The sequence below is a fragment of the Dioscorea cayenensis genome, chromosome 12 (genome assembly GCF_009730915.1).
Source record: "Dioscorea cayenensis subsp. rotundata cultivar TDr96_F1 chromosome 12, TDr96_F1_v2_PseudoChromosome.rev07_lg8_w22 25.fasta, whole genome shotgun sequence".
Classification (NCBI taxonomy): domain Eukaryota; kingdom Viridiplantae; phylum Streptophyta; class Magnoliopsida; order Dioscoreales; family Dioscoreaceae; genus Dioscorea; species Dioscorea cayenensis.
Window position 1 is genome coordinate 17,566,975 of NC_052482.1, and position 141,888 is coordinate 17,708,862.

At 32.9% G+C, this 141,888-nt stretch overlaps 11 protein-coding genes across 16 annotated transcripts in view; 5 read left to right on the forward strand and 6 right to left on the reverse strand.

The window, feature by feature from the left end:
• Positions 1 to 4,511, forward strand: part of LOC120273237 (probable serine/threonine-protein kinase PBL2) — a 5,055-nt gene extending 544 nt beyond the window's left edge. Inside the window, exons 2-8 of the mRNA XM_039279867.1 lie at positions 99 to 125; positions 1,664 to 1,770; positions 2,700 to 3,010; positions 3,119 to 3,254; positions 3,390 to 3,526; positions 3,611 to 3,734; positions 4,053 to 4,511. Of these exons, the coding sequence (XP_039135801.1) occupies positions 99 to 125; positions 1,664 to 1,770; positions 2,700 to 3,010; positions 3,119 to 3,254; positions 3,390 to 3,526; positions 3,611 to 3,734; positions 4,053 to 4,360 (1,150 nt within the window). The 3' untranslated portion in view covers positions 4,361 to 4,511. The remainder of the gene's footprint in view (positions 1 to 98; positions 126 to 1,663; positions 1,771 to 2,699; positions 3,011 to 3,118; positions 3,255 to 3,389; positions 3,527 to 3,610; positions 3,735 to 4,052) is intronic.
• A 1,628-nt stretch (positions 4,512 to 6,139) lies between these two features.
• On the forward strand, positions 6,140 to 8,797 carry LOC120273841 (probable serine/threonine-protein kinase PBL2). 2 transcript variants are annotated; one of them, XM_039280562.1, is made up of 6 exons: positions 6,140 to 6,281; positions 7,097 to 7,419; positions 7,515 to 7,650; positions 7,726 to 7,862; positions 7,945 to 8,068; positions 8,227 to 8,797. In XM_039280562.1, exons 1-6 carry the CDS (start codon positions 6,215 to 6,217, stop codon positions 8,535 to 8,537), a joined length of 1,098 nt encoding a protein of 365 aa, XP_039136496.1. In that variant the 5' UTR covers positions 6,140 to 6,214; the 3' UTR covers positions 8,538 to 8,797. The 2 variants fall into 2 exon arrangements, with proteins under 2 accessions (XP_039136496.1, XP_039136497.1); XM_039280563.1 differs by having other exon boundaries at positions 7,729 to 7,862.
• A 15,167-nt stretch (positions 8,798 to 23,964) lies between these two features.
• LOC120273551 (alpha-L-arabinofuranosidase 1-like) lies at positions 23,965 to 33,064 on the forward strand. 2 transcript variants are annotated; one of them, XM_039280183.1, is made up of 19 exons: positions 23,965 to 24,172; positions 24,756 to 24,983; positions 25,744 to 25,798; positions 25,893 to 26,104; positions 26,905 to 27,026; positions 27,130 to 27,283; positions 28,004 to 28,073; positions 28,520 to 28,665; positions 28,765 to 28,810; positions 28,909 to 28,961; positions 30,150 to 30,294; positions 30,841 to 30,959; positions 31,104 to 31,181; positions 31,341 to 31,444; positions 31,831 to 31,887; positions 32,102 to 32,297; positions 32,428 to 32,571; positions 32,715 to 32,873; positions 32,978 to 33,064. In XM_039280183.1, the coding sequence occupies exons 2-18, from the start codon at positions 24,807 to 24,809 to the stop codon at positions 32,835 to 32,837; spliced, it is 2,001 nt and encodes a 666-aa protein (XP_039136117.1). In that variant the 5' UTR covers positions 23,965 to 24,172; positions 24,756 to 24,806; the 3' UTR covers positions 32,838 to 32,873; positions 32,978 to 33,064. The 2 variants fall into 2 exon arrangements, with proteins under 2 accessions (XP_039136117.1, XP_039136116.1); XM_039280182.1 differs by lacking the exon at positions 32,978 to 33,064 and having other exon boundaries at positions 23,966 to 24,172; positions 32,715 to 32,962.
• Positions 33,065 to 33,820: 756 nt separating this feature from the next.
• Positions 33,821 to 39,306, forward strand: LOC120272972 (aladin). 2 transcript variants are annotated; one of them, XM_039279615.1, is made up of 15 exons: positions 33,821 to 34,003; positions 34,074 to 34,129; positions 34,273 to 34,440; positions 34,908 to 35,022; positions 35,143 to 35,242; positions 35,316 to 35,495; positions 35,752 to 35,810; positions 36,523 to 36,610; positions 36,704 to 36,779; positions 36,965 to 37,064; positions 37,862 to 37,910; positions 38,163 to 38,300; positions 38,415 to 38,502; positions 38,632 to 38,699; positions 39,029 to 39,306. In XM_039279615.1, exons 1-14 carry the CDS (start codon positions 33,946 to 33,948, stop codon positions 38,692 to 38,694), a joined length of 1,338 nt encoding a protein of 445 aa, XP_039135549.1. In that variant the 5' UTR covers positions 33,821 to 33,945; the 3' UTR covers positions 38,695 to 38,699; positions 39,029 to 39,306. The 2 variants fall into 2 exon arrangements, with proteins under 2 accessions (XP_039135549.1, XP_039135548.1); XM_039279614.1 differs by having other exon boundaries at positions 39,111 to 39,306.
• Positions 39,307 to 41,801: 2,495 nt separating this feature from the next.
• LOC120274055 (probable protein S-acyltransferase 4) lies at positions 41,802 to 44,885 on the forward strand. The gene is made up of 6 exons (XM_039280802.1): positions 41,802 to 41,863; positions 42,362 to 42,577; positions 42,689 to 42,997; positions 43,079 to 43,309; positions 43,452 to 43,965; positions 44,577 to 44,885. Exons 1-5 carry the CDS (start codon positions 41,813 to 41,815, stop codon positions 43,962 to 43,964), a joined length of 1,320 nt encoding a protein of 439 aa, XP_039136736.1. The 5' UTR covers positions 41,802 to 41,812; the 3' UTR covers position 43,965; positions 44,577 to 44,885.
• LOC120274056 lies at positions 43,726 to 46,585 on the reverse strand. 3 transcript variants are annotated; one of them, XM_039280804.1, is made up of 5 exons: positions 46,478 to 46,585; positions 45,524 to 45,943; positions 45,336 to 45,452; positions 45,160 to 45,251; positions 43,726 to 43,855 (listed from the first exon to the last, which is right to left on the reverse strand). In XM_039280804.1, exons 2-4 carry the CDS (start codon positions 45,893 to 45,895, stop codon positions 45,174 to 45,176), a joined length of 567 nt encoding a protein of 188 aa, XP_039136738.1. In that variant the 5' UTR covers positions 45,896 to 45,943; positions 46,478 to 46,585; the 3' UTR covers positions 43,726 to 43,855; positions 45,160 to 45,173. The 3 variants fall into 3 exon arrangements, with proteins under 3 accessions (XP_039136738.1, XP_039136737.1, XP_039136739.1); XM_039280803.1 differs by lacking the exon at positions 43,726 to 43,855 and having other exon boundaries at positions 44,965 to 45,251; XM_039280805.1 differs by lacking the exon at positions 43,726 to 43,855 and having other exon boundaries at positions 44,965 to 45,251; positions 45,524 to 45,937; positions 46,478 to 46,581.
• Positions 46,586 to 62,301: 15,716 nt separating this feature from the next.
• Positions 62,302 to 64,999, reverse strand: LOC120273610 (calmodulin-7). The gene is made up of 2 exons (XM_039280269.1): positions 64,811 to 64,999; positions 62,302 to 63,002 (listed from the first exon to the last, which is right to left on the reverse strand). The coding sequence occupies exons 1-2, from the start codon at positions 64,884 to 64,886 to the stop codon at positions 62,629 to 62,631; spliced, it is 450 nt and encodes a 149-aa protein (XP_039136203.1). The 5' UTR covers positions 64,887 to 64,999; the 3' UTR covers positions 62,302 to 62,628.
• A 4,183-nt stretch (positions 65,000 to 69,182) lies between these two features.
• Positions 69,183 to 97,864, reverse strand: LOC120273516 (DENN domain and WD repeat-containing protein SCD1). Its single transcript, XM_039280149.1, has 31 exons — positions 97,557 to 97,864; positions 97,225 to 97,318; positions 96,344 to 96,545; positions 94,943 to 95,084; positions 94,734 to 94,834; positions 93,548 to 93,611; positions 93,328 to 93,441; positions 91,455 to 91,675; positions 90,145 to 90,199; positions 89,981 to 90,070; positions 87,697 to 87,904; positions 87,364 to 87,481; positions 87,089 to 87,152; positions 86,957 to 87,001; positions 84,029 to 84,104; positions 83,834 to 83,907; positions 83,679 to 83,729; positions 80,025 to 80,182; positions 79,414 to 79,461; positions 78,393 to 78,450; positions 78,207 to 78,290; positions 77,845 to 78,103; positions 76,565 to 76,767; positions 75,106 to 75,170; positions 73,669 to 73,792; positions 72,830 to 73,011; positions 72,648 to 72,719; positions 72,419 to 72,579; positions 72,232 to 72,273; positions 70,112 to 70,320; positions 69,183 to 69,462 (listed from the first exon to the last, which is right to left on the reverse strand). The coding sequence occupies exons 1-31, from the start codon at positions 97,737 to 97,739 to the stop codon at positions 69,367 to 69,369; spliced, it is 3,663 nt and encodes a 1,220-aa protein (XP_039136083.1). The 5' UTR covers positions 97,740 to 97,864; the 3' UTR covers positions 69,183 to 69,366.
• Positions 97,865 to 99,353: 1,489 nt separating this feature from the next.
• LOC120274121 (glutamate-rich WD repeat-containing protein 1) lies at positions 99,354 to 104,406 on the reverse strand. The gene is made up of 13 exons (XM_039280880.1): positions 104,176 to 104,406; positions 104,020 to 104,067; positions 103,752 to 103,858; positions 103,579 to 103,657; positions 102,567 to 102,740; positions 102,379 to 102,477; positions 101,496 to 101,664; positions 101,306 to 101,409; positions 101,031 to 101,170; positions 100,866 to 100,938; positions 100,030 to 100,142; positions 99,808 to 99,925; positions 99,354 to 99,720 (listed from the first exon to the last, which is right to left on the reverse strand). Exons 1-13 carry the CDS (start codon positions 104,221 to 104,223, stop codon positions 99,589 to 99,591), a joined length of 1,404 nt encoding a protein of 467 aa, XP_039136814.1. The 5' UTR covers positions 104,224 to 104,406; the 3' UTR covers positions 99,354 to 99,588.
• Positions 104,407 to 120,066: 15,660 nt separating this feature from the next.
• On the reverse strand, positions 120,067 to 121,539 carry LOC120273238. The gene is made up of 4 exons (XM_039279868.1): positions 121,403 to 121,539; positions 120,761 to 121,106; positions 120,429 to 120,672; positions 120,067 to 120,329 (listed from the first exon to the last, which is right to left on the reverse strand). The coding sequence occupies exons 1-4, from the start codon at positions 121,537 to 121,539 to the stop codon at positions 120,067 to 120,069; spliced, it is 990 nt and encodes a 329-aa protein (XP_039135802.1).
• Positions 121,540 to 129,317: 7,778 nt separating this feature from the next.
• Positions 129,318 to 134,422, reverse strand: LOC120272986 (SNF1-related protein kinase regulatory subunit beta-1-like). The gene is made up of 4 exons (XM_039279629.1): positions 134,128 to 134,422; positions 130,155 to 130,336; positions 129,903 to 130,065; positions 129,318 to 129,770 (listed from the first exon to the last, which is right to left on the reverse strand). The coding sequence occupies exons 1-4, from the start codon at positions 134,305 to 134,307 to the stop codon at positions 129,465 to 129,467; spliced, it is 831 nt and encodes a 276-aa protein (XP_039135563.1). The 5' UTR covers positions 134,308 to 134,422; the 3' UTR covers positions 129,318 to 129,464.
• Between the last annotated feature and the right edge of the window lie 7,466 nt (positions 134,423 to 141,888).

Sequence of the window (141,888 nt, forward strand, 5' to 3'; positions counted from 1 at the left end):
ATATATATATATATATGGATATAGTTTTGGTTTGAGAATTGTCATCTAAGTTTGCTACATGGGCAACTCATGTGTGAAGAGGTATTCAAAGTGTGAAGATGTTTCTCATCTTCCTCAATCTCCCGGTGAGCTCCTCAAACTATTATTATTATTGTTATTAGTGATATTGTTTTTTTTAAAATATTAGTGATATTGTTCTAATTAGTTTTGGCCGGCTATATGAAATTTTAATACTAAAAAAATGGTTGACATGTGAAATACATTTAGGTTATTTATTTTTAAAAATTATTGGTAAATCACAAGTAGAATTTGAAGTCTCAAATATCAACCACACTCGACAAATGGTAAAAACTATATAAATTTGATAATCATCATCAAATATATTTTTTTATATAAATAGACGATAAATATTTTATTTGTCAAAAATACTGAACTGATGAACAATATTTAGATTTAAGTATCCAATAATTGATACTAATCACCAAAAATCACTCAACTTTATTTTCAAACCATTTATAATTTAATTTTAATAATAATAATAATAATAATAATGATGATGATAAGTGGTTATTGATATTAATTAATTTTTTTACATTTAAATTAAATATAAAAGGATATACCAATATCCAAATTAAGGGCATCGGGTGTATAGGGGTTAATTTTTTCATTGATCACTTAATTATGATCTTGTCTTATTTTGATAATAGAATTTTAATTTGTATAAAAATGGTCATTTATTTTCAATTTTATTTTATCGGGCAGTCACCCGATTGATTTGGAAACTAAACTCAGACAAAAATTTTCAAGTTTGGTGATGTGTATATGTCCAAGTAAGATAGTCGATGTATTTGCAGGAAAGTTGACATAGATTTTTTGACTTCTACATTAGCTGTTTAGTTCTCAAATTAATTAAGTGATTATCCAGTGAAATAAAATTGAAGATGAATGATAATTTTGATGCAAATTAAAGTTGGTTTACAACTGAAGTATGACCATAGTTAAGTTGCCAAAAAGAAAAAAAAATTAACCCGTTGTTTAGATTCAAATGGGAGTGGGATGTGGATCTCTTCCGGTGAGGATTGATTTTTCCGGCGAAGGACCGTCGGGGCTTCGTCGGAGTTTGGCCGGCGGAGCTGCTTTGGAAGTTCAGCTCTGTGCTGTCGCCATGGTATGGTTTCTAATTTAGGGATTTAGGGTTTGGGAATTGGGGATTAGGGATTGAACCCATTCTAGGATTTTCATGGGATTTTGTACTATATCCGCATGAACTGCATCTAAGCATTTAGTCAATGGAGTATTTCTAAAAATTGGTTTTTTTTTTTTTGGGAAAAAGGATGTTTGTTTTGGTAATTTGATTATTCACTTTGGCTCTAACCAAAGTAACTGAATGTGTACTCCTGAAAGATCAACATAGTTTGCTCACTTTTTCAATAATTGAAGTTTTTATGTGTTGTTTAATTTATAGCATTTCATTGTGATGATGAGTGGAAACCAAATTCTTATTGATAAGGGCTTAAAATATTGTTTTTGGTGCTGGTTTTACTAAGAAAATTATGTTTGTTTTTGGGGTGTTATTTTAGAGAAGTATTTATTTTGTAAATTAAGCACTTTTAGTGTCCATTTGGATTCATCTATAAAACTAAGTCCCAAGTTTCTAATTTAGGGATTTGGAATTGGGAGGTATATTGTGTGCATTCTGGGATTTTCATGGGATTTTCACACCCTTCACATTCCATAGATCACTATATCATGGAAACAAAATTCTTATTGGTAAGTGCTTAAACTATCTTTTTAGTGCTTGTTTTACTCCGAAGAATAAGTGTGTTATGGTGTTCGTTTGGAGAAGTGTTTATTTTGTAAATTAAGCACTTTTAGTGTCCATTTGGATTCTTATTTTGTAAAATAAGCACTTATGATAAAACGGACCCTTATAAAGGAAAAAAAAAATGAATCAAAACAGACTGCTAATGCCTAGGAATAGCATGTTTAAAGGTTTCTAGTATGCAATTAGTTTATGATCGTGTTGTTCATTATGGACATCCTCTTTGATATTTGTCACACATGTTTGTAGCTAACTTCTAGGACTCTTTCATTATAATGCTCGTAAGTTGTTATCATTATTATGCTCAATCTGTTGTTCGTTTTTTTATCTTTCTTTCTTATTTTTTGTTTTTTCATTTTCACAATTATAATTCAAAGATATATGCTTTATAATCTGTGTACATGGACTACATTGTTATTTTGAAGCCATCTTACCTGCAAATTGTTATAAGTTTTATATGTTTAACCCCTGAACTAGGTGCAATACTTAGGAATATCATTGTCAGATTAATACCATTAATGTTTTACTGGCATCAAAATTGCTTTCTTATATAATCGCACGAATGACTTTATTTGTTTGCTATGCACACTGTGGACCTGTGTTCATAATGTGTTTACCGAGCAATCTGATATGTTCACAAATGCAGTCATTGACAATATATCCATTTGATTGTGTAATTTGAATATTTGCCCATTAGCATATCCGAAATTCCTTGTAATCTCATCATGTTTGAATTGCTGGACAAGGTTCATTATTTCTTTTCCCCTTTATTTTCCATTGGTGTCGATGATCAAACGCTTATCTAACACAATTGTCAATATTGGTCAAGCTTTATGTACTATTTCACTTGGTGATTGCTTCTATTATGTCATTGCAGAGAATCTATGCCATATCAGTTCACCAAATTTAAACATAATAACATCAGCTGCCGCTGTTGTTGGTTCTCCTCCATCATTCACGGTTGATGCACTGGCCGCATTTAGTTTGAAATCCTTCGCATTGAATGATCTTAAGCAAGCTTCTAAAAACTTCAACCGGGAATATTTTCTTGGTGAGGGAGAATTTGGTTGCGTCTTCAAAGGATGGATCGACAAAAACACATTTGTTCCTAGTAGACCAGGTACCGGTATTGGCGTTGCTATCAAGAAGCTAAAACCAAATAGCTTTCAAGGGCACCAGGAATGGCTTGTATGTAGTTCAAACATCTCTTCCTTTGCTATTAGTATTGATAAATTTCAGTTCATTTCATTTCAATGAGACATTTTGAGAGTTTAACTTTGACTTTTGAGCTTGCAGACAGAAGTGACTTATTTGGCACAGCTTCGCCATGAAAACTTGGTGAAACTCATTGGATACTGCTTGGAAGGTGATGAGCGGCTTATCGTGTATGAACACATGCAGCGAGGCAGCTTGGACAACCATTTATTCAGAAGTATGCTTCTTTTGAAGGACACTGATCTTCTTGATCTTAAAATTACTCCTTCCTCTGCATGACATTCTGTGGCATGCTATATGTTCTCAACATCAAACAATATTTTCCTCAGTTCTTTTTTCACAATTCCTGCAGGTGGTGCGCAGTCAATTCCTTGGGCTACCCGAGTAAACATTGCCATCGATGTTGCTCGAGGTGTAACATTCTTACATAGCTTAGAAATCCAAGTAATATATCGTGATTTGAAGTCTGGAAACGTTCTCCTTGACTCGGTACAGAAAGCAGTTTAGTTTTCTCTGCTCTCATCAATGTTCGCCAATAAATCAATGAACCTTCGTTGCTAAATTTTGATGCAGGATTTCAAAGCAAAACTTTCGGATTTTGGTTTGGCAAGAAATGGCCCGGCCGGTAACAACACTCATGTTTCAACCAGGGTAGTCGGTACATATGGTTATGCTGCTCCAGAATACATTGCCACAGGTTATATTTCTGTCATTCTATCTGCAATGCATTCATTTTTGTCAGTCTTTTTTTCAGTCAGTGGAATTCATTCTTTAGAAATGAAAGATAGAAAAAATCTCACCTTTATAATAAATAACTTCAACCAAAATTGGTTTGTTCACAACACAAGTAAATCTCACATATATCTCTAGTGAAATTCCATACATTAATTGGCAGCATTCATCCAATGTGTATCAGTGAGACAAAAATTCTAAATCAATGGTTTCAATGTCTTTCTAGTTTCTATATAATGGACTGACCTAATATATATCTAACACATTATATATTCTATGACAGGGCGGTTGAATGCGAAGAGCGATGTATACAGCTTTGGAGTGTTATTAATAGATCTGTTTTCGGGAAGAAGAGCAGAGGAAGTACTTAGGAGTTACCGAAACAAATCTTTAATTGACAAATGGAAAATGCTCAGGTTCATGAGCACAGGGCAAGACGGAAAATACGCAAAGAGAACAGCACAAGTCGTTGCCGAACTAATTGTCGAGTGTCTCCAGGTGAATCCTAAGAAGAGACCAGACATGAATGAAGTTCTGTGTACACTAGAACAACTCCAAACAACCAAAGCAAGGACTCATTCAATGTCATAGTATTTTGTCATTCAAAGAAAAGAAGAACAAGGTTGTTGTTGACTTGGTTCTTTATGTATTATGTTGGAGAGAAGCATTAAATGGCAAGAAACTCAGTGCAGGTTGTAGTACTTTTATGAGTACAAATGAATGACCGCTAGGTCAATTGGCATCGGGTTTTTTTATGTAGGGCTTTTGTTTTGGGGAGATCCGAGTTTGAATCCCACTTCGCGCAAGATGTGTGCACGGTTCGGTGAGTGCCTCTCCCACGTATACGTCCCCTGATCACCCTTTAGATTGGGTGGGAGCGACATTGCTATTTGTCAAAAATTGAATGGCTTGGGTTTGGGAATTTAAACATGAGATTTAGTTTGTTCAATTTTGCCTTTTGGTTTTTTGGTTAATTTATTGTGGTCAGGGTGATTATTTATCAAATTGCTTGTGTAGTGATTTTTTTTTTAAAGCTTTTAAAATTCCCATAGAATTTTTAATATATATATATATATATATATTGTCTCCTTTCAGGTGATGGATAACTTTTATTAAAAAAGGTGATGGATAAGGATAACTAAACTTTTTAAAACTGTTGTTGTTAAAAGCTATCCTTAAAATAAATAAATAAAAGTTCATTCTGGAAATGTCTGATTGTTATATACTATATATTAAAGTTATCCCCTAAATATCTTGCTTTTCAAACTCTTTTGGTGAGGGCATATGGCCATCTCCTATTGATTGGCCAATTGACTCTTTTTCTCTTTTTTTCACCAAATGATGGTGTTTGACTTTATATATATATATTTTTTTTTAGGGAATTCATCTGCTGGAGACCTCCCTAGTATATATTTATTTTGGAAGTGCACACCAACATTCTGTAATAGAGTGTTTTTCACTGACCACCCCTCTTTAATTTTATTTTGCTTGACAGTTCAGCAACTGTTGCAATTTTAACCTACAATGATAAGATTTTTTTTTTTTACCATTTTATTTATATAGTTTTAATATATTATTATATATTAGATATACAATTGGTTATAATAAAAAAATCACGTGCCATTTATTATTAAAAAAAGTTAATTTTACTAATTTTAAAAAATAAAAAAATTATTTTTGAAAAACTGATCAGCAATTTTTTACCCCTCCAGCAAAAAAGTATTAGTCAATGGTTATAATTTATTATTCCTCCCATCTTAATTGGTAAGGATTCATAGCTGTTCACATTTATATATATATATATATATAAATTTATAAATAATTTCTAAGAAAGTAAAGAATGCCACCGTCGTAATGGTCGAGTAGTTAAGATATTTGACTTTTCAATATATAGTTGAGACATAAATAATGTGAAAGTGTGCAACGATTTATTCAAGTTATCAAAGAAAAAAAGAGTAAGATAAGAAAAGTAAACGGTGGTAATTAACTTCGATATTTTCAAGGGCCGGAAAAGAAAGAAAATAACGCCATATCAACCAATTACGTGCATGTGCATGCATGCATTCATCATGACATCATGCATGAATGATTATTATTATTATTATTATTATTATTATATTCTTTTACAAGTTATTTCAGTCATAGAATTCATTCTGGGTCCAAGTCTTGCTATAACAATGCATACTTTTTTCCAAGAAACAATTAATTAGAATCTTGACCAAGTGATTATCTGCACGGATATGACAATTTCTCTGGAAATTTAATTTCAAACTTTGACAACTTGATCTGAATAATTTAAAATACACATCATTGAAAATTGTGATGTTCTCTAATCTCTTCCTTGACCAACCATTGTAGTCAAAAAAGTGCTTCTCTTCCTTCAATTTGATCTATATTTTGTTCAAAATTAACAGTGTTTTATGTTTCTGATTCAAGAATTTCTCTATGGGCAACTTTTGTTTCAAGCATTCCAATTCCTCTGCTGATCATCATTCATCCTCTTTATCTTCAAGTGAGTAATTTCCTCAGCTCTAAATCTTTACTGTTTGGTTGTTGAGTCCTTGATGTTATGTTTGTATATATATTTTCTTTGATTTTTTATTTTATGTATTGAAGTTTGGTTCTAATTCATGATATGCTCACCATATGCTTATTTCTTTTCCTGAATGAGTTTTAATTGTGTTTTTATGCTCATTTTGTATTGATATTCAGATGATTGTTTTTATGCTCTTTTCCTTGACCAACCATTGCTAGTTTGATTTCATTGTTACCGAATGATACATGATGCAATATTTAGGCTAATTTTGTATGAATACTGAATAATTGTATTGAATTTGGCTTTTGATTGCAGAGAATCCATTTCTTGTTTTGCAATACCTCTTGTTCAACAAATTCAGGAAAAAAATTTTAGTGTTGTGATTTCTTCTTTTATGAATGATGCATCAGTTATATTAATGTATTGGCATTGCTTTTGATTGCAGAGAATCCATTTCTTGTTTATAATACCTCTGGTTCAATAAATTCAGGAAAAAGAATTTCAGTGTTGCTAGTTTGATTTCATCTTTAATGAATGATGCATCAGTTATATTCATGTATTGACATTGCTTTTGATTGCGGAGAATCCATTTCTTGTTTATAATACCTCTGGTTTAACAAATTCAGGAAAAAATTCAGTGTTGTTAGTATGATGAAATCCATTTCTTGTTTGTAATAAAACCTCTGGTCCGACAAATTTAGGCAAAAAAATTTCGTGTTACTAGTTTGATTTCATCGTAAATGAATGATGCATCAGTTATATTAATGTATTAAAATTGTTTTTGATTGCAGAGAATCCACTTCCTTTTTCTAACACCTCTGGTTCAACAAATTCAAGCAAAATAACTTCTAATTTCAGTATTGTTAGTTCGACGTCATCGTTGCCAAGTGATGCATCAGTTATAATTGGGTTGAAATCATTCACTTTGAATGATCTCAAGAATGCAACTAGAAACTTCAGAGCTGAAACTTTGCTTGGTGAGGGAGGATTCGGTTGCGTCTTCAAAGGGTGGATCGATGAAAACACGCTCCTTCCAACAAGACCCGGAGATGGCATTGTCGTCGCCATCAAGAAACTCAAAAGAGAAAGCTTTCAAGGGCACAAGGAATGGCTTGTATGTATAAAAAACATTGATACATTGAGACATGCATTCTTTTAAATCCTTATACAATTAGTCATTAAAAACATCCATTCTTTGAATTTATGTAGGCAGAAGTTACTTATTTGGGGCAGCTTCATCATGAAAATCTCGTGAAACTCATCGGTTACTGCTCCGAGGGCAATAATCGGCTTTTAGTCTACGAATACATGCAAAGAGGCAGCTTAGAAAACCATTTATTCAAAAGTATGATACTACAAACTTGATCTCATTCAATTCGACTTCAATTAATCATAAATCTAATATTTCTTTTATTCAAAGGAGGTGTTCAGCCAATTCCATGGACAACAAGAGTTAGCATTGCAACCGATGTAGCTCGAGGAATTTGTTTCTTGCATAACTTAGAAATCCAAGTAATATTTCGAGATTTAAAAGCTTCGAATGTCCTTCTCGACTTGGTATCGATCAAACTTCACTATATATTGCCAGTAATATCCAGGTTAACATTATTAAACTTTGCTGATTATTTCTCATATGCAGGACTTCAATGCGAAACTCTCAGATTTCGGTCTAGCTAGAGACGGTCCGACTGACGGTAAGTCTCATGTTTCGACAAAAGTAATTGGAACCCGCGGTTATGCTGCTCCAGAATACATTGCAACAGGTATTACTTACATTGTTCATTTTAGCACCTAAACTTAATAAATTTGTTCGCCGATATGTGTGTATATATGTTTAGAAACATACAAGTCTATATAAACATTAGTCCGAATACGATTAAACAAAACCAATAGATTATCTGACACATCATTTTTGCGCTAGGCCGGCTTAATGTGAAGAGCGATATATACAGTTTCGGCGTTGTAATGCTAGAGTTATTATCCGGAAGAAGAGCTGTCGATGCGAATAGAGGACCGTCGGAGGAGATGCTTGTCGATTGGGCGAAGCCGTTTTTGATGAATAGAAGGAAAATGTTTAGAATCATGGATATAAGATTGGAAGGTCAATACTCAAAGATTGGAGCTCAAACTCTTGCTACATTAGCAATGGAGTGTGTGAGTCCAGAGGCTAGAAATAGGCCTGATATAGTTCAAGTTCTTTCTATACTACAACAAGTTCAAACTTATAAATAGCAGCCAACTGCCGAAAGGTCAATTGGTGACTAGATGCCCACAAAAACTTTATGCAAACGAGGAGAGTTCAATTCGTGGGTGATAACACATTTTTTTAGAGTGTAAGCAATGATTGTGCATGATGATTCCAAAGCTTTATTTACTCCTTTGAGGATTGTGCACATTTATGCTTGCTTAGCAGTTTAACTGCTCATTTTGGCAAAAAAAACTTATAAATAGGCCAATCATTGCAAGCTATTAGATTTTTTTTAAAATTTTTTTAAATGTTAAAAATATATTTTGGTTTAGACATATCTTGAAAGTTTGGTATCTCAATACTTGATTTATATATATTTTTTCGCTTGAGAAAATGTTGATAAAACCCTCAATCTGATTGAGAAGGAAATAAAATTGTGAAAAATTTGAGTATATTTGGTTGGATTATTCTCATTGAGGTTATAACAAGTAACTAAATTGTAAGACTTATTTCACTATTTTTAAATATATATATATAATAATAATCAAAGTGATAAATATAATTTTTTCAAAAAATAATATTAACAAAATTGTGAAAATTTTTGTCTGATATTAACCCACTTAACTAATATTAATTAAAACAATTATTGAATACTTGTAATTTTTTAATTATATCATCCTTATGGCATTTATTTATACTTGGTTGTTTGATGTTGCGTAAGCTTTGATGTGCTATTGATTAATTACTTTAAAAGAATTAGAGAAATTTTATTGGCTAAAGTTGTGGATCATTGACTATTAACATTTATGTTTTTATTTAAAAATTATTATTATGGTTGGTAATGAGTTGATGAGGTGGCAAGTTTGACACATATATATCCAAAAATATAGTAAATAAAAATAATGATGTCATATGAAAACAGTTATTTTATGACACCTCCACGGTCATAATCATGCATTTATTTAAAAATTAGTGAAAATAGATATATTTTATATTTCAAATTTGAGTAGGATTAATCAGTTTGAATCTCAGTAAAACATGTAACTTTATAAATTATTGTGTTTTCTTGGAGATGAAATTTGATTCCTAATTTCAATAAAATCTTTTGAAGTTTCTGGTGAGGTAAGCTTTGTTTCTTGATCTTTGGTTTTTTAGAGGTCGACTTTTTTTTTTCTTTAATTTTTTGTGTTTTCTTTATAGTAATCTTAGGATTAATGCTTTGATTGCATCATTGATTGCCTTCTTAATTATTATTGAATTATTAGAAATTCCAATTACAGGATGAAAAACGAAATCATTGATTTGTTTAACTCGAACTGATTTTTTTTTTTTCAAAACTTTTTAGAAAAATATCAGACATCTGATATTTTTCCGCAAAATAATTTTCTTTTGTTGGTTTTTATTATTTAGAGTGTAAATCTTACTACTTTGATACTAGCATCTAATTGAGATTCGGTGTTGTAACTCTTTGATACATTTGTGTATATTTATGCATGCACAAAGCACCTCATATTATAGTTTTGATATTTTACGATGGTATACATGCAAATATAATAATACCATTTTTTTTTGCTTTCATCAATATTAAAAAAAAACCCTTTGGAATTGAAACCTCCTCTAAAAAAAAGGTACCTAACTTATTAAGTATTCATCATGCAGGTACAAAATTATTAAAATATATATTAATTAAAAAATGTATTTGTTTTATAATTACAAATAGTTTAAAGTAAATTTGTGAAATCCCAACTAATTAAACTCTTTACAATTAGAAAATATTTTTTATATTAAATCAAAATTATAGGGATCTTTATCAAATTATATTTTGAACTGTTTTTAACACTTTGATTTCTCTTTTAATTAGTTGGAAAATTGTATTTGTATAATTAGATATATAGATACACACAAGTAATTCTCATATTTTTATTATTGTATTTTAATTTATAAAAAAATACATAATTCTATTTCATTTAAAAAGCAAACTTTAAATTCAATTAAAATTATTTCACGACAAAATACATGCTCAACCACCAATTAATAACTCTATAAACCATATGTTGCTAAAAAAAAAATACATTATATCGTGCAAATTAGAATAATTTTAAATTTTTTAATTAATTAGTTTATTTTAAAAAAAATTATTTATTATTAAAAATAACCCTTTTTAAATCTAACTCAAATGAATTAGTTTTGAACTTGAATTAAAATAATTTAAAAATTGAGATAGCGGGGAACACTTTTCCCTCTCCTTAAATTTTAATTTCCCTCCACTTTTACCAACGAATCTATCTTTCACCAAACCCTAAAATAGAGGCACACAGTGAATATGATATAGCGCGAATATAGTTCTACACTCGAAGTTTGAGGAAAACTAATTAGTTTGAGTCTTAATAGGATTTGATTTATGTGATTTATAACTCTATATAAAATTTCATGCATGCCAATTTTGGGTGCTCCTTATTAATATATTAGTGCGTGGTTAATGAAGTTGTTATTCTTTTTCCTAATCTTTAATTACTTATACCACTTCCATCCCGATGTTGATCAAGATTTTGGTGGTGTTTGATTCTTGATTTCAATAAAGAAGCAACCCTTTGAAGTTTCTCAAAGAGGTAAGCTTTTAATCTTGATTTTGGTTTCCTAGGAGCTTGATATTTTTTGTTCTTTATTATATTATTTTTTTAATGTGTTTTTTGATAGTGGTTTCTGGATCAAAACTTTGATTCCTTTGCTTTAAAAGTATAGATAAATCACAATTTATTACAACATTGATTGCCTTCTTGATTATTATTATTGAATTATTAAAAGAAAAAAGTGTTTCTTCTTAGTGAGGCTTGATATTCTTGATCATTTTAATAAAGAAGCATCACCATAGAAGTTTCTCATAGAGGTAGGTCTTTTCTTTTCTTGATCTCGTGTTTCTTTATAGCGGTCTTGGGATAATAGTTTGATTGCATCTTTGATTGCCTTTTCGATCATTATTGAATTATTAAGAATCTGATTGCTTCATAAAGAGCGAAATCACTGATTTGTAAAAATCAAACGGATTTTTTTTCTTTTCAAAAAAGTTCAAAGGACAAAGGACATCTAAATTTTTTTCCGCTAAATAGTTGTGTAATTTTGTTGTTTTTTGATTTAGATTGTAAACCTTAATCTTTGATGCTCCCTTAGAGTAGTGTCTAATTGAGGTTTTTATGGGGGAACCGATTGGATAATTAGATGATAAGATATAGATATTACAAATTTATGGAGCCATTCTCTTCTGCATCATATGTTATTTTACAGATTTATTATCTTGAACAATGAAATCATGTGATAATTCACTTTTTTTTTTTCTGTAGGTTATCATCAGCATTTAGAGTCATTTTATTCCCTTTTTTTTGCATGGTAATTCTTTGATACATTTGCATTGATACACACGCAAACACATATCAAATTTGCTATTTCTTTGTTGTGTCGATCAATATTCAAGAGCCCTTCGGAATTAAAACATATCAAGAATTCATCATGCATTTATATCTCTATTGGACATTGATTTGAGTCATTAAGTGTTCACCACAATCATGAATCAAGCAGTGAGTTTTCCAACAATGGAAGATTTGAAGCATGTAAGACACCCTTTCAACTTAATCTACTAATGTTTATCTTCTTAAAAGATTGGTATACCTTGTAAGATCTTTGCTATATATTTCTAAAAGTATGTTCTATTTTTGTTATTTATTCTTAAACAAGTTCTGATGCTGCATTAATACAAAAGCAGCTTACTACTGCAGTTGTTTATTTTTCAGCTGGATGTTATCTTTAATCTTGAGAATCTTTTATACCTTTTTACATTGATGGCACAACTTTCACAAATTCCACCATTTATGGCATGTGATTAATTCTACATGCTTAGACATATATATATATATATATATACACACACATATGCACATGAATCCATGCATGTATACAGACACTTGTTTGTAATAATAATTAATACATGATAATTGTGGACAGTTGACCTATTATGTATAACCAAACATTTTATTTTATCAGCATGATTGTCATCATCCAACATGTTATTCACAACCAAAATTTACATTGTGAAATCCAATGTGTGAGCTCAAACTCAGAGCCATAAAATCAATGTGTAAGTATTTCATGTAACACTTTTCACAACCAATATTAGTTCAAATATGTCTATCCATCTGTGTTGTCTCTGAAACATTTTTTGATAATTACTCCCTCCGTTTCTTTTTAGTTGTCAAGTTTTGGAGCTCTTCTCTGTTCTTTTTATTGTCACATAAAAAATTTTGTGCAATATTAAATAATTTTTTTTTTCCAAATTTACCCTTTAATTTAATGTATTTGTACAATTTTCAATGAATCATAATCAACTAAGAATTAAATTATATGTAACTTCACTAGTGAGGTTTTAAATATGGGTAGTTTTGAAAAGTAATAGAATTTTTTATAAAATATAGGTAACCAACTAACTTTAGCCAATTTTTCTTAATCGGTATGAATTAGGTAAATGTGACAAGTAAAAAGGAACGCAGGGAATATCTTGGTAAATCTTTAGTATTGCAACTCAAATCTTCTTATCTTAATTTCAGATACAAACACTCATTGAATGTTGCCTTCAAAAGTATATGAATGAGAGAGAAACAATTGATGAACTCCACCGTGATAACGGGATTGATCCTCTTCTTACCCACCTAGGTAATCAAACATCATTTTCTTCTTGTATTTTCATTAATCTCTTGCACAAATTTTTTTTTATGGTTATACTTAACACTAGCATTGATTGAAGCTCAGGCAACCATGGTGTGGAATTAGCTTTTAATTAATGGTTCTCTATTTATTACCCTGCTAAAAAGTACCTTGCATCTCCTTTAGAGTGTAATTAGCCAAGTGAAATCAAGAACTTTCTTCTGATTATGTAATAGAATTTCAACAAAGAGTAAAATTGAACTTTTGAAACTAACCAGACATCCCCCCTGGTTAACTAGCATCAACTTGAAATCCATATTAGTGGGAAACTTATGCACTAGAATCAACCTTGTCATGACTGTTCATATGAATTTTTGATATCTTTATGTGTTTTCCTTTCTCAGTTTGGCAACATTTAGAAGACAACAACCAGGTCTTCTTTAAAGAATATTATTTGAGACTAATGCTGATGGAGCAGTACATGGAGTTCAACAAACTCACTGCTGTAGTAATTGAGGTCAAGGGTATAACACAAGTAGCTAGCAGTATATAAGAATTTTATTCTGACATAACTAATTTGAAGTATATAAATCCCAGATTCATTTCTTTTATACATCTTCTTGTTCCACAGGCTCAAAATGCATCTAATGTTGCTCAACAAACACTAGGCTTAGTAACACAGGGTAATGCACTATGCAATGGAGGGACTTGGAGTGCTTTAATGGGAAATGGGAAATGGGAATAGTCCCAATGGAATCCCATCAAGCCATAATGGAAACATACAATGTGTCAAGGAATGAATGGCATGGACTAATTTTCATTTAGTGGTGGTGCACCATCCTTGGGTTTTCCTGCACCTGAATATGGGTTTATAAATCAGGCTCCTCCAAATTACAGTAAGTCTAATGTTATGCCACAAGGAATTTCAGTTGCATCATGTTCAATCTCTAGCAACTTGGGACAGATGGAACAACAACAGTTGAATATGCCAACAACTGTTGATGGTTTTTTTGGGTCAACCTCATTCTTTTGATCATCTTTTCAGTTGGCCAACTGTGGGCTCCTTTCTTTTTACCCGGCCTTTAATTAGGATTGACCGGTTAAAAAGCATGGATCGCAAATTAAATTTTTAATTTTTTATATTTCAGATGATTGCAGGTTCATGACTTCTATTAGGGGCAATCCCCTAATATTAATTACCTCATACAATGTCACGGAACCTCCAATTAAGAGACAAGTGTGAATGAGAAATAACTGAGTAAATATAACAATTTTTTTTATTAATTTCAAGGATGTATGTGAACATATGATCATAGGCGAGAATACACAAGTACTAATAGAGCTATTCTCTACGAGAACTTGACAAGAGAGTTTTTTTAGAGAGAGCTATTTTTATCATGCTCTTCAAACTTTTTTTTTTGCTTGGTTGGCGCTCCTAGCTCCTTTACTGAAAGTATGTCGGAAGACCTTTTTAGCTCTGTGAATGTGGCCCTCCTCAATTTCCTCTTTTTTTTGTGTGTGTGTTTGTGTCTTGACACATTGCTTAGCTCTCAAGCTGCGGCTACTCTACATTTATGAGTTGCCTACTTTGTTATTTTTGCTTTTTTTATTGCTGAAGACTTTGGCCTTTTGTGCTTGTAAAATCTCCAGCTCATAGACTTGTGAAACTTCTCAAGTCTTTGATTTCTTAGTGTCTTGAAACTTCAGAGTTGCATTTGTCGCTTACATGAGGTATTTAGGTCTTGACTCTTCAATGCTTTTGAACCTTGATCATTGGATTTTTTTTTAAGTGGTGACCTACAACATGGTTAGATCATTAACTTGATAATTTTGGCTTGCATTTAAAAATGGATCTCAAACTCATTTTTTCGAAAGAGACCTCATAATGGGCTTTAGGAAAAGCTTTACCAACTCAATTTTTTTTCCAATGAGTGTTGACGAGAGACATTTTTTTCTTCTTCCTTTCATTCATTTTTTTTTGTGAAATTTTCATTTTTTACTCTTCCTTTCATTTCAAGAAAAGTTTTTTTTTCACCCCAACGAGTGTCAAAAGACCTCCAAGCGGGCTTCAAGCAAATCTTTGTCAACTCTTCTCTTTTTTTTAATGAGTGTTGATGAGAGATATTTTTTTGTGAACTTTTCATTTTTTTTCTTTTCTTCTCTTCCTTTCACTTCAAGAAACTTTTTTTACTCTTCTTCTCACTCCCCTTTTTCTTTTACTCAAATGAGTGTCAAAAGACCTTACAGTGAGCTTAAAGAGAGGTTTTTTTTATGAAAATTGCTCTTTATCTCAAAAGTGTCTAAACCTCAAAGTGGCATTAGAGAATTCCTCTTTACCCCAAGAGTGGTAAGACTTCAAGGTGGAGTTAGAGAACTTGATGAAAATTTCTCGTTACCCCATGAAAGTCAAGACTTCAAGGTGGAATTAGAGAATTTATATAAAAAAAAATTTCTCGATACCCAAAAAAAGTCAAAACTTCAAGGTGGAATTAGAGAAAATATAAAAATTTTCTCGTTACCCCAAGAAAATCAAGACTTCAAGGTGAATTAGAAAAAATATAAAAATTTTCTCATTACCCCAAAAAAGTCAAGACTCAAGATGAAATTAGAGAAAATTTTATGAAAAGTTCTCATTATCCCAAGAAAGTCAAGACTCATGGTGGAATTAGAGAATTTTAGAAAAAATTTCTCGTTACCCCAAGAAAGTCAAGACTTCATGGTGGAATTAGAGAAAAATATGAAAATTTTCTCGTTACCCCGAGAAAGCCAAGGCTTCATGGTGGAATTAGAGAATTTTAGAAAAAAAAATTTCTCGTCACCTAAAGAAAGCCAAGACTCATGGTGGAATTAGAGAAAATATGAAAATTTTCTTGTTACCCCAAGAAAGCCAAGGCTTCAAGGTGGAATTAGAGAAAATATGAAATTTTCTCGTTACCCCAAGAAAGTCAAGGTGGAATTAGAGAAATTTCATAGGATTTTTCTAAAAGAAACCCTGCAAAGAAAATTACCAGAATACCCCTGATAAATTCACCCATCATTCATTTTCATATCTTCTCTCTTTTTTTAACCTCCCTTCATTTTTTCTCTCTCTTTTTTTTTCTCATTTTTCATCTCTTCTTTTTTACTACTCCCCTTATTCATTTTTCCATCTTTTTTTTTTCATTTTTTTTCTCTTTTTCACTCATCTTTCATCATTTTTTCCTCTCTCTTTTTTCCCTTCTCTCTTTGTACTCACCCTTCATTTTTCTTCATTTTTTTTGCAAAAGTACCCCTCACTAATAAACTCCTTCTCTATTTTTTTCAAATGAAAATGTTCCTTTTCTTACCCAATCACCAACATCAATAAAAGGGTTCATCCTTCCAAATATTCTACTTTACAATCATCATCACCATATGATCGAAAAACAGACTTTTGAATTTCATTTCGAAGTCTTCCTTTCGGATACGAGCAACATCATCAATGAACTCCTCGGTATTCAAATATTGGTCTCTGGTTACCTTGGATCTATAAATGAGGAGGCCAAGATCTTTAGTCATTTTTTTTTAGATTCCACGCATTCAACGCAGGCAGCTTCAAGCTTCAATAGTTTTTTTATCAGGGCAAGCCAATATTGATGTCATCAAACCCCAGGGACCCAAAGCCTTGAGCTAAGAAATCATTCATATTCCAGCAGCTTCAAACTTGTTTTTTTTTTCACTCAGCTTCATACACTTCTTGGAATATATCTCTAAATCTCCCATCATATTTCTTGAGAATTGTATCTTTAGTGCTAAGACAAAGTGGCCATTTTTTCTGGTAAGCAGTACTCATTGAAGCTGCAGCAAAACGCGAATTGACCCGTCAACTCGAAGTCCTTCAGGAGAGGATTTGGTTGAAAACCACCATCAGCGGTGGCAGCGGCGACGACAGTTGCACCAACTGCGGTACTCATTGAAGCTGCAGCAAAACGCGAATTGACCCGTCAACTCGAAGTCCTTCAGGAGAGGATTTGGTCCAAAACCATCATCAGTGGTGACAGCGGAGACGACAGTTGCACCAGCTGCGGCTCCGGTTCGTCCGAGACAAACATCGAAGAGACGAGGCGGTAAGCGTCGAACATGAGAGCCAGGATGGTGAGGAAGGTCGTCGGCATGGATCATCTTCGCCATCGCCGCACAGAACGCCATGCCTCTTCTTCTTCTTCTTCGCTTGAGTTGGTAAGAGTGAGAGAAAAGCATGTACGTGCATGGGTAGGAGCTCACAACAAGAGAGAGAAAAGAAAGAGAACCTGGTTCTCGCAGATGAGGAAGAGAGAGAGAAAGAGCACGGGGTAGAAAAGACAACACGAGAGGGCGAAAATAATGGAAATTCATGCTGATTTTTTATCATGGATGCATGTACGTGCCTTTAAATTATTAAGAACATCAACATACATGCATGCATTAATTTTGGAAGAAAAAAAACCATGGGCTGGTGGGACCCCATATAAAATCATGCATGCATCTTATCTTAACAATATGCACATGCTCATCATTGAAAATGGAGTTCTACACGTGCATGAGGTTTGAAGAGAACGCATGTAAAATATGAGGAAGGAAGTGGGGCCCGGTGCATGTGAAAGCATGAATGCATCTTATCAATTTAAGGGGATGTTTGGTTATCTGTAATTAAAATTACATGTAAGTGAAATTACAGTGTAAGTGAAAATGCTGTACTTCAACTTACATCATTGCTGTTTGGTTTGCTGTAACCAGAAATAATGTATTTACTTTTTATTTGTTTGGTTTAATGTAAGTTTAAAGGTATAGTTATCATGTAAGTGAGTTGGTGAGATTACCCCCATTATTATTATTATTAATATTAATATTATTATTATTATTATTTAATACTCTTCATTAAAATTAATTTAAATAAAAATAATTAATTTAATAAATTTAAAAATATTTAATATTTATTTAATTTTATTACTTGAAAAAATTATAATTAATTTTATAAAAATAATTATGATAAAATATTTAATTATATAAACTATAGAAATATAATATTTATTTAATTTTATTACTTGAAAATATTTTTATAATTAATTTTTTGAAAACAATATAATATTTTCAATAATAAAAATATTTTCATAAAAATATTTAATCATATAAATAGTAAATTATTAAAATATTTAATATTTATTTAATTTTATTAATTAAAATATAATATTTTCAATAAAAAAAATATTTTTGTCATAAAATATTTTAATCATATAAATATTTAATATTTATTTAATTTTATTACTTAAAAATATTTTTATAATTAAATTTAAAGATAATTTATTTTGTTAAATATTTTTATAATTAAATGTAATGGTGAGTGGATACCACTTACTTTACTGCATTTCAACTTATAGCAAATTTTGCTGTAAGTTGAAATACTGTAAAAGTGGGTGAGATGTAAGTCCACTTACATGTAAGTGGAAGTTTTACAGCAAACCAAACAGTCACTTACATGTAAAACCATTACATTACAGCTACTTACAGCTACTTACATATAACCAGACATCCCCTAAATATACATGATAACAAAATCATGATCAAAGGGTACATATGAGCATACATATATAGTCCAAGGCACATAATACCTTTTTAATGGTTTCGGCTTTCTCTCGTCTTCTCCCTATTGTTTCTTTTTCCGACTTTCTCTTCCCCCGTCGTCAGTTCTTCCTTCCTTTGAAAAGCTTTTTGTTTCCTTTTTTTTTTCGTCTTCTTCTTTCTCTCCATTCTTTCTCTTCCAAATCCCCTTGTTTCTTTTGTTACCCCCGTAATCCTCAACCCCCCCTCCCCTCGGAAGAATCTCCAACTCTTGGGAGATTTTTTTTTAAAAATTTCGAATTCAAAATTTCCGATCTTATCTATAATCTCCTCCCTTTTTCTTATATATTTTTATACTTTTTTTATTTTTTTTATTAACATTATTTATTTATTATTATTTTTTAATTTCCCTCCTCCTCCTTATTATTATTATTATTATTATTATTATTATTATTATTATTTTATTTCAGACGACATTTTCAATATATATATTTTCAAATATATATATATATATATATATTCTCTCTCCACTTTTTTTTTTAATATTATTATCATTTTTTATTTACCCCCTACTTTTATTTGGAATAGGATAATGTCCCTTCTCTCCCTTCTTTTTTTTTACTTCTATTTGAAGTAGGAGAATATGATTCATTATCATCATTCTTTTTACTTATCTTTTTTTTTGTTTGATTTTAATTCGAAGTAGAATGCCAAGTTCCTAATGGAATTAGAAATGAAAACTTCTATATAAACACCAACAATCAATGGTTTATTGTCTCAAGCTTCTGCTCTGGATTTTTTCTTTTTGTTACATTGATCCTGGGAGCTCACTATTTACATTTGATAATTATCTTTTAGGTGTGCTTGGGAATGAAGCCAGAGCCTCAAATCATGCTTCTGGAATGCAAAATTTCAATAATGACGTTGTTGGTATTCCATCATCATCTCAGAATTTCATGAAGTGATCCTCCTTGTGACTACTAAAATATAAACAAGATAGAAACAATTTCTCAATGCAAAACCAAAAAAATAGATATGAAGTTTGCATACAATATTTAAATCACTAATTAAAATACATAACATTAATAAGACTAACAACATTAAGTCACAATATTAATAAGCTCACAACATTAACAAGTTCACATCATCAAGTGACAATATTAACAAACATACATAAAATACTAACAACAAACAAAATGATCAATGAAAAGTGAAAACTAGGAGAAATCATTCGAACTTTTCTCCGAACTACTACCCTCCATATAATCACTACCGGTATCACCACCATCATCACTAGCGCCAATTTCAAGTCCAAGATCAATATCATCTCCAAAATCTAAGTCATGTGTAGTCCATGTAAGTTCTCTTATAAATTGAGAAGGCTCAAAGTCATGAATTTCAAGAGGAGCTACATCATTATCATGGTTGTCAATATCATTAAATGGTACTTCATTTTCATCACTCGCATCTTCTTAACTCTTTTCACTTCTTTAACTATTAAGCACATTTGCCCAATTTTGACTTGATGATGTTGAATTATGTTGATCATTTTCTTCCGTAATCAACTCATCATCAGAGTCTAGTTCTTCAAATAGACCTTGGCCATGCTGATCATCTCTCTTTGCTCCCTAATCTTCTCCACTACATCATCTACCATTTCCAAAAAAAATTCACCCATTTTTGAGATGTGAGATGTGTCAATTGATGATAAGAAAATGATCCTTTTTTTGACTATTTACTAGAAAGTTGCCAATTGAACGCCTCTTTTTATTGGTTCAACCATCGGACATTATAGAACACCTAGTCTTTGCCCATTCGGCTTTATGTTCCTCAAGCAAGCTTATTGTGTTGCATACTTTCTTCTTCAAATATTTCTCTCTAATTTCATGATAACTTGGTAATTTAAATCCGACACCATATCTTCCAACAAGATCAAAAATTTTTGTGAACTCCGGATTCTTTACACAATTGAAAGAAATTGCACTTGTGTAAAAGTACCTAGCTATTTGTTGGCAAGCCTCTTCTCTCAAATCTTTTTTCATCATTTAATTAATAGTTGTTTGAGTGCTACTTGCTCCACCAAATTTTTTTCTTACAAAAGCTTCCATGGTATCCTTACCACTACCCTTTTGTTTTGGTTGCTCCACTTCATTGGACATATTACCATCACTAATGTCAAACATTTCTTTCCTCTTTTTTTTTTTTGCCGAAATTTCTATATTTCTCATCAAAACATCAGCAATTTGCTTCTTGACATCCTTCGCCATGGTTAAACATGGCTCAACATCTTTATGAGTACCCGCCAAATGATATTTAAAATGATAAATACCTCCGGTAAAGATCTTGTGACAATACTTGCATTGAACCTTTCTTGATTTTTTTTCCACATCAATACCATGTATCTAACCAATGTCCAATCTATTACCCAAATCATTTTTCCATTTTAATTTCTCTCCATTAGATTATCCATCACAAAATATAGACATTCTTGATTCTTCCCTCACTGTACATAAAACCCAAATTAATTAATTGTAGAAACAAAGATAAAAAATTTCAAACAATCACTATAAATATGTATAATATATACATTAATAGCCAAAAGACACTAGATTAGAAACCAAGAATTATATATTAATTCTGTGAGTGCAAAGTATACAAGTGTGGAACGCTAATTTCATTCTTATAGTATATCATAGAATAAGTGTACAAGGTTGCTAACCAATAATTCTCGTATACAAAGCCAATCTCATTCTTATATCTTTGGATTAAGATGATCAATACATGCTTAATTTCAATCAAAACATTAAATAAAACTTACCACTAGTTTTGTTTTTCTTTGAGAAATTTCGTGAAACACCTTGTGTGCAAGGTTGTCAATCCACAATTGAAGCTAAAACTAAAGAAGAAGAATATGAAATCAATACAATTATAAACAAACACAATTAGATGATTAAATAAATAACTACTTATAAAGATTATGACAATACAATGATTCAAATTACTCAAAATATAAATGAAAATGCAGAGAAGCAATTGGAAGATTTACATTTAGAGAATGAGATACCCAACCTGCAAGCTATGACATTGACTCGGAGATGAAGAGAAATATTTGAAATGAGAGTTGGGAGAAGAAAAGAGAGGGAGAAATATTTGGAATGGAAGATGAGCTCCTACAACCCTCTCAATGAAATGCAAGGGTTTGTATTTTTTTTTGAAGTTTTGAACAATAGATAGGGTTTTCTTTTATCATAAGCATAATCATGACCATCCAAATACCTTGGAATATATATATTTTATAGTGATAAAATTAACTAGGATAAAATTTTTAATTTTCCTGAATTTTCAAAATTGGTAGAATTGGATATTTTACACGTGAGTTTACCCGATTTTACATATTTGCGAGTTTGTGCCTGATTCAACACGTTTTCATTGGTAAAATTGTAAACGTTTTTCATTGGTATATATATATAAATGCGTCCACGCCTTTTATGGACATCCAGAAGACCATAGAGGTCTATAGATGTCTGTAGACGATGTTAGAGGTCTGTAGACGTCTGTACGTAGACGATGTTTAGTAATATATATATATATATATAAATTAACATATTTTAACATAATCTATACATACTATTAAAGTAGATGTATAATCTACTTCGAGAGCATTTCAAGGAACAATTTAATTTTTTTAATAATATTTAAATTTTTATTTACATTACTTATAATATTAATAATTGAAAAACATTAATTACACCTAATTATTTATATAATAAATGTCCATGAGACTTTTGAAATCCAAGGTATAAAATAGTTTCTGAGTTGTTTAATTATATTATTTTATATATGATATTGCCTCAAAACTCCTCACAAAATTTTAAAATCAGCAATGCCGGGGGAAATGCCTAGTATATGGTATTTTTATTGATTAATAATGAGGGAGGTGATAAGGCAGGGTGTTCCATATTTTTTAAAAAAATAAATTTAATGGAAGTTTCTTTGGAAAACATACATTGGATAGCCCAATGGTATGACACTAAAGTGTAAAGGGGAGGTCATGAGTTCAAATCCCTCCCCCGACAGTACTATTCCCTGTGTGCTGTTTATACACTGTTCATCTGGGATCTTATATTATCTTTGTACTGTATATACACTATACACATGGGGCTCCGGTACTGTTAGGTACTGTTTATATTCATAAAAAAGGGCGCTTGTCGCCTATTATTAAAAAAAAATTTCTTATATTATCCTCGTACTATATATACACTATACACACGGGGCTCCAGTACTTTTAGGCACTTCGCCTATTATTAAAAAAAAAAAAAATTTCTTTGGAAAAAATCAAAATCATCATCCTAATTATGTATTGGGAAAAACGGTGCTGCCTGTTAAGCATGATCAGCTGATCATCTTCTCCACCACTTACTCAACTAATCGGAATGTTTCAGTACGCAGCCCAAAGATGATTTTCTATTTTAAAATTTAAATTGATTCTTATTTTTTATGTCCTGATTTGAATCAAAATATCACATTTTTGCTCTTTATTTATTAAAATATCCAAATACTATTACAGTATTAAACTTATTATAACAATTTTATTCCAAAAAGTGAATAAAATAAAATATTTATTTTACGAAAAAAATAGACCTAGTAAAAGTTGATTAATTTTCATTAATTTTTTTTAAGAAGTTGCATTTGAAATGTTAGTTTTATCTTAACTTTAATTTCAAAAACTCAAATTCAGTTTAATCTAAATTAAAATTAAAATCAGATTTATTTATTTTGATAACTCAACTTCAGTTATATATTGACAATATAAATTTATATTTTAAATATAATTATATTATGTAATATTATATATATATTATAAAAATGATAAATACTGTAAAAAAACAAAACAATGATTTAATGATCTTCAAATATTGTTACTTTCACAGGAGAAATATTGCAGAAACAAGCTTTCTAACTCCCATTTTTGTGCTCACGTTATAAATTACTCATATAAAAAATATTATATTATATATTACTTAAAAAGAATAAAAAAAAAAGTTTAATAAACGACAAAAGTCAACATAAAGAAACGAATAATGTGTAACAAAACTCACACTAAAATATTAAATATTTGGATGATAAACAAGTGAAGTGGGCCCCACTTCGTCAGCATGACTTGCAAGCAAAGAAGACTTGGAGTGCGGGAGTTCTAATCTCGAGATCATCTTCACCCTCCGATGATCATCGTACGGTCCTCATTTCCCCCTCTGTTGTAGATGAGTATCCAATCGGGGAACAGAGGTCATCGTCGGATCACCCATGAAGCTTGCATGAATCCCCGGCCACATCCCTTCTAAGAAACCCTATCCCAATCCCTTTAAATCCTCGCTTTTGATCCCGCTTTGATCCATGCCTGCTCCGTTCTTCCCTTCATTGATCCGTATAGGTACGAAAGTTCCCATTTTTGGCGTTTTCTTTGTCTTCTTTTCATTTTTTTTTCATGCAAATTGATTGGTTGTGTATGATTTTGTTGATTTTACAATTGTATCTGTTTAAAGGTGGTGTGGATAATGCTTGAAATTGCGTTTTTTTAGTTGTGGATTTGTTTTTGTTTATTATTTTTCTTAGTTTTTTCATCTTTTGATTCTTGTTTTATTCGCGATAGGAGTGTTCATTTGAAGTGGTTTTATCAGATTATAGGTGTTTGTCTCGGTTTCTAATTTGCAGTTTTTGGAGATAATGCTATAAAAATGTGTTTTTTTTTTCAAGGTGTGAATTGGTTGTGATGGAGTTGTTGTTTACACGTTTTTCTTATTTTGTTCATCTTTTTGATTCTTGCACGCTATGGAATTGGGTTATTATTCCTTGTGGGTTTTTTTTTCTGATTATAGGTGTTTGTTTGAATTTCTTTCTTATTTTGTTAGAGTCTTTTGTAGAAATTGCTATTAAAACAGTGTTCCACTGTGAATTGGCTGTGATGGGCTTACCATTTCTTTTGATTGTTCTGTTTGCAATTGGATGATTTTTAGGTTATTTTTGTGGCTTCTGGCCTTCTTGGAAGTGGATTTGGTGAAGGGACAATGGGTGTTCGCAGAACTCCATGCACTGCTTTGTTTTCCATCCTGTTTGTTCTTTTCGCTTCTTCTGGATATTCTGTTGATTGGTTGAAGTCGAACCAGACAGCAACTCTTCTTATTGATGGATCACCTCAGTCAGGCCGGAAGATCCCTGATAAACTCTTTGGTATCTTTTTTGAGGTGAATATTACTCTATCATTTCTTGTTGTACACGGGTAACTTCATCTTCCATTGTTTGTAGGTGGATTTTGTTTTCATCAACATGACTACTTTGTCATTCACTCTGAAACATTGTTTTTCATTAGTCTGTAACAGAATGCATGCACAGAAATAGTCACCATCATTCTCAAAATTGGTTTTATGGTCAGAATAATCCTGATGCAGACTGTCTAATAGGAAATCAGACCTCGAGCTTGGGTGAATTAAATTGAGCTTTGAAAGGGTGCTTTTGATTTAGTAAATGTAAACTTCAAATTATTATTGTTGAGCCCGAACATGTGTTTTATAGTTACACAGTTAATGCTTATGTAATTGTAAAGGTCTTCAATTTCTATAGGTTCAAATTTCACAATAAGGGAAGTGAGAACATTGGATAATTTGTAGAAATACATTCTCTAAGACTATAGCTAGGTTTCTTCTGATAGATATATCATCCTAACTTGATATGTTTCCTTAAAATTTTAAGTTAATTTCTGTGCATCTTGTTCCAGACTTGTGATTTATGCAAATTAGCTTAGTTTGCAAATTATTATTTATTTATTTATTTATTTATTTTGTGTGTGTGTGTGTGTGTGTGTGTGTGTGTGTGTGTGTGTGTGGTTTGCTTATTATAGTTCTAGTTGTCATCAAATGTTTTTGTTGTAAAGTTTATATTATGTAATTGTGTGTGTTCAGTGCCCGTTTTCTTGATCTGTCTTATCATAGTGATAATCTTGTGTAGGAGATCAATCATGCAGGAGCTGGTGGACTCTGGGCAGAGCTTGTGAGCAACAGGGGTGAGTTTAATACATAAACCTGGTCCTTTTCTATTAGAGGAAAGAGTTTAATTCCTAACTCAGTCTCATGATTCTCGTGCATATTATATTTCAGGGTTTGAAGCTGGGGGACAGACTACTCCATCAAATATTGATCCATGGTCCGTAATAGGGAATGAAACATATGTAACAGTGCAAACTAATGGCACATCTTGTTTTAACCGTAACAAGATAGCACTTCGCATGGAAGTACTATGTGATGATGAGGAATCCAATGCATGTCCAGCTGGTGGTGTTGGCATATATAACCCTGGGTTCTGGGGCATGGTAGGAGCTTATAATCTGAAAGCTGTCAAATATATTAACAGTTTACTATTTTTAAATTATTTGATCAATCTACCTCAGGTCATACACTTCAAATTTTAGCCAGTTATATCATTATTTTCTTATAAGTGTGGGCCACAGAGATTATTTAGTATCAAGTTATTTCTTGACAGATTTACTGTTAAGCTATATTAGGCTCAAGTTTTTTGACATTTGTAAGACCTAACCTATTTACATTGTTGATCTCAGACTAAGGGACTAAGGGTGTAATTGGTCGAGTTCAAGCCGAGTAGCAAGGTATTCGAGCTCAAACTCGATTTGAAAACTCTTTGCTCAATACTTGGCTTGAACTCGATTGAGTTTTTTTTTTTTTAGCTTGAGCTTGACTCGATTAAGCTCGATAAAGGCTAATAAACTCGATTTAATCATAGATATTTTTATGCTCGAGCTTGAGCTCGAACCCAAATATATATATATATACAGTAATTTAAAACTAAGTAATATAATATTTATACCCACACAATTACAACTACTCGATTAGGATCACAAGCACTAGAGTCAAGTATTAAGATTCTCAAATTCGGCTTACTCGACTACTCCAGCTCAAGTTTGACTCGACCATGATCGAGTTGAGTTTAAGTTTTCCCCAAATTGAGCTCAAGCAACATGCGAGTAGTAGTATATCATTTACACCCTATTTTAGACAACAATTTTCATTTCATATCATGTATTATATACCATTCCTTCCTTTTCCAATGATTTGTTTGTGCCAATGAGATTCTTTTTTCATTGCGATGTTGTAGAATATTGAAGAAGGGAAGGCCTATAAATTGGCTCTTTATGTTAAATTAATGGAACCCATTGACATATCAGTTTCACTAACAAGTGCGGATGGATTGCAAAGCCTTGCCACTGCTAACATTGTGTGAGTTTCTTTTATGTCATTAAAACATTTTTGAAGATCATTTGGATAAAACTACCTTATTTGTTCTAATTGAAATAAGAATTAATTTTATCTCCTCTTGCAGACCTGCTACTTTGGAATTGTCAAAATGGACAAAGGTTGAGCTTCAGCTTGAAGCCAAAGGATCAAATACAAATTCAAGACTTCAATTGACTACTACTAAAAAGGGTGTGATTTGGTTTGATCAAGTATCACTCATGCCTGTTGATACATACAAGGTAATTGCATATTGTTTATTATGTTCTTGCTTGTCTCATAATTGTCTTCGTCTGTTGCTATCCGCTAGATATTGTCAGTTATGCTCAATTGAATGTAATACAAAATTTAGAAGCCAACGTTGAGAAGAAGGATGTGTGAAAATTGAATAGTGAAATAAAAAAAAATGCTGCACCTCTATCAACCTAGTTGTTTTTCATTGACTAGAACTACCTGTAAGTTTATACATTGTAGCCTGAGATATTAACTTAGCTTGGCAAAAGTACATGCTGTGAGAATGATGATGGTTAATTATGTTACTTAAGAATGAAGATGATGCACCTTCCGCATATCATGGACCCTAAAATTTTTTCGTTCTTATATTGTTAACTGGATTCTGGACTTTCAAATCAGAGAATTGAAATGCAAGTTTCAAGTGAAAGGAAAATCTCAATAGGCCAATTTTAGTAGTATACGTGTCTATAGAGGTTTTCTTAAGCAGCTACCAAATTTATGATACACATTCAAAAAATTATGTCTCTTGTATACGACAGTTAAGAGGATGGAAAGAATCAAATGTAATAGAATAAGCCGCTATTTTTATTGTATTTTATTTTATTTTATCTTTTTCAACAAATAGAGTCATTTAGGAACATGGAGAGGATTTACATGATGGAAGTGGAATCTATCTGGTCTTTTTGTGTTGTATATATTGCTGAAATTGTGGTTATTGATTTTTATAGGGCCATGGTTTTCGGAAGGACCTGTTTTCCATGCTAGCAGATCTTAAACCCAGTTTTATCAGATTTCCAGGTTTGTGAGCATTTGTCTTGTAAAATTTATGTATATGCAACAAATCATCAATTGCAAAGATACTATTTGTTACCTACTGATGAGACTAGATAGATATCTTTTAATGGAATATTTAACTTAGAAGATGCCAAGATGGTGGACTCTGTAAAATCGTTTCGTATAGCACATTCAATTAGTTAGTTCTCACAAATTCATGTGCTTGCTCAAATTCTTAAGGTATTTATGTTTTGAAGATGATTTCTTAAATGGTAATTCAGCAACACCGTAATGTTTGGCATATCAAGCTTGTGCAATGGAATATTTAAGAGGTTGGTTTTTTTTTTATATAAAATTTTTAGTGATGCATTTAGCTTTTAAAAAGTGATAGGCTACTATTCTGTATGGAGATAAGGGATTAACTGTCATATTAGTTTGTATGGAGGTTTACTTTGCTCCTGTTGCTTTAGGTGGTTGTTTTGTCGAAGGTGAGTGGCTTAGAAATGCCTTTAGGTGGACAGCAACCATTGGACCATGGGAGGAGAGACCTGGTCATTTTGGTGATGTTTGGATGTATTGGACTGATGATGGGCTTGGATATTTTGAGTTTCTTCAGGTACGTATTTTAAGGTAACAGGATTGTAGACTTGTTCATAAAGTTTACAGGCATTCAAGAAGGGTTAGCTGAGTAGCAGACACTGTTGGCACATTGCAGCTTGCTGAAGATCTAGGCGCCTCTCCTGTCTGGGTGGTGAATAATGGTATATTGATTCGAGAAATGAGCTGAGATTTTATTTTATTTTTTTATTTTTGGTAAACAAATTGACAAATTCTAATATATTTGAGTGGTTCTATTCAGGAGTCAGCCACAATGATCAAGTTGATACATCTAGCATCTTACCATTTGTTCAGGCATGACTTCAGACTTTTTATATCTTTTCTATTTTAACTTGTCATTGCATAATTAATTAATTATACAGGATCTTGTTATCGGTCAATATACTTTTTTTAGAAAATGAGGTTTTTTTTTTCATTCACACAGCCTGTATAGCAGTTAAAAAGTTAGGACCTGTTTATTAGCCAATAATTTGCTTCTCCTTAGTTAAGAGAGTTTATTTATTTATTTATTTATTAATATGTCTAGCATGATTGGAACATTTAAAAAATGAAATAGTGCAGCATTGAAGAACTGATTTCATTTGGAATGGTTTTCTTGCAAGTATACCCATGGTAATCCTGTGTTCTATTTCTCTTGAAAACAGCAGGGTGTGCATCCCATGTAAAATATTTGCTGTGCGAAAGAATAATAAAATCTTCCACATGTGACTTGTATTAGAGTAACTAATAAACCCACATCAGTTAATCTAGTAAATATAGATTGCATATAAAAATTTGGGTATCTCATCCTATTAGCTTTAAGTTTTTGGTTGTTTTAAATCAAGATAATATGCTTGATTTGCATCTAGTATGGTCATGTAGAGCATGGACCGCTTTTATTACTTAGGATGAGAAGTTGTTTAAAAATAAAAATCATGTGTTTAGGTGTTAGAGGTAGTTCGGTAATTTCAATTTTTGGCTTAGATAGGTGTATTAAATCATGGGCATTGGTCTTGAATTTTATTATATGTTGGGTTTATGGATAAGTATAGATGAGTTTTATTTAAATAAGTCTTTCTCTAATCAACTTGCTTAGTAAGTTCTCAGATCTCTATGAAAAGAGAGTTTAGTCTTTTTTTAGCAATCAGTCAATGAAGTATTCTCTCTCTTTATTTTATAGCTTAATGCTTTATTTCATGGTGTGATTAGCTTTTCTTCTAAGTGTGCACATATCAAGGGGTTGCATTAGAGTAAATAATTGTCCCACATGGGTTAATTTAGTAAATGTGGATCTAAACATTACAAGTTTTGGCATGCATCCTGTTAATTAAGCTTTTGGTTGAATCAGGCCAAAATGATATTTTTTGGTTTGCATCTAACAACTTTTAATGCAAAGGACAAATTTGAAAAAATCTAAATTTTTTGCACAAATAATTATTAACTGATTTCATAGTGAGGTTAGATACCATGTAGACAAGCTTTAGGTGTTGTCTTTTACTGCAGGATGTCCTTGACAGTATTGAGTTTGCAAGGGGTGAACCTACCTCAAAATGGGGTTCTGTTCGTGCAGCAATGGGGCATCCTGCACCTTTCGAATTGAAATACATGGCGATTGGGAATGAGGATTGTGGGAAGAAAAACTATCGAGGTGACTTTTTCTGTAGTGAGGAATACCTATTGTCCTAGATCTCTACTGATGGGAAATGGTAAAACATGACCAATAACTTTAAAATGAATATTTAACATTTTCTTGATGTGATGAGGTCATAAGAATAATCTTATCTCAAATACTGCATCAACTCTTGAGAAACGAATATAAGCTAGAACAATTTTCTTTTTAGTTTATAAAGTTTAATAGCTGACAAGCTTGTTTTCTAGAATGAAAACCTGAGAAACCTTTTGTAATAATTTATTGAACATTGCTAGCTAAGTGATGCTGTTGCCTTATCGTTTCTTAAATTCAAACATGTTTCTTGAATATGTAGATGTGTGCTCAATATCTAAAATATTGTCAGAAATAAAGATTCTCGTTATATATCCATAATGGTTTTTTTCTGCATGAAATATCAACCTATTCTAATCTCGTTCATGGTACATTATGCTCATGTGATGGACATTTGCTATTTGGTTTTTGTATTACTTGCGCGGGAAAATAACTCAATTATTTTATCAATGATGTGAACATTTCTGACAGGAAATTACCTTAAGTTCTACTACACAATAAAAGCTGCTTATCCAGACATTGAACTTATTTCTAATTGTGATGGTTCTTCTACCAGATTGGATCATCCTGCTGATATGTATGATTTTCATGTACGAAATTTAAATGTTTCACTGTCAAGCTTATTTATTCTTTTATTTTATTTTTTGTTTTATCCCTGTTACATATAGTATACTGACATGAAGTTCCATTCTTGTTTTTTAGCCATTCTCTAAGGTAACTTTTTTCTTGGATAGATTTATACCACAGCTAATGACATGTTTTCGAGAGTTCATCAATTTGGCCACACATTACGTGATGCAAACAGCTCGAAGGTTTGATGAACTCTATATTTTCAATTTAATTAATGAGCCTTTGAAAATGGAAAGCTAAATCTCTAGCTGGTTCAATATGTAAACAAAGATGGCGAGTATTAGCAACTAATTATTTCTTTGTAGATTGAGAAACATGTTTGAAACATCATTTTTCTCCAGGCTTTTGTGAGTGAGTATGCAGTGACTGGAAAGGATGCTGGTACTGGAAGCCTTTTAGCAGCATTAGCTGAAGCTGGCTTCCTAATTGGGTTGGAGTTGAACAGGTAAATCTATTCATTATCCATCGGCTTTGTGTTCAGTACTGCAGAATGATTTCCATAGTAAATCAACAATTTTAAGAACCATCTTTGACGTATTTATTGGTTGCCTAGCATGTTTCAGGCTTCATTAAACCCTTGATTTAGTAGAATTTCTGAATGCTGTCTCTTAGTTGATCGGGAATTTGATGACTGTTTTCTTGCGAGATGTATTGACACTGTTGTAAATGAAGTTTGGTGAACTATGAACAGCAACCAAAACGTGACCTTCATTTTGTTACGGCTGATAGCTGACATTATGTTTAAGCATATAGATTGAGCTATACAAACCAGAAAATCTTATTTGCCATCGGAACATATGTGCTGACAGGACATTGTTGCTTTTTATGCAGTGATGTTGTGGAGATGGCAAGTTATGCCCCACTTTTCGTCAATGCCAACGACCGCAGGTAGCATGATTTTCTCTCCTTAGCTTTCGTAACTTATGTGTCATATCAATTTTGTTGTGATGCTAGTCAGGCTATATTTTCATGGTATTTTGAGTCGCGACACTAATCGACATTCTTGATGATATAACTGCAATTAAATCTATTTTTTCTTTTTGTGGTTTACTTTTGCATTTGATATTCTAGAGACTTAGTCTGAAGATATTGTTTTATTTAGGTGGAACCCTGATGCAATCGTCTTCAACTCATGGCAGCATTACGGAACCCCCAGTTACTGGATGCAACACTTCTTTAAGGAATCTAGCGGCGCCATGCTTCATCCTTCCGTACTCCAAACTAATTCATCATCATTGATTGCATCTGCGATTATCTGGACTAGTAAAGAGGATAGCAGCACTTTTCTAAAAATAAAGGTTAATTTTTGGTGATTTCTCCTTTTATTCATATTGTCTTTTGATAGATATTTTTATTCATTTTGATCTTTTCATTTCTTCCTTTCTCTTCGACAGAGTGACATTTTTATCATTTTGTTTCTTCATTCAGATTGTCAATTTTGGGAGCGATTACGTGGATCTTAATATAACTGTCTCTGGACTGCAAAATGCTATCAACTCAGTTGGATCGACGAAGACTGAACTCACTTCTGGTGGTTTAATGGATGAAAATTCTTTCGCAGACCCACAAAAGGTATGACATCGGACATCAAAACAGAAAGAATTTCTTGATAATGTCTATACGTACATGCCAAAATTTATCCGACAAATGTATTTCTGTGAGTTATAACAATTTGATGACATGTTTTTATTCGCTTGGTTTCGTATTTTCTGCAGGTGACGCCCTTTCAGAGTTTGCTCCAAAATGCTGGAACAGACATGAATGTTGAGCTTGCGCCGCATTCAATCACTTCATTTGACTTAAAACTTGTTCCTACGTCGTATATCGCTTCGATGTAAGACGAACTTGTAAATTTATAATACAAAGTTCTCTTGGTTGCAATCTGGTGAGCTAATTGGTTATATTTGGACTATGTGGTACTGCAATCAATAATAAAAACCAAAATCTATTTGGTTTTTTATAATACAAAGTTCTCTTGGTTGCAATCTGGTGAGCTAATTGGTTATATTTGGACTATGTGGTACTGCAATCAATAATAAAAACCAAAATCTATTTGGTTTTTGCATCCTTCTATTGGCATTTTGGCAGTGCAATGTTCTCAGTGAATGGTATCAAGACACAACCATTTTTCATTAACATATATATATATATATATATATATATATGACAATTTGGACCATCCTATGTTAGAGATGCGTGTAGGTGTAAAGTTAATATTTCAACACAACTGTGTCATTTCCTGTGTGAGCTGAGGTTTTAATCTATCCCTTCAGCCATACAGGAACATCTTATACATGAGATTTAATTTTATTAAATTTAGAGGTTTGTTGGTTAATACCTAATTTTTTATATATTATTAAGTTTTTTTTAAGTTAATGTGAAGTTTAAAGTTAAATTGTGGTGGTGCAAGCTCCTCATATTTTACTACAAGAAAATTACCTATAAGGCTTTTCTTAAATACATTTTTAATGCCCTAATTTTTTTAAAAAAATATACTTCATAAATTTTTATTTTTAGAAATTGTTATTTTTGTTTCATAATTTTAAATTAAAATAAAAATAATATACTAAAAAACGAAAGTTTTGGAAATACGGAACTTTTTAAATATTAAAAAAATTAAAGTGTCGTTTACTACACCTTAAAAATTATTTTAATAATTATAAAAAAAAATTAGATGTAAGTCGTCAAGTATCAACCCTTTCATTCCAAGCTTAGAATAAATTAAAAAATAAAAAATAAAAAAATAAAAAAAATGTGAACTACAAATTCATTTTCCAATAAATAAATAAAAATAAATTTCTTACAAGCGTTTTATAATTTTTCGAAAATTTCCAAACGTTGCCCGATAAACCCCGTGAAAGCGGGGTTTGGTTGCGGGAGGTGTCTCAAAAACCCTAGTTCATCATCCTCTCAAATCAATCAACGTCTTCAATTCGATTCTTCAAAATGCCCGGTTTTCCTCATCCTGGATCCCTCACGATCTGTGAAATCAATCGTGAACTCTGTGCGTTTGTTATCATTTTTTCTTTTTATGATGGATAGATTAATTTTTTTTTTGTTCTTGATTCATGTAGTCGTTGCTGAAAAGCTCTCAGATGAGCAAGCGAAGGAAACGTATGGCAAAATTCTTGTGAGTTTTTAAGCTTTCGTGAATCAACTGTTAAGATTATCCATGGAAATTTTGATTTTGCAATGCATTGTGGAGTTTGATGTGTTTTTTTTTCTTCTTTTGATTCTCTTTTTTTCTTATTTTGGAGCTCGATTTTTGTTCAGGGACTTGTTTTTAGTCCGGTTCCCTTCGAAGTGGATCTGTACCCATCTGATTCGGAGCAAATCAGAGAGCAGCAGCAGGTGACGAGTGAAGATGCTCGGAGAGGAGGTTTTGCTGGTTTCAAAGCTGACATTTTTGAGCTTTTGATCCGTTTTTTCTCTCCAAACTCTGTAGGTCTTTGGTTTTTTTTCTCCTCTTTCTACGAATAGGAACTATTGAATGAAACCATTGATGCTTTGTGCTTATGCCCTTTTAGGCACGATGTAGAAATTGTTTATATTTTCCTCACAATCTGTTATGCTTTGCTAATTACACTGTCCCATAGAACACTAAAACTTTCTGTAGGTTTCATAACAAATATTGTAATGGCCTGTGCTATTTGAATCATTGTCATTTCTATCAAATCCTACTTTCTTGGTGATGGTACAAGTAATTCGCATCGCCCTTTCTATGTCAATTTTTATTGTTGTGATTACTCACTTTCAATGGTGTAGGATGATTTTGCATTTATATGACTTTTATCTCTTGCTTTTGTTTTATCTGGATGATTGCCTTGGTATCTGTGGAACATATAAGGGAGAATGATAGTTGACTCTCTCAGGGTGATATCTTGATTTTCTAACAACTATTTTTCTAGTTGAATGTGCTTGCAGAAGAAGATGTCTATGGAGTAAGCTGGAATCCACATAAGCATTGTTTAGCATTTACCTCCGGTCGTAATCAAGTTACAATCCGTGATTATGAGGATTCAGGTTGAAATATATAGATCTTTGCTAATTCAGTCACACAGATTATTGTGCTGACTTTATTATCTGCCAGTTATGGGTTTGGAAATATATTATACTCTTAATTTAGGATGCTTTTCTGAACAGAAGGAAAAGATCCGTGTATTTTGACGAGTGAATACCAAAGAGATGTCAAAGCGCTTGAATGGAGACCAAACAGTGGGAAAACACTCGCTGTTGGTTGCACGTAAGTGGTATTATTTCTCTTAAATAAGTTATTTGAAAGTTTGATGTAGATGAGTCAATTTTCATATTCGCAGGGGTGGAATATGTATTTGGTCGGCTTCATACCCTAGCAATGCAGCAATGGTTAGACCTGGTATTGCCTCATCTGTTGGTGGTGTTTTTAGAGCCTCTGGAGTGCGATGGACCCTGGTGGATTTTCTCCGAAGCCCTGATGGTGAACAGATTAGTGCGCTTTGCTGGAATCCTGATGGAAGATATCCTCTTAGTAATAAACCAATTGTTGCTATCAAACTATAGACATGTTCTGTGTTGCATTGTACACTACTGCTTTTGTTTGATATGAAACTTATGGAATTGACAGATTGCCATGGGTTGAGCACTGTTTACTTTCTTTTAGAGCTTTTATAGGTAGTGATTCAGTAGATATTTTTCTCCATTTGAAATCAAATTGATTCTCAACATTTTCATTGTTAATTTTTTGGGAAAGTTTTGTCCTTGACATTCCCAAACATTTTTGGCATCTGCCTCATCTGGGAGCTCTTCATTCACGATCTGGGATGTTGCTCAAGGTACTCTGTTGTGCATGTAATTTGTTAAGTTGAATTGGATTGCACTTGTTTTATTCTTCATTCAGATTTAATCATGTCCTGGCTAAAATTATATTGAGAAGCATGCTTCTTTGAATCAATCTGTAGTTCTTATCTGGATTGGTGTAGTTCCTTAGTTTTAGTGCTTTATTCATTGAATTGGATTGCACTTCCTGTACATGTAATTTGTGAAGTTGCATTTGCCTGGACTTATTTTGTTGTAGATGCATATTTTATCTTGTATTGGCTATAGCTTTATATCAAAAAGTCTGTTATTTGGGATCAACCGGTATTTTATATTTTGAGTTGGCATAGTTCCTTTATTTATCTGGAAGCATCTTAGCCACAGTACCCTGAGGGCCACATATCTATTTCCTATGGAGTATAATATTCAATAAAAGCCTAATTTCCAGGAAATACTAATACTTAAATACCTACTTACCTTAGGTTTAGATATCTGAACTAGATTTAACATTATTTTTTCGCTAAACTTTTGCTCCCTGAAAGCATTTTTTATTGATAATGGTCAATGATGCAATGCAAATCTGCTACTTATGCATCTGTAGCAGAAGTACATCTCTTTTTTAATGCAAAGGATTGACAAGTCAGCATGATGTGCATTAGATTGCAAGATTTTATCTTATGACTTGTTTTATGTCTCATGACTTCCTAAGATTCTCATTTTGATCAACAGGTCTAGGAACTCCTATTCGTCGAGGATTAGGAGCTATATCAATGTTGAAGTGGTCTCCAACAGGAGATTACTTTTTCACTGCAAAGTCGTAAGTCCTTTTTCTAAGGGCACACTTAAGATGTTTGAGAGAACATGATTGTAATGTAATCTTAATTGAATTGGTGCATTTTGTACTTTGCAGTGATGGAACATTCTATATTTGGGAGACCAACACTTGGACATCAGAACCATGGTCTTCGACAGGTGGAAATGTTACTGTAAGTATAACAGTTATGTGATATGTTGTCCGAGTTGATTCAGTAGTAGCACTTTCAGTTGCAACTCACATTGTAATGTATGTATTCATGTCTAAATTAAGAATGGTTATATGTTTATACTTCATTATGTTATTTATGTTTGTCATTGGAAGAACTCTGCATGATGCCATTTGTTCCATCTCTAGGGCGCTGCATGGGATCCTGATGGACGCATGATATTGCTTGCATTCTCACAGTCCACAACATTGGGTTCCATCCACTTTGCATCAAAACCCCCATCTTTAGGTAAAGCAATGAATTTATCATTGATATTCAGTTTTGATCATGATCTTCCCGAGTTTTATGTTGATACGTGGTGTTCAGATATCCCTAGACTCGCATAAAGCATCATATTTGATGCTATAGCTGGAGCCCCACAAATATAATGGTGTTATGTCTTTATAAATAAATATTGTATGACATTTGGTTATCCGTTTAGGATACTGCATTGTTTGAGTTACATTTTGGGATTTTGAACTCTTTTCCTATTTCTTTTCTCAATGGAGGAAAACTTGTTCCCCACTTTTGCTAATCCAATGTAGTTTTTATTTATTCAACATATACTAATGCATGACATTGTAAGTCCTGCCAATTTGTATAAAGGATTTGTATAGGCTTTGTTATTTTGAAAGTGGTTATCCTTGCTGCTACCTGAATTTATACTAGTTTTGTTAACCATGATAGCAGACGTCTTAGTGTGGCTATGGGTGGTTCCCTATGCAGTTCATGACTTGGGAGCTCTATTGCTTATGGTACATGCAAAGGCTTGAAAATTGTGTAAAGTAATACTCCATCGATTTAAATTGATTTATGATCAGAGAGTCGGTTTTTGAAAAAATTGAGACCAAAATGTGGTTCATGTCTCATATTCATTTACCATGATAAGCAATAAGTGTAATTTTTAATTAGAATGCTGTTCATCTTTTGCTTTAAGCTATATGTTCTCTTCATGCTTTTGAAATTGCATATGATTGAGCTTTTTGGCTATTCCTATAGACTTGGGTTCGGTGAATGTAATAATCTTGCTTTGGTTTTGGCTTCAGATGCACATCTGCTACCTGTTGAATTACCTGAGATTGCCTCAACTGGCAGGTAAAATTTGTCTTTTATAATCTTATCCTTCAGATTTCATTGGTCTGTGTCATATTTAGTGAATTGAGTGTGAGGCCAATGTTTTCACCTTTTACTATGAACTGTTCCTATAATTGAGTACACATGTCCAAATTTTACCCCCTTTGGTTGTTTTGTGCCGTTTTTTCTTTGAGACGTAGTGTTGCCTACACTAAATCAGCCATGGTTATTTGTGGAAAGATAAAGATTAATGTTATTTTACTGTAATTTCAGCCATGGCATTGAAAAAATAGCATGGGATGCCTCAGGAGAGCGATTGGCATTGTCATTTCAAGGTGGTGATGACATGTATGATGGCCTTATTGCAGTTTATGATATTCGAAGAGCACCGCTCATCTCAACTTCATTAGTGTTAGTCCTACTCACTTCCCAGTTTCAATTATTGGATAACTTTCTTTCCGGCAATTCCAAGATTTGCCCAACACTTGTCTAAACAAGATTCTCCCTCTGAAATAAAAATCGCAGTGGATTCATCAGAGGACCTGGAGAAAAGCCAAAGCCCCTTGCCTTTGCCTTCCACAACAAATTCAAGCAAGGGCCACTTTTAACTGTGGTAAAAATCAATTTCAGTCCTCCATCCTCGCAAAAGTCGATATTTATATCTTTGACACACTAACTTAATAAATCAATTTTGAGTATGCGGTTCATCTTCCAAATCAGAATAACACCTTTCTTACTGCAGTGCTGGAGCTCTGGTTGGTGCTGTACATACCCCCTCATATTTCGCTCGCATATACTTCCTTGATCAAGGTAAATATTTTGTACTCCCTTTGTTCTTTTTTATCTGTCATAAATCCATGTTTTTTTTTATCTGTCATTTTCTAACATTAAGAAGCATTTATTATTTTTTTTTTAAAATTATCTTTAACACTATATTCAATTCTCTTGGAATTAAATATGTGAGAGAAATGTGAAAATATAAATCAGAGATAATTTTAGAAAGATAACTAATTTTTTATAAAATTTTGTAAAATAATTAAGTTTTTTGGTACGTGAGATTCGGTTAATCATGATAGATAAAAACGAATGAAGAGAGTATATTACATGAAATTAAATTCCTACCTCCAATTTTCTTCTAGTGTGTTTGTGAATGTGGCACCAATGTGATGAATCTAGAGACCATCGATCATTCCTGAAATCTTGTTTCATTTTCAATTGAAGTTCTTCATGTTGTGGACAAGAATGCAGCTGGATCGGAAAAACACAAGTTTCAGTTCATAAAATTTCTGCCTTCACTGTATCAATTTCATCGATGTTTTCAGAATCATACTGTGCTTGGTTTATGATGTTACCCCTGCGAGAAACCATTTTGATTATTTTGTTGAATGAATAACTTGTTCTTCTTGTGTTGATAATATTTCTTAGCCGCTTGAATCTGTCAAAGGATCAATCAGGATTAATATTTACTTGTAGGTACAATAATTAACCATTCTTTGTTTAGCTTTTTAGTCTGTTTTTATGATTTATTTGTGCTTCTTGTTTTATCATTTATGCGAAGGTTTATTTATTTATTTGCTTATTTTTTTACCGGAAAATTTAATCCTGTTTCTTATTAATTTGTACCGGGAGAAGAGAAATGATTAGTTTCAGGTTTATATAGTTTTAATTAGTGAATTGATGAGTTTTCATTGCAACGGGTTTTTATTTTTTAATTATAAATTAAGTGATATATTTTAACAAATAATATTTATTATATTAAATAAGTTTTTAAAATTTAATTACTAATTGGTGAAATATATAGTGATTTTTTTTGGGTGAAATAACAATCACAATGCAAGTGTTCTACCCCAACCAAGCACAGGATTGTGACTGGGATAGGAACTTGTTTTATAGTTTATAAAGAGAAAATTGGTTGCATGCCCAATAAAAAATTCATTTATTTATTTATATATTATTATCAAAACATTTATTTATTTATATAATTTATTACTATATAAAATAATATTTGTATCTGTCTTCCTCTTTTTCTCTTTTTTAAAATGAATGAAGAGTCTTGTATAAATGATAGTTTAATATTTTTATACAGTTTTTAAAATTGACTTTTTTTTGGTCTGAGTTATATATAAATAAATAGGAATGATTTATAAAAGTATATTTATTTAACAATGAAATTTATAGTTTATTTTTCTTATCAAATAACCTTAAATACAATTTAAATATTCTAAGTCAATCGATATGCAAGCTCAAAAGATTTTTATAAATGGATCCAAGGGGACAAGTCTCTAGCTCTCTAGTTTGCACATAAGTCTCATGGAGTTAATACCTTTATTTGAATTTTGAATTCACATTTGTTTTTTTTTTTCCTCGAGTTTTTTGGGTTACTGTTGCTAATCACTTGAACCAGTGGTTTTAACTAATAAAAAAAATTATATGCACTTAAAATATATTTTTTTTAAAAAGAAAATATGGATAAACTGCCTAAACACATGCGGTAGGTAAAAAAAAAATAAATTCAAATTATGTTATTATTTTTTTTTGTAAAGAAAAAAAAGAATTATTTGCCGAACAAAGATCGAAGAAGTGGCCAAACGTGCTGAACATAACTCCAACGTGAAATTTGACTCATTCCCAAATATTTGGATCTAATATGAAGTGCTCCTTAATTTCCCCATTTGGCCTCCATTAGACTCAACTTCCAACGTGATCATCACCACCATTAGTTATCTTCAATCTAAACTAAATAAGGTTAAAATTTTTATTTTATTTTATTAATTTAATTTAAATTACAGGTGTTGATTAATATAAATATTTTTAAAATTAATTATTAAGGGTTATGTGTTTGTATTTGAGTCAAATGTTATATTATAATGCAATGCATAAGCAGTTTTCCTTGTAATGGATGCCCATGAGATAATTTTTTTTAATCCAAAATAAATTAACCATTTTTTTGCCCCCTAGGAAATTTACTGGGTGGTACGAACTTTAAATTTTTTATATATAAATATAATTAATAATTATTTATCTAAAAAAAATATTAATTAAATTCATCAAATACAAAAACAAAAATTCCTCCAAAACCAATTCAATTTTATTGGAGGGGCCAATAGGGGGGAAAAATTATATTATCAAAAGAATTGCTTGCATAACCTATAAAAATAGTAATTATTAATACATCCTCATAAAAATCATATTTACTTATATTTCTCTCCTCCAAAAAATTTTTATATTTTATGAACATATAGATTACGAATTGTTTATATTCATTTTTCAAGTAATAAAAAAATTAAGTTGAATATAACCAAATAACAATGAATTTTAATAGGATTTAAAAACAAACTCTATTTTAAAACAAAATTTAATTTTTTTTCAAGATATGCAAGCAAAAGATCCTATATTATTGTTATTATTATAATTATTATTTACAGATCACGTGGCGAACACGTGCTTAGCTCTACCGTTGGAGTCGTTGGATTTCCCGCGAGAAACCCGCGGGAAATTTGGGATTGCCGCCCTGTTTGTTGTCCTGTCATCAACAATGGCACCAAAAGAACAGGACATACCAGCTCTCCATTTCTCTCTTTTCTTTTTTTTTGATTATAGAATTCAAACTATGCAATCATAGATTAGAGATATAGAAAAATTTTACAAGGGAAAAAGAATAATAATAATGCTATTCGTTTGGTCCTATGCTTGTTGATTCTCTGATTTAGCTTAGCTGTATTTGATCTAGAACATTGAGAGGGAGAGAGGAAGGAGAAAGAGAAAGACAACTCTTTGTACAAGAGTTTGATCTCCTTCCTCTCTTTCTTTCTCTTTCTCTTGAGAATCTTTTGTTTGGTTTGCTATGTTTGAGGATTTGATTGGAAAAAGATTGGATTTTGGTTTGAACTTTGTTCTTTGAGAGCCTTTTTCTATCAGAGATTATGGAAACTCAGGTGGCCAAGAGATTGTACCAAGTTTGGAAAGGAAGCAATGTAAGCCTTCTCTGATCTGATCTTTTATGAAATGTTTTGTTATTATTGTGTAATTGGTGTTTTCTTATGGTGAATTGTTTGTCAAGGATTGAGAAATGATGATCGCTTTTTGTTTGTCAAAATGCTTCTTTGAAAATCCATGCAGAATATATGTGTCTTGAGGATAAAGTAAAATGAGGGCAATGATTCAATCCTTGTATTTGTTTCTCTTTTGATATAATTTCAGCTTTGTTTTGCATCTGGGAGGTTAGTTTTCCATGTTGAGATTTGATTTTTGAGACCTCTTCTTTGCTGATATCAAAATCTGAATTTGTATTCTAATGTAAAACAATTCACAGAGATCGATTACCAAAACAATGATTTCCTTGCTCTTGCATGGCATAGTTCTATATATATATATATATATATATATATATATATATATATATTGTTGAAAAACTATTCATTTTGTTACCATCCATAAAATCTGATAGCAATACTTGGTTTCATTATTCTCAGAGGTTTTTCTGTGGTGGGAGACTGATATTTGGTCCAGATGTGATTTCTCTCCTTATGACAATTACTCTTATAGCTGGTCCTTCGATAGCATTTGCTTGTCAAATTATCGTAAAAATCCATAACAGGGAGAAGCTTGCACACCATCATCATATGTACGAGCATAGTCATATACTTGGTTATCCAGTACTAATTGTGACACTAATCGTCACATTAGCGGTGAGTTATAATCAACTAATCATTGTTTCGTTCATTGGTATTGTAGAATTTCGTTCATTAGGCCTTTTGATTGTGGAAATTTACGATTTGTATGTCTGGTGGAGGATGCAGGATTTGATTTTTCTCTTCTTGACGTCCAGTAGAGATCCAGGAATAGTACCAAGAAGTGTTCGCCCACCAGAATCAGAAGAAACATTTGATGGTGCTACTCCATCAATGGAATGGGTCAGTGGAAGAACTCCACACTTGCGATTGCCGCGGACGAAGGATGTTAGCGTAAATGGTTTTGTCGTAAAAGTGAAGTACTGTGAAACATGTTTTCTATATCGCCCACCCCGTGCCTCTCATTGTTCGATTTGCAACAATTGTGTTCAGAAGTTTGACCACCATTGTCCATGGGTCGGACAGTGCATCGGACTGGTAAGTTCTTCGCATATATCTCCTGGTTTTGGATGTGGAATTTTTCTGAAGATTGATAACTTATATTCAAACAAATTGCAGCGTAACTATCGGTTCTTCTTCTTGTTTATATCATCATCGACATTTTTATGCATTTATGTATTCATCATCTCATGGCTGAATATTATCGGCGAAAGGAAACACTATACCTCATTGTGGAAGTCCATGACAAGCGAGGTCTTATCTCTTGTTCTCATCATTTATACATTCGTCGCTGTCTGGTTCGTCGGTGGGCTTACTGTGTTCCATGCCTACTTGATCAGCACAAATCAGGTAGATTTTTTTTATACAAAAAATTCATGTGCTTGTAAATGCCAGTATTTTAATTTGATTCTGAAAGTTTTCAATGTCGATAATCGATAACATATATTATTGTTACTATAGATTATTAAATTGCTTCATGCTGATGCTGCAGACTACTTATGAGAACTTCCGATACCGTTATGATAAGAAAGAGAATCCTTACAACAAAGGGCTATTTGGAAACTTCAAAGATGTCTTCTTCTCAAAAATACCATCTTCGATGAACGACTTCAGATCGTGGGTGTTTGAAGATTCAAAAGAAACCGGAACTCATATTTCAACTAATGGAATCAGTATCATCAGTTCGAAGGAGAAAATTGACATAGAAATGGGCATGAAGTGTTCACCAGACAGTAGTACACCGATTCCGAGCATATTACAGAATCTGGATTATAGCATCATTGATGATAATCTTAAGATGAATAATAGGCAGGAGGCTGATGTTAATCCTGATCCTTTCGATTTTCCAACTGCTCAAGAACCTCTAGTTGAAGGATCAGGAGATGCTGATGTATGCTGCAATGAGACACATGGACAAATTGTGACCGACACACCCAATGTAACTATCAGCACAAATGAAATTTCAAATCCAAACATAGGCGATGGCGAGCTACCACAGACATGAGGTATATATATTTATTCAAATGATTTTCTTTGATATCAAGTATAAAGTTTTCTTAAGTTTCATAATGGCATGTAAATAAGGGCCATCTGTTTCTCACAATCTTCACAAATGATATGTGCTTTGCATATTTATGTGTTAACAGTTTGACAGAAAATATGAAGTAACTGAGAAGCAAATTTCGTATTGAGCATTTCTGTTATGTATTATACCCATTGCTCACAAAGTTTATAGTACAATTCTAAACTGAAGGATTTATATCTTGTGCCGCATAAGGTTTTCAATTTTTGAGCATGAACTGAGTATATTCCATCAGAAATCAATATTCTGGTCTATTATTGGCTTATCAAACACTGCAGAACATCACAACTATATCATTTTGAATTGTTGGTTTTCTGAATGTTGAAATAAACGAGCACCTGCAGAAAGTTCTAAATTGTTGCTACATCTATAGAATCAATCAAAACTACATGATACAGTTTAATTGGTCACAAGATATCTCACCTAAATGCAAATTTAGTGCGAGAACAACGATTATAGGCAAACCGGGATTATTGTATGTTTGTAAGACTATCTAAAACAAATTCAAGGATCATTGACATTTGCCTTTTGCAGGTAAGTGCTCTAATGAGGAGTATGTAAATCAGATTCAACAGAGTTTGTAAACAGGAAAGAAGAAGGAAGAACAAAAATAATAATTCAGTGCAATCTGTCTGTCCAATTCACAATTCAGGCTACAAATTTGCATTTGTTTTCAGCATGTAAGCATGTCCATAGTTTGCCTGGAAACAAGATATGTGCAGTATAAAAAGACAAGTGTGCATGCAATCATCTTTTTGTCCCTTTGATATTCTCAGGAAACAGTAATTTATGTGCATTCTGTAGATACTTTTAGTATGAGTTTTATCTTGTAAAATGAAGTTTATTGTTTGTACAAGTGGAAATACAAACATGTTAATGTAGTTTCTCCAAAATAAAATTTCATCATTTGTTTCAAATACTGTTGATCAAAACAACTGAAACATGCAGATACCATTCAATTTTCTTGAAAATGATTTCTCATTTCCAACAAGATTAATACATTAATTGGCAGCAAAGCCTTCAATATGTTGTAAACAACAAAAATATCATATATGCAGGAAAGATTCAAATTCCAAATTGATCGAAAAATTCATGTTTGGATGTCCTGTGCACATACCGCATTTCTGTTAACTATAAGTAGCCATCTCGGCGATCTTGCTCCTCGGCTTCCTTGTTAGCAGTTTGAACAGATTTGAACCACAAGAAAGCCTGCAGTCAAAAAACAATGTAAACAAACAAAATCTCACTCAACAAAACAATGCAAGAAAAGAACATCAAAAGTATGAATATTACCGATGCAGGTATTCCTGTGAAGACAAAAAAGCCGAGCAATGGTGCATAAAACACACTATCAGAATTCACGACCCCAAATACGGGTTTTTGGTTCGAGTACTCGAATATAGAACCAACCTGCGAATATAACAAGACTTAAATTTTATCATTCTTCACCTGCAAAGTCTAAAATGAAAAGAAGTAATTACCGCAGCTATTGCAGTTATAGCTGATGCAAGTAAGTATGCATAGTATGGTATCTCAAATGCCGGTTTAGGACTTCCATTGGCTTTGCCGCGAGCCCAAGGAGGTGGCTCATCGGAGTCAGGTCTAGCCCATGAAGGGATCTTCTCATCTGATTGGCTTGGTTTTGCTGAACCTTCAGTAGCTGCAAACACAATGAATCTATTGTAGAATCGGCTACCGTGCTTCTTGTGTCGGCATTGACTTCTCTTCCAAATGCTGACTAAATTCAAATTTTCTAGAGATGCAAATGACCTCAATTGGAGACACCTTAAATTGTAATGTTTTCTTGAGGCATTAAAAGGATCGAAACCGCATAGCGAGGCTGTGGTACTCATTGTATCTTTATGATGCTGTTGTTGTCACTAGAGAAATTTATGCTGAAACTAGACAGGAACACATTGTGCACAAGTGAGTTGTCATTTGAAAAAGATAATTTAATCAATCAAATGTTGTTCTTTAGATTGATAGTTTAAATCCTCAATGTAGCAAATAATATATATATATATATATATATATATATGTCATTTCTCTTGAATGATATAGATAACCAAAAAAGTTTAATGTTTGAGAAATTGTTGAACAAATAAGAAGGAATCAAAAGAGCAATTCTTTTTTGGCAAATTACTGTGAGTTTCCTTCTGATTTCTTTTCTGAAAACAGACAATTCAATAATAAAATGAATATCTTAACAACAAAATGAGAGAATTGGAATGCATTTCAATTGTAAAATATTCTGACTCTGCATAAATAAGCTAAGAAGAAACAAATACAAAAAAAAAAGTCACAAGCAGGTTGAAATAAAACATCAAAAATATTGAAGAAAAAAAAAACATTTTCTATATAGTTTGAAGAACAAACATAGGACCCATTAATCAATGTATAAATAATTTTCTTTAAAAAAAAAAAGGAATGCTTACCAATTTTCTCCATTGTTTTTGTGAAGTGGGAGGAGTGATTAGGAAAGGAAGAAGAAGATGAAGAAAAGGGAAGGAGAGGATAAGGAACCGGTGAACTTAAAACTAGTTCGCTTATTTTGTTGGGAAATTGGCCAAAGAGCCTCGAGATCCGTGCAAATAGTGGAAAGATATATGGGACATTGATTGCTTGGTTTACAAAATAAAAAAATAATTTTTAAATAAATATTTTATTTTATTTTTGTCCGCTCCACATAGATTGCCACCTTGTTTTGACAAGAAAAATAAAAAATCAATTGTCAAATAATTTAATAATTTAATAATTTACGGGGGATGTATAAAAAAAACTTTGTGGTTTTTATAGGGTGTTTTTTTTTTTCATTCCATGACATCTGTTTTTTTTGGATTTGTAAAATGCTATGTTTTAAAAATTAGATCCGATTAGAAATCAGTTGAGTGAATGATTCACAGTAAGTTACACCAGTCGGTTCAATTGAATTTGATATTTTTAAAACTAATATTTTTTTTTAAAATAGAAAAAAATTATAAAAATTTAAAAAATAGAAATTAATAAATTATAAACAATATAAAAAATTTGTTAATAAATATAATATATATATATATATATATATATATATATATATAATTTTACAAACACAAACCACATAAGTCAATAAAATAAAAATTTTATTAACAAAAGTGGTTATTAAAAGCTCTTACATAAAAATTAATTAACAAACTTTCAATTTCAAAAAATTCAACAAAAAATAATAAAGATGGTGATTCATATTCAACAAGTAATAATATCATCATCAAAGGTGGAAAAATAAATAGGTTATCATTAAAAAAAAATTTAAACCAATGTTAAACCTGTCATGTCTAACCAGTTTACTGGTGAATAGGTTTAAAAATGGTTCAGTCGTGATTTATTAAAAACTGGTTTTATGTGAGTGATTGAACCATATTGGTGGTCGGTTTGTGGTTGAACTGGCTGGTCCAATCCAGATTTTAAAACATTGGTAAAATGAGAGAAAATCATTACCAAGCAGTAAATGGTGTTAATTTATATGGGCAAAATCATAATTTCATTTAAAAGCCAATTTATATGACATAAAATATATATAATTTTTTTAGGGTATTTTTTTTAAAATATTGTAAATAAAATAAATAATTACAGAAATGCACATTTTTATAGATTAATTATAGAAATATGCACCCACTGGTGGAGCCCATTTTTTAATTAATTTTTAATCCCATGGAGTCTTCTTCTCCGGCTAATTGTCTTTTCTGTCAAACTCGGAGTACAGAATCATAACAAAAAATAAACAGCAAGTCATCAGTAGGAGAAGTCCAAACAATGCTTGGATGATTATTCAAGAAGGCAAACCATGAAGAACTGAAAATGATGCATCAAATACTCAACAGTGGATCAGGAAGTGATGCTTGGAATACAACATTGTTTTGCTGAGCGCTCCTGTAAAAATTCAAAGCTTAATGAACTTCAGTTTCAAGAACTGTAATCAATAGCAAATATGAATGAAAGTGTGCATTATTTTGGTTTTTAAAGTTGGACCGATGTCTAATCCTGCAAAGAGCATTAGGGGGCGTTTACTTTGTCGTAAGTGGGGGGTGTTAAGATAATGATGTTTATTTTAGTTTGGTTAGGATATCTTTGATTTAAATATTTAAGTTAGTTGTGTGTTGATTAAAACTCAAATTAGTAGAGATTATCTTTATAGAAATTTGCCTTTATAAAGGCTTCAATGATTATGAATAAAGTGTGCAGTTTTCTTCATCTCTTCTTTTAAGTTATCAGGGGGAAGTGGAGGAAAGTGGGGAAGTGGTAGGAAGTGCCACTTTCTTGAAGTAGGGGAAGTCATATGACTTCTCCCACTTCTGATGTTCATTTTAAAGGAAGTGTCACTTCATGGAAGTGTTCATTTCTCAACTTCTTGTGTTCATTTCAATGTTTTCAGAACCGGACCAGGAAATGAACCGGCCAATCAACTGGGTCATGGGTCAATTGGTTGGATCGGATGACCCGGTTTGGTTGAACCGGATGACATAATAATTATATTAATATAATAAATATATATATATATATATATATATATATAATATTATATATATTCTCCAAAAAAAAAAAGAGCAATCAAAATAAGCTATGAAATCTTTTTCCTATCTAAAAAAAATTGATTGCAAGCTACTAAAAAAAAAAAGCAAGCAGGATTGATCCGGTTGAAGAGAAGCGAAAGTCGGAGATCACTTGGCCCGTTGTTGGGTTTTTTTCCGAACTCCAAACTAGTCGAAAATGGCAGCCTTCTTCTCCTTGAGCGCTTCCCATGGCTTCCACCTTCTCTTTAGCAGCAACGCCACAACCTCCATCGAAGCTAAGATTCACGTTAGTATATCGTTCAGTGGATTTTGGATTTTGGTTCTTCAAGTGGAGATGGTGGAAATGGGAAGGTTCCTTCTGGAGGTGGTGGTAGCTGCTGTGATGATGACTTTGGTGATCAAGATGGGGGAGAAAAACAGGGTAAAACGGATCTTAAGTTCGTAACTTTAAAACAAAATTTAGAACCGGGGTCAACCCGGTTCTGGTCAAACCGGCCAGTTCGCCGGGTTTGACCGGGTTGACTCCCAGTCAACGAGTTCCATTGAACCGGACCGAGCTATCGGCCGGTTCCCGGTTCTGCCGGTCCGGTTTTCAAAACATTGGTTCATTTAGCATGAAGTGGTGTCACTTCAGTATGGACTTCCAAAATGTGTTTCTTTTTACGTAAATGAGGGAAGTAAAAAAAATAATTAAAAAAAATTAAATTTTAATATTTTTACATAAACTTCAATAATTTAATAATTTTATAAATTTATATTTTTTATTCAAAAGTCTTTTGATTATTTTATTTTATTTTTGTAATCCACAAATTTAGGTTGTAATCCCTAAACTTGAACAAGATCTTTTACATTAATTTTAATTAATTAGTAAATTAAATTCATTATTATGGATAACAATATCAACCTTGACAAGCTTCTCACAATCCAACTTCTCGTCAGAGCTCAAATCAAGTACTCCATAGTGTATCTTATCTTCGCTTGTGTGAATCAGGATGTAAATGGGGCGGGGATTCCCCGAAATAACCACCCTGCGGGGCAGGGAACGGGAGAAAATCCCTCCCCGCCTCGTGGGGCGGGGTGGGGAGGGCATTCCCCACCCCGGGGGATCCCAACCCCGCTCCCCGCTAGGATCCGAGATTCCTCGATTTTTAATAATATATATATATATATATATATATATTGAACATAACTTATATGATTATTTATCTATTTTTTTTTTAAAAAAAATTAATATGAATATAAGATTATAAGGACAAAATATTTGGATTTTAAAAAATATATATTTTTGGTATTTATTAATATTGTTTTAGACTTTTAGTAATACTAGTGTTAATGCCGTGTGATGTACGAATATAATTATATTTTTTTAAAAAAATTAATAATTTTTTTTATTTTCAATAAAAATTAAGATAAAATTAAGATTAGATAAAATAAGCTATTTATCAACTTTAAATATATAATATTTTTAAAAATTAATTTTATTATATATTATGAGATAAACTAATAAAAATTAGTTTAAAATAATATAATTTAGTATTATGTTATAGATATTTTAATATTATTATAATAATATTGGTAGAATTTTTATGAGAAATTGACAAGTGTAAAATAGGTCTTCTACTTTAATATATATATATATATATATATATATATATATATATATATATATATATATATATATATATATATTGATACATAGTATTATTATAATTTTATGTAATAAAAAAATTGGTGGGGGGCGGGGATTCTACGACCCCGTGGGGATCCCCGCGGGGGAGTGAGTGGGGAGAATTCCCCCCCTCCCCCCTCCCCCGGCGCAGGGAATTTGGAGGCAGGGAATCCCTGTCCCGTGGGGATGGGGATCCCATTCCCTTCCCCTCCCCGCCTCGCCCCATTTATATCCCTATGTGTGAATGCTTGATTTTAACTTCTTCACAATTAGCAGAATCACAAGCTCGGACGGAGTTTGCCGGAGAAAAAGATAGTTGGCGGCTAGAGAAAAAAACTCCATGGAATTAAAAATTAATTAAAACATGGGCCCCATCAATGGATACACATTTTCGCAATTAATCTATAACATGCACATTTCTGTAATTATTTATTTTATTTACAATATTTATAAAAAAGCCTTTTTTTTAAGTTTATTAATTTCTCCCAAAATTTCAATTAAAAAAAATTAAATCTCAAAAATCAAACAAAATTAAGTTAAAAAAAATCATGTTTTTTAATGTCACGTAGCGGTTTTTTATATGAATAAATAATTTTGCTCTTGCCAACATAAAAAAAAAAAAACACCGTTAAAGGTTTTTTCTTTGAAAAACCACATCCACAGATATGTAAAAGTCAAAAACCATAGGTTTTGTTTTCTTTTGTATTTTTTTCAATAATTTTTTCAAAATACCTCAAAGTGGTTGAGAGTTGTTTTTGTCCATATATATATATATATATATATATATATATATATATATATATATAAATCTAGAATTCTTTATCTTTACATGTAATTTTTTTTAAGAACAAATATATTAAGCTATTAAAGATATTCTTTTAAAAAAAAAAATATTTACAAATGGCGATAAACGCCCACCCCCTCACTCAAGGGGGTGTTATAGGGAGAAGTAGGTTTGGAGGACCATTTGGGGATTTACTATGCGGGATGAGCTAATATGCAGTGTAATGAAGACCTTTCGTGTGCATCTAAGATTCCAAAATAATATATCAAGGACCATAGCCCTACGATAGTAAATTCCCCCTACATACAACTTTGGAGGGATGATGAATACGACTTCTCCCACAAAAGACCCACACTAGACTCAGTGAATAGTGAATAAATAATATTTTTACAGGATCATGGATGCGGGGTTTTAAACAAGCGCTTGTCCATTCACTACTAAGGTGTTGTAACATTAGACCTTGCTAGTGTCGTCTTAAAGAAAAATTTTATTTTATTTTGTTTTGATTTTAGAATTTAATTACTTTCATAAAATCTAGTTATTAAAATAAAAAATTATGTCATCTACGAATGTCCGTAGATGCATTATTCACTAGATTTGTTTGTTGGCAACCATTATATCATTATCTAACAACTATTATTTATGCAAATACTGTGTAAAGTTACTATATATGATCACTATTGCTATAGCTACTGTGGATGTCCATAGATTCAAAATCTGGGAACGTCTCTAGATGATAGGTTATATAAAACTAATGTTGTTATGTTTATACTAGCACTTATCAATAGATCTTGCTAAGGAGGTTCACATGCGAGGAGGTTGATAATTGATGGCATTTACGAAAACCATTATACTTGGCTAGGCATGTAGACAAGGATGTGTGTGTGAAACTCTCTTAAAAAGCTTTGCTCTACCAATAAAGAGTGCACTCAACCATCACACACACCAGGCCTAACTGCCAACCATCCACTGAAAGAGGAAGTTCCTCTCTGCAGCTAGCACGGTTCTTGTTTTCTAGTGTTAAAGAGTCTGAAATAAGTCTTACACATGTCTAACGTTCCCTGACCACTAGAACCTAGAGAGCCCCCGCTAGTGCCTTCTTGGGCCGAAATCACAAGAGCTTCCAAAACTAGGGTGATCTCATCCTTACCGGTTGATGGAGCCATCCTGGAGAATCTGAAACAGAGTGTTACTGATGTTTTTCATGTGGATGAGGATACCAAGTTGAGGGCAAGGATGCGATTCCAGCATGCTTTGTATGCCAAACTGTTTGGTAAAGCTCCAGCTTGTGAATATGTCAAGGCCACTCTATTGGGCCAATGGCAAGAGTTTGGAAGGATACTAATATCTGATATGCTAAATGGTTTCATGCTAATTAGATGTAAGAGCAATGAAGTGAAATAGAAGATCGTTTCCGGTGGACCATGGAGTGTGAATGGGATGACCCTCCAAATTGCAGAGTAGCAACCATATTTTGAGCTAACGACAACCAAACTTTCAAAGGCGATGGTTTGGGTGAAACTACACAACCTCCTAGTGGAATTCTGGGAAGAAGAAGCTTTGAAATCCATCACGGAACCATTGGGACACCTTCTCAAGGTCGTTGAGTATATATCCTCCCTATCTAGAATCAAATTTGCCAGGGTTTGTTTGGAGATTGATTTAGCCCATCCACTGAAGAGAGGATTTTGGCTTGAGGATGATGATGGCAAGGTTTTCGTCCTCATCTTGTATGAACGCTTTCCGACGTTTTGATACCAATGTGGGATGGTTAGACATAAAACTAACACTTGTAGTCACCACTGGGGACTTGTTCCTGGGGACTTGTTCCTGGGGACTGATCCATCATTAATCATGCACTTTTTTAGCCTTTGTAATGGTTTCCCCTTCCTTTCTTGTACAAACTAGTCCTTTTAGTTATTTTGTTTGTAGAAGGTTGGAGCTGACCAAGAAACTCTGTAGACTGAGAACCAACTTCTCTAAGGCACACCACTCACCTATGGTCTGTGAAAGTACCTGTGGTCTGTAAAGTTAACTGGGACCCAATTCCTGTCACTGGCTATAAAAAGGCATCAAGAAAGGGTTTTGAGGGTAAGAGAAGCAAGGAGCAAAAGGGTGGCGGCTGGAGAAGAGGAAAAGGGACTTTTGAAGTCTCTAAAAGGGGTTGAAGAAGGAGAAGAGGACTGGAGAACTGAAGACCAGATTTTCGTGGACAACATAGGGAGTTTTCCAAGCCCTATTGTGTTGTGTATTTTCATGACTTTTATTCGTCCTATTTTTCTTTGTAATTGAGACATGGAAGTGTAAAACTTCTCTTTAGGTTTGGGATTAGCCCAAAGTAGTGATTGTTTGATGGGTTGTTACTTTTGTATAGATCTTTTGTGCTTAAAGGTAGATTTCTTTGAGTTGGCTTTTGATTCAAGAATCATAGCTTGTGAGTGTGAAAGCCTTTCTTGTTTTATCTCAGAGATCAAGGTTAACTGAAAGGTTAATCAAGGTCTTGGAATTTCTTAAGTCACCCTGAATTTACTAAAAGGTAATTCTTGAGGGTTCATCATATAATCATTGATCTTATTAGGGTTTTGAAAGGGTTCATCTACCACGAAAGTAGGAGATGGCCTAATCAAGATCAACTTGTTATCTCTTAAAAGAGAGTGACAAATAGTTGAGCATTATTACCCGTCAAATAATCTACTCAAACCAATTTTAGATCCAAACACATTATTCATTGCTCTTTGAGGTGAGTTCCCAAACCTAAGTTCATCCAAATCTGAATCCTAGTCCACACCCCTGCATCTCTGTATTCCTAATTTGTGTACTTTCTGCTACTTTATTGTTTTTATTCTCCCATCTTTTAATTGCCTAGATAGCCTATTGTTGCAATAGATTAGTAATCATGCTTGGTCCTCATGGGATTGATAACTTATTTACTACTTGGCAAAACCGTGCGCTTGCAGTTGTGCAACAGGGACGAAGCTGGGGATGTTTACTCTGGTAAAGGAGTTGGTAGTGGTCCTAGGTTTAATCCTCCGAAGAAGGAATCTTTAGTTAATGCAACAAGTTTGTGTGGTTCCAACAGTTCGGCGCCTGAATTGGAGCAAATCATTCCTAAAGAGCAAGATTCGGTGCCTGGATAGTAGTCTCTTGACATCGTGGCCGTGAGAGCGGCCGTGGACGTGGTATTGCGGGCAGCCCTGTTTCACATGCTCTGCATGTGAGAGATGGAAACGTAGCGGGTGATATTCGAGCCATTGATGCCAATCAATCCCATGGTAGCCTAGCCCCCAGTCCAACACAACCACAAAATGATGCGTCCTCTTCCAAGACTCTTCATGGTGGTTTATGTGGTAATTGGAGAGGAAGAGATGGAAAAATTGTATCGTCTCGTCAACATCAATCTTTCAATCCTTTGCCTGGGGAACTAGAAGAACACAGTTTGGCGATACCTACTCAATAGCTCCTTGAATTGATCGAATGAGAGAACTTCAGCACAACCACAGTTCCTAATGTCAGCAAAGTTGATAAAAAAGGTAAAGAAGTAGTTTTGCATGGGGATCTAAACACAGAGAGAGTTACAACACAAAAGGTTGTTTCCTTGGGACCCACTCAACAACTTGGTAAAATGGGAAAGAAGAAGGCTTCCACGGCTGTAGAGGTGGCTCAGAAAAGCCCTCTTCTCTATTACTTTTCGAATAAAAAACCTAGTGATAGTCTAGAGGAAGATAACAATCTTCATAGTATGTTGGTCGACAAAGATGAGAAAGTGCTAGCAAATGGCAGGGCCTCCTCTGATGAGTTTGAACAAGCTATGTCTTAGTCGAAGTGGTCAAGTGAAGATAACGATATGGAAGATGAGCTTCGTGATGACTTAACATTAGGGCAAGCCTAGGAGGAAATCCGAAAGGAAGCTTTAGTTCAAAAAGGAAGCCTGCTTCAAGAAGTCACCCCAAAAAAAGGGAGAATAGAGGGAAGAGGGAGAGGGGCCTAGGAGATCTTCTCTTGAGTCCATTCCCTTTGGTTTAATCCCTTCTACTTCTTTTCTTCTTGACTGTTTCAATTCTCCTATTCTCAGATTTTTGTTTCTAGATTTGTTTATAAAGAGTGCTCTAAAAGTTGTTTATTGGAATTGTAAGGGGGCTTCCAGGCTTGATAACAGAAACAAGATTTATTTGATGTCTCAGTAGCACAAGCCTATGCTAATATGTTTAATTGAAACCAGAGCTGATACTGCGAGAGTTTTTCGCTTTTGTTCCAGGTTTTCTAGAGGATGGGGCTAGGTAGCTTTATTACTAGCGGGTATTTAGGAGGCATCATCACTCTTTGGAGGAAGGGGACTTGTCGTGTTACTCCAATAGTGAAATCAAAACATATCCTTCATTTGGTACTCTCCACTCCTTCTCTAGATACTTGGATTATCTCTGTTATTTATAATAGTCATCTGGTTAAAGTTCAGAAAAAGGTCTGGGGTGAACTTGAGCAGTTGACCCCTCTTGATGTTCATTGGAGCATCATAGGGGACTTTAATGTAATTGTAACTGGCGACGAACACAAAGGAGGTCGTTTCTCTTATTACAATTGTAAGGCCTATTTTTTCTCTGATTTCATCACTAAAAATTCTTTGCTTGACATTAGTTTTATCGGTCCGACCTTCTCCTAGTGCAATGGTCAATCTGGTCTTGCGAGAAGATGGGCTGGACTTGATCGATGTTTAGTAAATTATTGTTGGCTTTCATTGTTCAAGTCTTATAACATTTTACATCTCCCTAGAACTCTTTCAGATCATTCCCCCATGCTTTTAACTGAATCTCGCAATGCCATTCACAACCATAGCATTTTTTGTTTTGAAAACCATTGGTTGGATTATAACGATTGTCTTGCTTCTGTTAGAATTGCTTTAAATTTGCATGCTCATTCTTCTCCTATACATGCTTTTACCCACATTTTAAGTAGAGTTCATTCTAATTTGTTTGCTTGGAGGTGCAAAAGTATTTGTAATCTTGATAGGGATATTAGTGCCACTGAGGCGGTTAGCATCCAGGCTTTAGAATCGGAGGGTATTGATAACTATTTTGATGATACTTATAATATCAATCTGAATATTTTGTATAACAAGCACAGGGCTTTGCTCAAACAAAATGCTAAAAAATGGGCTCAAAGATCTAAGATTAATTGGACTCAAAATGGTGATCTTAATACCTCTTTTTTCCACAATTGTGCTAGAATAAGGAAACTTTCCAATTATATCTCTTACATCATGGATAAGTTTGGAAATAATTTTACAGATTAAGATCAAATTAGCCAAACTTTTGTCAATCACTTTTACCAGCTTTAGTAGGACCCTAATCCAATTTCTTTTAATTACATTCTTCAAGCCCTCCCTGATGAATTGATTACCATTTTGGCTAGTGATTGTGCCTTTTTAACTAGGGAAATAACTAAGGATAAGGTTTTTCTCACCATAAATTCCCTTTTCCCCTGATAAAAGCCCTGACCTTGATCGTTTCAACTCTGAGTTTTATAAATTCTTTTGGGATGGGATTGGTGATCATCTTTGCTATGCGATCAAATTTTTTTTTTTTTTGAAATTGCTCGTATGCCTAAAGCATAGGGTAAAACTTACGTGGCCCTAATTCCTAAGATTAAGAATTCTAACAAAGTCGCTAATTTTTGACCTATTTTTTTTATGCAATGTTTGTTATAAAATTATTACGAAATTGCTGGCTAATCGTCTTACAAGTATTATAGGGAAACTGATTAGTAGACAGCAATGTGGTTTTGTTCCTGGACATACTTCTATGGATAACATTATTGTGGTCCAAAAGATGGTCCATTTTATCAGTCATGATTTCTCTAACCCCCCAAGGATGATTATTAAGGTAGACATTGAAAAAGCTTATGATACTTTAAATTGGCATGCTATTCTTGCATTCTGAGTAAAATGGGATTTCCTAGCAAGTGGGTTTCTTGAATTCATACTTGTTTGAGAGCTTTCTCTTTCTCCCTCTTGATTAATGGCCAACCTTCTTGTTAGTTTTCTTCTTCTCGTGGTGTTAGATAAGGGGATCCTATCTCTTCTTATTTTTTCATTATGGTTTCCCAAATTTTGACGAATATGCTTAACTGAGCCAAGTGCATGAGAATGATTCATGGCATTTATAAGGATCTTAATTATGATTTTAATCACATGTGTGCGGATAATCTCATCTTGGTTACCTTTGCCACCAGAAAAGGTAGCAAGAAATGTCACCCTGTGTTTAGCCATTTACCTTCCCTTGACTGGTCAGAAACCTAATATTTCTAAATCTAAGATTTACTGTCACGCCTTGACCTATGGGCAACAACCGCTGTGACAACCCAAGGAGGGATACCCCATCACTCAACCCTCAGGCCATTGCAAGGCTGATAAAATGCTTGGAGTTTCATAATCCTGAACCAAAATCACATGAACAAGAATATACAAACAATGTGTACAATAAAAGCACAGGGGAAGCAACATCAACAAGACCTGATAATAGAATTCAATAAAGGTATTGATCACAAGTACCACAAAGTTTCCAAGAGATTAGACAAACATACAAACCATGCATAAAGATTTTTAATCATACTAATGGATCCATGCCCTAATACAACATACAATGCTCAAGGATAATATACATGAACTTATAAATGAATGAAAACAAATAGTGGATGCCCATCATATCGCTTCATTGCCATACTACTGCCTGCAAAAGCCTAGGAGAAGGAAAGAGGGGTTAGTAACATAGGTCACTCAATGAGTATATTAGCACAAATCTACAAGAATATACCAAAATACAGAATATAAATCATCCAAAAAATGCTCTAGTAATAACACAAATAGTTTAGAACATAATCACATACAATAGTAATTATCGATACAAGAAAATAATGAAAGATAATGTCAAGAAAAACCTTTTTATCCCAACTAGGGTTTTACAACATCGAATCCACAAAATACTGAACCCAGGGTCCAAATTATAAAACAAGTTGAACATCAAACCAAGCTTTTATAATAATGCAAATAGATCAGAACAGTTCCGTATATAAACCAAACTATATAATATGACTCTCAAAATCCATAAAACACAATGCTCACTGCCAAATCAAATTTGTGGGAGATTGGCCTCCTAAGAGTGATAGTTGGGCCTCGCCCTCTCACTACAAATTTAATATAACACTACAAAAGAAACGCAACATGGTTTAGAAACCTCTCTAAACCTTTGTCACGGCCGCGGCTAAGTTTAGAGCCGTCAAGGTACTCATGTCCTTCACGTTGACCCATTGGTTCACCGTGTAGTGACCCCTGGCTTACCGTTGAACATCTAGTCAGGGCTTTACACTCTCACCTGAACTGGACCAATAAGTTTGCCGGTTTTCCATACCACATCAAAAGACTGGCCATAGAAATCACCTACTGCAGTAGAATGTCACCAACCAAATAATACAAACTTGCATTTCACAACGAAGGGTCCATAGATAGAACAATAATCATAACAGAACAGCCGCCATTTTCATACAAAGGAAATGAAGAAAACACAAGCGTATCTAAAGCTTTGCAAAGTCAATAATTTACAACATTACAAAACATGCATCATCATGAAAATCCTTCCTTTTTAACAACAATACTTGGAAACATGAAGTATGAAATAAATAACTCATTTCAAATCAAACAAACCTCGATTCAAGTATAAAACCAATAAACCTTTACTCAAGCAATATAATATATAGTTATTATTCTAATAGATTTATACTTAATTAATTCCACTCACAACTTAGTGATTTCACTTTCCCAAATTCTAATCCTCTACAGGTTCCTTGCCTCAAGCCAAAGCTTCACCTCCTTGCCAAAGCACAACAAAACACCAACAACAATTAGCACAAAATAAATCAAACCCTAAGTTTCTCTAACAAACAACCTTAAATTGATCCTAGGGTTGGCTTAAAACTGGGTTCAAAGGTTACCAATGAATTCCTAAGGGCCTGAGCTTCACTCTAATCCAAAGAAACCAGAGAAACAACTAAAGCTTATCGGTACACCAGTAAAATTGGAATGGCTACAATAAAACCGGCACTAATACAAAGGTTTTCTCCCGATTTACATCATCTAACCAAGTACAAATATCCACCAAATTGAATATCAAGAAAAATGGCTTCAATTTGAGCCTAAAACCATCAACACAACATATATAATCTAAGTTTTAGACATAGGTTTTTAAAGAAGTAAACATGATGAAATACAAGAAAAATACGGGATAAAACTTGGATCAAAGCTCCTACCATATTCAAGAGGAAGTGATGAAGAGAAAGGATGCTTTGATTCACCAGAAAAGATAGCCGGAAAAATTCTAAGGAAAGTAGCAAGGGTTCGGCCAAGAGAAGAAAGAAATATAAACCCGGGTTGCTACACTACCAGCCTCCTACAGTACTGGACTGAAAAAAACTACAATAACAGGCTGACTATAGTTACAGTAAAAACTAGTTATAACATTTACTTTCCTAATTGGTTCAATCATAAAATTGCAAAAGTATTTGTCACATTCTCGATTTTAAGAAAGGCAATTTCCCTTTTACTTACCTGGGGATGTTGATTTCCCCAAGGAAACTAGCCTTGTCCCACTTTGATAATATGATTTGGAAAGTTAACAAGGCTACCTCTAGTTGGAACAATGCTAAAATCTCTAAAGCCGGAAAGTTATCTTGATTAATAGTTCTCTTTTGTCCCTTTCGTCTTATTACTTATTAATTTATCCAATTCCTGATTCTGCCCTTGATAAAATCTCCCAATCTGCTAGGAATCTCTTGTGGGCAAATAGCAGCAATAGAAGTGGCATGCCAATGGTTGGTTGGAGTAATACTACTCTTGATAAGCCTAATGGGGGTTTAGGTCTTTGGAATTTAAGACTAGCTAAGCATTCTTTAATGGCAAAAAATGTTTTCAATCTCCTTAATAAAGATGATTATATCTGGGTTGATATTGTTCATTAAAAGTATGGTATACATAATCCTTGGTCTTGCTCGCCTTCTCCCAAGTGTTCTTGGTTTTATAGGGGTCTTTGCAGAACTGCTAATGTTATAAAAAATAATCTTTTGATTAATGTCATTAATCCTGATCAGATTTCCATTCTGCAAGACCCTTGGATTTTTGAGATCCCTTTGAATTTCAAACCTACCTATTTGCATATGGATGTGGATTGGGAAAATATTGTTTTTTCTGATTTCTACAATATCTCTGGTTGGAACACTAAAATGTTTTTACATGGTTTTGGCCTGAACTTGGATTCTTCAGTGTTCAGCAAGGGTAAAATTGATCCAAATGGAAATCACCATTGGGTCTAGAATCCTCATGCAATAATAACAAAATTTCTTCCTCTGTTTACAGTTTCTAAATAGCATACATTGTCAGGATGAAAATTGGATTGGTTGAAAAAATCTATGGAAAAATCAATGCTTCTCCAAGAGTTAAGACGTTTGTTTGGCTTCTTTGTCACAATAAGATTAAAACCTACACTTTTCTCCATGCTATGAACTTGAGTCTCATCCAAAATTGTGTATTCTATGACCTTCAAGTTGAAACTGCTGAGCAGTTAATTAACCACTGTACTAAAGTTCAATTGGTTTGGACTAAAATTGTTGATTTTCTGGTTTTAGTCTTCATGGTCTTGACTCTATTACTTCAGGTTCTTGGTTGGATTACTCTCATGCCAACTCTTCTAAATATATGTCTTCCCTTATCGCCACAGCATGCTGGTACATCTGGAAATGTAGATGTGATCGGATCTTCAAAAATAGAAGCCCAAATTTCACTATTATTGCTAAAACCGTTGTGGATCATGTTAAAGATTTCCTTGTTTGTGCAGCATGTCATAAAGGATTGCAATTCTTTCATGCTAATAAGCCTCAAGTTGGACAATTACATCTTTATGTTGTTGGTTGCTGGTTGTTGGAGGAGCAATTCAGGTAAGCCAAGATTGGGTTTCATTGCTATAGATTCTAATGATGTTGCTATATGTGTCGCCATTGCTCATAAATTCGTATCTTCTTAAATGGAAGCAACTGATGCAGCACTGGTTGAAGCTCTGACTTGGTTATCTAGAGATTCTAGCTGCGGCACCAGAATATTCATAAGCGAACAGGGTAGTGGCGAGCTTTACATGATTTAGACACTGAAACTTGGAGATTGGAGCAGGGTGTTAATGATATCAATCAGATAATTAACCATATGCACAATTCTCATATTGATCTCATTCCATGGGTGTGGAATAAGTTGATTGCTGATATTGCAAGACAAACTTTTACCGATACTCAGCTTTCATTGTACCATCAGGGTCTTGAAAAGCATGCATCTGATCTCTAGTTTTGGCTTTCTTATTTTGCGTTTCTTTGTTTTCTTTTCTTTTGTCCTGGTATCTCTTCACAAGAGTAGGGAATCAAAGCTGCCTTGCATATGAGATGAGAGCAAAAAAATATAAGCGCGGCCGGACCAAAAAGCCTTTGGTGAGTATTTATATTTTGCAAATAAAATGGACTAGTAATGATGATTTTTAAAAAGATTATTTTATATATATATATATATATATATATATATATATAAACTAAGACTATATAAACACTTGTATATAAACAATTACATACATAAGACGATTACCTATACACTTGATTTTTATATGTGCATTAAAAACTACATCAAATTTGGGGGAACTTAATCGCCTAGCCCGTTTTGCCAGTCTAATTATCAACGTTCATTCGTTTCAAATTATATGATAAGCTAAATAGTCATCTCCCAATTCAATGTTAAAACAGCAGAATTAGAAATAGTATCACCAAAGAACAACAAAAGAAATAAAAATTTACTAAAAGAATTCAGATTGAACATCCTCAACAGGAGTGAAAAACAAGCGACCAGATAACAATGCCTTTCCACATTAAGATTGCAAGGTTTCCATGCCAATTTAGCATGGTGAAATACTAGAGAAATCGAATTCAAAGAAATCTAAAGACCAAGAACATGGCACAAAAAACATACAACTGATGCAGGTGTAGTGTATTTATCATCCTGGCTTTGGATAAATTCCATCATATTCATGTTCTAAGACAAACAACCAAAAACCAAGAGCAAGCCACAAAATTATGCACAACATAAGCAGGTGTAGTGTATATACCATCCTGACATCCAATCAATTCCGTATGTTCATGTACTTAGAAAATAAACAACAAAAGAAACTTCGGCAGCATTCAAATCAGTCCATCAATTTCAGGTATTGAAATGTTGCAAGAGTTGGGAAGGAAAGAAAAAAACAGAGATCATCACCTACGGAATTATCCAAGGAAAACCACAAACACTGATAAAACAACACACATGGAAAGAAATGCTAGCAGAATAAAGATTCATAGAATACAAAAAGAGACGAAAATCAAGGACAGAGAAGAGATAGAATCATCCTTTCTTTCACAAGGGAGATTAACCAAATAAACTACCTGAAAAAGATCAAATAAGAACCACACATTATGATATGATCTGCTCAGAAAATTATATTGTTCAGGTGTTGTGTCTTTTCATAGAGGCTTTTATCACTTGGCCATCATGACTTTAACAAACTCCTCGTAGTTGATTTGGCCATCACCGTCAACATCAGCCTCGCGAATCATCTCATCAACTTCCTCATCAGTCAGCTTCTCACCTAGGTTGGTCATGACATGGCGGAGCTCAGCAGCAGAGATGAAGCCATTCTGGTCTTTGTCGAAAACACGGAAGGCCTCCTTCAGCTCCTCTTCAGAGTCAGTGTCCTTCATCTTACGGGCCATGAGGTTGAGGAACTCTGGGAAGTCAATGGTTCCATTGCCATCAACATCAACCTCATTTATCATATCCTGTAGCTCAGCCTCTGTTGGGTTCTGGCCCAATGAACGCATCACAGTTCCCAGCTCCTTGGTTGTGATGCAACCTGTTAAATTCCATCCAATGATCAACAAAAACAACTGTTAGATTAACTAACAATATTCATCTATGCCACAATTACATACTCAGTATTGAGGAAAAAAAAAAGGCGCTTAAAAGCAGGCACTGAATCTAAGTTTAGATATAAGAAAGTAGGTCTTTCAAAAGTTATAGCATGCACACCAAAGTAATTAATAGACATTGTCAAAACAAGACTAAACTCAAAATGGCATTCAATATAAAAGGAAGAAACATGAGCAAATTCATAACAGTTGTAGCACAGTAATGATGAAAACATTTGTTGAAGGGGAGGAATGAAGCATGAGAAACATATATAAAACAGATATATCAAACACAACCACTGAAGCACATAGTGCGGAAGAGGCCAAAATAAGTACCATACCGCAAAGCAAAACTGTCCTTATCAAGCATGTCTTAAATTTTTGACATGCTGGCTATAGCCTATATAAGTAAGATTGAGAGGACAAATTGCCATTAAGAAGCAAAATGTTGAAAACAACGGACCGTTGACTATGTTTATGAGCAAAAGCATGTTAAACATGCAATTTTAAATATAAGGTGTGGGCGATAACTACTAAAAATTCCAAAGCTACTGATATTAAGGGGTGAGAGAGTGTACAATTTTGAGGGGCAACTTTTTATCTCTTAGAAAGATTCTATTTGGGCCATTCTAACGAATCACAAAATATGAGAACAATGTATCCTTCTTCTGGGTGCATTTCCAAAATAAATCAAAAGGTCACCAAACAAATCAAAACAGGAAACATCTGAATAAATCAAGAAACTCATCCCTGCATTAAAAAAAAAAATCATGAATCTCCTAAAAGTATTAGACAATCCAATCTACTATGGCAACTAACAATGATCAGCATAATCACAAGTCCTAAAATTGATGCATAGCAAATTCAAGAATGTTGACCTATGCATCATATAAATTGTTGCCCATCACCTGTTTCTAAATGATAAAAACATTACAAAAAGACTAAACCCTCTTCAGCAGCCATATAACAATATAGATCACATTAAACACATGCCTTGCTTTATTTGATAACACCTCAATGAAATGTACGCTTTTTGCACAATGTGCTACTAATGTCCATGTCAAATGATTTACAAAAAAACAAAGAGCATTATCCAGCAACAGAATAAACTCAAAGCAGAAATTCCAGACAAAATTTACAATTTTATACCACCAAACTTAAAGATCTACAAATACTTCAAGAATTTCTAATTCATAGGATGAGATAATATTTCTACATATGTATAAAATTGGGATCATGTACAAATCAGTGATTTTGATCTACTAAATTTTTTTTTAAAAAAAAAAACATTTTTATCATCAAAGTCCATTGGACTCATTCATATGATATATGATCCCGGACCAAATTATTAATTTAATACGAATTTCTATACATAAACAAGAAGAACCCTAATGTTTAAAAGTTTCTGACAAAAAGGACAAACCGGCATCATCCACACCCAAATAAAACAAACATCCATCAAAATCCAAAAAAAAAACATAAATCTCGACCCAAAAAACAAAAACGAGAAATAAAACACGAAAGCCCTAATCTAATCAACCACAACCCACCGCCTGATCCAAAGAAGAAGCCAACAAAACCATCAAACCGAGAGGGAGAGAGGATTTAAAAAGCAATTAGATCCGTAGAACCTAATTCTAAACAACAAAAACGCAAGAAATCCCGAGACCAACATGGATCTAAACTAAAACTCTAAAAAACCACAAAGAATAAAAATAAAAAAGGAAGATAGAATCATGGGATCAGATCAAACCATCTCCATCCTTGTCAAACAAGCTAAAGGCTTCCTTGAACTCGGAGATCTGATCATCCGTTAGCTGATCAGCCATTGATGATGCTTCTCAAAGGATCGTTCAAGAAGATGAGATCGAGCACGCCAGCAAACGATGAAGAAGAAGAAGAAGAAGAAGATGATGAAAAATGTAGAGATTTGTGAGACAAAATAGGGCGGATGTGTGGGCATGATTTTATACGCGTGGGTTGAACACCCTAAACAAAACCCTAATTCAAAATTACGAAAATAACCTTCCCTAATTAAGATATTGACCTAGGCCTTCTCTTCTGAAATGACACATTTGCCCCCACATTTTCTGAAAGAGCAATCTTTGGATATTTGAAATTTGTATAAATATATATATATATATATATATATATATATATATATGTATATTTTGTTTTTGAAGAAAATTGTTTGTATATATATACATTGTGATTAAAATTTAACTTGAAATTTTATTATAAAAAGAATGAATTATTATTGAGTTTATACGTTTGAAAAAAATTTTAAAAGATGACTTGATTGCCAATATTAATATAATTCAACAGTAAGGTATAAGAGTCTCATGCAGGAGGATGAGAATTCTAATCTCTCTTATTGTATGTTGTGTCAGTGATTAATATAAAGAGTAATTTGTTCACTTTGTTAAATAAAAAAAATGCCTTAACTATTTTTATTTATGTATTTTTTTTAAAAAAAAATAGATTATTTATAAAGATATACAGATAAACATGGCTTTGTATTTCTGTTTGGACTATATTTTCATTGAAGCTATTTGTTACTTTCTCATAAAATATTATATTTATGTTTTATTTTATAATATTAAAAATTCACTAATTATTTAGAAATTTCATGTCAAATATATATTTGTGAAATCATGGAGAACAATAATAGAGTCAACACCACAGAACTATTTTGTTGCACGTAACTAGCTGTAAAATAGTTATTAGTTGAATTGATGTAAAATTGGGTTCCTATATTCTCAGTTTGTTTATAAATTCACATTATTCAATTTATTTTTATATAAGAAGTTTTTCATAAATAATAATAATAATAAGTATAATTACTTATATATCTCTAAAATGATATTTAAAATTTACCAATAGGGTTTGGACCAAATAGTAGATATTTGTATTAGTTAAGCAAGAGGTTGGACCAAATAGTAGATATTTGTATTAGTTAAGCAAGAGGTTTCAAATTTAAATTTTTTTAAATGCAAAGAACGAGATAATATATATATATATATATATATATATATATATAGAGCTCATGATATTTTATCCTTGAATTAATGGGTCAAAGGCACAAGAAATAGTGATAAAAAAATAAAATTTGTAAATTGATTTTAATCATAAAAGGCTATTAACAAATTGCCTGCTTTTATAGAGGGGTATTGAATGATTTTGCTCTATTAGAAAATTTATTTTTTTTTATTTTTTTTTAAGATCTAGTTAGATAATAGACAATTTGTTACATGCTTTTATTGTGTATAAACTAGTTTCTTCTCAAATTTTATGGAGAATACTATTTTAAAATATTTTATTAAAAAAATATAAAAATTAATTAGACTTAACTATAAAAAAATATTGATGAGAATATCACTATCAAAACTCCTATTCAAGTTCCAATTTATCCGATTATTCGTTCCAAAAGTAAGCAATTCAAAAAAGTTTTAAATGTCATTAGAAAAATTTTAGTCCAAACTAATGTGTGGAGGCCCCATTGAAGATGATGAAAGTGTGTCACGCTGCAGGAAATCTATCATTCAAATTTAACTTTATAAAGGAAATCTTCAAAGATGCAACATAAAAACACAAAATTAAAATTAAAGGTTACTTACAATTTTAACTTTAATAAAGAATCAATTTTAGCAAAGTAATTGTTATTTTATTCTTTTTTTTAGTTTGGCTTAATTTGGAGATCGTAAAGTGTGCATGCCAAGAAATTAATATTTTTCTATTTAGTTTGAATAATTTAAAAAAAATTTGACATTAATTTTGTTAGTTGTCAAAATTCATTGACTCCTCTATTTAATAAGTTTTTTAGGCTGAAATAATCAGATTGCCTTTTACCAGAAAATTTTGAGATTCTTTTTTAAATCTTTTTTAGTTCTTTGAAAAATATTCGAAGTTATCAGAGTTTCTGTGGCGCTCAACCATCGACTTATCGAATAGCTTTTCACAACTGTTCGTGGCGTTTTCACATACCTCGGTTCTTACTTGACATAAGCAACAAATCGAGGTTTCTTCTCAAGTTAGCACTAAAAAACAATATGAGTCAATTCTATTACATAAGTGATTATATACCACAAATTACAATAAACCAGATAAAAAAAAAAATTCAATCATATCATTCATACCCACATAGAAAATACAATATTTTTATTTACATGTTATTTCATTTATATAATGATTTAAATAAAAAAAAATAAACAGTAGAAAAAAAAAATATTTTTCCAGTTGCTTAAAAAAAATATAACAAAAAGAAAAATCTTAGATTTAGTTAAATAACTAATTTTTTTTTTATTTTTTTTATAATTTACATTTTTTTTAATATTTATAAAATCTCAATCCCCTTCATATATATTTATATCTGATTTACCCAATAATTAATTACAAGAAACCAAAATTTCTAATTTCAATTGAAAAGGGGGCCACAAAATATTGGATGTTTTGTGACATTCTGGCTGTGATGGAGATTGACGGATATAACGAATAAATAAATAAATAAACATGTTTCTATTTTGAGTTAATTAAATGAAAAGGGGTATTTCCGACAATTACAAAAAATGAATAAGAAAACAGATGTTAAAAAAATAAAATACCAACTAAGGGTATTTTCGTACTTTCGACCCTTGATTTGCCTTTGGTTGGAATGCTGTTAATTACGGTTATGCCATCGACGCGGTTCGAACGCGGAGTTGGCCGCGAGTGGTGGGCCCTTAATTAGAGTTCTTAAACACTTGCGAGGGTGGGACCCACAGGAATTCTTTAGTTTTTTTTTTTAACATTTTTTTTTTCGTCTTTCTCTTATTTTATTTTTTCTAAAATTATTATTTCTAGAAATTCATTTTTTTAAAACTTAGTAAAAATGTATTTATTTTTAAGGAAAATTTCGAAAGTTAGAGAAAAAACAGTACTTACAAGATATTATTTATATTTAAAGTGTATTATGCAATGACTCGTAATTATTGAGCGGTTAAAATATTTATAAAAAATTAATAATAATAATAATGTGTATTTTAAGATAATGACTTATTCACATCGTTAGAAAAAAGTGAAATTTATATATATTTTCTCAAAAAAATCTTAGATAAATAAATAAATGTTCTTTACTTGTATAATTTCCCAAGATCAAGAGACAAAGATTGGAAAATTGAAAGAAAAAAAGGAAATTATTGATAATGATATATATATATATATATATATATATATATATATAGAGAGAGAGAGAGAGAGAGAGAGAGAGAGAGAGAGAGAGAGAGAGAGAGAGAGATTGACTAAAAAAAAGGGGGAAGTTTCAATGCAGTTGTTGGATGTGTCCTATGAAGAAATTGTTTTATTTTTGTATTTTTTTTTAATGATTTGCTGATGAACTTGGAATAATGAAAGAGGAATATTGAATGGAGATGGGAAGAAATTTTGCTAAAAACAAAGATTTAAAATTGAGAAGAAAGAAGAGTTGTTTTTTTTTTAATCTTTTTCCCCCTTTCTTGCCTGGATAGAAATATCAAAAGAATTAAAGAATGCTTTTGACTGGAAATTGGCAGGAATTTGCAGGCAATTAAAAATATATATATATGTTTTTAATGATGGTGAAGTGACATTTTTAAATTTTCTGAGGTGCTAACTATGCAATTAAAAAAAAAAAATAACCAAACAAAATGCTCATCTCACAGCAGTTTTGAACATGATAAATATGATCTTTAAACTAAGAAATACAGTACAAAACTAACATCTTAACTGAAAAAAAAAGGAGAAATTTTAATTGCTGTTCAAAATTCACTTCTAGTCCTTGAATCAAAATAAGCAATTCTTTATTTTCTGAGGCCAAATTGAATGTTCAAAGTAATGGTTCCAGAACCAAAATTTGGGTTGATTCTAATGCATGAAACTCAAAAAATTGGCTGCAAGCATTCCTGTGCCAATGGATAAAAGGACAACCTTTGCAATGGAAAATTTAAGTATACACATGACCAGAATGCAAATAAAAATTAAACTGGCAAAAGCATTACAATTATGAGAGGAACAAATTAGAACACTTACATAGAAAACTAATTCATTTATTAGAATGCAAATAAAATTAAACTGGCAAAAGCATAACAATTATGAGGAACAAATTAGAAGACTAACATAGAAAACTAATTCATTTATTAATGGAAAACACTGTATATAATGCACATAAAATTAAACCAGCAAAAGCATAACAACTATGAGAGAAACAAATTAGAAAACTTATATAGAAAACTAATTCGTTTATTAATGGAAAACGAGGTTGGGTATTAACTGTACTGACATGGATCCTGCAATGGACTATATGTTTATGGTGGCCTCCCATAGCCGAAGCATTCCGTTACGTCCACCGGTGCATATCCTTTTCCGATCAAGGTCTGAAGCCACGCATCGAACCTGAAGAGGGGCATATACCGAAAGGTGAATAAATGACATAAAACAAGGTGAAACCTTCCGAATAATAACCATGCAGCTTTAGGAATGCATAGGTAATGTAATCAAATTACTGCAACAAGATTGTTTTTGGATTAGAATCAACATCTTGTATGCATAGCGGAAACAGTCTTTTTTTTAAAAATTTGAATAACTGATAATAAAATAGATTTATGGAAAGGAACATCAATATTAACCGTAATGCAGTAGTGAGATCTTTGATGGGCACGGGAACTAAAATCATAACTAAACAATCAAACAAGGGTTTAAGAAAAAAAAAAGGGCATCGGAGTTTAGTTTTCAATTTGAAACTTTATATGTTCCATATAGGGTCAGGATAGATAATTCATGGTTGAACCTTATGCAACAGAAAGTATTTGGACTCTTTTGCACATCGGTTGTGTAACTATGTTAATGCAAGTAGACAAACGTCCAATATCTACAGTGCAATACGTAGCCAGTAGGTAATCAAAATTTTCACCAAAATTAATACCTTGTGTTTGGGTTTGACGATGCTAAACACAATCAACTAAAAAGAAATGCAGACAAATGCAACATTCACAAAAACATCAGCAGCAAAACGTGAAATATCAGGAAAAGTGAGATATAATACCATGGCAACAGTTCTTTGGGGTGTTCTGTACAATTGCCATCCTGCCATTTTAGATCCAGTGCTGGAGAAACTACCAAGTCTTTCTTGAGGACGATGAAAGAGGGACATTGAATTATCAGCGGCACCAACACCCAGCCAGTGTTCTGCCGCATTTATGGATAGAATAGAAGCTGAATGAAGTGTTAAATTTCTAACACATTTAATACCTCCTGCACAGTTCAAAGGAAAGAAAGGGGTGTTAAAAAGAAAAGTTTTATGGGTTAATGAGGGATTTGCATAGCCATCCTAAATACTGCCAAATATACTGGCAAAGAAACAAATGCTGAATGAAGAAAAGAACATCTGGAAGCAAATAAAAAATGTAGAATTTCTTAGCATTACAGGCAACAACAATCACGTTTGTATAATTAAGAATATCAATGATCTTGGTCCATTACTGACAGAATAGCATGCCATTGGATGTTGTTGAAAAGCAATGTTATCAAGGTTGCAATGGACAGTTTAATTAATAAATATGATTTATAGTTTACCAAATGATACTTACATGACTAGTATAACATAGCAATACATATAAACTTCGAAGATACCAAATCAACCTCACAGAATTAGCATCTCGCAGTTTGTATTCTTAACAAAAGTATAGTGCATTTTGGATTATCCTAGCATTAAAAATTAAGTGCTAAAATAGCTACTGCATGACTTTAAATACAGGAATCAGTGCGCTCAGTTCATAACCAAATCAAATAAATGCATAACTTGGAAAAAATAACAGAAGGCTTCTGAAACTCTCTTTTCTGTCCCATTAAGACAATCAAAGAATAGAGTATCCTATCCAAAGCCAATCAAGCACTGGTATGATACCACAAGAAACAACATTATAAATATGATAAAAACAGAAGATAAATAAGAAGTTTGAATTTAAGATCAATTATTTTCATGTAAACATGCTTGGTGTTAAAGATAAGTCCTAGAAAAAAAAAAATTCTAAAATCAAGTTAAGGATAAAATCAATGTGAAAGAAAAAAAGAATAAAAGCCTTAGGTCTTATGGAAGCAGAGAATATGCTTTTAGTGAATTTACACACGGCGCAATTCATAAAGTGGCATTTCATTCCCCTGAATCAAATAGGGTCGTGGAAAGAGGAAAAAGATAGAATACAAATGTGATAAATGACGTATATCAGAGTCTAGTTTTACCACAACCTTGTGGCAGGAAGCATTCCTCACATGTAACGCCTTAGAGTTTCTTGTAAGATTGTGAGCTAACTCCTCCTTATGCAGGGTAGATGAGAAACATGGGAAACTGATCTAGCTTAAAGTTTGGGGTTGATTGAACAATGTAAAATAGCCCAAGTAAAAATGAGGGACTTTCACCTCTGACCTATAAATACCATGCTTGAGGGACTTTCACCTCTGACCTATAAATACCATGCTTTAGCAGTATTTCTAGTAATTAAATTAGTTACAAATACAACTTAAGTTAAAAGAGATGGGCTAAGGATAGTCAGTCACCAATGGTAGCAACACAAACTAAGCAGAGATCTTAAAAAAAGGGTGCAAAAGGTAACACACTCATTTCTCACTCTAATGATGATAAAAACAGTAATAACTGGGGAAGAGTTCCTATCCCTCAATGAGTCCAATTTTTGTAAGTTGGCGAGTATGTTGCAGATCATCATTGGAGAATCCACCTATATATGGCTGTTGATACGGGTTAGTTATTATTGTAATAAAGGCTCTTCTCTAGGGCACTTATAAATCAATCAACAGCACATGACAATAACATGCCAAACCTTTAAGAATTCCAGTTGAACTTTTCTTATATCCTTGACTTTATAAATCTGCATTATTATGCGAAGCACAAAATTAAGGTCATTTAGGAACAGCTGGTAGAAACAAGCCAAGGCTTAATAATGGTCAAATTTGGAAGGTAACCTTTCATTGACAAAAAGTATAAAGTATATAATATACCGAGATTAGGGTTTTCTGCATGTTTATCATAGTTATTGGGGAGAAAAATTGCCAATTATGGATGATAGTGGCAAATAAGACAAGACAATATAAGACTCAGCACAACAGAGTAAATCCCAATAGTTATTCCTCAAAATAAGAATAACAAACCTTCTTCAGCTTCCCAAAACCGTATAAGTCCATCAGCAGAACCTAAAAGAAAACCACAACAGTTCAAATTGAAAATCACTTGGAAAACTAGATGAAAATTTGCTAGCAATGTGATTTAGTACACTACTTGTACAAAAAATAACTTATTACTATACTAATAAGTGCATTAAAAGCGAAGACAACAGACCAGTGAATATTCCTTTATCTGACATCGAATATTCAACGCATAGAATTGGTCCAGCATGACAAGCTAAAACAGCATCACAAGTTCCTCTAGAAGCAGACCACATTCTAGCTGTCCAGTCATCACTACCAGTAAGTATAGTATCCCCAGCCATCCTTATAGACCTGGATTTGGTTACAGCTCATAAGTCAAGAATAGTATTTAGCACAAAATCCCACTCTTCTAATCTTACCGGATCCATTTAGTGTGCCCTTGTAGTCTTTGCATTTGCCTACCAGCACGGATATCCCAAATATTTGCTACCCTGGAAATGCAATTGCTTGCTTATTAATTTCCTAGAAATATTAAAGCCAAATTGAAAATTTGCATAAGCATGTCTATTGAAAGTTATATTCTTGAAATCCTTCGACATACACATCTCTTCCTGCTGCGGCCAAGATTCCAGTAGTGTCATCATATTCCATGCAAAGAACTGCATTTGAGAAACGACCAACAGTTGCGACACAAGTATCAGTCCTCACATCCCACATCTTCACAGTCCCATCATGAGAGGCAGTAAGGACACGCTCGCCTGACAGCATCCTAACACAGCTGACCTAGAGAGGTATAGTTGGCATGTAAAAACAAATCTTCTTAAACATCTTCAGTTTAATCAAGACTATTAATTGTTGCTTTTGACATTATTAAATGCATGTGACCAAAATAAGAAAAGCACTACAGGTTCACAAAAATCATACTTTTTAAGAAACTAAAAAGAGTTTACACACAAGCAAACAGATTATATGTAATATCAGACCAAAAGCTCAGAGCCTCAGACACTAGCTAGACAACAAGGCTCCGTGCATGGCATGCCAGAGTCCTACTTAAGCACTCAAATAGGATGCAAAAGTGGAGTAAAGCCACTAACTCACTGAGGCAGCTGCATTAAGATATTTGCAAAGCCTTATAGCAGGCGTATATGTGCAAATGTTCTGGAAATGAAAATAGACCATACAAAACAGTAATGCAAACAATGGCACTGCTGATAACCGTGCCCATACTTATTGGGTATGCCAACATGAAATGCATAACCCTGTGCCTGATGGCTATTGAGTGAGCTACCATATCAAGCCAATAAGATCTTGTAATACCATACTGTTGACTTAATAATGAAAACTTTAACAAGTGATCTGATTAGAAAATACACACTAGTAATGACAGCAAATTTAAAATTCAAAATCCGCTAACTATTTAAGGGAAAGCTGTAATCAGACCGGTCCGTTGTGCCCTTTTAACTCTTCCAGAAGTTGAGATGTTTGCTTATCCCAGACAATGACAGTTTGATCGTCAGATCCTGATACCACTTTACTACGATCAGAGCTTATTGCACGAATAGGCCTGCAAGAGGAAAAGGATTATAAAGTTGTTGAGCCTCATAAAAATTAGAAGTCAGTTTGAAGAGAGGAAAACAAATTATAACATATCATACAAACTAATATTACCAAAGGTTAAGGAAGCAAAAATAAAAAAGTTTCTAGATCCTGCATAGCAAGAAAATATGTAGATAGTTAGACACGTGCAAATTTTACAAATTTCAGTTATACCACGAGCCAACAATTTCCATAGCACGCTACTCGAACTCCCATAAATCCTAGAAGGAACCAAACAAGATATATGTGTTCATAGAGGAATAATTACTATTCTCTCAGAGATAATTGGATAAACCAAATGAACAAATGTACAGCAACTCCACAATAAATATAAATAGGAAAAGTGACAAAGGTGCAAGGGAAAATTTTGGTGGTTACAAGCAGACAAGCAGGCGTAAATGGATGACCAGGCATTATAAATCATCATTCAGTTAATAGACATAACCTAGCTTAATGTTTCTCATCATTTTGATCCTTTAGTGCTCCTTTCAATTTTTATAGAACCAAAGATCTTGTTATCATCTCTATTACTTTGACCAGCTGAAATTATATCTTGCTTCTCATCAAAAGGCAGCCATGACTATACTTTGCATAAGAGCAGCTTCTTTACAAACCAATGTGCACCTTTATAATTTCTTAATTACTTGTATTTGACGTGTGTTATTGTCCCCAAAAGACCTAGAATCATACTTGGCTAATATGTCTATCAAAGTCTTTGATACATTTTAACTAATCCTCATTCAGCGTTCTTAGTATGAGTTGGTCAGGTAGTCAAACTTATCCTTTTCTCAAAGTGTCAGGCATTAGTTTAATCCAGTTCATTTTAATGTCAGTGAAGTCCTTCAGGTAAGACAAAAATAGACCACATTTTTTGCTTATTGACAATGTCAAATAATTATTTTGGAGTCTATTAAGACTAAAGTCCTACTCAGTTCTGTTAACTTTATGAATGTTTCCAGGTTTTATACAAGTAGAAAATGCTGAACCTTTTGCATATTAAGTGTCCATGTAATTCATAGAAATAACGCTATTCCACTTATGTAAAAAAAAACAAACGAAATAAAGTTATTTTTCCAAAGATTAATATGTTATTAGAGGTTTTTTTTTAGCTTTATTAATATGCTATCATATCAAAATAGAATTCATTCATGCATGTTCACATTTTAAGAAGTGATTTATTAGACTTAATCCCTTTAAACTAGAACAATAATCAACAACAAAATGAAGGTTTACAACCTATGCCAGCATTTAACCTTAACATTACCAAAAAATATTCATCACCTTGAGTGCCCTATGAGTGTCGCTCTAAGTTCAGAACCACGAAGACTGGGATCCCATATTTTGACCTGCAAACATTTTCAAAGTTCTTCACCATAGCAAAAAAAAAAACAGATGGTATATTTCAGATGCATCTTTACATGGAGAGTTAATGCAATAAAGATTAATCAATGATTCCTTCAACATGCTCAAAATGATCAATGTTCATCAGAAATAAAAAAGAAAAAAACATAAAAGTATACAATGATAATTCAATTTTTCAGTGTTATCCTTAATCAGTTACTCAGATTCACAATGGTGATTGGAACAGATGTCCCTTTACAGTGTGCGACACACGTTTATTGATGCCCCTTTTCAGACTAAAGACAGATAAATACCACTTCAGCATTCTGTCACACAACAGTCACGAAATTAACCTTAGAATGGCATGATTACAGAAGTTATCCAATTACAATGGATGAATCCTTTCAGTGGAAAAGGTAGGATAGAATTTCATGAGCATATTTTACTGATAAGTTGACCTTTTTCCTAGAGTTAAGGTGAAGGGTATTAAAGCCTTGTGGGTTAAGTTTAGAAAACCCTAATCCCACTCTTATTTAAATAGGGTTGCGCCTCAGTTGTATTTTAGTGTGAAAGACTACTCTTTTGATTGGAATATTACGTTCTTTCCTTCAATACTTTGTTTGTGTGTTTTGGATTGCATTAACAACTACTACAGTTTCCAAAATACACATCCACAAATCAAAATAAAATCAACAAATTAAACAAATTCGATGTTTATTCATAACTTGTAGGAAGTCTAAGCCATAGAACATAAATTAACAAAGAAGAGGCAACATACAAAATTTTGATAAAGAGATATGGTTAGCATGCCTTTATTTTCGTTATTAGATTTGTCCTACTTAAGTTGATAATATATTAGTTTCTTTGATCATTATCCTTTATCTTATTAGGTTTGATCATTGTCAAATTAAAAAATTTGAATTGCATCGGGATATAGCACATAAAGTAACATTTTAGATTGGAGTGCTGTAAATTAGCAAGAACCAGAACATAGGCTATATCTAAAAAATGAAGTACATCAAATCACATGTATGACAAACTTAGGAAGGCTAAAAGCAAGCAATCACATGCGGGAATATGGATCCTCAATTTGAACTGTGCACAAAAAGGATTTCAATAAGGTCCATAAAATGGAGCCTGGATCCAAAGTAAGAAGAATAATATCACTTTGAACATAATTTTCAAATGATCAATAAGGGACAGTTGGCAACATATCTAGTAATTTAGCCAAACTCAGAAGAAAGTCTCAGTTCACAATTACTTTTAATGAAGACTGTTGCTTCTTCTTACCATCAAAATAATAAACATTACATTAGAAAGTGAATTCTAAAGATCAGATATATAGAATATTAAGCTAGGTCTACAAATGCAACAATATGGACTCAACCCAAAAGCTTACCGTGCAGTCTGTACTTCCACTTATAAAAAAACCAGCATCTTCACGGTCACCAAAAAGGTCCCAAACCTCTCTTCTCGTGACACAATGTAGAGTGGTAACAGCACCAGTATGACCCTTGAGAACCCGTACATTGGATTGCAACTTTTTCTGTCCAGAAGTTGGAAGCTCTGTCTTTCGAGGAGAAGCACCAACCTCAGGTGTAGCTGAGTTTAAAAAATAATTACTAAAACAAGCATAGCAAGTTTACAATGTGATAATATGCAGCAACAAAGAGGCATACAATCATGCTTCAAGTAACCCAGATGAAAGAGATAAAGATAATTTTCTGATCACAACCAAAGGGACTTTGGGCAAGGATGTTTGCCACAGCGACAAGAAATTAATTGGCAGTCAGCATAATTAGCCAGGTCTTAAGTTCATGATATGAAGAATTGCCTGCAAAGACTAGCAGGACAGAAACGAGTCTAGCAAAAGAGGGAGTACAATGAGTTTTGTTGTAGGGAGCCAGGTTTATCTTTAAGGCACAGGCTATATAAACATAACTGAATTGTGTTAGAGTAAAAAAAATATGTTTAAATTATATGTGTAATTATGTCTTTTAAGTTAAGTTTAGAAAACCCTAATTGTGCTCTAGTTTAAGGAGAGTTGTGCCTTAATTGAATTTAGTGAGAAAAACTATTCTTTCAGTTCTCATGTTACATCCTTTTATTCAATAGTTTGTTTGATTGTTTTGGAGGCACTAACATGAATCAATGGCCAAGTTGTAAAGAAAGAAAAGGAATCTTGGCTGTGGCAGGGTAGCGGCAATGGCACCATTTTGGTCCTATTTGACACTATCTTGTACTGTGGTAGTTTTCTTTGGAAGGATTTTTTTCCGATGGAGTCTCATGATGAAATTAAAACAATTAAAGCTCGTTAAAAAGTTCGCCAGTTTTCAGTTTCTTTTGAACAAACTCCTGATGGTTTACTTCTTTTCCATCAATAGTTTAAGGGAGGATGCTAGAGTAATGATATACGTTTAAAGTATAAGGGTGATTATGTCTTTTAGTTTATGTTTAGAAAACCCTAATCCTACTCTTATTTAAAGAGACTCATGCCTCAATTGCATTCAGTGAGAAAGACAATTCTTTTATTTCTCCTACTATGTCTTTTTCTTCAATAGTTTATCTGCTTATTGTGGATTGCGTTAATAAAATGCAGTACCCAGTTGTAGCATGCATATAACAACAGAACTTGACTAATAGTATCATCAAAAATGCACATATAGAAAAGTAACATACCCTGACCATCCCCATCTGAAGTCCATTTGCGAACTCGGCTGAAAGAATTTGATCGTATACTTCTATCACGGCTAAACATGCTTTGCACCCAACTCCGACCCAAACCGGATGCTTCAGCTGGTTGTTGACTATCATCCACTGCATCTTGAGAACGTGGGGATGGCAAGCCATACGTTAATGATGACTGAGCCTTTCCAGTTGGGCCCCAGTACCCAACCCGAAGTTGTTGCATATGTGATAACAAACCCCTGAGTTTTATCTAAAACAAGTTCAAAGAAACTGATTAGTCACCGCAAATGACAAGAACACTACTAGTTTGCCAGTGGTTTGCACAGAAACTAAAATCTAAACAATTAGCATACAAGCTGCTTGTATCCAAGGTTGTTTTTCTCTGCAATTGTCTCAATTATGTGCCAAGCATCTGTATCAGAAAGTCCCAATCTAACCTGCACAAAGAAAGTAACTGAATAATAAAGACCACAGTGCACAAGGACAAGAACCCTATACGGCCCAGCACTATGCATCAAGACAATAAGGTAGATAAGTACCATGTGGCCTGCCATTAAATAGAGTTGAGCTGTCACAAGAGATACATAATTTGCCAACCTGAGTAGAAAATATTCAATAAGTAGGCCATAGAAGAAGCAAACAGAACCATGGTTACACATTCCATATTTTACCATGCTTCTTTGAGATAAACTAGAATAGTAAACAAGTTCAATACATAAAAAATTAAACGAGTTTGGATAAGTGATACACAGGTTATATACTGTTAGTTCATATACTTCAATATTCAAACTCTTACACTTCCTTTCAAGATACTCGCGAAATAAACTTGGATAGTCGACTTCAATAAATAAAGATAAGAAAATGTGTGAAGAATGTCATTCTTACAGCTGACCAGGGCATCTGGTGTTTATAATTCTACAGCTAAACTAATATAGTTTACTGAGTAGCCAGCATGAAGCAATAGACGGCCGCTCTTACATAAGATTCTAGAAGAAAAGTTCTGACAATATATTCACCAGCATATATTGTAGACTGTTTGTTATATCAATTTTCCTGCATTGAGCCAAAAAGGGAATTGAAGATAAGCAATTTACAAGAAATTTTTTACGAATTTCCAGTAGGTCATATGACAGCTTTTCTTGTATGCATGCGGCTTGCAAATGATATGATTTGCTTTCACAATTCTATTTATCTTGCCACCCATCCAGTAAAATATAAACATCATTGCAGCTTTAGCAGGTTTAAGAATTTAACAAGTTTATAATTGAGAGACCCTAGCAAAATAGCATGATCCTCCCTTCAGCAAATTGTAGCATAATAAACTGAGGAAAGAGAAGTTATGTGGCTGAGAATGTAGATTTTCAGCCAGAATACTGAGTTCCCTATACTATGCCATTGGAAGAATTCTAAAGCTTCATTTGTACACTCCACAATAGACACATGGGCCGTTGGTCCCTACAAATTCAGTCTACCAGATAAAATGACCTGCTACTCCAGCTAAAAATCCCTAGAATGTTCCAAAGTAAGATTATCGTGGAATCTACAAAAAAAGAGCCATACTTGTTTGAAGAACGGTCCATTAAATATTCGAAGTACCCATCCCAGAACCTGCAACAAGGCCAATGAAATAACAACATAAACATCATAGAATGGTAATATATAAATCTGAAAATTTTTACTGAATTTTACTAGCTGAACACAAGTTCTGTAGAATGTTACAGCAAGTTGAATGTTGCTTAATGAATTATAGACTGCATATTAAACAGATCACTTCAACTAGCAGTAGCAGGTCACATTTTAGAATCTGCAAACTCAATTATCATAAACATTTAGTTTCTTACATCATTGCAACAAGAAGGAAGAATACAATTATCAATCTACTTCATCAACTTTGACGATTTTGGTTTTAAAAAACTGTAAGATAATTAAAATGATGCAAACTATGTCAAAACTAAAACCTATACAACAGTCTTTCTGCATGCTCTCTCCTTATACTACACATTAAAGATATAGCATTCTTTTTTCCGTGGTTCAGATTCATATAGTTTTTCCTCATTATAGGCAGAAATGGAAGATAATACAATTTAAAAAAGTAACAGAAGACCATTAACTCATAATGCTTCAGAGAATTACAGAGTAAGGAGAAAATCAGATCTACGAACAACTCATACCTCAGCTCATCCCATAGAGAGAGAGAGTAAAGGTGACGTTGAACATAATCCGGAACATTACTGGAGTCTTTTCTGTACATCTCAGCAGATACTTCAAGGGCATCTCTTACAGTCATCATATCATTGCGAGAGATAGCCCGATTTATTGCTGTTTTAAGCTGGACAGAGAAATATGTAAGACCATAAATTGGAAGAACAAATCAACCAAAACTTGAAACATTCATGAGAAAGTTAGCAGACTGAACCACAGCAAAGAATACTACATCAAATCTAGATTACGGTGGTAAATAAAATTGACCTCAAAAACAACTAAATAAAATAGGAATAATGGCTGCAATCTTATTAACAGAACATACATCACTGACCCTATCGATATGCACAATGGATTTTGCCTAAACTGCACTTCAAATGTACGGAGGTAATATAGAATATTGACTTGAGATTAGCTGTATATCTACTACATCAGAAATACTGGCACAAAAGATTTAATGACATAGCACATAAAATACCTCACATCATCACAACTTCCTTTCCTAATTTATTTGTCTCTCTAGCTGCCATCTGCTAGTCAAAATGGTTACCTATTTGGGGCTTCTGGCAGGACTCACAAGCAGCCCCACCACCAGATGATCACAAATCCAAAGCAGAATAAACACCGCTGTAGGTCTGGTGGATGTGTGTATATAGGATGGTTATGCTAGGAAATGAAGTGACTAGAGAACAAAAAAGTTCAAATGAAGGATAATGTTTGCAACAGAGCATATTAGAAGAAGAGGCCAAAAAGATAAAGTGGGAACGATGAGTGTTCTATCAATGATAATTGATGGAGGACACAAGCAAGAAAGGGGAAAGAAGGGGAAAGGGAAAGCTAGAATAGTACAAAGAGAAATGGGCATCCACAACAGAAGAGAAATTGTGACCTACAACCAACAAAAGTTATGTTGGGGTGGAGGGTGAATTCCAAGTTGAAGGGCAAGTTGGTGGAAGGATGATAAAAAATGCAACGACATCAAATTTTGTATAAGCCATATCAATAGTATTAGTGACCGAATGCTGAAGGTCTGATAAATATTGTTAAACTAAGCAAATTTGTTTTGATCTGATAATCAGACAAGAGCCTACCACTTTCAATATTTGGCATCATTAATTAGATTGAAACAAACAACAATATTTTAGGGCCATGCAAGCCAAGGGGCAGTATGGGCCAAGAGGAGAAGCACCAGAAAACAAATTTAACACTAGTATATGTACAAAGAAGGGAAGCATTGTACGTGAAATTCCTCTACCAAATGATCTATAACAGCATGCAGTATTCATTCAAAACTAGTTGTTATACAGCAATAGCAATATAACAAAATTAGTGGGCAAACATTTACTAAACATTGATTTTGGATGCAAATGAATTAATGTCTGAAGTCCAAATCATGTGTTGGTTGCTGAACACATAAAAGTGTTTAACACCCATTTTACACCAGTTCAATACTGCATAGTTTGTGTGAAAATGACCTAACCATGAGTCAAAATCAAACAAATTGCTTTCGTGTAGCGTTTTATTTCAGACATGCAGACATAATTTGGTTTCAAGGGGGAACAAAAAGAAAATCTAGATATGAGGCATTGCATGTCTATGTCCACAAGCATGCATATATTGATATGCCTGCAATATACATAATCACATATGGACAGAATGTCATATATTGCCAAATAAATTAATTGCATAAATGCAATTGACATAAACAAAAATAATTGTGCAGTCAGTTTTTTTTTTCCTTTTTGGGCTAAAAAAATTGATATCCATCATAGAACACGAGCATATAGGTGTTGATAGAAAACAAATATACAAGATCAGCTCGAAGTTTCAGATGCCACCACACTAAAACCTATCTCAAGGAAAGCATAAGTTGATCTACAGAACTCTTCTGAAAAGATAGCTGCTATCACTCCAGCCATGTTAACTAAGCAAGGGCATGGAGATGCAACAACGTGGATGCATGCATTTCCATGCTATGCATATATTCTGCCAATTCCATTAGCCCACTGATATTAATATGATGGTATTGCATGATATGCCTAACCCAGAGAGCTTGGAAATTGGATCACTACTTCAGGTCCCTAAAATTCAGAAAAGTCTTTTGTTCGATATGGAATTGGTTAATTCTTTTCAGCATAGAAATAAATGTTATCCAACATCAAGAAACTGCACCAGAGAGCATATATTTGGATGCTCCAACTTCCAAATACACATACAGCCAAATTAAAATGAAGAACCTTATTTTAAGGAGGCTATTGAACCAATCCAAAGTCAATAGAGAGTAAACTGCTGGTTTTAGGAATTTCAGGCTGCTTCAGTACTCTCCTGGCCATCCATTTGAAATTCAAGATACAGAGTTCCTCTGATTGACAAACACAAGTATGCACCAGCAAATGGTCCTTATCCAGTTATGTTATGACAGAATCAAATGAAACCCTGACTAGAAGTGTTGATACATGCAAACAAAGCTTTCAAATATGTGTGCACAAATAAAGAACCTAAGCTTATGTCGTGCCACTTAAACTTTGAAGGAATGAAGAACAATGAAGAAAATAATTTAAGAAAAAAAAAAGAAAGAAATGGTGATAGAAAAACATATAAAGCAGCTAAAACATAATATGTACTAAAACACCATTTTCTTCTTTCTTGGAATTACTGACGGCATATGAATGATAATTTTCAACCTACCAATTTAATAAAGCTTCTACTATCTTTTTCTAAAATTGTTGACCTACTTAACTTGTTTTGTGTCACTCAATTGTTCAGTAACCATTGAATTACAGATCTTGTAATAAAGAAAAACAATTTAGGGGGTGAGGAGGTGATTGGTGGTGGGAACCCAAACCACCTAAATGCCTAGGTAGATAGCCTACTCAGGGGTATGGATTAGGGTGTTAATGAGGTTGAGTTTTAATTTGGGTGGACTTCTGGGCTTAGATTTTGCTGTCAACAAGTTATGTAATGGATGGGACCTTTCTATTACAACTCAATGGATTTTATAGAGTTGGACAGAGGCTACTTTAAGCAATGTTGGGGCAACTAAGACAATGGAAACAATCGGCTGCCTTACATAATATGCGGCCATCATTTGGCTAGTTACCACTTAGATGCCTGCTTGGTATTCTGGGTGACCGATTAAATGTCAAGCAACCAACCAGCTATTGCTTAATCCCTCAAAAGCTCAAAACTATCTAAGCACTTGGATGTTAAGCAGCCACCTTTAACAACAAAGGAGAACAAAAATATTCATGGTCCTGATAATAAAATGTATGTAATTATAAAACAAATGATGTATTTTTTCAAATTAGAAGTGCATAGATTTGATTGTGCTTGTTCTCTTGCATGCGAAGCAGGGTGCCAGTAATACAAATATAAAGCGTCGTAAGTGCCAGCTGATATATGTGTATATATATATATATATATATAACGCATCTGTGGGTGTGTGTGCACAGCTGAATAATCCACATTATTCAGAATTTGGCATGCAACAACGCCACTAATACATCAAGGTGCCTTGCTTCTATCAGATCAAAAGTGAGATTTATTGATCTTGCACTGATCAAAATTGGCTTCACAAACATTAAAACACTATTTCTCCATAAATAATCATTTAATCAACTCACCAATTCCTTCACCGCGATAAATTGTTCATCAGTTAAACGGCATTGCCAACCCTAAAGGAAATGGAATTGTTAATTGTAATAAATATAAAAATAAAAAATCAAGCTCCCAATAATTGCACCACATATTGTAATATGTGAAAGATCATTAATATTACCGAATGAATATGCTCTCTAATACATTCAACAAACCCACTTCCTCCAATTCCTTCAGCGTCAGATTCAATCAAAGCTACCAAACGAAAAAAAGCTAGCAATTTTAGAACCACAGGCCACAAACAACCAAAAGACAAGCCAATAAAGTTAAAAAAATCTAAAAAGTTATGAAGCAAAAAAGCTCAGTCTTTCGATACCAAGAATAGTGCCATATTCAAATGATGAAAGAGGGTCTTCAGATGCTCCAAGCCTTAGAAGGCGCAACCATAATCCCTTCAAATAGACAATATCAAATTAGCACATCTCTACATAGATACTATTTTAGATGCAGATTTATTAAAATATACATATCACAAAAAAAACTTCATTCTAGTAGTGTTTTGAACGAGGCTCTATGAATTTTCCCAAATCCCTCAAAATCAAATATTCTCCTAACAAAACCCTAATCCCCTTCCCAGAATCAGCTTCAAGGAGTTGGGCCCAGAATTAGGCAATATAGCCAGCCTCAAGAAGGTTCAAATTTCTAAGAGCCAGAAAATTCCATTCATCACCAAGCCGGCTGAGTAAGGATCAGGTTTTGAAGGGGTGCATTGTTTGTTTAGACCATATCAACTAATAGCCTAATTTCCAAGATTTAACTCATCAGATAAACCAAGCCCGTTAGGATTAAGAACATTGGTTATAACTTGTAGTAAGTTCCTATTATTTAAAATAGGGTTATGTTTCAAAATCACAATATTAAATAAATTAAGTATTACAAGAGCGCTCCTTTTAAAATATTTATTAAACTACCATTATAATTCTACATTAACCTGTGTGGCCCTCAAACTTCTATAATTCTTCTCCTACTGTGCATTCATGAGACCCCAATCATCTTATCTATGTTGTTTTTAAAACTCTTTTTTCTAATGTTATTTTCATTTTAGATCTCATTCACCCCAATTCCCCTAAAAACTCAATGCTTAATCTTTGTAAGTTTTGTTCATATTGTATTAAATTCATCTATTTGCAACTTAAATCTAATGTAGACTTTTACAAGCTCTATTGAGATTTAGAGACATCAATATTCAAAAAGTTCTGAATTTTATAATTTTTATTAAGAGTTTCGAGTTTTGATTATGATTTACAACCTTTTTTTGTCAGAAAAGAAAGGAACCCAACTGAATATGATTAAAAAATATAACTGCATTTGAATTGGATGGGGCTTTTGTTATATCTAGCCCTCATAATTTTTTTTTAATAGCCACAATGGCCCCAGGTCTATTATATTCATCAAAATGGCCCTGAGGCCATCACATTATATGCTCAGCCAGAGAAATCCTTTTTTAAATTGTTTGGTTTATATTTATCTAATACTTCTTCACCACCCTTGTTAAAGTACCGCTTTAAAGGTCATGGATTCTGATACTTCTTCAACACCATTCTCTGCAAATAAATCCTCCAATTTGAAAGCCTTTTCCACAGTAACGTCGGTCTTCTTGGCATCTTCAGCCACAACTTAGGGCTGTCTCCTACTTCATCACTGCCTTTCTCTGCAATCATATCCTCAAACTCCTTTGCATCTCCAACCACAACAGCCTCTGAGAGTTCTCCTAATTCATCTCACCTATCTCCTCCACAACACCATTGTCCTTCTAATTTGTCTCTTCAACCTGAAACTCAGTATTTTCTCCAAATTTCTAATCCACCTCATCCTTTTCCTTCTCTTTTAATGCCATTGGCTCCTCAACCTCTCCAATGATCTCCACACCTCTTTCTCCTATTTTACCTTGCTTTCCACCTTCACTGAGATCTCAGCCTCAGGTTTCACTCCACAATCCAATTCTAATCCATAAAAAAAAAAAAAGGGCTCCCAGAATATATGCGCGAGCGCACGCACGTGCACACATAAATGCCCAAAAAATAATAATAAACGATTTGCATGCCAGTCAGCAGGTATATGATGGGATGGCCCCAAGACCATTTTGATGAATATAATGGCCTTGGGCCCATTGTGGCTATATACATATATAAAATCGTGAGAGTTAAATATATTATAAAAAACGCCCAATTGAATATTATCAATGCAACAGAATGCCCACGCATAAACAAGCTAAACTCTTATCAATGTAAAATATTTTACATGTCTTCAATTTTAAACAAGTAAGCATATCCTACTCTAATTTCTAACTGAATGAGTAATGATCCAATGGAACTAACTCACAAAATTCCTTAATAGTGATCGTGTTTAGAGTTTTAGAAGGTAGTGAGGCATACTCAACTTTATCTAATTTTGGATTCACTAATTCTAAAAGTTTAGATTATCTCTAACATCTCTCTATTTAACAAATATTTACTTAAACTAGGATGTAAGGCTGGGATAGATTGATCTATAGAATAGGTTTTCAAAAAAAAAGGATTAGGGTTTTGTGATAAATGATAAAATCTTTTTACAGTCTCTTGTTGAAAAAGAAGCTTTAAAAGCAAAAAGAAATATAGATGCTGGGGGTTGCATATGCTAATATACATTAGACAGAAAACCAGAAAAGACTGGGATTACATGAGTTATTGTATAGTAAGGGATGAGATGGTGGATGAGCTAGAGAGACATAACCTTATTTTCCTAAATATTTTAGGAGTGCCCACAATGTCACCCTCTCACCATAACATGGTGTCAAATGCAATATTGTTTGGGCTCAATACTATTATATCAAAGTTGCCACAGAACCAATAGACATCAGATATGCTGAAGTAAACAGGAGTTTCCTAAAGTCACAGCAATGAGTTCACAAAACCTTTGGCATAACATGGACACGGTGGCCTCCATAGTCTATGACAAACTGACCATATAGCATAAGAAACTAGGAAATACAAATTGTGATTTCACGAGATGCTAATGTTTCAGAGAGCTTAGTAATGTTTCGACTAGAGGAAGAACGTAGTAATGTCATTTATGTCCACCATGCGTGTGACATTTTCAAAATAGGATCGGACAACCAAAAAAAACTTATATTGAGGTATATTCATGAAAATGATGGTTAAGCTTTTATCCTGAGACCAACTTCAGCATGCCAATTATTAAGTGAACAACAAAATAAGCCTATGTATAGAAACAGCTAAAATGTAGTGGCCAATAAAGCATCTACCTGCAGCTTCACTTTTATGTCCAAGACCATCCTCTCCCTCTCCGCCTGAACAAGGAGAATAACATTTGTTTTAGTTTATCATCAAAGTATCAGACATCAAACATGCAGAAAATACAAGCTATAATAACTTACAGCTCTCTCCCTGGGACTCAGACTTTCAGCTTTTGGATCCATACCATTTGGAACAGAGGGCGAGCTGAAAATAACAGATATAAGAAAAGTAATCTACCAGGAAGAAGCATTTTTCTTTCATGAAAATTAATCAATTCTTTAATTATTCTGCAAGTGAACTTCAGATAGCTTGAGAAAGATGAATTAAAAATTGTAAAAAAATACAACTCAAAATTTTCAAATGCATCAAATCAACAAGGGAAACTGCAAAATGGCTCTGTTTCTTTTACAAATACCTAATAGTATGCCTTCCAGATCCACTGACTGAAGTCAAAATTGACCTCCGTTTTTCTTCCTGCTCCTCAGTTCTAATGTTTGAAGGAAACCGATCATAACAGTATTTGGCAACCTCCCCTGAAAGTTCAGAAGGCTGATTAGCACAAGATCACCACTCAGTAATAAACTTTGCTATTTGTATACCAGTAGATTCAGTTATCAGTTGTGCCAAACACTTGGAGATGATAACAGAAACCAGATACAGTAATTTTTGCCGACTAAACTTCCTAGAATTGTTAGGAGATGGCAAAAGAAGAGAACAAAAAAAGCCATTCTAAAAGAAAATTTACAACCATGTGAAGCTCCACCATCATCTGCATCAGTTTCAGCTATAGTTATGACCTCAGGCTCTACTAGTGCGGAGGGAAATATGCTAGTAGGATTTTGACCCCTCCCAGTTGCATCTTGTAATTTGTCGAGAAGATTGTTGCTGTTTTCATCTGAATTGATGCATCTTTCCAGATAATCCAGAAAACCTTGAGAATCTAAGAATTGTGTTATCTGATAAGCGACAATAAGATATTCAATAAGAGATTAAAAAAATAAGATATTTAAGTGATCTTGAGTTAACTATTTAATTTGAATTCATCAACCTTCAAAATAAGCAGGAGTTGAAATTCTTACTCAGACATGACTAAAACCCAAACATGGAAAGAAGGACAAGATATACAATAAATGCACAATCACATTAACATCTGGAAGAATATATCATTGCAAAATCAGCAAAATTAGATCACTGAACCACAAGGTCCACAACATGCACATTTTGAAGTAAATGAAGCACTCATATCCTACAAAAGGGTAAACTTTAACAAACATTACAAGCTGGGAGGCCTGGACTGTGATCCTTCATCACTATCTAAAATATGTTAAATAGCAATGTCCAAAAAAAAAAAAAATCTATGATAGAATTTCCAGACCTCCTAACATCAAAAATTGACTAGTCACCAGATAAAATTTTGTTTTTGACCCTTTCAAGTTTCACTACTATCTTCTTTAACAGTTGTGAATTGGTTTATGATAAATCAAGTATTGTTTTTGCAGAAATTCCTAAGCTATACTGCTCCACATATTCATTTTAAACTTAGATTTGATCCTCGATAGGGATCTAAGTTTCTTTCAGTTGGAATATAAACATGTGTGCCTCGTAAAAAGCCATTAATGCATATGCAGAACTGTCTGTTTGGTTAGGAGGTTAGCATGGTGGGATTAAGATTTGAAAGTTTAAAATTGTTCTGGGACGAGGAAGACACCTTTATATGGAATTGACCAACCTTTGACTCAATTAATACCAATCAAAATGTTACTAAATATATTTATTTAAATAATTACATCTTGTAAAAGAAGGTTGGGCAACCTTGAGGTGTTTGTTTGAGCCTTGGGGTAACCCCTCAACCAAACATAGTTATGCTGTTAGCCAATATGAAGGATTATTGGGTCATACGTAGATTTTTGTTCAATTGGTTATCTAGGGGTATTGATGCCTTTATGATGACTGCATTGGAAGTAAGAGGATCTTCAATTAAAAAACAGAACCTTAAACTCAGTGAGAATTACTACAATGGTTCCACAGATTCCTGAGGTAGGGAGAATGAGAGTTGCAGATACAATCAATAATCTTTAGTCAAGTTACAGTGGAAGGTGCAGTTTGTAATGTTTAATGTTTAAAGGTTTTTCTTTTTATTTTACATAGTTTATAGTTTAAAGTGGCAAAAAGAAAGGGATCAAATGCACAAATCAAACTACAATCCATGTTAATATGCCACCAAATTTAGCCAAAGATTCACCTTCTTATTGAAATTAAGAAAGCCATATTGGCTAAATACTGAGTCATTGAAAAAATTCTAAAAAAATCTTGAATTTCTAGCTAAAACATATCAGCCTAATGGTGCCACTGGCCATATAATCATAACAAGCATTCAAAATGGGGTTAAGTACAAATATTAACCAATTAATCAGCCTTTCCATTTTCATCTCTACTAGATAGCTAAGCATTTCCTAAATATCAGGCAGATCAGTCACCCTTTTCTCTCTCCATATTAATGGCTCAATCCATTCACATGTGCAATCTAAATTTAGTTATAAATATTAAATATCTCCTTGCCAAAAAGCATATGGCTTCAATTTCACTTTTTCCGACCTCAGCATAACTCTCTAGCACTCAAACTATAAGCTTGACACTTCCCTAACAAAGGTGGTCAGTTATTTATGTTCCTATGAAAAGAAACAATGCCACATTCAACTTTTACACACGCACACACAAAAAGAAAAAAAAATGATAAAGACAGCAATCAAAACCTACACATCTATTCGGCTATTTCACCTATAGACACAGAAATAATAAATAAATAAAGAACAACAACAATAATAATACAGCTACAACTACAAGAAAAAAATCTATAATAGATAATAAATAATATAATGCATGAAGTATATAGCCTGCTGTAAATATAAACCTGTATCTGATGCACACAAGATAAAACTGAAATTATGCTTACACCAGCTAAAATTACACAATTAGGCATTTTTTAAGAAACACAGCATGATGAGAATGTTTTTGTTGAGTTGAGGTCATACCATGGTCATGGAATCAATTGGTTGATTAGTCGAGCGGGAACGCTTCTTTACAAATGCTTGAGAGTTGAAGACATTTGTTGCAGAAATTTCCTGAAGTAAATGCTATGAGATTGGACACAAAGCTAAATTCATACTAAGAATGAGAGAAATATATTGACACTCACAATGAAATTGCGGTAACCACTGAGAAATGAAGCAAAGAATCTTAAGAATATGAGCCTGCAAATGAAATGCTATCAATAAATCCAGCCAGCCCAACTAATATATTTGAAAAACAAAATACAGAAACTACAAAAAGGCAGCAACAAATTAGAAATCAGGAAGCTGCAATGCTAACTTGCACTATTTTACCATACATTTTCTCATTTAGTTGACTTTATTCACAATTGAACTGCTGAAAACAATCTACCGCCAGAACAAAGAAATTGCTTTATTAAGACACCTGAGCTAAGTTCACTATCAAGCAAAGAAAAGTTGGATTCATAAAACTTCACTTGAAAAGGTGAATACAAATTGTGCTAAACCTCATATACAGACGCCACCTAGTAAAAGAAAGAATTTCTTATCACTCAGATGGAGAAGAGAAAGAGATAAAAATTCAGTTTATAGAATAATGAGATCAATTTTGAAACAAAACATTTCATCAGACAACAGTAGATTAAAGTAAAACTTTGTTTATGGGTTTTTATACAGTTATGGTCTATGTCAAATCATTTGGTTTGCTTAACAATAGATATTCATCAATTTTCACTACAAAACTAATCCTCAAACAAATATTGCATCATAAGATTAGACAAAAGTCAGCACTCAAGGCATGACCCAGTATAGTATTAATAAATGCAATGATACAGCAATTGAAGCTAGAAAGGAGGAGCTTAATTTGCTTGAGAAGCAAAGGTTGAGAAAGTGTGAGAAGAGCCGGTGGAATTTGCATTGAACATATGAAAGTAACCAATGAAATTTGAATCATTATCATTAATGTGTAAAAGTAACCAATGAAATTTAAAAAAAAAAAACTTCAAGGTAAATAAACTGAGCTGTCTCAATCCTTACCCTAAATTCAGCCTAGAGCTATAATAGTTAAGCTTAGTTTGAACATTTAATAGTCAAGCTCATGCTTCAGACGCATCTAACTTATTTTTCAAGGCGACTGCCTGTTCTCAAAACAATAACTGAGCATGAGCATGGTTTACACACTGGGTTGGGTCAACCCAGGTAGCCTACTTAGCATATGAATGGTTGGATAGAATACTTTATTCATGATAAGGTAGGACATTGACTCTTTAAGAAAATTACATAAAATCAATATATACAAAGAGATTCCTATCAATAGTATAGGCAAATTAAGCCACTCAAGGCTGAACATAGAATTAGATAAACATGGTTTCCATGTTGCTTTCCAGGACTTCAAATCATTGATATTAAATATAAAATTAAAAATTAAAAAAAAAAAGAGCATACAAGGAAGCTTCACCTTAGTTGAAAATCATGCTCTCCTCCCCAGGGTTTGCGGCCACATCCAGCATATTGCTCAGAAATAACACCAAAATTTATCTTCATATGATCTATCCCAACAACATTTGGATGGAGCAGTTTCAAAATCTCACCACGTAAAAAACTAAACTCAGGATCTGGGATAGAAGGTATGTCTTCTGAAGTAGTGATGCTGTTGTGCTCAAGATCTACCACAACAACCTGCAAAATATCCTAGTAGGTCAAATTTTATTCTTGTTTGAGTTTCCCATTTCTTTGAACGTAAGAATCCAGAAAACAGATATTGAGAAATGTTCAATGAAACAAATTCACTTGAATAGGCACATATATGAAAATCCAAATATGATGACTACACTTGTATTATTTGACACAAAAAAAATGTAGAATTTTAACATATGATTTGAACTGACCTGTCAATAGATAAAACCAAGACAAAAAATTTACCTCATGTCACTGTCTCTTATGTCTAAGATAAGTTTAGTATTTAAAAAGTAATGATAAGCATATATTCGATTAGTTGGGAATTAGGGATCATGGTAAAATATGGAATTCACAGTTCAAACCCAAATATATATCCATAAACAAGATGCGAGTCATCACTTTCCTTCTCATTTTGCATAAATTGTAATTACACCACTAATGCACCCACTCAAAGAAAATAACCATGGTTAGTACTGCTCAAAATTTATCATATAAATATATATGCGCACAAAAAGACACCACATAAAAATGCAAACGTGCATACCCTTCTTCTTTACGTATGTTAGTCTATATTGCAGAACTTGGATCAACTCAGTGCACAAAGTTATCGCATATGTGGAGAGGATATCTTCTAACTTCATACCTATCGTGCCTAGGCTTTTAAAGAAGCTGTCAATTGATTGAACCGAGGCTCACCATCTTGAAAAATTATCAACATAAAAAATAATTGTCCAAAATTTCATAGCTTGAACATGATTCATACAAAGTATCTAAAAGAAGGATAGTTTTGATTAGGAAGGTATCATGTAACCAAGTATCAATTGTGTAGCATGATTTATCATCGTAGTGACAAAGATCCCCAAAAGTCTCCACAATCAACCAAACCTGAAGACTTAGGCAAAGACTACTTTTGAAAGGAAGGATTAAGGTAAGCCCTTAAGTCTGATGAAATATTCTTGACCTAGAGCTCCACTGAGTAACAATGTATAAGAATCTTCTTTGACATTGACCACAACTCTCCAATATACAAATAAGAACTTGTATGGCACCTTAGCAGCTATGCTTGGCCATTGCAGCGGCACTTAACCTTTAGCTTACAAAGGCCTACTTATGCCTATCCTCAACCTTCATAATCAACAACTCCAAGAACATATAAAATCCAAATGAAAATATAGTATATGCTGCAAAGAGCATGCCATTGGCTTCAATACTTGGTCAACTGTAGTAAGTAAATCACAAAATTCTTCAGATTTCAAGTGTACAGCATCTTGTTAGCATTGGAGAATACATGAGAGGCCACACAGAATCGGGTAGCTAGCTCAGTAATCCTTTGAGCAATAAATGAGAGGAGGGCACTTAGGTGGACCTAGGTGTTGGCCTCCGATGGTCATGTGTAGTATTAACTCACATAGCTTGCTCTTTTTCATTTATTTTTCTTCTCTCTATCATTAGCTGGTGCACACTCCCTATATAGTTCATCATCATCATCATCAAAGTAGTGAACAACATGAAAAGGAAAAAGAAATAGTGGCATGCCATCAGCTAAGAGTTGGTCATAGTGATATGATGAATGATGAGAAGTCGGAGTGACTCATGTCACAGAAAACCTACCAATGTAACAAAACACATGATGCAAATATAAATGTACTTACACCATCAATCGCCAAGCCAGATGTGTCAACGTCAGAATGAAGTCCCATCATGTAGGGTGTGGGAGCATCAATGTAATCTACCCCACTAAAAAATAGTAGTGGAATATAAACATGCTACATCACAAGAAGAAAGTTCACAATTTAGGAAAAGACGTAAGGCTTACTTGGTCAATTGTAGACACAAAGACAATAATAACAGAATATGCAGTTAAATTCACACCTGCCACCTGAAGGGATAAATTAAATGGCAAATGGCCTCTGACACCAGAGTCAATAGGGTATACCTGTAAAAAAAGAGAAGACATGACTACTTTCAATCAAGAATCAGTTACATGAAAATCGCTCAAATATAACAAAAACGCAAAATATATAAAAACAGAAACCTAAAATTATGATTTCAACACACCAACATTCTAAAACCAGTTGATACCTGGTGAACTTGGTCATTCCACAGAAATTACTTTACATAACAGATACAGATGCAAACCTAAAGTTAGCTGCTGCCTAAACTCTGAAAAATGGTATAATAGTATTGACTAGGAAATCCCAAATTATCCACTTGACATCATGAATGAGTTACATCTCTGTTAATAATAATAGGCATGGAAATGAGCTACCAACGCAAATGCATCAATACCAAGGTAAAATTGTCCCTTATCTCTAACCCTCTAAGTATGTGACAAAGAAAAGATTTCTCATCGTAAGGAAAGAATCACATAAATATTGGCCTAATGTTTAGCCATAACTCTGGAATGAATGAAACCTCTCACAAACGTCAGATGGAATCAAGCCCACACAGTCTCACAAAATGAAACATTAAAATGTGGAAAATTATGCTTTTCTTTTTTTTTTCTTTTTTTTTTTTTTATTGAAATATTGATGTATAAGATTTGAATAGTTAACACTTAGGCCTTTCTGGATTAAGTTTTCATGGCTCATAAAGTTTGATCTTTCGCATAAAACAGAAATTGCTGGACAAGCAGCATACGACCAATTATAATAAAAATGTGGTATGGCATAATGCAAGTGCTAAAGTGATGATTAAGTGGTTTTGATCAATGAGTAGCATCACAAGTCCTGAGGAGCCCACTGAAGTCAGTGGATATGCATATTGGTATTTAGTAAGTGCATTTTCACAGCACAAACTTATAAATGAAGTTCCCCACATTTACTATAAACTGAAGTCTCATAACTGAAAGGATTAATAATTGGAAAGAGCATTTAATGATATGTTCTTTTATGTTAAAATATTTTTTATCCATATGTTAGGGACCTCTATGCAAAAGTTACAAGACTTGCTGCTTTAAGATATGTGACAAAATTCAAAACTATAAATTAAAAAAAAAAAAAAAAAAAAAAAAAAACTAATACAGATGCATTAGAAAATTAAGAAATTGAGGTTATACTTATTGGATCGCAGTAATATTCTCCTTTCAAGCAACACTGCAGTAAAAAGTCTAATCAAGTTATCAACATCCAAGCACTGCACCAACGGCTGGAATGAAATCTGTTCATTTTTAACAGCTGCTGGTGGTTAAAAATCTTCAGTAGTTTTGATTGGTTGGATCATAATATTAACTTCTTAATAATAATAATAATAATAGAAAGAATATACATCTGCATGCGGGAGTCTCTCCTTAGATGGAGCCTCAGCAGAAAGAAGGCAGTTCTCAATAGCAAACATTACTCTATCTTTTCCTGGAGTGGGCAAAGGAACATTCGACACCATATATGCTATGACTTCCCACAGTGGCTTGCTGCATTTGGTCAACAAAGAAAATAAGTACTAGTAACAAAAGAAAAAACAAAAGAGAAAATGAAAGGGAAAAAAAAGTAAAGCAAGTAACCTTCTGCATTAAAACATCAATAAGATTGCAAAAGATGACAGTTACCACGAAGTGCAGAGGCAGATGAATCGCCCAGATATGGTAAAAACTATTATATCTCGTAGAAATACAAGCAAAGAAACAAACAAAAGGAAATACTTCAAGCATAAGCATTTAAACATATATGAGCTTATGAGGTAGTATTTACAATCAGTAAAAATTTTAGGCAGCAAAAGATTACAGAAACATAAAAAATGCATACATCAGAGTGCAATTAAAATGAGGAAAGGTTAAGGGAAGCATACTTACCAAGTTAGCTGGCCCATTCTTATCTGTTGTAAAACTAGCTTCACATGAAAATGCAATAAATAAGATGATCCTCATTCTAGGTTTGGGTGTGTTACCTATTAGAATGCTTCTCATTTTATGTATGTTCATTAGATTTAAATAAAGTCTATTCATTTTACTTCTAAAAGTTTAGATGCAACCAAAATTCTTTCCATGTGAGAACAATATGTAGTATACAATGCAAATAGGCTAGGAAAGAGAATAGGCTAAGCTAATATATACTCTTGCAATAACATAATATCACTAGATCTCATGGGAAAAAATAGAAGAAAAATAAGTGGTTGTTCATGTCGATTGTGTTCAATGTATCAATATTTAAAAAATATTTGTACTAAACATTTAAATAAAGCAAATAGAAAGAGAGGGAAGGAATTGTTATTGTTTGATTGAGATAAAAATGAGCTCTATACCGTACAAACTACAAAGCAATATGTTTCTTATTTCAGCAACATGCAAAATTGCAATACTTCAAAATTTTTGCAATATTTGTTTTCCATCAAAAGCAAAATATGCAGCCGGATCCACTTAAATAACTAATCTAAACACTTAATTAACAGGAGTCGGAGTATATTAACCTGTATTCATCCAATTAAAAATTGAGATTGCATTACAAATTTATGATCCAACAGACGGGGTGAATTACTGAAGCTCCTTACAGTTCACTCTCATAAAATTCACAAGAGCTATCCTCACTTGAAAGAGAATCAAGTAGAGAGGTGAATGCAAATTTCAGGAAACAATTTTCACTTACATGACAACTCTGTGAATGAGGAGATTGCATAAAATAAAAACTTTGGGAAGGATATGGGGGCTGATAAGCAGATATAAGAACTAAATGTTACCTGCTCCCAGTAGGAGAAAAGCAAAGAATGAAAAGTTCTTCAAGTGCATCTCGAAGGACTTGAAAACTTGGTGAATGTGATACAAGGCAAATGCATTTATCAGCATAGGAGTTTTCTGGAATTCGATATGCTTCAGCAATGTCTTCACAAATTGGATCCCGAAAAGCAATACAGCTCACATAAATTTTGGAACCATCCCCCTCTGGAACAAGTGTTTTCTTTTGTCAACAGAGAAGTAGATAACAAGAATAAAGCATAATATATATAGAAAACTCACTAACAGAGTACGAGCAGATATCAAATGAAGAAAACACTAACAATAGTCCACAAGTTCACATACTCCAAATTTTGTTTCTGGGTATACGTGTCAAGTTTTAAAATTTGCATTCAAGGTCAAACAAATGACTAAAGAGTGAAATCTAGTAAAGTTTTTAAGTTCAAATTTCTACTTTTAAACATTAGTTATTCTGCACTATGTTGATTTCAATAAAGTAGATATCAAATAATCACGATTCACAAGTAATAAGACACGGTAGACTCTAAAAGATGGAAAACACAAGAAAAACATGAAAAATAGGACAGTGCAATAAAAATTTTAGTAGTCATTGAGCATGGTACTATCACACTGATCACACATCTTAATACTTGTGTGCTACTTGCTAATGTATACACAGTCACAAGACATCCTCAGTTACACTGGCTGACAGATCCAATCATCCAATAGAACAGAAAAGGGTGAAATAGCCCTAAGAAGAGGCAACTACCAGCGTAATCTTCAAGAAATGAATTTCTAATTATTAATCAGCATAATATCAGAAGAAACTAGTGGAAACCATTTACAGATACCAATAAAACGTATGACAAAAGACACAAAAAAGAACCTGTTAAAACAATAGGATAACTTCGGGGATAAGTTGAAAGATCATTCGAGTCAAGCCCTGAAGAATAAATTTCGATTCCTGCTGGAAGAACGCACTGCAATTGTGACAAATACAAGATACAGCGTAAAAATACATTTTTTTCACTTAAAATCACAGAAAATTGCAAACTATAAAAGCAAAAGTCTATAAACTAAATCACCAACTACAGCTGAATAAGATATTTTCAATTCATACTAAGAACCCCATTCGTCAAATTCTCCATCAAGACCAAAACAGAATCTAAACAACAATAAAACGAGCTTTCCAGATCAAAATCGAAGCAGCTTACTTACAGTGGGGAGCTGAGGAGGAGGAGGAGGGTAGATGGAGTGATTGGAGGCCGGATACTGATCGAGAAACGAGGGCATATACATGACGCCAGTGCCCTGGAAGCCCTTGGTCATGTCCAAAGACCGGATCTCCGGCCCCAGGCCACAAACCACGAAGTACTCAAAGATCCGCGAGGAAGACGCCATTGGATCTCACTCTCCCGCCTAGGGTTTGGAGAGATCCTTCGCTGCTGCTCCGAGATCCAAGCTCCGATGGTGATCCCCAGCTTCGAATGAGGAGTTCTCTTTGGGGATCGGAAGAGGACTTTGGCGCTCAATGGCGAATGCGCTGTTTAAAAGGGGATCTTTTTAGAATTTATATAGATATCAGGGTGCTTTTTGCAAAGATTTTTGGGATTAATTTATTTAAAAATTAAATTTTTATATATTTGAGCTTGTTGTTGCACTTTTCAGTTGTTCTATATAATTTATTTTTATTTTTTATTTTTAACAAAAACAATCCCTTAAGATTTACTTGATATGATTCTCGCTACTGCACTGTTTGTGTTGCAAGACAGGGTTCATGGGTAGGGTTTGTTAATAAGTTTTATTGAGTTAAATCAGGTTATCATGTAGTTTGTTATTTAGTTAATAAAGTTGTTATTTAATTAATAGAGTTGGTTATAAATAAGTTATATATATTCACCTGGGTACACAGATGACTTTTAGAGATGTTTGTTTATAACTGTTAGATTATTCATTCACCAACTTTTTTTATATAGATACTATATAATATTGTACAACTGTTTGATACTGTTTATGAATGGTTGTAGCTACATATTTAATAATTTTAAATGTTAAAAATTTTTGCTAATAGTTCTTCTTTGTTTGTAGCTACGTATTTATTTTTTAGATATTCATGTTATTTTTATTATCTGTTCAATTAGAGCTACTAATATTTTAATTAAACTACTAGTTTGTTATTTGTTAGCTATTCAGTTAGAACTGCTAAAGATTTTTAATATATCTTTATTAAATAGAAACAACAAGAGAAGTGTAAAAAGAAAAGAAAAAAAAAGGGATTAATTAGAGACATTTTTTATATTAAAAATTTTAAAAAAATAATTTTATGTTTGCAATTATTAATAAAAATAGATACATGTTGTTTATTACTAATATTAATATTGGAGGAACCCAGTGGCACCCAGTGGCGGACTCAAGAATTTGGTCCAGCCCGGGTTTCTCAGCCCAATCACAATCTTTCCTCAGTCCAACCATGGCTCCACTCCGGGCTTCCCTTTTCTTAGCTCAGGTTTAAATCTCGCCGGACTGAGTTTTTCGACTGGACAGCCAGGGCTGAAGAGTCCGCCCCTGGAGGGATCTCAAGTCTATGTGAATGTAATATATATACACACACATATTATTAACAAGTAAAATCATATATAAAATATAATATTTATCCATATACATTCACAAATATAAAAACAATACAAGAAGTTCTGTACATAGATTCAAGAGAATCCAAATTTCTCACAAAATATTTGATCAAGGAATAAACACTATCTCCCCAACCAAACTTCACCTATCCCCAACAAGACATTTCCTAACACCTTCATAAGAATTTATTTATTTAAATAAACACTCAAACTTTGATCAATTTAACTAAAAATTTTCCACCAACCAAATAAAAAAAAAAAAAACCAACAACATACACACAAACATGAAAGACCAATATCAAACTCCAGTTTCATCAATTCTGACAACAATAAAAATTGATTGATCATAATAAGAAACTTCTTGATCTTTTGTAGCCAAGAAAAATTCAGCCAAAAGAACAGAATACAACCTAAGTTTCAAGCACATACATATTCTCCAGAAGCAAAACTTCCTCAGATGCAAAAGTTGTCATGGTCAACAAATTGATTACAGTCGAGCGAAAACCGTATTCCTTTACATATTACAATTGATGCACCGAAGATAAATAAAACTAAAAACAAAACTTGAGAGCTATTAGAAGTAACAAAAAGCTTGTGATTCATGGTGGGAAAACAATTACTTAAGAAGTAGTAGACGGTAGAGTGGTCTCAACATTTGAAGGCATCAGAACATTAAAGCCGTCCGCCGCAGTTGATATGAGCATCCCCGGAATCTGTTTATGCCAATGCAATTCCTTCAGATCCTTCTGACCCTGTAAAAGATGAACACATGCTGTGAAGTAAGCTAAATTTATTGAAAGTAACCAAGAAGTAAGGCAGTTTGTGTGCGGTGATAGAACCTGATGAACAAAAAGGAGCTGGGGTGGCAAGTCTTCTGGTGCATTCACTTGCTCTTTCATCTTGGCTTTAAATTCGGCCTCTTCCTCCTCGTCTCTTTCCAATGAAAGGTCCCATATTCTGGAAATGAGGGAAAAAATGTGCAGCAGAGAACCTTAGAAATCACAATTGTTTTGCATTTATATCACGTAATCTGTTGAATATTGTCCTTGGTGGAGGCTTACGTTAGCTGATTATCAGCGGAAGAAACAGCGATAGTGGATGCTTCATGAGGACTCCATTCTATAGAGGTGATAGGGAGCTTGTGATACTCAAAGTGAGCGACGAGTGATTCCCCCTGTGAATAGAAAGAAAGAATGAAAAATGGCAGATAGATCATGTGATGTTAATATCCTCATTATATCATGCGAACAAAGTTTTCTCAATGCAAATGACAGGAAAATGATGAATAGAAATTATGTAACAATCCAATTTAAATATTTGACTAATCCAAATCATTTACTGATGGGGAAATGTAATGTTAACAAGTTTGATATTTAGATCAGAAAGAGTTCATGCACTCATCATGACAAAATCAGACTTTCCATTCTCATAGTGAGTCTGTTTCTAACAAACAATTGAGATAAAATGTGTAACAATTCATGTAGAATATACAAGCCAATACTTAAAAGGACATCAGAACCAAGTCAGTCAAACTTTGTTCATACTTGCACAAATTTATCTCTATAACAACTTTTTTTTATTGGTAAACATTATAACTTAATTTAATTTCAGATATCTCTGACACAAATTGAGAAATTCTGAGTGTATGTAAAAAGCCCTCACATAACTTTATAGGAAAGATCTACACAAGGTTTAAAAGGTGATCATAAATGTGATGCTGTTCTGTTGACACTATAAATTTGGCACAAACATCAACAAATAGGATTAATAGATGAAGAAAAGCATCAACTATTTCAATAAGAAGGTAAAAGTAATTACATAATCGCTGAAAAGAGTTGATACAGGATAAAAAATACACTCGAATAATATCCTACACATGATGAAACCACAAGCATACCTTGATTAACCTAAGATCACGAATAGAGAAGGTACCATCATCACTTCCAGAGGCTATCATGCAGCTAGCCAGTCTATTCAAAATTGTCAAGTAAACAATGTAAGGACAACAGCTCATTAGTACATGAAGGTTACAAATCATAACAAAAGAAGTCCCTTTGCTCACCGATTCCATGATATTACATTGACATCAGTGTTATGTGCCTTGATAGAAAGTGCTGGTTTGTTCCCCAGACGGGAATCCCATATGGCAATCTTTCCATCTACTGAACAAGAGGCAAAGACATCAGCTTCAGTTGGACTCCACTGTACAGAGGACATTGATGATAAAAAACTAATCAAAACATAGATCAAGGAGCTAAATAGTGATGAGGCAACATAAAGTTCGCTTTCATTAATTGGCTCTGCATAATTTAAAGGTATTAAAAATAGAATACATACCTGAAGATCTTCCACACTAGCATCATGTCCAACAAAAGGAGTAGTATTCACCTTCCATGTCTCCAATGATGGTTCCCACAGGTGAATACAACTATTGCAGTCGCCTTCAAAATAGCGGTAAATTCATCATTGAAAATTTCACATGGAGAAATGGACGCTTGAAACAAAATTAAGAATCACACTGACAGACCAGATACAAGTCTTCCAGGAACAATAGGGCTCCAGTCAATTGCATAGCCTTCATTTTTGTGCCCCCCAAACTTCATTAATGTAGATCCTAGATGTATGCTATTATCTCCTGTTCTGACATCTGCTTCAGATTCTGCCAGACTATTTAGAGCAGAAGTGAAGTCCCACACCTGTATAAATTCACAATCAGAAAAGGATTCTGGCAGAGTAAAGAAACAATCTAAATGTTGCCCATCACAGAAGAAATGAGGGGTGTGTGTATGTGTGTGTGTGTGTGTGTGAGAGAGAGAGAGAGAGAGATTGGACCATTGATACATGTAAATGAAACAAATAACAATCTGAAACCACTCACTAAAGACAAGATTATCATGTATATGCATGATTGGTGGGTTCCATTAAGTTAGTTAAAGACACTAAGTTAATTTTTCACTGGTACGTTGATGGAAGACTGAGGCATCAATATAATTGCATCCGAAATAAGCCAAAAGCAAAGAACATTGCAATGGTGAACTGAAATTTCCACATATCTGACACACTAGGCAGAGTATGCCCAAATAACAATCAGAAAATTAAATAAGATATTTTACTAGCATAATAGGTGATGTGCTGGCAAAACATTTGGTATCATTAGTACAACCCCCAAAGTTGAGAATAATGCATTATTTTGTTATTAAACCAAAACGGATTCATTGAAAAGCTTCAGAGTAATTGCATGTTGCAGAATATTTTCCCAAAAGGTTAAAACTAAAAGAAAATGCAAATAGATGAGCAAGATTCATTACAACAATAAGCAGTAGAAACCCATCTTCAGAAAAATCCCGTGTTAACTTCAGTAACTCCATCTCTAATGGCTTGAAAGATTCAAGTTCAAATCATAGCCATACCTGAACATGGCCAGTATCAGCCCATGTAGCACATATATGAGGTTTTTGGGCCATTGAGCGTATGCGGTTTACACATCCTTGATGAGCTACCTTGTGCAACTGTCATGACATAGCAAAAGTAAGGTCTCTCCACAAAACATTTAATTTCTTGTAAAACAAAACAAAAGAGGACCTTAAACAACTCTTACTTGCAACACAGGTTGTTTGTCTCCACCATCCCCATCCTCCTCATCTTCATCACTGCTGCTATCACTATCCATCTCCTCGTCACCATCACCAGCCACAGGCATCAATTCACGTTTTTTCCCAGAAACATTGGAGAGTTTAAAAAGTGCTATATAGTTCCAAGATGCTTGCTCAGCCTGCAAGGAACCAAAACACAGTGAGGACTACAGATAAATTTACCAAATCCAGAAGCTAAATTCAAAAAAAATAAATAAATAAATAAATAAATTCTACAGTAAATGAATGAGGGAAAATTATTTTTTGCGTAATAATCAATATGTGAAACACAAAAGAAAAATACATTTAAAAGTATCACTCATGATATGAATCATTAAATCAATCATTATAAAGAACTGCAAATCCATGAAAAGCGTGGACAGGAAGACACGGGGTTCTTGGGGGGTGGGGGGTTGGCGGAAACCAAATAATGCCTGCCTAGTGTTCAGCATTACATTAAGAACACACAAGATGGAACACCATGAAAAACACATTCATATTAGCTCATATTCTTATTAGAAGTAAGGACCCTTACCTACTGCAAAATCAACCAAAACGTCAAAATCTAAACAATAATTTCGATGTATACCTACTGCACAATCAATTAAAACATAAAATCCAAACAACAATTGTGACACATCTAAATATGCTTCTTATATCTGTATGGGGTTGTAATATGGCAAATATCATTGACATTGGAATTTTTAAATCCAATTGACACCCAAATTTTACAAGAAAATCTGGTCCTGTAACTTCCACTACTTACTACACAAAAAAAGTACATGTCTAGAACATCTTTTAAAATCTTGCAATCGCATCATGAAAGGATCAATATAAAGATTTGAATGCAATTCACATCCATCAAAGTTCAACAATCTCTTCTATTTCACATTCAATCAAGTCTAAAAATCTACTTCAATAAATAAAAATAAAAATAAAAATAAAAAAAGGGGAAAAAAACAGAGCTAAAAATAGAACCTGTGTGCCTGCAACTCCATACAACGTATGCGGAAACTCAGTGCGGATCAATCCCAAAGAATCATGGACGACATCAAAACTAGCAAAATACCATTACTAAATAAATAAGTAAACAATGAAAACTTCATCACTGCAAACAACAAAATCCACCCTTAACTTCTGTCCTCTACTACCTCAAACACGGCCAGCCGATACTGAAAGCATGCAGATAATTATATGCTGACGGATCACATTGAAGCTCCTCCCCTTCCTCCAATTGATCCACTCCCGGCCGCCAAACCTACCAAAATTCACCATGCCAATTCAATCCAATCAATTAAAATAATCAAAACAAAAAATTAGAAAAAAAAAAATCCTCCTTTCCCACTTTTTCGCATATTGAATCACCTAATTCGATTAAAAAACCCGAACTTTCGGAATAAAAAGGTGAAAAATATTTACCTTTGCTGGAGCAGAGGGCACTGAAGATGACTCACCTTTCTTCGAACTCTAAGAAAGCAAAGAAAACAAAACAAAAGACATTGTAATCATCCAAAAGAACAGAAATGAAACAAAGACGAGATAGAGAGATGGAGATGAAGACAGAGGAAAGAGAACCTTGTTCTTTCTCTTGAGCTTCTTAGGGTTCTTGAGACTTCGAACCATTGTGGCGCTGCAACTGCCAAGGACCACGAAGTGGAGAAGAACTTCTAAACCCTAGTCCGGCGACGAATATCGCAGCCGGCGTCGAATATCGCAGCCGGCGTCGAGCGACAGCACCGTTCTCCGGCGGGGGATTCGAGCGCAAGCTAGGGTTTTGGGTCTTCTCACTCTTCAATCGGTGAGAAAAACGGGGGTTCACCCCAACGGCTGAGATTTGAAGATTTGAGTTAATTTTTTTTAAGCCCCCTATTAAAAATAATAATTAGAGTGTAGTCTTTTTTCATGGGACATTTGGCCCTGTTTTTTTTTTACTTGTCCATTTTAACTAATGGTGTGTTTGGTTGAATATAACTGGAAATACATTGGATTTTGATTTACAATATAACTAAAAATTCATGGATTTGAAAATACAATAATGCAAAATCGGGTGTTAGGTTGGATTCAACTTAAAATACTGTATTATGCATTTATTTGGAAAAATTTGTAAATCTGTATTATGAAATCCGGTGTTTGGTTCGATATATTAAGAGATGTGGGCACCCATGGTGAGATTCCCCCCAAACTCTCAAACTCACAATCTTTTGTGTTTGTTTTATTTTTAACGTTAATGTTGATTATTTTATTGATTGTAATTATTATATTAATTAACATAAGCATTAAATTTTTTTTTAATTAAATTAATTTCATAATTATTGATATATTTTTTTGAATTCTCCAATAATATTTTACTTGTTTTCTTAACTTTTAATTAAATAGTTCCGAGTTAAATAAAATTTAATTATCCATGTTAAATAAATTTTGAATAAAAAATTAATTAAATGAGTTATTACTCAAAATTTAATTAGATAAATGACTGCATTTCATAATATCTCATTTAATATTTTTGTATAATAACATTGCTACAAATTAGCTTCTTGTACCCCATATATCATACAACTATGAAGAAAAAAAATATGGCGAGGCAATATATACAACAACCTTAATTCGAAAAATTTGATACAACAGTCATTCACTCCCAAAAACATTCAAAGAGGAAAACTAAATTCATAATGCTCCATCTAGTGCTTCCCATTCAACGTGTCCCTGGATCAAGACAATAAAGACAATAACAAATGAGACAATTACAAACATAAGATGTTCAACATGCATAATACAAATAAAAAACGAAGTTAAATATCCCTGACAATCATAATCATAAGATAATCTAACAAATATAGACCATTCCAACATTACAAGACATCAACTGATACAAAAGTAATGCATAGAAATTGGCTTCAAGTTTTGCTAATTTTGCCCTCAATACCCTCCTCTTTAATTAGCCATTGTTTCAAAAAAAAAAAAAAAACTCCTTTGCCCAATACATTCTAAGTTCTTCATCATTCGCTAAGAAAGATATAGCCCTCATTTCATCCGCCATCAACCAATCATAGGCCCTATTGATCTCACGGCCAGAATATCCATGTGTTTTTAATTTCATGCACTTGTTCATAAGGTCTTTGGCAAAGGACAAAGTACGAGTTGAATTCATATTCTCTAGTGCCTCCTTAAATGTGTTATTCATTTCTTGTATTGCTTCAACTTCGGAGACTAATTTTCTTTTTCCTTTTCCTCTTCTTGTTTGAGTGGACATTGCTCCCCGTGGTTCTGAGCTTTCTGAATGCGTGTGGATAGGTGTTGACATATTTGCATGATAGTTTGTCTCCTCAAAAGACATATCTTCAAGACCACCAATTTGAGTCAATTGGCGGAAGTTTTCATTATCATACATGTCCATGCCAATTTCATCCCCAAAGTGAATAACACGATGTCCACTAGCCTGGTCATTACCACAAATAGTCTCCAGCAAGTCATGATCTTCAATTGGCTTGTTTAGAAATGGTTCATCTTGTAAATGAATCTAGTACACAAGAACAAATTAGTAAAGAGTTTACACAAAAATAAAAATTAAAAGAAACCATAAATAAGATTGCTTCCAAGTCAATTAGTACCTTGATATAGTTCTTATACTCTGACTCACCCATGATTATCATTTTTAGTCCATCATCCCAACCCATTCCACTTAATTCTTTCAATTTTTTTAATTCTTGTCCATCATTTTTTAATTGTCCTTAGGTTTTTGGACACATTTGATTCGGTAACTATAATGCCGAATTCCTCTTTTATTGCCTTAATTGCGGCATGGAATGCTTGGGGTTTGAAACCTTTATCGACTTTAAAGCCTTGTTCCACTTGAGAAGCCATGAACTGTATGAAGAAGCGGCTTTCAGTAGATGACCACCTTTTGTTTCCACTAGTTCTTTTGTTATGGCTTCTTACTATTGATGTTTGGCTATCCTCTGATGCTCTCATGCTGTACATTCTACAATTTCCAAAAACATAAGCATTGTTTCTTAAAAAAGAATAATTGAAGTTTAGTCAAATCAACTAGTCAATGTCATAAATTTCAGAATGAACACGCTATAAAAAGATAACAACAACAAAAAATTACAAGTGTGAGTGAAAGCATATAATTCATAGGCTGCAGATATGTTGCCAAAAGATTCTCATATTCCTAAATTCTCTTAAAAATAGCTTGTCTCAATATCAAAGCAAACAACAACCAACTTTTTATAAAAATGAAAATTCTGTGCCAAAGATTACATTTGATGATCGAGAGGAATAAGAAATATAATTTAATAAACCTACACATTTAAATATCAATAACACCAAAAAAATAAAATAAAACACACAACTACAGAATTTAGCTACCATAACATTGAATTACCAAAAAAACATTGTAAGGACCTAGAGATGAACTGCCATAACATTGAATTACCAAACACATCGAATCCTATCAATTTAGCAAGCATTGTCTTACAAAATAATTGTACAGCTCATGGTGTAGAAATATGTTTATTTTGGTTACATAAAAGCAAACTATTAACTATCTACTTATTTGCCCACATATTGCACGCAATTGTTTCTCGGTATGCCACCCATTCTTGAGCCTCTTCTCTTTGCTCCCTTGTGTTACTCTGTGAGGGTAGCCAATGCGGAGTCCACTCTACCTCAGATGGTATAAACACATCTTCACCCCCACTTAAGATGTAATTATGCAAAATACATGTAGCCAAGACTAGTTCAGCCTGAGTTTTGAATGGAAAAAATGGTCTAGATGTGAGAATCTTAAAACGCCCCTTAAGAGAACCAAATGCACGTTCGATTGTCGTACGAGCCGATGAATGGCAAAGGTTAAAGAGTTCTTTATGGTTCACCGGTGTTCGTGAGCCAAACTCTTTGAGGTGGTACCTAACACCCCTGTAAGGAGATAAAAATCCTGGTCTTGTAGCGTACCTCGCATCAACCAAGTAATATTTTCCTAATAAAAATCAATTAATAGATTATTATCGTATGTTAACCTATAGTAAACTACACAAAATAGATACCTTCGGGAACTGATAGGCCATTCGCCCTCTCGAGTGCATCACATAAGACTAGAGAATCATGTGCTGAACCTTCCCATCCAGCAAGGACATAGGTAAAACGTAAATTAAAGTCCATAGCAGCAAGCACATTTTGTGTAGGATATGGTTTTCATCCATGAAATGATGCCCCAATACAGAAGCATGGATATGGGTCCCATCTAGCGCCCCAATACAGTCCTTCCATTATTAAAGTATAACGAACAATTATTTATTAGCTAGTAAATTCAAGATATAATTTAAAAATGCATGTCTACCTTGAAATAAGGGTATAATGTAGACCTCGATGCTATGTATGTTGGCATTTGTGTACTAGGTGGGTGGACATACCCGTCACGTAATTGTCCAATTGTGTAAAGCACATGATTGAAGTATCTGTTAATAGTCTCGCCAGACCTAAGAAAATTGTGGGCAATGACTCGATTGCGTTGGTTATGTCCAATAGTATGTAAGAACATCAACGGTTGTTCTTCGATGATGATGTGCAACGTATCTCTCATAAGTGTTGAATGATTCAAATTTATGTTACAAAACCCATATGTTTTTTTTTTTTTGAATTTTTGACTTATATTTCATTGATCATTTGCCATCAATATATATACAACAAATTTACATTGAAGGGCTAAAAGTTAGGAATAAAAGTTACAGGATGAAATCAAGGAAGATTGGTAACGTTGGCTAAAATAAAGGAAACAAAATAGGAAAAATAATTTATGTTACAAAATCCATATGAATCATTCAAATTTATGTTACAAAATCCATATGAATCATTCAACAATAAGACATTTTCGTCTCATTATAGAACAAAGATTAAAGAAGGTGGATTTATTCATGCGGACCATGTTGATACTGGTGGTGTCATTGCCGTCCACTAGCCTGGACAAATATTGCTCTCTAATTACTAACTGATTTCTTAATGGTTCTCTACAAACTCTACGTCTTTTACTATGCAAAGCCAACGTGACGGCATAAACTGTAGCTAAAAATATTTGCATAATAGATAACTGATCCTTTCTGACATTCGTAGCCATCTACAATTTTTAAAAATATAAAGATTTAAAACAAAAATAAATTATGATCCATAAGAGCACAAAATAATGCAACAAAATATTGTGAAAGATCAAAAAATTAATTATATAAATTAGTATGTTTTCGGATTATAAATCACACAAGTCCATGTAATTAATGTGATACATTCATATGATGTAGTGGTTGAACACAGAGAAGCTTATGACAATGAGCTCCCATTTCAACATTACATCATTTATGCAGGTATTTTAGGATATCTAGTTTTATTAATGGAATCTTGGTAATAATTTAATCATGTTGATTAATTATGGAAATATGGCAATATGGTATTTCACCTGCATGATTACAAGTGGACAATGCTCTATCTAGCTTCTTAATTGAGCTAGATTTAATATTTTAAATGTTTGTATATATATCATATTGTTTATTTGAGTGAGATTGTGGTAAATTACATAATAAAATTTAAAATTTCAAACATTTATTAATATTTTTCTTATCAAGAGGGTTGTGAAACTAATTAAAATGAAGACAAAATTAATAGGTAATTCTTGCCAAAGAAAGTGAAATCTGCGTGCCATGCTATTTTGATCTCAAAAGACAATGAAAACTCCACCTAATTTAAAAAAGAAAGTTTTTGAAACCTAAAACTATCTGCAAACATATTAGAGAAAGCCCTCTCAAAGAGAGTTATAATAATGTTATCTAAATTAAGGTTATTAAAGTAAGATTTCTAGCTACTAAAGAAATTTGATTTAGACCTATATGCAACAAAGAACTTTGTTTAATAAGCAAGCATGGGATAAATTACGAATATGCAACCCTTGAGTCAAAATTGCATAGGTCTACAACCATTTGGTTATGAGTGATTAGTTCTAAGTTCTAAATCAGTAGCCCTGACAAATTGTTGAACACCCAGCAGTAATTGTCCTGCCATTTTAGGATGTTTATATTAATTTAAATCAAGTTAAATGTGACTTCTAAAATATTATAATTACAAATATTGTTTATAAAAAAATATATAATGATTAAAAATAAAAAATTTGTCTAGAAGAAAAATATTACAATCATCCACAGTATTCATATAATTATATTTTTCCAATTGAAAAAAATACACATCCTAGAATATATTTACAACAATAGCCCATTCTTTTTCAGTGATACATCCAAACACAATGAAACAATGCAGAGAAAACCTTTAGGTCCAAACACAATGAAATAATGAGAAAGAGTGTGATAATTGTAATCATACTAAACTTTTAGGTTCAAATAATATAAAGAAAACAGAGAAAATCAATCAAACAGGCAAGAGCTAAAATTCAACAGACAATGTATTAAGAATATCTCCAAACAAAATTTGAGAACACATAAGTGAGATCAAGGTGTGCATGTTCTCCTTGTAAACCCCATTTCAAAAACCAGATTACTGGAGAAGACATAATAAAATGACTAAATATAATTGGATTTCAATGTTTTGGAGATGTGTCCAATTGCATTTTATTGCACTGGTCTTGCAATTTTGATATAATTGATCACATACAGCCAAATTGCCAATATGATCAGTTAACTACTTCATCATGTCAATATTATTGGATTTCTGCAGCTTAGTTCTTGTTCTAGCAATAAACTAAATGCCAAATGTGATCAGTTAACTGAATGCAAAACTCTTGGAATAAATCACTTATTTCTTGGTTCTCAATCCTATTGACTAATACAACCACTATAATTGTTTTTTTCATTAGAAAAATTTAAATAATCTTGCAATTGAGATCACTGTTTCTTTTTTACCTTATGCTATGCCTCTAAGACATACTCCATGGCATTTTTTTGCAGTAAAAGTACATCTTCAAATTCATTCATCTTTTTGGATCATATGTATATATACATGTAAATATAACCTGCAATCAACTTTAATAAGGCCTTGTATTCATACCAGGCATTCCATAATAAAATGTTTGCATATTAAATAAAAAAACAACACATACAACATGATTTTCAGCAGAAATATATATAGATATAAACAGATTCTTGGAGGAAACTATACCAATAAGCAAGAAAAAGGCTGGATCTACAAAGATTTAAGTGTGGATATCTAAAAAAATCAAAAAAATTAGTTACCTTAAGCTAGAAAACAACAAATATCAAGGAAACTTCAAAGTTTAGTGAAGATCTATCTCACTGTTGAAGATTTGCAAGGAATAATGCATAAAATCCAAGAAAAATATAGTTAGATCAAGAAACATGAGAGTTATAAGAACAAATAAATATAAGGAAAATCATGAGAAAATTAGATCCAATTGGTAGAACTTAACAGAAATGGATGAAGATGATTTCATGCAAAGGTTTTGCTATGATCAAAAGATGAGATGATCTCTTGCAACCGGAGGATATTGACGATGCTCGATCTTGTGCAATATCATCAATCGGAGGACGACGTGAACAGAGCACTCAAAGAACTCTTGGAGGAGATGAGTCAATGTTATTGTGTGGGAGAACCACAAGCCCTTGCTGGTGTGAGTGGAAGACAGCCTTAGTGGAGCTCTTGCCGGTGTGAAACCTTGAAGAAGCTCTTGCCGGTGTGAGCGGAGGATGACAACACTCATATGAAACCCCTCTTCTTTTCCTTCTTTGATTTTCTTTTCCCAGAATTTGGTTTTACGCCCTGTTTGGGAGTAAAACGAAATACTCCCAAAAAGGCACTGTAGTGTAAAACCAAATACACCAGGATTTACAGATTCACCCAAACAAATAAAGGATTTCATAAAGTGTTGTATTTGGTTTTACATGTAAAACTAAATACTCCGAAACAAACACACCCTAATTCACATATATTAAAAAATCAATTAAAATTAATTGTATTTTAAAATTTATAAAAAATTATATAAACTTTTCAAGATTACCCTTATTTAAAATATGAAGCTCAATATGATTTATTAAAAATTGTAAAAGTGTACTAAATATAAGAATAAATTTGAAAAACTAATATTTAATGCTTCATAAATTTTTGACAAGTAAACTGAAAAGGAGAAGGAATAAGTCACATTCATTTTGGAAGAAATGGTGAGAAAAGTAGAAAAGTGAATTGATTTTCCTCTATATTCTATGTTTATTTGTTAGAAAGTGAATTTTAAACTAAAAATTATTTCATTAATTTTTTTAATGAAATCAGGAAGTGAGCTAAGTATAACCCCCTTTTTTTCCTTTTTCTGAACCTATTCCGAGTTACAAAAAAACTTATCAAACTTCTTTCCCTACCTCCCTGTCCAGATATCTTCATCACTTCTATGTCCTCCTTTTATCTTGAACTTTGTCTATTGATCTACACAGTAATTCAAAATCTCTTGCTCCACCTATGTCCCAATTTTATCATCAATCAAAATCTCGCTATTTTCTTAACCCATGTCCTATTCAAGTGAACATTGTACTAAGATTAAAGCATAGTTTTACGGCTAAATTTTTTGGGTAGTCACTTACCTTTACTTTTGTACCACTTCGGTCATCGAATTTCAATTTAAATCAATTTGGTCACCGTTCTTTAATTTCATTTCATTGGCTAGTCACTACCCATTTTTCGGCTGCCCTTTGCTTATGTGGCACCGGAGAAGTCCAATCATTCTCAGAACTACCAGCTTAACATGCTCAGTTGGCCAATCCACGTCAACAGCGTCTCGGTTAATGTTGCACATATAAATTGCATTATAAACATCATGCATTTAGCTAGTATTCATGCATTTTTCCTAGTTTTTATGGTCATTTCCCTTTCTCCTTGTACAATCTACTCTTTCTAGTTGTTTTCATTGTAGGAAGCTGGAATTGGCTGAGAAACCTGGAGACTGGGAAGAAACACAGCCTATCTGTGGTCTGCGAGAAATACCTGTGGACTGTAAAGTGGCTGGGGCCCAGCTTCTATCTTTTGGATATAAAAGGATCAGAATGTGACTTTAGGGAAACAAGGAAGGCTGGGAGAAAGGGGCTGGCGGCTGGAAAGGGAAAAAGGAAGATCTGAAGACCTGGAGAGAGTTGAAGAAGGGAGGAGAGCTGGAAATTTAAGATCAAAACCTTGTAGACATCATAGGGAGTCCTCTCAGCTTGTTGTGCTGCTTTCTGCAGACTTTCTTTTCTTTCTATCTTTTTCTTTGTAACTGAGATGGTGTGTGAGTAGAACTTTTCTTAGGTTTGGGATTAGCCCAAGGTGTTATGTGTTTGATGTGTTAATACATTTTGTATGGATCTTTTATGCTTAATGGTAGATTTCTTGAGTTGATTTCTGATTTGTGTCAAAGCTTGTGATTGTGAAAGCATTGCTTGCTATCTTAGAGATCTAGGTTAACTGAGAGGATAACCTGGGTCTTGGAACCTCATTAATCACCCTGAACCTGCTGAAAGGTAGTTCTTGAGGGCTCATTGCTTAATCACTGTTTTTATTCAGGTTTTGAGAAGGGTTTATCTACCACGAAAGTAGGAGGTAGCCTTGATCAAGCCTAACTTGTTATCTCTTGAAAGAGAGTGACAAGTAGCTTAGGATTAATGCCCTTCAAGAGATCTGCCCAAATCTAGTTTAGATCCAACACATTATTCATGTTATACCTTGTGGTGAGTTCCCAAAACCTAAGTCTATTTTAATCTGAAGAACGACCCACAGCCTTGTGTTCCTTCAGCCTTGATTGTGTTTTATTCCCTGCTTCTTGTTATTCCTAAATCCTACCTTTTTAATTGTCTAGATAATCTCTTGTTGCAATAAATTGGTAATCAATACTTGGTCCTCGTGGGATCGATACTTATTTACTACTTGGCAAAACCGTGCGCTTGCGGTTGTGCAACAGTTAAAAAAAAAAAAACTAATGCCACATAACTTAAATGGCTGTCACGGCAGCTTCATCTTCTTCCCCATTTTGCTTCAAACCTCGAGAGAAAACAATGGCTTCCCTGAGAGATGCTCAGATGGTGATGACTTCTAAAGCACCCAACTGCACTCGCATTGAAGAAAGATTATGCCCTACCCTAGTGAGGTTACATTGGAATAGGATCAATTTCAATGGCACTATTGCATGAATGCCTTTCTGCTTCATAAATTTATGTTCTATTAATTTGTAAAGAAACTATGGTATGGATTGTTTATTAGTCTGAAATGTTCATTTTAGAAGTATCTGGAATGGAATATCACTTTTGGTCTGAAATGGTATCAGTTTCTAGGGTACTATTGCGTGAATTTCTTTCTATTAATTTTGTTTAGTCCCTTGATATGAACTATTGTTTTATTTGGATGAATGGTATTTTGTTTGGATGGATCTATTTGTTTAGTCCCTTATTTAGTACAAACTGCTGTTAATTTTGTGAAACTGAAAGTGATATGCAGAGAAGCATTCATCACAACAGTATAAACCTAGTCATTGAAAGGGTAAAATAAAGACATATGAAAGAGAAAGAAAAATAAAAGAATACTCAAAAGGTTTTCAGTTTTAATAGAAGATAAGGAATGCATGTTTTTACAAATTTGGTAAAACAGAACCAGTTAGAAATGTTCATAAGTGTTATTTAAGACATTGTTTTTGATATTCAGAACCAAACATTGAGGTACACCTGGCAATAGAAAGAGTTACTTCCCACTATATGTGCCACTTCCTCCAGGTGGTACCGAAAATTTTCTTCTCATTGCATCTCTCTGTCTTTCTTCACCATCCTTATTTTTCCCTCGATGCTTCAACACTAGAAATTTGAAGTAGTTTGTGCAATTTGTTTGGCAGTATGTTGTGGTTTTGCATTTATGCTACCCTTGCCTCCTATGACTTTAATTTTTTTTGCCTTCCTATCACTGTCACGTTTCTAGGTTGTGACCCCATGTTTTGACCTATCTTAGAGGCATCAAGCATCTACAGCAAATGGGGAAACCAAAAAATTTTTTATAATTGTCAATATAAAACTCTTTAAGTATTTTCTATGATTTCTACCTAACCTGTGAGATGGGATCTTCAAATGGCTGAGTTGATTCAATTTGGTTGCTCCTACTTTGTTGTTGATACTTTAAACTCAAACATGGCCCAAAAATTGGTTGGATGAAACTTTTAACATTCTAAATTTTATATTAACAGAAGGATTTGACTACCTTAAAATTGACATTTCACATGCTAGTAATTAGATTGGAATGTATAATTTAATATTTTGGATCAAACTTTTAGCAATCTGAATTTTATATTAACAGAAGAATTTGACTACCTAAAAATTGGCATTTTATGTGCCAGTAATAAGATTGGAATGCATAATAGAAGGATTACATGTAGATTTGGTAAAATTGAGTGATCATGGCTAGCACTGTTCTTTGTTTGTGTGCTTCGTATGATAGAAGGAACCTTTGAATATTAATGTATCATAAGATTGTTAACTTGGGGAAAAAATTAACAGACTTCAAATAATAGATAGAAGGAAGCAAATACATGTGTACTTGTTTGTGCATGTGCATTAATGTGTATTGGTACACTTTGGATCCCACGAATGAGCCCATTAACCTTACAGATTTTTTATTTTACTCATTAATAATTAGAGGTGATCTTGCCATGAACATTTACAAAAAAAAATGTATAAAGAGAAGAGAGGTTACCATTGTGAAATGTTCATGCAAAACTTGGCGATCAATATCATCCATAGGGTTGTACTGGCTTGCTCTACTTCTTTGTCCATCTTGCTTGTTCAATGTACTTGAATTTTTTTCCTGTCAAATGCAAATGTCACATGCTCAAATTAATATCATGGCAAAACAGTATCAATTATTAATGAATAACCATAACAATGGAACACATGTTCTTTACCTTCACACCACCATGGAACCTTTTGTTGTGCCCTACAACTCCACAAATAGAGTACTTAATGGTCACATCTTTTTTGCTGACTCTACCATTAGTGAAGCCTTTGGTCTCTTCACCCAACTTTTTCCTCCTAAGCAATGTCTTTCTACCTCTCCTTTTGCTAATTGGTTCAGGAGGGATCATAGGCCTTTGATCACTCTTGGCCCATGCATCTTTATCATGAGTGGGGGATAAGGTGTGCCCATAGGTGTCCATGTAAGTGCTAACTTTGTAACAATTGTGCCCGTAATTCTCTACTCTATCATTGTTGTAGAATATTACTGATATGGTATGGGAGCATGGCACACTACTCAACTGCCATCTCTTGCATGAACAAGTAGCCCTAATCTTGTCCACTACAAAATGACCATCAGGTCCTAGGACTTGGTATTAATATCCTTTAGACCAGGTTATACTATATAGGAAATTTGATTGCTTCAACTTCTCTAATTTCTTCCTTACCCTAGGACAATGCAAAGTTGTGTATTTCTTCATTGAGACCCTTCTTTTCTGAATTCTAATCATTAATTGAGTTATAATTATCTCGTTCATTGTTACTATTCCTTTAATTCTTTCCTCAATGATTTGACTATTAAAACATTCACACATGTTGTTTAATAGTATATCACATTTGAATTTGGACTGAAAATGTGGCCTCGTCTAATGCCTAGGATCCATCTTCTTCATATAGTCATATGCACCTAGGGACATGTCTTTCAACCTAACCATAGCTTTTTCAAAAGCAGGGAAAGATGTTGCAGTTGCACATGCCCAAACTTGGTCCTTTAATACCTTTCCTCTAAAATTTTTCCTAAAGTTTGTGTGGATATGTCTAACACAAAACCTGTGTTCACTATTTGGGAATAATTCCTCAATGGCAGGTACTAAACCCTAGGAATGCAAATGTGAATGGCACACCATCAACCCCCACAAATATAAAAAAAATACAAACAACAGCATCACAGATAGAAGCAAACAAAATAAAATGAAAAAAATCAGCAACTTACAACAAATTAATTGTTGTTTGATAAAAACATCCAATTGCATAATCATAGATTTCAACAAATAAAACATAGAGTCAATTGAAGATATGCTAATAGGACATTAATTGCATATCTAAAAATAAAAATTTAGCTAAAGGTATATCACAAATTAAATATATGCTAACATGACATTAACTAAAGTGATGTTAATAAAACATCCAGATTATCAATGGGCATCACAAACTAATTGTCGATTGATAAAAACATCCAATTGCACAATCATGCTAGTAGAAACAAAAAAATCAAAAAAGAAAAAATCATCAACTTACAGGGCATTAAATAACATCTAGCAGATCAGAAAAATAAAGATTTAACTAAAGGTATGAAATTAGAGAACTAATTGAAGATATACTAACAGTACAATGAATAACATCCAACAGATCAATGGACATCCCTACTTAATTACTGATCTAAAAATAGACAGGACATTAAAGAGGATGAGAGCTAATTAAAAATACAAACCTTTTGCCTATTTGACATGAAGGCCCAAGGTTAGTGTTGTTGATATGCAAATCTGTTGTCATGTGTTTAAGGAACCATAATCAATTATCTTTGTTTTCCTTGCCATTGTTGCCCAGGCAATGGGGTAGATGCAATCATTTGCATCTATCCCCACTACTGTCAATAGTTAACCACCATATTGATGCTTTAGGAAGCAACCATCTATGGAGATCACTTGTCTACATCCTACCAGGAAGCCTTTTTTTAGAGGAGCTAGACAAATGTACATGACCTGGAATACTCCTGCATCACACTTGAACTTTATTGTTGATCCAGGGTGAGTCTTTAACAATTCTAACCTGTAATTATAAAGTCTTTTCATCTGTGAGTGCTCATCACCATCAATGAGCCTTGACACAGACTGACAATCAGGACATATTAAATTAATTCCCAACTGATAAGGCATGTTGTCAAAAATTAAATACAAACAACTCAATTAGGGTTTATAAATTACCTCAGGGCAATGCACTTTGTTCTGTAAGCCTTTAGCTTGATGATGTCAACTTCTTGATTAATCTTCACAGCTTGGATAATTGCAGCAACTTTCTAAGTAGTATTAGTCCTAAATTGTTCTAAATACACATTTGCTATCCATTCTGCATTGACATGTCTGTTATTGTGATCTCTTGCACACTCATGCTTCAAACATCCAAATATAATTTGTATTGTGTTACTATCCTTTACCATTGGGGGAACCCACAAATAGAAAGGACAATTTTTTTTTGCAGAAGGCCTTCTATCTTTTTTTGAGAATTGGGTTTGAAATATAGGACATATTTATTCCTAATCCCTTAATTTTTTACAACATCCTTGAATTGTTTGAATAAACTAAACTCCATGCCTATTTTGAATTGTGTCACTCATATCACATTGGTCATTAAATTATGAGTACTTGGGTCTCTTGCTAATTAGTTCATCCTCATTTGTAGAGGAGCAAGACTGGAATTTATCAATGTCTGCATAATCTGATTCAATATCAGGTTCATGGACTGATCTTGGTGGTTCCTGAGCAACAACTACCATGGCCCTTTTTGTCTGATTGGTGTATACTTCATCTCTATAAGATTCACTACTAAAATCATAATTAGAATCATGGAATTCCAGATCTTCATCATTTTTATTCCTATTTCTGTCAAAACAAATTACTAGATCCTCCAAGTCAGTGTCTGATGCACTAAATTCCTCTTCTCTCTCTATCTCTTTTGGTACATTGTTTGTTTCTACAGGACCACTATTTAAAATTCTGACAAGCACATAAATCTCCCTAGATGAGTCTACACTATTTACCATGGTTAGTGCATCCATGACATCTCTAAAGGTCTGTTTGGTTGGAATGAATGGGAATATCAGGATGGGGATGGGGATGAGAAGGGGATAAGGATGGGGATAGAAATAGGAAAGGGGGATTGGGGATGGGAACAAAAGTAATGTTTGGTTAGAGGGGATGGGATAGGAATGGAAGAGGGTATAGTGGAAAATTTTAGTAAAATTACTTTTATACCCTCTAATATTTTAATTAAACAATATATCTTAATTGTAAAATAAATAATTATTAAATGGCTCCAATTTTTATTAAAAATTTTAAATAAGTTATTGATGTATTCATTTTCTAAATAAAATTTTAAATACGTTAATTATATTTAAGAGTAACTATTTTTTTTAAATTTATAAAATAATTAAAACAAAATTATTCATTTTAATTATTATAATTAAATATTTTAAATAAAAATACACTTTAATTATTATACATTTTTATTATAATAATTAAAATAATTAATTCATTTAAGTATTATCCAATTTAATTTCTATAATTAAATATTTAATTAAATAATACATTTTAACTACATTTTTAGTACATTTTTATGTAAAATAAAATGGACAAAATATTTTTTTATTTAATTATAATAATTAAATATTTTAATAGCATAAATTAATTTAATTAAAAAGTGATTTAACTATAGGAGGTATTGGGTGCATTATAAAAATATATATTTTTTTTTATTTATTAAGGGTCAAATGGTAATTAAAAGGCAAGGATGCTCATGCCCCCCAAAATTGGGGGTATGAGCAATCCAGGTTTTGAGGGGATGAAGTCCCCCTCAATCCCATTCCCAACCCCATTGGTGCATGCCCAAACATGGGCATGCACATGCCACAAGGATTGATTCCCATTCCTTAGGGATCAATCACTGCATCCAAACGGACTGTAATTTCCCTCAAAGCACTAAGGGCCCGTTTGGTTAGAGGGAATGAGAATATGGGGATGGGGAAGGGGAAGGGGATGGGGATAGGAATAGGGAAAGGGGATTGGAGATGGGGATAAAAGTAATGTTTGGTTGAAGGAAATGGGGATAGGAATATGAGAGGGGATAGGGGAAAATTTTAGTAAATTTACTTTTGTACCCTTAAGTATTTTAATTAAATAATGTATCTTAATTGTAAAAGAAATAGTTATTAAATGCCTCCAATTTTTATAAATAATATTTAAATGAGTTATTGATGTATTTATTTTTTAAATAAAATTTTAAATTAATAATTGACAAATACAATTTAATTATTGTTAATTAAAATAAATAAATGTCCAAATTTAGTTATTTTTAAATCACCAAAATTTTAATAAATCTAATATTTAAAAAAAAAATACACACCATAACAACATTTTTAATTTCCACCCAAAACATTATTCAAAATCAACATGGCTTCTCCTCATTTTAAAAATCACAACAACATTCCTAACAAATTTTGAGATATTATGCACTAATAAAAAAAAAACACATTATAGGTATGCTCCAAATTAAGAAAAACATAAAATCCATATGACACTAGCCATATTACATGAAAGTTTAAAGTTTGAGTTTGACATAATATGATGGATACATTACATAGCCAAGCATTAAAACAAGAAACATAACACCATTACATATAATTTATAAAGCATTAAAATGAGGAACATAACACCATTAAAATATGCATACTTCATAGATTAGGTGGTATATATCCCAATCTTGCTAGAAGTACATGACAAAATGGTAGTTTCATGCTGCCCGGTAACTCAACAAATGTTTTGAGTTCATCTTCATGTTTTGGCAAAACCTGCAAGATAAACATCACTTCATGAATAGAGAGACCTTCAACCAATGGAAGTATTTGACGTAGAAATTTCCTCCTTTCTTCATGCTCTTCACGATTAGCATCCTTTTTAGCAGCTACATCGGCCATCGACCTAAATCCCGGTCCAACTGTCTCCACAAAGTTGCGGAAATTTTCATTCAGTGTGTCCATGGAAGGGTCTTGACCAATACTTTTTCATTTTCGGCGGGATTTGGCGGTACTAGTACCTTCTGAAGCCACAGGTGATTGCTGTGATGCAGGTTCTTGCATAGGCGTGGAAAACTCATCAGTTGGTAACTGAGAGAAACCCATGTCCTCATCCAAACTAATATTTTCCTGAGCATATTGTTCTGCATCATCTCCAATGTCACCCCTTGCAGTTCCCTGTGCTCTATCTTTTGTGAACACTGGAGCAAGATCATTGAAAAATGAAAAACACTTCCCATAAAGACCAGCTGCTTCTTTATGGTTCTACATTGCATCAAATAAGAAAATGAATGATATCAATAAAATATATCCATTAAATTATCAATTAACCATGAAATGTAGTGATACATACCTTAACATATTCATCATATGCGCTTTTCTCACACTCAATAGTGCACCTTTCATAGTTCCAAACGAACCCACTAATTTGTAAGATATCACTTATTGCAGTAGTTTGTTTCCTTAAAAGCTTCACCCTAGACTCGATATTAGGTGAAGCTTTTATCATGCTTTGTGGAAGTTTTTCTTTTATCATTCTTTCTAATTGAACGAGGTAGCCATTGCGAAATCCATTCTCCGCCCGCCACATTGGATTTGTTGATAGCTCTATTAAGGCATCAATAAGTGCCTTATCCTCATCTGTTGTCCAATAGTGTTTGCTTTGTACTCTACGGCCTACTTGTGAATCCGAATCCATACTAAATAAAAAAATAACCATAAGTCAAATTTAAATCAAGACATGGAAAAACAACCATTTCAAAAGGGTTACATTCTTTTGAGAATTCACATAACACCAAGAAATTTAAATAACAAAGATATACATAGAAGACAATCAAATAACACACCACACATCATAATATGATAAGGAAAGTGCTTGCACATATCATCCTTCAAATAGGACCACAAAAAAACAAACTAAGATAAACACATGTTCTCAACACTCACATGCCTAACAAACTATCTATTAATTAGTTTGATCTCCAACTATTAAAACATATTTGTAGCCATGTCAACTCTAAATTGGGTCCACTCATCTGTTGGATCAACAATCGTAATATTCTCGATATCATCTTGCATGTCCTCCTCCGAATGCAGAAGCTCAAGTTCATTTTCTGCAGGATCTTCAGTCATCTCTTTTCTAATAAAGTTATGCAATAAGCAACATGCATTAATGATACGTCGCTGGGTTGCTATATTATAAAAACTTGGGCTTGATAGAATTTTCCAGTGAATTTTTAGAAGACCGAAGGTCCTCTCAATTACATTCCTAGCACTTGCATGTTTCATATTAAAGAACTCTTGAGGTGTACGTGGTTGGCGTCCATCATCCCAAGAACTCAAATGATACCGTTGTCCTCGAAAAGGCGCAAGAAATCCAGGGCAATTTGCATATCCAAAGATCCACCAAATAGTAAAATCCTAACAAACAAACAATTACTATTAGAAATTTGTATTAAGGACTAACTATTAGTATCTAAATGACAATGTAATTATAATTTATTTACCATTTGGAACCATTAATCCATTGTGCTTTGTTATTGCATCCCTAAGAACTCGGCCATCATGAGCTGAACCCTCCCAGCCAGATAAGACATATATAAATTGCATATCTTGACTACGATACATCGAGTACATTAGTAGTTATTTTCGATTTTTCTTGATCGATATCTTGCTCGATCGACTTTTGGCACATTCACTCTAATATGAGTTCCATCCAATGCTCCAAGGAAATTCTATATTAAATATAAATAAAATGTTATTATCTAAAAAAATAATTATTATGTATTTTAAAAAATAATGGAAGTCAATAATACCTTAAACCACTTCCATGTATAATCAGTTGAATTTTCTAGGATGGGTTCTGGTTTTTTCAACAAGACACTATGGCAGAGTATGGTTGACTTTAAGACGGCATGAAAATGTCTCGCTAACCTGCCTCACCGGATCTCGATGAAATCAAATTTGATTATCCTATTTTTTACATGGTGTGCTAGAATGTTCGAAACATCGCAACCATTTCTTCAACCATGACATTTTTCGTGCCTCGTAGCCCACCAGTCGTACTTTTAATAGTTGACATAATCGATAAAAACTACGTCGGTCCATGCGTAGTTTATCAATGCATTTTACATCACTTTCATAAATTACACGTTGGAGATAGTCAAGTTGTTTGTGTCGCCTAGTAGATGTTGAGTCAATCGCATGTTCAATGACACCATTTCTAAGAGCACGGTGCCTTATCGCACATGCCATGATTATAACATTCACTACAAAAAAGTAGCACATATACATTGCATATAGTTGAAGCTCTTCCAACTCGTCCGTTTCATTGATGTCCATTTCTAAAATAAAATTTAACAATGCATTAAATTGGGCAATAATAAACACTATACAAAAGCATGACTAATTCATAATATAAGAAAAACAAGAAAAAACAATGCATTGGGCATTTCTGAATATTTCAACTATGGTTATATTAAAAATCTTTATTTCTCAAAGTGGTTTGGTATCCACTATTTTCAATTAATATCTCTTATTCTTATAGTTTTCTACAACTTCAATCATAACAACTATATATTTTGAAAACGTCAAAATCATAAACCACTTTTTAAAAATTTTCAAAAGAAAAAAAAAGTTTCAAATGAATACATCACCTCTAATTTTTTATTTATAGTTTCTTTTAAGACCCTGCATCACCCAAATATTCAACACTTTATCTTTCTTTTTTATTTACATAATAATAAATCAATTACATCACTGAAATATATGAGTTAATTCAAAGTTTCTTTTAAGACCCTGATCACCTCCTGGCATAACAAACAAAAAAAACTAAAATTCAAAAAGAAAAGTACAACAATAATTAACACACCAATCAAAAACCAAACCAACCTGAATCAATATATGAGTTAATTCAAGTCTCAATGATTCACTGAAACAAAACTCTAACCATTTCTGGGAAACCAACTCTACCTAATATTTCCCTTATACTAAGATCAAAAGAAACCCAACTGCAGATATCCAGGTGTATAAATGAAAGAGTGACTGAGTAGTGAGCCTTGAAAGCCTAGCTAGATTTTGACACTTGCCAACGACTCGCAAATCAATATATATATATATATATACATATATAAATGTATGGAGAGATAAACGTATATAGTATCAACATTGGATTCACACCATCTAAAGGCATGATTAATTCATAATACCCATCCCTATCTAAAGACATGACTAATTCACAATACCCATGAGAGAAAGTAAATCCAAAGAGTTGCCTAAAAAAACCAAGAAACATTACCCTTTGTTTCAAATAAAATAATTCAGTAAAATATGAGTTTTCAAACTTAGGTTCCAATGTAGAAGCCATTCACTAAAATTGCTTTTGATCCCTTGTAATTGAGAATCTCAGTGGATAACGTCAAATCCACTGTTCCAAATCATCAAAACAAATTCTGCAAAATGGTTAAGTGTTCATATCAAAGTAGTTAGAAAACCAAATCTCCTCCGATGTCATCATCACCAGCAAACCAACAATCATTAAAGCGTCCCAACATAATAAACAAAGCGACATCGTTTCTCGTCATCAAAATCAAGAAAATATAAATGAACAAAAAAACCAGTAAAAATCCAAACATGATACTCCATGATTCAAACACCCACCCGAACAACACAGATCTGACAACAATTCAAACATTCAAATGCAAATATAAAGACCATATTACACAAAAGAGGAGGGACAAACCGGACTTGATCCTCTGGTGGCGACTGTGGCGGCAGCGGTAGCGGCAGCGGCAGGTGGTGACTGTGGTGGCAGTGGTAGCGGCCGGTGGCGATAGTGGTAGTGGCCGGTGGCGACAATGGCAGCAATAAGATGAAGATGATTGTAGTGGAGGTAGGGTTCAGAAGGAAGGTAAGTGGGAGAGAGGAATTGATGACATATAGCATGTCATTTTCTAATTTGTAGAGGGTAAAAATGACATTAACATACCCAGGTATGCTCAATCCCCCCAAAATGAGGGGGATGAGTATGAAGGGGTTGAGGGGTATACAACCCCCCCTCAATCCCTTCCCATGTCCCTAGGTGCATGCCCAAACATGGGCATGCACATGCCACAAGGATTGATCCCCAATCCTTGTAACCAAACGGGCCCTAAGTTCACTGCTCACACCTAACCACCACATTTTACAATTTATACAATTTATGACATCTAATCTTAATTTCCTAGCCATGGCCATGGCCAACAACTCAATTCTTGATATTTGGTCTGCACAACAAAAATCAACAAATCCTGCTAGCCTTTCTACAGTACCAATTGCATAGTGCATTTTAATTGTGAACAGCTCAGCACCTGGCACTGTAAGAAAGACATCCTACAGTTACAAAAAAACCATCTACTTGCAAGCAAACATGATAATATATAAAAAAAACCTTAACTGACCAAAGCTTGACTAGAACACAATAAAAAAGTACATTATAACAAAAGATTGACCACAATAATTTATTTTCTTTGGCATCTCTAGCAGTAAAAATTAATTAAATTAAACATCCAACAAACCAAATTACTCGAAAACAAAATCCTATGCCTTAAAACTGAGCATAACATATAACTTCAATGTATAACATACAACATGATCATATTTTAAAAAATAACTAGCATAGAAACTTAGCATTTGATAGCATAAAAATATGACCACAACTATAGTTAATTACCATGTTGATTATCAAAAACATTGGAAATAACATGGAGCATAGAGAAATATTTTAAATCCGAGGATCAAATTTTGCATAAGGCAGAGGATCAAACTAAAATTCCTAATGAAGTAAAATATAACAATAATTAAAATTCCTAGTTTTATTTATTTATTTATTTTATTTCTTATTGTGGGGAATGGAACCTTCACACAAAACTTAAGGAGCACATTTATTTCAATTATTCCAATCATCACACAAAACCTTGGCATGCAACAGATAACACAAACTTAAGGAGCATAATTATTTTAATATTTTTTTTCTTTATATAAAACTCACAACATGGATTAACATTACAAAACTTGAGATTATAAACATATGACAACAACTATAGCTTAAAATTCATTACAAAAATTCCTTACTGTAAACCTAGTTTCTTTTCCTTGAGTGCATTAGGAATGACAACAAAGATACTGCAAAATTCATTAGAAATGACAACAAATATTTACTTCATAAAAAATGGTTGCAAAACAAGGAACATGATCATAATTTTTTTAAAACACTTGACATTATACAAACCCTTAAAAAATGTTACACATATACATAAGAAGTCCAATGAAGGAAAAGGGCAAGTCTTTAAGCTGCAAAATTCTCCAAAAATGTAGATCATAAAAATATAATAACAACTATACTTATCTAGTTAGGAATATTCCTTGGCAAAACAAACTACTAAGATGAGCTACATGTTGGCAAAGGTGTTTTGTTTAATTTCTTACCATTTTGGTCACTAAACTACAACTACCAATAGAGACAACAACATATTAAATTGACACATTACTTTTCTAAGTTTGTCATGTCGGGAACCACAACCAAGAACAAAACACCTTTGTCAGCATATATTCAAATTAGACAATGCAAAGTTATTATGAAACTGAATCATCATATAAATTATCTCCAGACATTAGGGATGGCAACAGGTAGGTATGTGTAGGGTATGTCAAAATCCTTACTCGTACCCGTAACCCTACCCTATACCTGTACCCTCCAAGGTAAAAAAAAATCATACCCTTACTTTTACCAGCAAAGTACAAGTATACCTGCAGGTACCCACTTACCCGTTGTTCAAATTGCCGAATTAAATTTAAATTTAAATAATAATAATAATAATAATCCATTACAATACGATGTTTAAACACATGTCCATAAATTCAAAATTACAAGTTGATACATATTTGTTTATCTTAAATCATATAATCACATAAAATTATATGTAACAAATTGATTTATATAAAATAACAAGTTGATTGATTTTCATTGGCATCTATTTAGGTCTCAACGGTAACTCTACCTTTATTGCTTAAGTTTAACTATTTTGGTTTTTGTTTTAAATTTTTAGTATAATCACCAAAATAGTCCTTGTATTTTTCTCTCTATTTCTTTTTGGTCCTTTGACTCAGAAATGCTCCCGACTAGTCCTTTTATTTTTGAAAATGTACCCACTTAGTTAGAAATGCTCCCAACTAGTCCCTCTACTTTTAAAAATGCACCCACTTAGTCCCTCCAGTTGGGTCATTTTTAAAAATAGAGGGATTAGTTGGAAGCATTTCTAACTAAGTGGGCACATTTTCAAAAGTAGAGTGACTAGTTCAAAGCATTTCTGAGTAGAGGGACCAAAAGGGAAGAGAGAGAAAAGTAGAGGGACCAATTAAGGTATTATACCTAAATTTTTTCATATATCTACTATTTATATTTTATATAGTTTCAAATTTTATAAATGTCTAGTGAGATTTTGAATTGAAGTGCAATTATAAATTAAGTAATTCTCATAAGTTTATAAATTAATTGATTAATTTATATATCCAATTGATTTCTTAATGGCATCTTATTTTCAAGATGTTCTTATAATTTATAGAATAAATTATTATGACATTATTTTTTATATTTGTTTTATAATGTTTTTTAATTTAATTGTGGTTCTTAATATATATCCAAAATTCAATTTTGATAATATTATTTTCTATCCGATATAAATATAAAAATTAAATAAAATTTAAAATAATATATTAAGAGAAAATTTAAAGTATTATTTTCAAATTAATTACCATGAAAATAGATTTTGGATAAATTACAATATTGTGGGTAAATGTTTAGCTTAATAAAAAATTTATATATATATATATATATATATATATATATATATATATGAGGGTAAGGGTAAGGGTAAGGGTACGGGTATTGATTTTATCCGTACCAGCTTCAACGAGTAAGAGTATGGGTAGGGTAGGGGCATACCCTTACCCGACCTGTACCCGCTCAAAATAAATAAATAAATAAATATATAACGAGTAATACCCGTACCCGTACTCGTACCCGATCAAAGAAGGTAATACACTCTTTGACCAGGTACGGGTACGGATATACCCGTCGAGTAGGACAGATTGCCATCTCTACCAGACATCAAAGAACTCAATGTTAACACCGTTAGTTCACAATCTCAAAACCCCCTCATTCTCAGTGTTTAAACCCGAACATCTAACTTTAATGTAAATCCCAACTTCATATAAAACTCCATTCATTACAATGTTAGAAGAAAGAATATCAACATCTTTAGGGTAAGTATTTCAAGAAATAAATTACAGTAATCCGGTGCTTCTTCCTCTACTGGTCGTCTTTCACAATTCACCGCTATTGTCGTTGGCCGTAGTCCCACCGACCACTCTTGTTGATGGATGCAATGCTTCGTCATCTCTCTCACTCTAGCACAGACTCACAACAATGGAAATGAAGCTTGCTTGCCTGAGAGGGAGATGATGGTATTGTCTGAATCCTAACACCTTGAGAATGATGAAGCTGATGTGGCGGGCTCAAATGAGATGGCAAAGAGTTTGGTTCATGTAGCATTTCATGTGAAGTGGCTACGCCACATGGCATCAAATGAGAATGATTGGGCTTCTCCAGTGCCACATAAGCAAAGGGCAGCCAGAAAATGGGTAGTGACCAGCCGATGAAATAAAATTAAAGAACGGTGACAAATTGATTCAAATTAAAATTCGTTGACTCAAATGATAAAACAGTAAAGTTAAGTGACTTCCCAAAAATTTTACCCTAGTTTTACTGTCTTCTAATTTATAATCAATTTTATTGAGTTGAAAAAATTTTATACGAGTGCATCTAGTTTAAATAATATATATATATATCTAATTTTTTTTTTTTTTTGAGTTCATAATGAGCACAAAAGTAAAGTTTATGTAGTTTTACTTCTTTTCGACAACACTAAATATTTTTTTTTCAAAAATTTTAAAATTAATTAGAATTTTCAATAATAATTTTTAATTTGATATTGATTTCCACTAAATAAAAATGTTTATTTAATTAAATTTTTAGAACACAAATTTATGAATATTTGGGTAAGCTCATTATTCACTTATAGCTGTGATTCTATTCTTTCATTTACAACTAACTTTAAACAAATAACAAATATTTCATTTATACTTATAAAAGTTATCACTAAAACAAAAATTTGAGTAACAAAATATTTAATTTTTATGTAAAAAATTGAGATTCCAACTTTCTCTCAACACATTTTTAACATTCTTCTTTAGTTATTCAAATTTCTAGCCGCTATTTAAAAAAAAAAACTAAAAAATAACATCACAAATTAGGTGACAAAACTATATACATATTACATCAACTTTCACACCATTTAAACCGCCAATAAATAATAAAATCATAAAAATTAGATGACAAGATAAAAATGATTATATATATAATTTTTTTTAACCCCTCTATATAAGAGGGATACTAGAGTCTAATAAAAGGTAAATTTCTCCTAAAAATTATTTTCTTCACATACAAAGATTTAGATTCAAAACCATTTATTTAAATAACCCATTGAGCTCTGCTAGAAAAAAATAATAATATTTTCATAAAGCCAAAACAGAATAAAATTTTAAAGTATCCAGTAAATTTACTCTGAAATTTTAATTTCCTGTTTAAATAAAATGGAGCTTTTTACCTATTCAAATCTTCTATAGTTATTTTGGGTTGAAATTCTTTAACTTGAGCTCAAAATTATCATGCCAAGCACCATGCAAATTGTGATAATTCAAAACTGATCCGAACACAGGAAAGCACCAACATTAATCTCTGCTATTCTCTCACTATAACAAACATCCATTCCATCATCAACTCATGAACAAGTAGGCAACAGGCACACTTGAAGAACTTAAGAAAGATGAACATATATGGAAATGCAACTTTAGAGTAATTCTTGAGAGAAAAAAACATCTCAACCAACTAAAAACAGCACAACTAAGGCTCTTCTATGTACATGAGGGGAAGGGGAGGAAGTTAAGGCTGCTATCTTCGGCTATCGCAGCATGGGCTTGTAAAGGACGACGGTCACATACTTGGACTGAAACCGATGGGTCAATCCAAGAGCAACAAGTGACTGTGCAGCCCATCCTCTCTCTATGAAAAGGTGGTTTAAGATGACATGCGGAGGTTTTGTTGCTGGTTCCTCCTTGCCAAGAACGGTGAGGTGTAGATGTGGCGGCACTGCCAGTGGCTCCTTGGCGAAGTCCTCGTCGGCGGGGAATCGCTGGTTGTAAGTTGAGTCTGGTGATGGAGGGGGTTCGAATTCTGAAACGCTTTGTAGGTCATCTGGTACATATTCCTGAGTCAGATAAAAGTAACTGGTGTGATTTGGTTACTTCATAGAATTCTGTTTAGAGATGCAAGAGGATGATAGCAAACAATTTTATGATTTAAGTGATAAAAATACAGGAAAAAATTGATGGATGCTTACATGGACATCAAGGAGATTTGAGATGAACCCCATCTCGTCCTGTGTATGTGGAAGATCAGGAATGTATCTTTGTTCTCCATCAACAATGAACCTGTATTGATAGACGCCAGATGGAAGAACCATCAAAACAGAATGTTCCATGCCAGACTTGTACATAGCCTTCCTGAAAGGTAATATGCAAAAACATTATCACTTTTCAACATGTTATTGTTCTATGCTACAACCCCAGTTATAGCACATGAAGGCACTTACCTAGCAGTCCAGTTATCCCATGACCCCTCCACTAAGACTTCATTCCCACCATGACTCCAGATAATCATTGTCGGAACACCCTTTCCGAGGGGTGCATTCAGAGTCCCATGAGAGTCATTCATCCGTAACTGACTAAAAAATGGTGATATTTCAGCACCTCTCACCAAAGGGGCAACAGGAACCTGGAAACAAACTAGGTCATGTCAATTTGCTTTCTAAACTAACAAGCATGCTACCCATCTTCAACCAAGTGACAAAGCTTCACAGATTATAGTTAAAATCAATAATGTTTGGCACAGGAAAATTTAAACAAATCCCAAATTCTAACCCATGCATGACCAAGAAAGCGTGTAGAGGAAGAAAATGACAAGAACCTCAGTAGTAAGCATTAGAAAATCAATAATCTTAATCTGCAGATTACACCAGTCTTTATAATTGACCATAATCTGCATTCAGTTCTCAAACTCAAAGAATGAAGATAACTGCAATGATGCATGCATCTGGATTTATTTTTTGAAACAGCGTTGATGGCCTTCAATGCATTGTAGCCATTTAAAGTGAGGAGAAAAGCAAAGAAGGTACTTGAGAACCAGCATTTGGCAAAATACAACACTAAATTTGCAGTAAAACACAAACACATACTATTGTGCATGTATGCACATGAAAAAATCTTAACTGTTTGCTGATAACACTAAATCACATAAGCGACAGACTCCAAATTGGCTATATAGTAAATAAAACTTTTGCTTTATCTAAAAGCAGACTCTTAAAAGGGCAAGTTACTTTAACTCCATCAGTGCGAGCAATCTAATAGACAATGATTAAGAAGAAGAAAAAGCGTAAACAAAATTCTCAACCTCATGGCATGGGAGAATAGAAAACACAAGAGGATGTAGCAGTTGCCAAATCCACCATGCCCTTCATTGAAACATAATAATCAAGTCTACTGAGAAGTCTTTAAGAAAACAAAAGCACCAAAGGAAAGTTAATTGTTATATTCAAAATGGAATAAATAATTACCACCAAGCTATTGTTAAAAAAGACTCCCAAAATGAATTATTATATGTGAGGAAAAGCCTGGGCCAACAGTAAGTCAAGAAAAAGCCTGGGTTGCAAATGACTTATTAAGAAAGTCCACATGACTTTCCACAAAGGATTATTCTGCGTAGGACAAAAGAGAAAAAAATACATATGGCTTCAGGTCCAGGATTCATTTTCTAGGCCAAGTAAAATAACCAAGAAAAACAATGGCAACCAAAACACTTTTTTGATGCAACTAAACTATATAAAATCAACAAATGGTTGTTAAAACCACAGACAATGTAGACAGTTATCATCTAATGGATTGCACAAAGCATTGGAGACTAATTAATGCAAATAATACAGATATGATCCCCACATTTGCATTAGTCTAATCCCAAAAGGGCAATAGAAACTTGCCATAACCTTGCTTCATGTGGTCAACAGTTCTCATGATTCAGTGAAGTTCTAGCAATGCCTACAGTAGGACAGATGCCTCCTTCAGATGCTTGCAGGCTGATTTACCTTTTTTTATCACCAGCATTCATCAAAGAGGCCACATTGGCCACTTCTAATTTCCTAGTCTTGTATAGTTGTATAAAATTTGTGCCTTGTTCTAATGTACACTTGCACATAAAATCCTCAGTTAGAGAAGGTAATTACCAAGTATTTCTTTTAGACACTTAGTTTTCACCAGATGATAATTCAAGCTGACTATTCTTCCATTTATATGATTAATAACAGTCATCTAATTCTAAATCATGTGGAAAATATTCACATACAATACAAAATATTAATGTAAACGTATTCAACCAGAGGGATCAAACCTGTTTGGCTATATGTTTGAATGCTGAAATTAGACAAATTCAGGTTGAAAGAAAGAAAACATCCCTCTCCGCCACAAACATTTCTCCTTTATTTCATATTGGGAAGATACCATTCAACATCATACTGCCCAGTTTCCTCACACAAATTTAATAATTAGACATAACTAGATCAAAGTTTTTACCAATGGTTTCCATGCCAACTGCCAAGTGGTGAACAAATGCATAAAAGTGATAAAACCACCAAGACAAACCAAAGCAGGGGCTCTTATCTATTTTAACAAAGGCATCACAAGTTGCACTACAACTGTAAGCACGCATCATCCTTTTATTATGGTTTCAATAATCACCCCTATCTAACAAGAACAACTAGTAATTGCCCAATAAAAAGAAATTGGATACAGATCATTGTCCTTCCATGCAGATGCCGCAAGGGTAAGGATATTCCTCCGTATATAGCATTGTAAATAGCAATTAAGAATTGTACGGTTCATATCGTTTTCATATTCATACACAACCGTTTAAATCTTATAGGAGAATTGAATTTGATCAAGAATTGTTAATGAATCGTGCGAATCGGTGCCCAATCGATGAAATCAATATGCATCGGGAAGACAAAAAAGACAAAAATAGCCCACATAGGAAACCCGAGTCCACGACGATGCAAATACCAGAATTAAAAAAAAAATTAAAAAGAGAAAAGACACATAGAAGAAAAAGGATCATCAATTATGTATTTTGATTTTCTTGTTCTTCCATAGCCATTCTTTTCTGTTTCTTGCCATTCTTCTCTGTATTTTGATATTTATATGTACAACTCAAAATTCTATATAAGGATATGTCACAATTTTTATGATGATAATTTATAGTGGATTCCTTTGAAAAAAAAAGGAAATAGAAAAAACTCACACTATTTGTCTTCCAACTCACAACTATAATAAGATAACTAAATCAAATACAAACCAAAAACCCCAACCATATATAGTTAGCACAAAAGTTGGGTTTCACAAAGAAGAGGGAATGGAGGGTGTGGGGTACAGATAAAATAAGGTAATAAATTAAGGATAAGAACGCAGGACAATAAGGTAGAAAAAAAAAGGCTTGGGCATTGTAATGGATAGAGAGATTTACAATAGACAAAGAGTAAACAGAATTATAAGCTTCATGTAGTTCATCTGTATGGTAAACATAAAGCCATTTAATACAAGTCTACATGGTAATTTAAAACACAAATCCATGCCTTTAATAAGGACAATCCAATATAAATAAAAATTATACAACCACACATTCACTCAACAACACAACTCCACCAAATCAATTATAGAAGCAAGAGAATTATTCCCAAACAAGTACCCAATAAAGCCATCATGAACGAGGATCCAGCTGGTATGAGTTCTAGTATGAGTTTAAATTTAACAGTTTTACCCGGGAATGCAAGGATATATTCACTCAATTGAACCCAGACACCTCACGCTCAAACTATATTAGTATATTATCAAATAAAGGTCTCAAATTGCATTAAAAAATAAAATAAAATAAAATTTAACCAAAGATAAGAATCTTGCCATTAGTCGGAAGAAGTAAACCCATGACAAATCCCTAACTGCATCTAATTCTCTCCCAAAATCCCACACAAACTACTATAGAAACTGTGTAAATCTAAATTTAATAGTTTTACACCAAAATGCAAGTAAATTTTTACCCCTCCTTCTCAAACCATATTACCAAATAAAGGTCTCAAAAAGCATTAAAATTCAATAAAACTTAAACTCGCCATCAATAAAAGAAACAAACTCATTAAAAAAAAAAAACCCCCTAAAAAGGAATCCAATTCTCTCCTAAAATTCCACTCAAAACTGCCCTAAAAACAGTATGAATTTACCTGTAAATGCAAATAAATATTCATTCAAATTGAACTCAGACCACTCAATCTCAAACCAAATAATCAAACAAACGTCTCAAAACGCATAACAAACAACAATCCTTTCATTCAGATCCAACCCCAATCCGCAAAACAAAGATCAAATCAAATGAATTCACATTACTAAAAATAAAATAAATTAAAAAAAAAAAACACAAATCAAATCCATAGAAAACACAAAACAATCGAAACGCAAGAGACTCAGTACCTGCGGGGCAAACATGAGGGGCGATCTTGATCGGCCAGGGCTCTCCGGCGGCGTGTTGTCTATCGAATCAGAAGACCCAACTCGCCGCACACCTTCACTCCGCGGCTCCCCGTCGGATCCCGCCTCCTCATCGGGGCCGCCGGCGCCGTTGTCCGCCTCCTTCGCGCCGGCATTCCCCATCGTCGGGATCTACAAGAAAGAAGGGAGAAATCGAAGATTGGGGAAATGCCAACGAAGTTGGGTTTATTTACGGGGGATGCCACCGGCGGAGAAAATAGAAGGTTGGATAAGAAAGAGGGGTGAGAATGGGAAATTGGAGGGGGGTTTTGGGGAATCCAAGGGTTGGAGACGGTGATGATGACGTGGCATTGTCCACGTGGATATCTGACACGTGTTTGTTTGGGGGTGGGGTGGGGCCCGGTTTTAGGATGTTGTTGTGAAAATAAAAGGGGCTTTTTTTTATATAAGAGGTACAAGATGGTGATATGACTAAAATGCCCTTGGTTTGGTGGATGGGTTGCATGCTCTTGTTTTTGAGAATTTAAATTTTTTTTTTTTATGAATATGGTTATTTAATTTTTGAATAATTAAATTTAAAGATTAATGACCAGTTTATTTTAATAATAAAGATTAATTATATTTTGAAACTAAATTTTTAATAATATATTTTACCATATATATAAATATATGTGTAAAAATAAGAGAGACTCCTTCGAACATAGTTTCATAAAAAATGAATAAGAGAAGCAATAATTGGTTGTCTAAAAGTGCAATAGAGATTATTAAACAATCACACAAATCATATAACAATTTTAACGTTAAAAACTCCTTTAAAGAGAAGGATAAAAACTATGGGACTTCTCTCCGGTCCAAATGTAAGGCTCCATTGTTAATATCTACAACAACAATATATGTTCACTAGCGCATCATGCCAAACATGAACGACAAAAGATGTTCTTGACGTTAATTATCAATCTACATTGTTAAGAATACACCTCCAAATGTCTTCTAAAAACTAACAAAAAATTAGCCAAATTAGACCATGGATGCTCTACTGATCCTAGCATTAGATCAAACTAGAAATACAACTCATAACACTTTTATTTGTCAGAAAACCAGCTGTCAAAATTAGATCTCTACCGTTCAGAATTAAGAATATTAAGATCCAAAATACTTACTAAAACTTAACTCGATCAGATTGCAAATGATTGTCCATTCAGAATGAAAAAACATTAAGATCCAAAATACCTACTAAAACTCAACTCGATCAGATTGCAAATGATTGTCTGATTGGTAAGTTAATGAAATTACTTATAGTATAAAATCTCTCACAAACTTTTTCTTTCTTTCTTTTTTCTCATAGTGGACACAAAAGCAATGACATACATAGAGAAAAAATGGTTGAAAAAGTATAATTAAAAACCCTAATAGGTTAATAAAACATGAGCCTCACAAATTTGGGCTTTTTCCATAGAGGAAGAAAACCCAAGGCAACGCTTTTCTCACAAATCATATAAAAGTTCCCCTGAAACTCCTTAAAATATAAGGGAACTCTTAAATAAGAATGAAACTTTTGGTTTTTTTCAGAAAAAAAAAATCCAGATTGTTGAAGGAGAGGGCCTAACTTCCATTATAGTCCATAATCACCCAATTAGTGAAAAAAAACGCATTTATATTAAACACTACAGTTGAGATTCAGACAAGTACTTGGGTAGGATCAAAACATTGGCAAATTAATAAACCAAAGAAAAAACTAATTTATATTAACCACTACAATTGGATTGCAAAGGTGCCATGCGCATCATGTTTAATGATGCCGAGGGACAAAATCTGATCAGGAATATTATTAATTTCAGACCTATGTATGGTACCAGCAATAACGGTGGACATATTGAGCCAATGTGTATGAGTGACAGAAAAATAAGGATCAGAGATGATGTATTCCCATCGTTTGCTCACACTCTTGAATCTCACCACAGATTTTTTTGGTAGTCTGCATAGAATCTCAAACATCAGATCATTGCTGGTGGCCACCACTGATGATGGTAATGTTATCTTGCTCATTATCTCCATCTTCAATAACTGATCAAGAGCTATGAGTTTATGTTTGGAGAAAGTTAATACATTAATATGATTTATTTATATGGAAAGATTGTGATTAGAATAATCCATGGATAATTTCTAAATCTAATAGGATAAAAATTTTAAAATATTAGTTCAGATAAGTGGTACTTGGTCTTATTGCAGATAATGAGGATGAGACAATTAAAAAGTCTGAAGTTCAAGACTTGTTGAACGCAATAATAATAATGGGCCACCGGTTGTGGGTGCATACTCGCAGTCCAAATGGGTTGGATGATTAATTCTTAGCACCCATGCCCACGCCCCAAAAAAAAAAAAAACTCTAGAGTAAGAAGTAAGATAACTAATAGGGATCACATTATAATTTATTTATACATGAAATAATTTAGAATTTTTTATTTTGGTCTTTTAAGTGGTTTTTAGTGGTTTTTGTATTTACTCTTGTTTGTTGGACTATTTTTCACGTCCTCATCACATATCGGTAATAATTTGAATTTTAGTAAGATAAATAAATCAAATTTATTAATAAAGATAAAGACCTTTGTAAACCATATTCAAAATACAGGCTAAATAAAAATATTTAAATTGCTTGCAGCATATCAATGGCCTAAATTTTTTTTATAAAAAATTGTATAACCTAGCTATTATTAGGGAACAAACAAATAGCAAGCTAAAAAAACCATAGGATAAAATATATTATTTCAAAACTAAAACTTATCTATTTTATAATCAAGCTATCCAAAGATATATATATATATATATATATATATATATATATATATATATATATATATATATATATACGTACAACTTATTACTCTTGCTACTTTAAATTTATCAATTTCAAATAAATAACAAACCCTTAATATGACTTACAAAGTACTAACTATAGCATCAAATACAATCCATTTTAGAAACGCTAACAAGTACTTGGATAAAACTCTATCTAAACAATAATTGTTTATTTTACTAATCAATTAATTTGTGCCAAAATTGCAAAAATATAAATTAAATATTTATCATAAAAATATATGTGAAAAAGGAATAATTCTAATAAGAGAAACCATATCTTTCCACAGCTTGATTTTGACTTCAAAAGAAGGATGAAAATAAATACAAAAAAATAAATCTTTATATCTGATTTTTGATGAACAATTTAATACAAACGAGCCAATACTACTTGCAACTAATCACCAAAACATCTATGACTATATATATATATATATATATATTGTGAATAAAAACTACAAGCATCATATCATGTAGTGGTGAGCCTGGGGTAATAAGGGATCAAATCATAAACTTCATAGTTTCCTTCTCTCTGATAAGCATCATAAATTCAGAAATTCTTTCTAAAAATGGAAAATTGACTTTGATCTCAAGAGTGGTTTTTCTTGCAAGATTGTAAGATAAGATCTTCAAACCCCTCAATGGAAATAACAGCTCATCATCTTCTTCATCTTTTCCTAAAACCATGTGCATTAGATATAGAAAAAAAAATTCATATTTCTTGAAATCAAGATCAATATTGTTATAAACAATAATCCATTTGGAAAAATCTTCTATAGGCTCAATGATATATAAAAACCAGAATTAAATAGGCCTTCATGCATGATCAAATACAAGTGCCCTCTACATTCTTTAAAACACAAGACAAATCTATGATGAAAGTAAAACCTATGAGTAGTAGTAGTAGTAGGAAGTAATAACTTTTTTATAGAAAAATCCACCACGTTCAAAGAAAGAACATAACTTCCATCATTGTCATCCAAGATCACCCAATTAACAGAATTGTTAAAGAAAGTGCCGTTTTTGTAGGATGGTGTATACAAGCTATGAGTCATGAATGTATATATATATGATCTCCCATGACTCAGTATTGGAGGAATACATGCTAATTTATGACAGTCATAATTAATGACCACCTCCACCACCACCATAACAACCAGGATATTTATAGGAACCCAATGAGAGACAAAAGACGTTTATTATCATGGTGTAAGGATAATATCTAAAAGGAAGAATTGTTTATGTAAACCTGGAAGTCTTTTGAAATGCTTAGTCACTGGGTTATATATATAGATAAGTTTGTAGGCCATGCAAATTATAGTAAACCAAAGAAAGAACGGAATACATCAATGTTTATATTGTGACCAAAGGTTTTCTTGGCATCATGTTGAAGGATGGTAAGGGAAAGATTAGGGATTGAGGAGGATGAGTTGTTGAAGGGGAAGAAATGATGGGTATTAATTTCTAGATTGATGTATGAAACCAGTGATGGTGTATGCATGGTAACATTGTGTACGAGTAGTAATGAAATAAGGATGAGAGATGATTGAGTGCCATAGTTTGCTCACACTTTTGAATCAGATCACTGAGCGTGTTGGAAGTTTGCAGAGGATCTCAAACACAAGGTCATTCTAAATTGCAACTTTTCTCATTATTTTCACCTTCAGAAAATAACTGATCAAGAATTACTAGTTTTTGGTTTGTAAAAAATTGTTGAATTTATCTGATTTATTAATTAATAGAGAAGGATTGTGATTAGGATAAGAATTTTAACCAATATATATATATATATATATATCTTTTTTTCTTCCAACGAGTTTGCTTGAGATTTATATTACTTGAATTGATATTTGTTAAGATCCTATAAATTACTTCAATTTTATTTTAAGGGTATTTGTCAATATAAATTAATAATTTTATTTTAATTATTTAAAGGTGTAGAATAGCTTACTTTTTTTTAATAAGAGTTAAAGGAAATGTTAATTAAACCCTAACCCAATTTCCAAATGACTCTCACGTGTACCGTGAGATTATACCAAATTATATTTCCATTGAGTAATTAATTACTGTTTATTTAATAAATTTTGTATGCGTATATAAAATTATTTAATAGTAGACTAAGCATGCATATTTTATCAAAAACACTAAGCATGCATATTAGACATATTATGATATTAGATATATTTAACACATAAAATTTTACTGATTGTATGGAAAATTTTATGTTTAACAAAGTACACAAGATATATTACATCCTCTCAATATGATCATAGTGATCAATTCGATTCGAGAGACATTAAAAGTAATGATATTTTTACAAAATAAAATTTTTGAATGACGTGAATGCCAAGTTGGTAACTATGTCAACACCCACGTCATTCTTTCTTTCTCTTTCTCTTTTAAAAAGGATTTAATTTTTCTTTATCATGTAAATCTTCAATCTAAACCATTAATCATAAACGGTAAAATTGAAACCCCATTCATAAACCATGAATTGTAAATCACAAACCCCTACAGGTTTATGATTAATTTACTATTTAGGTTTTAGGTTTTTAGAATTTTGGGTATGAGATTTTATAGTATTTGAATTTAAGATTTTAGGGTCCGTTTGGATATGATAGACTATCATATTCTGTTGTTGTACTATGTTTGGTGTGCCAATAGGATATGATAGTTTTATCCTATTGGTCTATTTTATCATGCCGGCCACCCTATTATTTGGTTTGTCTCTTTTATCTAGGGTTTCATTGTATTTTTTTTTTAAATCTTTTAAACACAAGAAGCTTCTCAACAACCAGATAGAACACTAATTTTACTATTTTAAGTAATATTTTATGCATTTAGAGTGGTTAAAATGTTTCTCCATCAATCTATATCTAAATCTCTCTTTTTTAATCTTTTTTTATTCATATATGTTTTCTCTAGTCGGATTATTTTTTTTTTTAAATTGATTTTGATATGATCTATTTATTTTCCATTAATAAGTTTGTTACTTTAGCTTTATGTGATGATTTTATGTATGATTTTCTCCGAGGAAATAAGTATTAACTATAATTTTTGCAAGAGGAAGGTTAAGGATACAATAATTATTTGCTCAAGATTTTGTTTAGCAGAAAAATAAATAAAATATTTTTTTTGCTTCAATCAACTTTAGTGAGTCAAAGCTTAGTATGTTATTTATATATTTCTTATTTCATTATATTTCAGTCAATCTTTTATTTCAATATTTCAGTCAATCTTTTACGAGATTTGTTGATATCACTACAAGAAAACAGGGGCATTAGAGACGGAATTTTTCCAATGGAATTTTTCTGTCGGTGAAAGTCAATTTCACAGACGGATTTTGTGACGAAATTCCAACGGTGATAGTTTCCGTCAGAAATTCCGTTGGAAAAAACATAGAGATGAAATTTTAGAGCATCACCAACGGAATTCAATACTATCACCAACGGAATGTTGTACTATTACTAACGGAATTTTGTACTATCAACAACGGAATTCTATACTATCACCAATGAAATTTTATTATCACCAACGGAATTTTGTATTATCACCAACGGAATTTCGTACTATCACCAACGGAATTTTGTACTATTACCAATGGAATTCGATACTATCACCAATGAAATTTTGTATTATCACCAACGGATTTCTATAATATCACCAACGGAATTTTATTATCACCAACGGAATTTTGTATTATCACCAATAGAATTTTTTATTTTCACCAAAGGAATTTTGTACTATCATCAACAGAATTCGTTACTATCACCAACGGAATTTTGTACTATCATCAATGGAATTTTGTACTATCACCAACAGAATTTTGTATTATCACCAGAATTTTTACTTTCATCAACAAAATTTTGGATTATCACCAACGGAATTTTGTACTATCACCAACGTAATTTTATTATCACTAACGTAATTTTTATTATCACCAATGGAATTTTGTCTTAACACCAACGAATGTTTTTAGTATCACCAACGGATTCGATAGTATCACCAACGGATTTTGTATTATTACTAACGGAATTCAATACTATCACCAATGGAATTAGTATTTAATATTTATGTTATTATTTTGAAATTTTCTTATATAAAAAAAAGGTTTCTTATGTTCAATCAAAATGTGTGAAGATATTTACATAGATTTTATATTTGCAATTTTTTTAATTTTAATTTTAATTTTAAATTTCAATTTCATTGAAAAGTTAAGAAGAGCATCAAAAAGTTAAGTATTTCTTTTCCTATCAAATCAAAAGTACTTCAAAATTTATTAATATTTTTAAATATATATATATATAGAGAGAGAGATTTATAGAGATAAAAATTCATTTTTTTAATTATAAATATATAAAAACAATCAACTTCCTTTTAACCAAAAATAAAAGTTAGAAGTTCTAAAGAAAGTATCTGAAATTAATTTTTTTATTTAATTATTTACATAATATTTAGTTCTTAATTAAAAATATTAACAAACTATGAATCCAAACGTTTAAAGTTTGAGTTGCTAACTTTTTTTTTTTTTTTTTAAAAAAAAGAAATACTAATTCTCTCATAAAAATGATTTACATAATATATGGTCATATTAAACATGTATAAGTTTAGCTTTTAAATCAAATTTCATTTAATTAATAATTATTATAAAAAAGATTGTTATGATCAAGAACTAATTAATCTTACACCAAAATAAAAACAAGATGAAAGACCCTAGGGTTTCGGAGAAAGAATCGTGGCTGATCTCACTCCGACGAGCGACCCGAGAAGGGCAGGGAGAGGCGGATCTCGTTGTGCATGTGGCTGCTATTGGCGGCGCTCAGGCCGATGCTATTCTCCCGGTACGAATTGATCCAAGCCAACGCCATGGAGGTTCTAATGGTGCGATCC

What these genes read in the sequence shown, in the direction of transcription:
- LOC120273841 (XM_039280562.1), top strand. Translation starts at nt 6,215, where the DNA reads ATGGGCAACTTTTGTTTCAAGCATTCCAATTCCTCTGCTGATCATCAT. An exon ending in AAGGGCACAAGGAATGGCTT is followed by an intron (nt 7,420 to 7,514) that starts GTATGTATAAAA and finishes GAATTTATGTAG; the next exon opens with GCAGAAGTTACTTATTTGGG. An exon ending in CGAATGTCCTTCTCGACTTG is followed by an intron (nt 7,863 to 7,944) that starts GTATCGATCAAA and finishes TCTCATATGCAG; the next exon opens with GACTTCAATGCGAAACTCTC.
- LOC120273551 (XM_039280183.1), top strand. Translation starts at nt 24,807, where the DNA reads ATGGGTGTTCGCAGAACTCCATGCACTGCTTTGTTTTCCATCCTGTTT. An exon ending in ACCCTGGGTTCTGGGGCATG is followed by an intron (nt 26,105 to 26,904) that starts GTAGGAGCTTAT and finishes GCGATGTTGTAG; the next exon opens with AATATTGAAGAAGGGAAGGC. An exon ending in CAGTTTTATCAGATTTCCAG is followed by an intron (nt 28,074 to 28,519) that starts GTTTGTGAGCAT and finishes CTGTTGCTTTAG; the next exon opens with GTGGTTGTTTTGTCGAAGGT.
- LOC120272972 (XM_039279615.1), top strand. Translation starts at nt 33,946, where the DNA reads ATGCCCGGTTTTCCTCATCCTGGATCCCTCACGATCTGTGAAATCAAT. An exon ending in GATCTGGGATGTTGCTCAAG is followed by an intron (nt 35,811 to 36,522) that starts GTACTCTGTTGT and finishes TTTGATCAACAG; the next exon opens with GTCTAGGAACTCCTATTCGT. An exon ending in TACTTTTTCACTGCAAAGTC is followed by an intron (nt 36,611 to 36,703) that starts GTAAGTCCTTTT and finishes TGTACTTTGCAG; the next exon opens with TGATGGAACATTCTATATTT.
- LOC120274055 (XM_039280802.1), top strand. Translation starts at nt 41,813, where the DNA reads ATGGAAACTCAGGTGGCCAAGAGATTGTACCAAGTTTGGAAAGGAAGC. An exon ending in AAGTTTGGAAAGGAAGCAAT is followed by an intron (nt 41,864 to 42,361) that starts GTAAGCCTTCTC and finishes CATTATTCTCAG; the next exon opens with AGGTTTTTCTGTGGTGGGAG. An exon ending in CACTAATCGTCACATTAGCG is followed by an intron (nt 42,578 to 42,688) that starts GTGAGTTATAAT and finishes TGGAGGATGCAG; the next exon opens with GATTTGATTTTTCTCTTCTT.
- LOC120274056 (XM_039280804.1), bottom strand. Translation starts at nt 45,895, where the DNA reads ATGAGTACCACAGCCTCGCTATGCGGTTTCGATCCTTTTAATGCCTCA. An exon ending in CTATAACTGCAATAGCTGCG is followed by an intron (nt 45,453 to 45,523) that starts GTAATTACTTCT and finishes TTATATTCGCAG; the next exon opens with GTTGGTTCTATATTCGAGTA. An exon ending in TCACAGGAATACCTGCATCG is followed by an intron (nt 45,252 to 45,335) that starts GTAATATTCATA and finishes TTTTGACTGCAG; the next exon opens with GCTTTCTTGTGGTTCAAATC.
- LOC120273610 (XM_039280269.1), bottom strand. Translation starts at nt 64,886, where the DNA reads ATGGCTGATCAGCTAACGGATGATCAGATCTCCGAGTTCAAGGAAGCC. An exon ending in GTTTGACAAGGATGGAGATG is followed by an intron (nt 63,003 to 64,810) that starts GTTTGATCTGAT and finishes GGAATTTAACAG; the next exon opens with GTTGCATCACAACCAAGGAG.
- LOC120273516 (XM_039280149.1), bottom strand. Translation starts at nt 97,739, where the DNA reads ATGGCGTCTTCCTCGCGGATCTTTGAGTACTTCGTGGTTTGTGGCCTG. An exon ending in AGAGACTCCCGCATGCAGAT is followed by an intron (nt 94,835 to 94,942) that starts GTATATTCTTTC and finishes AAAAATGAACAG; the next exon opens with ATTTCATTCCAGCCGTTGGT. An exon ending in GTTTTGGGAAGCTGAAGAAG is followed by an intron (nt 70,321 to 72,231) that starts GTTTGTTATTCT and finishes TGAACTGTGCAG; the next exon opens with GAGGTATTAAATGTGTTAGA.
- LOC120274121 (XM_039280880.1), bottom strand. Translation starts at nt 104,223, where the DNA reads ATGGTTCGAAGTCTCAAGAACCCTAAGAAGCTCAAGAGAAAGAACAAG. An exon ending in ATCGGCTGGCCGTGTTTGAG is followed by an intron (nt 103,658 to 103,751) that starts GTAGTAGAGGAC and finishes GTATTTTGCTAG; the next exon opens with TTTTGATGTCGTCCATGATT. An exon ending in CTAGTGTGGAAGATCTTCAG is followed by an intron (nt 101,171 to 101,305) that starts GTATGTATTCTA and finishes TCCTCTGTACAG; the next exon opens with TGGAGTCCAACTGAAGCTGA.
- LOC120273238 (XM_039279868.1), bottom strand. Translation starts at nt 121,539, where the DNA reads ATGACTGAAGATCCTGCAGAAAATGAACTTGAGCTTCTGCATTCGGAG. An exon ending in CATATGATGAATATGTTAAG is followed by an intron (nt 120,673 to 120,760) that starts GTATGTATCACT and finishes GATGCAATGTAG; the next exon opens with AACCATAAAGAAGCAGCTGG. An exon ending in ATCACCTGTGGCTTCAGAAG is followed by an intron (nt 120,330 to 120,428) that starts GTACTAGTACCG and finishes TTGTGGAGACAG; the next exon opens with TTGGACCGGGATTTAGGTCG.
- LOC120272986 (XM_039279629.1), bottom strand. Translation starts at nt 134,307, where the DNA reads ATGGGGAATGCCGGCGCGAAGGAGGCGGACAACGGCGCCGGCGGCCCC. An exon ending in CCCTCATGTTTGCCCCGCAG is followed by an intron (nt 130,337 to 134,127) that starts GTACTGAGTCTC and finishes GTTTGTTTCCAG; the next exon opens with GTTCCTGTTGCCCCTTTGGT. An exon ending in TGGGATAACTGGACTGCTAG is followed by an intron (nt 130,066 to 130,154) that starts GTAAGTGCCTTC and finishes ATTACCTTTCAG; the next exon opens with GAAGGCTATGTACAAGTCTG.